This window comes from Ylistrum balloti, unplaced genomic scaffold (assembly GCF_031769215.1).
Source record: "Ylistrum balloti isolate Yb309-2 unplaced genomic scaffold, AGI_CSIRO_Ybal_v1 Utg370388, whole genome shotgun sequence".
Lineage (NCBI taxonomy): Eukaryota > Metazoa > Mollusca > Bivalvia > Pectinida > Pectinidae > Ylistrum > Ylistrum balloti.
The window spans coordinates 966446-1105226 of NW_026782269.1; the positions used below are offsets into that span (position 1 = coordinate 966446).

At 35.5% G+C, this 138781-nt stretch overlaps 6 protein-coding genes across 6 annotated transcripts; 3 read left to right on the forward strand and 3 right to left on the reverse strand.

Moving 5' to 3' along the window:
* Positions 1 to 6342: 6342 nt before the first annotated feature.
* Positions 6343 to 15920, reverse strand: LOC132554248 (ribosome quality control complex subunit TCF25-like). The gene is made up of 16 exons (XM_060218555.1): positions 15747 to 15920; positions 14341 to 14484; positions 13711 to 13838; positions 13541 to 13606; positions 12906 to 12997; positions 12528 to 12658; positions 12115 to 12214; positions 11451 to 11544; positions 11215 to 11307; positions 10947 to 11052; positions 10274 to 10381; positions 9746 to 10023; positions 9165 to 9255; positions 8295 to 8374; positions 7982 to 8054; positions 6343 to 7300 (listed from the first exon to the last, which is right to left on the reverse strand). Exons 1-16 carry the CDS (start codon positions 15918 to 15920, stop codon positions 7115 to 7117), a joined length of 1944 nt encoding a protein of 647 aa, XP_060074538.1. The 3' UTR covers positions 6343 to 7114.
* Positions 15921 to 16214: 294 nt separating this feature from the next.
* Positions 16215 to 23117, forward strand: LOC132554256 (uncharacterized). Its single transcript, XM_060218563.1, has 5 exons — positions 16215 to 16392; positions 19316 to 19343; positions 19758 to 19919; positions 21301 to 21410; positions 22425 to 23117. The coding sequence occupies exons 1-5, from the start codon at positions 16256 to 16258 to the stop codon at positions 23059 to 23061; spliced, it is 1074 nt and encodes a 357-aa protein (XP_060074546.1). The 5' UTR covers positions 16215 to 16255; the 3' UTR covers positions 23062 to 23117.
* A 1103-nt stretch (positions 23118 to 24220) lies between these two features.
* LOC132554259 (centromere protein T-like) lies at positions 24221 to 33703 on the reverse strand. The gene is made up of 11 exons (XM_060218567.1): positions 33512 to 33703; positions 32945 to 33095; positions 32556 to 32664; positions 32085 to 32170; positions 30538 to 30643; positions 30043 to 30197; positions 28202 to 28932; positions 27111 to 27292; positions 25769 to 25906; positions 24736 to 24840; positions 24221 to 24341 (listed from the first exon to the last, which is right to left on the reverse strand). The coding sequence occupies exons 1-11, from the start codon at positions 33701 to 33703 to the stop codon at positions 24221 to 24223; spliced, it is 2076 nt and encodes a 691-aa protein (XP_060074550.1).
* A 2716-nt stretch (positions 33704 to 36419) lies between these two features.
* On the forward strand, positions 36420 to 47583 carry LOC132554250 (uncharacterized). The gene is made up of 5 exons (XM_060218557.1): positions 36420 to 36504; positions 42241 to 42414; positions 43468 to 43596; positions 44351 to 44472; positions 45729 to 47583. Exons 2-5 carry the CDS (start codon positions 42255 to 42257, stop codon positions 45996 to 45998), a joined length of 681 nt encoding a protein of 226 aa, XP_060074540.1. The 5' UTR covers positions 36420 to 36504; positions 42241 to 42254; the 3' UTR covers positions 45999 to 47583.
* A 7107-nt stretch (positions 47584 to 54690) lies between these two features.
* Positions 54691 to 68192, reverse strand: LOC132554237 (suppressor of tumorigenicity 14 protein homolog). The gene is made up of 5 exons (XM_060218543.1): positions 68102 to 68192; positions 66016 to 66184; positions 60573 to 60817; positions 55322 to 55438; positions 54691 to 55193 (listed from the first exon to the last, which is right to left on the reverse strand). Exons 1-5 carry the CDS (start codon positions 68190 to 68192, stop codon positions 54691 to 54693), a joined length of 1125 nt encoding a protein of 374 aa, XP_060074526.1.
* A 43027-nt stretch (positions 68193 to 111219) lies between these two features.
* On the forward strand, positions 111220 to 112368 carry LOC132554279 (probable G-protein coupled receptor B0563.6). The gene has a single exon (XM_060218585.1). The coding sequence runs from the start codon at positions 111220 to 111222 to the stop codon at positions 112366 to 112368; it is 1149 nt and encodes a 382-aa protein (XP_060074568.1).
* The last annotated feature ends 26413 nt before the right edge of the window (positions 112369 to 138781 follow it).

Consider the following 138781-nt stretch of genomic DNA (forward strand, 5'->3'; position numbering starts at 1 on the left):
CTGATTGTGTATAGCATTTACTGATATCAGACTATTGAAAAGTATGATTGTCTTTACTATTAAATGATAACATACTGCTGTCAGGTCTTATTGTCTCTGCTATTAACTGATAACATACTGCTGTCAGGTCTGATTGTCTTTGCTATTCACTGATAACATACTGCTGTCAGGTCTGATTGTCTTTGCTATTCGCTGATAACATACTGATGATAGGTTTGAATGATTGGGAGCATATTAGGATATGAGGAATTTCAACTTGCAACAAGAACATTAAATTTTATTTAATGATTTACTGTAATAGTACATGATCGATGACCTGGCAGTGAGTTATTTATGTATTTTGGAGGACTTCATCAAGGTGTAGCTTACCTACATAAAGATCCTTGCCACTGCAAATATAACCATCATTCTGAAAAGGGAAAACTTGTGGAGAGTGTCGACACTTAGTTTCCTCAAACAATTTCTCTGAAAAAGAATTGAATCTTAAATTCAAAATTCAAAAAGTTCAAAGTTAATTATTTCATAAGATGTGGAAATAGGTTTGACACACTTGGCACAAAGACTGTTCTAGTTTTTCATTTTAATGATAATGTTTGAAGATACTCGATCAATAATGAGCAGATAATACAGTAAAAGTAATAATCCAATACTATAAAAATATCAAATTTATCTTTTTAACTATCATTTAAAATCATATACTGCTCATCACACAAAACACTGGTTCAGTATTATCATGACAAACCCAGGTATAACAATGAAGTATTTACCTTGTTTTCCTTACTTTCTATTTTATGGTAACTGCAATGTTATTTCAAAACAGCTAAAAGATTAAAAGAGATATTAACATCTGATACCCAATATCTTTCAAAATTTTCATGTCTGCTGTATCAGGAATTATGTGATTTTTTTCACATGCTATCTGCTCTTGTAATAAAGTATTACATACCTTCACCAAAATCCCTTTCTAGACGACGCTCATTGTTCTGAGATTTGGTGCTGTAGATTTCGGTATCTCCTGGATAAAGTAGTAAATCAAACTTTACTATCATTTCTTTTCAACGGGATCTTTTTGCCACAGGGCCTTGTTTTTCATATTTCTATCATAAATATCATGAAAATGCACAAAGTGTATTAAAATTTACCATACTAGATATGCAACAAGAACACTTGTCTCAGCTAATAAAAAGGCAGAATGTTAATGTTCATTATATAATTGGGAAAGAAATGTCTAATATAATATGATACCATGATCCATTAGCAGTGAAGACTGTGTTTTGGTGAGGGATGGCATAGGATATGGAGAGAGATTGCTTCTACCTCGCAGTTCTAAACCTTCAAACCTGCAAGTAAAACAAGCGAATGAAAACAAAAAGATGAAAACAAACCCGCCAAGAGACTTTGATCTGTACTGTATACACAAGAAGGAAGCCCTTACACGATTTGCTAATGTTACGTAGACTGTTTGATGTCTGTACATAATCCGGGGTTCAGTCAAATATGTAAACATGTTATCTTTTTTATCATTAATAGGCATACTGCCACTATAAGAATACACACAGCCTCCATTATGATATAAATACCTTATGACCAGATAGTACGAAAGACACCAGTGAATAGCACATTCTCATACAAATTTAGAGTTAGATACAGAAGAGTCAAACAATGAATTGAACTCCATCATACTGCTATTTCGTCCTTCTAGGTCTCGTCAGTGATAGTATGTCTGCCTCGTATGCAACGAATATCATGATCTGATATGACCTAACGATGCTTGATTCAAGCTGGCCATAACGATTCACAAACTCACAAATGAGGACTCTGAAACTGCCGCTCCATCATCACGCTTGTTTACCCTCTGTTCTGCTCTGTGTTTATAATATAAGAATAAATCAGCACTTCATGTCTTGGGGAACAAATCAACAACGATACGGAATGAGCGCCGACAACTTTTCTGTTTCCCGGAAGTGACTTGTAATTATGACGTCACATTGTTTGTATAAAGGGGCGCCACTGGGAGATATAAATGTAAAAGTTGTTTCCGTAGGTTCCTTTTTTAGGAAGAAAACAACCTTTACTGTACACTACAGTTAATAAAAATATTTTCGGGGTTTGATATCTTTGCAACAGCCAGACATACAATACACGCAACGTATTTGTCGATCGAGCTACATTGTTGTGTATGTGTGTACCATATATCATATTTACAAACGAAGTTGGGAACATATTATTATTGCCCCGTTTCTTCTTCTTTTTCTTATATTTCATGTGTTTTCTTCCGATACGTTTAAATTTAACGACTTTACCTTTAACGACGAGTTCTTCATAAGGCTGTCTGATCAACAAATCAGCTAGGTCACCATCGCGTGACCTTAATTGGCTGATTAGATCAGTCTATTCTTTTCTCTTATTTCTTTACACGAGTGGGAATCACTAATGCTTTCATATAGATCTATTTGTTTTGGACCAAATGTCAGAATTTGGTAAAATTATTAAAAAGCGGAAACCTTATTTATTTGAATAAGATCTTTGATATATTTCTATCAAATAGACTGCCAAATTAAAAAAAATGGCCACATGTTATTTATCTTAACCTAAAAATAAAAGAGAAAAATGATAATATGTACGTACAATAAAGTTTTAGAATATCTATGCATTGCATAATGAGAATTGTTATAATGATCTCTAAGTCATGCAATTCGGTATGAGCAGGTATGTCATTTCGTTTTACAAATCCTCCTTGTTTGGAAGTTCTTACTTTGACTAATTAAATTTTATATGGATACACTTATCCCGCTTATTTTGTCTAAATTCGGCGCTAACATTACTTTTTATATCGGTACTTTTACAAGCGAATTATATATCAGCGTTGATGTTGCAATTATGTCGCTCTTTTGTGTTTGACGACGATTGAACTGTATAAATGACGTCACGGTATTTTGGATTGTGACGTTTGCCTAGGATACATTAATTGCAGATTTTCCGGACGCTGTGGGTAAGTTGTCTGCCGTCCACTGCTGCTCTATGTGTTTTATTTTGTTGTTGAGAGGCTCACTATCAGATAAGTTCTATTCATATTCTGTCTACTATGGTTACACGCTGATTGCACTCTGTCAAGTTGTTGTTTGTGTGATATGTCTAGTATGACTATATATGTCTCATTCTTAATGAACGTTGTTTACTTGGTCATGGTCTGATTGTGAAAATATATATTTATTACTTCATTAGCTTCTGCAATATAGTTTCTATAACATCTGATAAATTTCGCATCTAACGTGTGTTCTTACGGGCTGTTCATTCTTACTTAATTGGTACCTGTCTGATTGTATATTGTTGGTTAGTTGGTACCTGTCTGATTGTATATTGTTGGTTAGTTGGTACCAGTCTGAGGGTATATTGTTGGTTAGTTGGTACCTGTCTGAGGGTATATTGTTGGTTAGTTGGTACCTGTCTGATTGTATATTGTTGGTTAGTTGGTACCTGTCTGAGGGTATATTGTTGGTTAGTTGGTACCTGTCTGAGGGTATATTGTTGGTTAGTTGGTACCTGTCTGATTGTATATTGTTGGTTAGTTGGTACCTGTCTGATTGTATATTGTTGGTTAGTTGGTACCTGTCTGAGGGTATATTGTTGGTTAGTTGGTACCTGTCTGATTGTATATTGTTGGTTAGTTGGTACCTGTCTGATTGTATATTGTTGGTTAGTTGGTACCTGTCTGATTGTATATTGTTGGTTAGTTGGTACCTGTCTGAGGGTATATTGTTGGTTAGTTGGTACCTGTCTGATTGTATATTGTTGGTTAGTTGGTACCTGTCTGAGGGTATATTGTTGGTTAGTTGGTACCTGTCTGATTGTATGTTGTTGTTTAGTTGGTACCTGTCTGATTGTATACTTTTGTTTTGTTGGTACCTGTCTGATTGTGTGTTGTTTAATTGGTACCTGTCTGATTGTGTACTGTAGTTTAGTTGACACCTGTCTGATTGTATACTGTTGTTTAGTTGGTTCCTGTCTGATTGTATACTGTTGTTTAGTTGGTACCTGTCTCATTGTGTGTTGTTGTTTAATTGGTATCTGTCTGATTGTGTACTGTTTAGTTGACACCTGTCTGACTGTATACTGTTGTTTAGTTGGTACCTGTCTGATTGTGTACTGTTGTTTAATTGGTACCTGTCTGATTGTGTACTGTTTAGTTGGTACCTGTCTGATTGTGTGTTGTTGTTTAATTGGTACCTGTCTGATTATGTACTGTTGTTTTGTTGGTACCTGTCTCATTGTGTACTGTTGTTCAGTTGGTACCTGTCTCATTGTGTACTGTTGTTCAGTTGGTACCTGTCTCATTGTGTACTGTTGTTTAGTTGACACCTGTCTGACTGTATACTGTTGTTTAGTTGACACCTGTCTGACTGTATACTGTTGTTTAGTTGGTACCTGTCTAAACAGTTGTCAGATTATCGAATCAGAGCTTCAATCATATCACAATCAATTAACCACTTTGTTGCTCTCATGTCCAGGGAATACCCTTGGTGAAAACAAACTGATCAATAAATCCTGGCATGACTGGAAATCACAGATGAGGGTGTATTTACATAGTTATGAAACTAATTACTAGATTCCTTCTTATCCAAGACAGGAATAAGAGCACAGTCTTTATAAACTGTGCATATCAGGAACCAATTTTTCTAGTTTTAATCAAGAATCACGAATGACCAGTTAATTTGACTGGGGAATCAATTATTACCATTTGGATGCCAAGACCGATTTGGTGAATGATTTAATAACTGAATTGACACATCAATTATCTTGGCTTCTGTACATATTTCAACACCTGTTTATAAATTGTCATTGTTATATGATGATGAAGACAAGATGAGATATAAGGATCATCTAAGCTTGACAGGATAGCTTTACTAATTTCACATTATGAACTGTGTAGTCTTTTTCTCATGGTGTATTGTGGGTATAATTGACACAGACTGTCTCCACCAGGTAATAAGTTATCTTGAAATTATATCACGTTCATGTTTTAGTTAAGGACTAACTAGTATGATGCTCTGATTTTAGATGAGGAGAACAGAACATGTTTTGGGTATGAACAAAACTGACAGTCTTCCAACTACCTATATACAGGTCCCAAAACAAGGGAATGATAAGCCATTCCAACTTCCAGACTCCATTCCAGACAGCCGGAGGATACTGTTTAAACGAACAGATTACCATGGGGGTGGAGCAAGGCCCAAGCCCCCAGTCAAAGCTGAAGTGAATGGGCAGATAGAAAGTACAGAAGGACGGTTTGATAGGCCTGATGTAGGACCTGTCCCATGCTCCAACATCTGGACTGGGAATAAGACTGACATGCATTCCAGCAAAGGAACAGATTCTGTAGATGCACAGTCGGATACATATACAAGTTCCCAGACAGGTACAGGAGTAGAAAACAGTCACAGAGGTCAAGATGACCATTGTCAGAGTTGTCGCAATTCAGAGTTCTTCCCCAGAAATCGTCCCAAATGTCAGACCATGACAGCTGAGAACGAGATGAAGGCTCAGTACATGTTGTTGAAGGAACAGTACAAGCGAATCTGTGAACAGGAGTCCCTCATCAGAAACCAAATGGCCTTACTCCATGCAGAGCTCATCTTGATGCAAACCAATGCCTACCACAAGAGTTCAGCTGAAGTGCGAAGGATTAACATTGAACCCATATCCATCAGGCGAGCAAGAAACAAGGCCAAGAAGATACCCTCTGTCACCACAATGCACAAACTGGCAGTTAAAGTTGACCCAATGGTGTCCACAGGGAGATATTTTACTGCAAAAGCCACCAAGGCTAACATGGATAGCAAAATACCAGATATTAAGGCTAACACAGAAAGAAAGATACCTGATACTAAGAAAATGGACAGTTCCACAGCAGAAAATAAAATCCACCAACAAAGTAAAACATCAGTACGGAATTCAAAAACCACCCTGGACTGTATGCAATATGAAACTGGGGATACACTAAACAGGTGTTTTTACTTTGATATTCCTCTAGCAGTGGTTAGACCACCCTACATATACATGGTCCCTGAGAAAGTCACCAAGCACAGACTGCCAAAACTTAAATTACCAAAAATCAATACAAAAGACACAAAGGGACCCACACAGCTGGTGGCACAAATACCACAGCATCAAGACAGTGATAAGTGATGGTGTTTTTGTGAGACGTTTCTTTGTCACACAATGCAACAGCAATCCATTAGGTCACATATCATTTCACAAAAATAATACTAAACATTTCAGATATTTTAAACATTTTTGTTTAAAACAACTTCATAAACAAACAAACAGACATGAAGACAATAGTATCTTTCTGTACAATTTTACTTGTTTAATCTTATCACAGTTATGAAGCTCCATTGTACATCAATTTCCAGTATGGTAACTTATAACAGTCTCTGTATAGTTCCTGTGATATGATTAAAAATGATCTATACAAGTTCATTTTGTTTCCACATTCCATATACCAATGATCATTGTGTGAAATTGTTATTCAACATTTTCAAGATAAATTTGATTTTTCATTGGAAACCAATGCTAATCTTTTACTTTTCTGTTCTGTCATACTATGTAGGTGTAATCTGGAGGCGGTCCCTCCTATCTAGCTTGTCTGTATGGTGTCAACACAATATATCAACATTCTAGTCTGGTGAGCATGGGAAAATCCAAATTCTATTCTTCTGGTGTTACATAGTCTAGCCCTGACAATAAGTGAACATGAATGAGTCTAGTCTCCTGGTGTCAGAAGAACATAACCTAGCCCTGTCAATGTGTGAACATGAATGACATAATCTAGCCCTGACAATGCTTTTGTAGAGGTAGATTCCTTAGTCAAGCTTACAATATCATAACTCCTTGGTGTGGAAACATTTTAAAAAATTACTTCAGATAAAAAATTTGGTCAATTCATGATTAGCAGAAGAAACAGATCTAAGAAATAATTTATCCTTTTAAAATACTTTGCAAATAGGGTACATATAATACACAGCCAATTTAGAAAGTGCCACACTTGGCCCCTATAATATCTTGCTGTTTCACTCCCCCACCAGCTTTCTATTTATAGAGGTACATGTTATGGTTAATCCCATTCTTCTGGTTCGAATTCTATATCTTCATTTTCTGGGTTTTCTCCTGGATTGTCCACTGGAACCTCCATGGGCCTGATGTTATTGAGGAGATCTCGCATGGCATCCATCAGTACTCCGATTCCCTGACGAAGTTCATTTCCATTCTGTCCTGTAGCACCTGCTGCTGCAGCAGGCTCCTGTAGTGGAAACACAACACTGAAACACTCATACTTAATTTAAAAGTTTTAACACCAAATGATTCACTTCTTACATCAATCACATCATTAACTGACTTATAAATCACATGTCATTACTCATCACTGACAGGTATAATCTGTCTCCTGATACAGTATCTTTAGAATTTTTATTTAGCTTAGATTTAATTGATAAATTGTTTTGATATGAAAATCCTCAAAAAGGTTGAATACATGATTTTTTCATCATCATTGCATATATAATAGTAAAACTTCAATAAATTTGGTGAACAATGGTAAAAGTACCATATAGCTGGTATTTTCTATTGGTCAAAATTTTCATGAATGAACTGTATTTCAACAAATTGAAATTTCATTATCTGAATGTAAAAGACTTCAAATGCTCAGTAGTCTCCCCATTTTCACAGATGAACTGTACCATGAAATAGTGAAAATATCATTCACACAAAAATAGCTTGCTATACAGTATAAATGGGCACAGAGGTTTTGCCTCTTTATCCATAATTCAATCCAAGATTGAATACAAGAGTGAAGTTAAGTCAATGTTAAGTTGTCAATGCCAGGATGGGGCTTGATAAAACAATTTGTACTACTACTGATAGTGGGATAAAATTCACAGATTCGTCATTTACCAGCTCATAATGACCGTCAGACAATACATACATCAATGTTAAAGTTTGGCAACAGAGATCGGAAAAATGTGGACAAGGCACCAGCATCTTCAACTGCCCGCCTCCTGTGAAACAGAAATGTGTAATGCTTAAGCATTAGTACAATATTCATGTATCTCTTTTGTCAGTGGTAAATATACCAAATGACTACAAACATGTCAACATGTAAATCTCAACAGCAAGAATGATCAAGATATAGTGTATTAGTATGATGTTCCAATTTGTTTGGTCTGGTCTTTGTCTGGATAATTAATATACATCAAGTACTGAACAGCAAAATGTTTGAAAATTTGATAAGATCTTACCGTACTGGCCTGTCGTAGCCACACACAGAATCCAATGGAGGTAAGGGGTCATAACTGAGGACTGTAGTGTTGGCAATGTCCTGCGTATATAAAAATACAACATATAATAGATACAAGAGGCCTTTTGGCATAAACAGCCACCAGACTTATCTCAACCAAATTTAAACTGCAAAGAGCCATACCTGTAAGTTACAACTGAGTTTAACTAAACATGTATTGTGTTCATCAGTTCCAATAGTAATTTATGTGCAAAGGGCAATAACACTGTATATTAAAACTAAATTGGTCCCTTTGTCCAATTCACCCATGGAGTTATTGATATAAGGCTGTATACCAAGTTCTATTAAAATCAGTCCATATGTACTCAAGTTATTGTGTTCACAGTGTTCAAGGTAATAAAACTTCAAAGGGCCATAACTGTGCAAATTATCATCAAATTAGTCCCATTGTCAAAGTCGTCAGAAATCTGATTTATATGAGGCTGCAGACCAAGTTTCACCATTTACTCAAGTTATCATTTAACAAGAAAAAGATTACACATGACGACAGATGAAGAATGATCGCAATGGTCAAGTGAACTTCAGATAAAACGGTACAACATATTGCTTGACTTCTCTAAAGGTAACATAAAAAAGAGGAAAAATTGCATTGATTAATCACTTATCGTTAGGTCCAATAAGAACATTTCAAAGCGAATTATTTATCTTATCTACAACATCAACCTTGATTATTATGTTATATATATGTTATGTTAGTAGTACATTTCCTTTGATCAGTACAACCCTTTATACAAATGTTAGATCAAATCTTGATCCTAAGCACCTGCATCACCAAGATGAACATTCAAACATTTACAAGACTTTAATTTACCGGAGGAAGGGCTGCTGTTGCATCTTGAATTTCCGATATAAGGATGTGTCTAAGGATGTTACGTGGTGTGCCTTGGTACCGTGACAGACGTCTGTCAAAAAAAAGTAAATATTGTCAAATAAAAGACAAACAGTGTGTGTCATATACCATTACCATGAGAATTACAAGATTTTTACACTCCATAATTCATGAAAATCTGAGGATATCTGAAAAGGGACACTAATAGATTTAATAATCATTGCCTGGCATTTCAGCTTATAAGAGTCAGGCAATTTCTACACTCAGGCAGTGTGTTGGATCAGGCAATTTAAAGAGCAGTGTGTAGTACTACAGTCTATAGAGTCAGGCGGTATGTTTAATTAAGCAATTTTTAGAGTCAGGCAGTGTGTAGAGTCAGGCAGTTACAGCTACTGGAAGAATACTAGATCAGGCATTTAATAGCGTCATACAGTTTGTGAGTTCATAAAATTTGTGGGGTCAGGTAATTTGTGGGGTCGGGTAGTTTGTGGAGTCATACAGTTTACATGGTTGTCTAGTTTCTGATATCATACAGTTTGCACGGTCATGGATTTTAGACTTACCTGACTCGAAACTCCTCCACCATTGGGTCTTTATTATCTACTCGCTGTAATACCACCTTTACATTTTTCTCTAACCACTCCAAAACTTCTGGCTGCTTCCAGCAGGAGTTACAGCGACCTATATACAGACCAATCAGCTGCTTCAGAGCAGGAGGCTGACTGTATTGTGAGTCTGGGCCAAAGAAAGCATGACTAGAGACCTGAGGGTCAGGGTTAACACTGCACTTATCAAGGAGGGGGTGAAGTAGTCCTGGGAACATCAGAAAGGATTCTTGTAGCTGTCAAACAGTAAACATTACAACAGCACTTCAGTTTAATATACTCCCAACATATATAAAATCCACAGATTATATAGTACAATTTGGTAACAGATGTATACTTTCTGAGTGTTTCTGATGAGATCAGTCTCTGCAGGAATATGAAGTACTTCAACTTTGTTAAAAGAATAAATGCATTGACAATAGTGACATTTGATATGAAGATTACAAAAGTAACAGGTATAAATATGATTCTCCCAAACAAACTCACCATAGTATCAGCTTTTTGGTGGTCCTCCTCTTGACTTGATGCCAGAAGAAACATGGCCAGGGGAACAGAAAATGCAAAGTTGGGAAGCTGAGTAAGGTTTCTGTGGGCCTGTGTGAAAGAAACATTTGTGTGATAACGGTAATCCTAATACAAATATATTATCTTATAGCAAGTCAACAAATCTTGTAAGGACTATGAATCTGACCTACTCTGAACACAAAGTGACTTAACATTACAGTACATTGTAAGTTTTCCTTGATGTCAAAAGTCTGATGAAATACCTCTCACTTTATTCCTGGTACAGACACTATGAAGCCCCTCCTGGTACACAAACTAGGAAGTAGTCCTATGTGATATGTAACACCTACCTGCCACTCCTGGTACAAACACTATGAAGTAGTCCTAAGTGAGACCTACCTGATACTCCTGGTACACACACTATGAAGCAGACCTTTGTGAGACCCAACTGCTACACCTGGTCCACACTCACTATGATGTAGACCTTTGTGAGACCTACCTGCTACTCCTGGTACACACTCACTATGATGTAGACCTTTGTGAGACTTACATGCCACTCCTGGTACACACACTATGCAGTAGTCATTAGTGAGACTTACCTGCCACTCAAGGTGTACACACTGATATAGAGTCCTAAGTGACCTGTGAGACTTACCTCCCATTCCTGAAACAGACGCACTAAAAAGGAATATTCTTGGGCCCGTAGGGCATAGAAGTCAATCATCAGAAGAACACACATGGGGTCCATCTCAGGCTCAAGGCTGTTGATAATACAGAAGCCATATAAGATAAATGGTAACATAAAATATCACAGGATTTGGAAAGATGCGGTATATTTATGACTTGAGGATAAATAAATCATGGTGTAACACAAGCAGTTCTCAAACAGCAAATTTTTGTGAATAAGTTCCTTCCTAGCTCACCTGAGAAGAAGTTTGCAGAATTCCAGAGCTGTCTTGTAACATCCTTTTTGACCTACTATGGCCAAGTGTTTGAACAAAGCAAGGAACAAAGGCCTGCAAAAAAGCAAGATAATTACAGCTTACAGTGTACAATCAAATAAAGATGTTCAGTAAAGATGTATCTGTTGATTTAAGTCTTAACATTAAACTTATCATTAAGTATAATAAAATCTCAGCTAGAAATTATTACAATATACCTGTTCTCGGATCGTTTGAAATCAAGACGAGACGTTCCAGTAGTGAGACTAAAAAGTGGATGGAAGGAGAGTTCACATGACAGCAAAGCCCGCTCTACACAGAAAAAAAAATAAAACTCAAACATACAAAAGTCTTTTATGCATTCAAATGAGCTTTCTTAAACAAGGAAGTTTCAACATAAATTTTTAACACAACTGAAATTAAAGAAAATGGAACCCCAGTTCTCATAGCTGGGCTGAACAGACGTTAGATACTAAACACTAATACACAACACAAATTTGTCTGTTTGAGAGGTCACAACTCACATTTGTCTGGTTGAGAGGTCACAACACACATTTATCTGGTTGAGAGGTCACAACTCACATTTATCAGGTTGAGAGGTTACAACACACATTTATCTGGTTGAGAGGTCACAACTCACATTTATCTGTTTGCAAGGTCACAACTCACATTTATCTGTATGAGATGACATGTTTCACATCTGTTTTACACCGTTATTATCATATTAGTACAATGTATGTCACATTAAAGTGTTATTATACTGATGATAGGATAAAGAATTGTGGTTATGACAATATAACAATGATAAGTGTTTGAACTCCTAGGAAACACAGGCCAGTGGTATGATGATATTCATTACCTACTCTCTCCAACAGTAATTACCTATGAGTTCTGCAGAGGCCTGGGCATCCTCTCCCATATGGAACACTTCACTGAGTTGTAGTAAGGCAGTCACATGGTAAGGGTGGAGCTGTATGATATTCTGTAACAGGAACAAACATGTACACACACAAACCCTTAGTTCCTAGAAGACAATGGAAATCATGTTTCTTCTTACAGCAAATTAACTAGGCTTTAAAAAACATGTTGCTGCAAACCCGACCGACCCTATATTTAAAACAACAAGATAAATCAGATAAATATCAAAGTACGTTGTACGTGGATTTAACCAAGTGATAATGCAGTAACATCATTTTGCCAGCCTCATGATGATGTCAGTATTATTTTGAATTGTTTTAGAGACATTTATGTGTTGAGAGGAAGCAGCTGATCTAATAAATATATAGTGTACTTACCGCTATGTTTTGGGGGTTCAGAGATTCCACAGCATCGTAAAATTTAAACTCCACATCTTGGTAATTTTGACTGTGTTCAAACGTAAAGTATTGACAGCCTCCTCTTGTCTCTAGTAGAGACATGGTCAATCCTACAATACAGTCAACAGAGATTGTTAAACAACGAATGGCCTTCAGTACTGGTGATGGAGGTACAGTCACATTGTCATAGTGATATGTTGTGTTATAAAACATTGAATATCCTATACAAAATTTCCAAACAATCATTTGTACATGACAAAATATCTTTCTCATTTTTGCAAACCCACCTGATCTTCCTCCTGTAGTATATATTAAACACTCACTAGACTTATCACAATTGTAGAATCAGATACTTACCAGTCTTGCCTATTGGTGGCCAGTTATCACGAGGAGTTGTCAGCCAAGACACTCGTTGTCGCGTCCTCCCTCTTTGCTGTCTCTGTCGGCGGCTGAAATCATTTATATGCACCTTTATGTAAGTGTGTCAACTCATGAAGCAATGATGGTGTCATGATAATAAATATAATAATTATGGCTTGAACAAGACAGTTATTCCATAAAGGATGTTACAACCATTCCTTAGTGTTTTTATTTTACACAAAATATCATTAAATATAATTTCATCAAGAGTATAGAGACCTTCCTAAGGTATCCATACTACTAATTAGTCCTTAATAGGCTTATCACATCCAATTGAATCAGACATTGTTGTAAAACTCACAATCAAATGCAGTTAGCTTAGTCAGAATCATAAGAAAGTCAAAACCAAACAAAAACAGCTAAGACTGGCAGGCTGGATTAATGACTGATTGGTGAATTACTTAAGTCTGATAAGAAGATTAATAAATTGTTTTTTTTTAATTACATGTGCACAAAAATATTACCTATCTGTTGAATTTGATAAATTCTCTACATATTTAATCCTCAAAAACTAAAAAATATCAAAACTTATCTCTTCAACAGTTAACACATACAAAAGTTCTGATGAGTACCTGTTTTCAGCCTGCACAACTCGTGATCCAAATATCCGTCTCATCTCATTGTCAGGATTCAGATTTCTACAACACAAAATAAAATGTTCAGGTGGAAAGGTAACAGTGACAGAATACAAGAAGTCCACAATCATTACAAAACTATCAAAATTACAAAATAAAGAACATACTTATGTTCCACAAAGAGAAGAGCCCTCATTTTTTGTGTAATGGGAGTTGAAGAGATGTCTCCATTGACCTCTGTTCTCTCTGGATCTGCTCCCTCTGCCTTCAAAATGGCCTCAAAGTCTTCTTCAACCTACAATATTCAGTACACACAATACTGTATATCTTCGCTCTGCAGCACTCATTTAGTATAATAAGTCAATCTTTCTACTTCTATAATTTTTAACATTGGTAGTTATGCATGTGATCTTCTGTATCTCAATGTTTGCGACCGACTTCTGAAATAAATTGTGTCAGGATTTTGTCTAATATACTTTGTAGTTTAGATGATATTGAAGGGTCAGTGCTTACCATTTTGTTTTCTGGTTTTACCTGATAATATGAAAAAACAAAATTTGCAAGAATTTTCTTTTTCTTTACTTGATGACTCGGAAAAATCGGCTTTCCTGTGAAGCATGAAACAGAGAGTCTTAAAACCTGCTATGTATGCATGCTAAAAAGTTAGCTCTATTCCTCCAATTAAGGTTTAGATCAGACAGGAGTATTAAAAAGAAAATTAAATATTCAATGACTATCAAACATTACTGATGTCACATGGAAACATGTTTCTGTTCAGTAAAACCAACTTGACTTACATTTACATCTTTGTTTTGTTTTTCTTTTTGTTTTTTCTTCTTTTTCTTTTTCTTCTTCTTAGTACCCGCTTGATTTTCTGGTTGTTCTGTAGGTAGAGATACTTCTTCATTCACTTCTTCATTGTCATCATCCTCATCTTCCAGCTATGTAATACAAGACATAGAGGATAATAGAGGATAATAGGATGTTTAAATGTCTCTTACTTCTGATATGATTTTTGCACTTTTAAGTATAATTTGTGCTTATGAACAATTGAGAATATTGTATTTCATCTGTAAATAATATAAAGTCTGTGTCTGTTACTAAGCCTCCTAAAGCCTATTGCTATTGATTACGATTACCATACTCATAAATGCCATATATGGAATGGTACTAAATTTGTAATAGGAAGAAATAATGAAAATAATATTGCCACTACCAGGATTCAGACTAGCAACACTCTGGGTTCTAGCCAAACAATCTACTACTTGACTAAAGGGAAATTCCTACCACTGTTATAGCGACCTTTATTCTCAACATCTACACTACTTCCTCCTTTACAAGTCTTCAACCCTGAAGATAACAATGACCCAGGTTCAATATCCCCATGGAACTATAGCTTCTACCCTTGGAGTGGTCTCGAGTAATGAAAAACACCCTTCTGCCATTAGAGTTCAAACTAGCCACCCTTTGGTCTCTTACTATATACTCTACAGCTTGACTAATGGGAAATTTCCTATAGATAAGGCTAGTACAATTTCTAATTCAACATATATGCTGGAAGGGATATTTTATAGATCATGGTTAATTTTTTTACTGCCTGATAGGTTTCAAGTTCATGGCCCATTCTGTGAAGAAATTCTAGCGAGCCAACTATCCAAAGCTGATAACACAACATCATGTTAGTTTTTATTGGGTTTTTATCTTTTACCAATTTCAACATCCACATACAATACCATGAAGCAGTTTGCTATAAACTATCACAAACAGTATTGGTAGACAAATGCAGAGCAATCAAAAACACACTGAATATCCACCCAGTCCTGCTACACAGCTCAATCCATCTTTCCTTCAGTTTTGCCTATACTGAAGGCGACATTTCTTTGGTTTTGCTCGATCAGTAGAGTGTTTGGCTTCGTAGCCACAGGTGAGTATCCATGGTGTCCCTGTGTAATTTGATGATCCTTATCTAAGTGTTATTCAGTAAGCTGAGAGCTGTACCGTTCTGTGATGTAATGGTTATCTTTAAGAAGACATCTTATCCCAACTGATGCTGAAATGCAACGGATGTTGCACAGTGAGGTTGTCATTAGATCATTTTTTCTCAAATTTCAGCTGGCCGTTGGTGGTGCACTACAAATTCGACACACAGACAAACATTTAACATGATTATGTGTGTACTAACAGCTGTGATTCATTAACTTACTAATTCAAAAGGATTTAAAGGTGCAGTTTTCGTCGGTTTCTTTTTCTTCGATTTTTTGTTTGAGTTTTCGGTATTCTCAGTGGTATCACTGTCTGATTCCTCGCCCACAATAGTAAGCGGGTCTATTTCCTGGTGCGTCTTCCCTTGAAGTTTTCTCAGTGCTCGACTCGACATATTGGCTGAAACGAAAGTTGACAACTCAAGCACTTGCACAACCTTGTATGCAACACACATGTGAATCGTGGTCAGCAAGATGCTTCCTTATATATATTTTTTTCTCCGATAAATACCCTACGTTAGTTTGGCTTCACATTATGAAAGCAATTTAGTGTCATTAACAGATACTCACAACAGAATGATAATAAATATTTTTTTGATATAATAAATGAATAAAAACCTCTCTTCTCTCTCATTCGCTGCAGAGCTACAATATGGATGCGCCCATCAGGCGCGTAATATAATTCTCCAGTTTACCAACAATTTACTGGGGAAATTATCACAACTAAACGATGTTGAAATTGCGTATACTAAGTAAATTAAGCCATACGGTGGGTGGCAGTGGCACGCGATCAAAAACTGTGCCTGCTATTTCCAGAGTAGCCAGATTGGATAAGATGATGCAAAAGATGGCGAAAAAAGATGACAGGTAGGCCAAATTGACAGGTATTGGGTAGAGGTTGTCCGTTCGTCTGCCTCTTCTTAAGTCGAAAACAAACACAACTTAAAGTAATAGGTGCAGTTGTTGCCGTATTTGAAATTTGTTCTGAGTTGAGGTGACAGCATTATTTTGTTATGAGATTCACAAGTGCTTATACTACGGTAAGTTCGTGTCGGAATGTCTGGTTATTTTAAAATGGTTTATTCTCCGTTTATCAACAGCAAGATTAAAAAGAAAGTATAATTCATGTTCAAGTGCACCTGTGATGATTATCAATAACACGGCAAATCTTCAAACTATATAATACATAGGTAATGTCGAAGTTGTGAATATAGGGCGCCTAAATTACCAGCCTAAGCGAGTGGGAATTTTCATTTAGTCGAGCGGTATAGTGTGTCGGGCTAGAGACTGAAGAGTCGTTTGTTCAAACCCCAGCGGGTGAAGGATGTTCTCCTTCTCCTTCCAATTACAATAAAATAAGCTGCATTTTGTTGACACCAGAGTAGTAATTTGAATGGATTATAAGAATGATTGTGTTGGTTTGGGTTGTTTTCGGACAGTTGGTTTAAATTTGGTTAATATTGGGTTAGTGTTTTGTAGTCCTGGGTTAGTATTTGGTAGTATTGTGGTATGATTGAGTTGATATTGGGTTAATATTAGGTTGGTTTAGGGTGATATGGGATTAGTACTGGGTCACTGTTGGTAGTATTGAGTTAGTATTGGGTTAATATTTGGTTGGTATAGGGTGATATGGGGTTAGCACTGGGTCGGTATTGGGTAGTATTGATTTAGTATTGGGTTAATATTTGGTTGGTATGGGGTGATATGGGGTTAGCATTGGGTCAGTATCAAGAAGTATTGAGTAAGTATTGGGTTGGTATCGGGTTAGTGTTGATAGTATTTGGTACTATATTGGGTTAAGTTTCAGATATTATAGGTTAGAAATGGAATAATTTTGGATAGTATTTAGTGATATTAGGTTGTATTGGGTTGGTGGTAAGTAGTTTGTGTTAGTATGTTGGTTGATATTCAGCTGATGTTAGGTAATATAGGACAGGACTGCGTTCATAAATAATAGTATTGGGTTTGTGTTTAGGTAGTATTCAGTTGTATTCTATAGTATATGGTAGTAATTGGTTGGTATTTGGTAGGTGTTTGGTAGGATTTGGTTGTTGTTGGGCAGTATGTGGTTGGTGTTGAGAAGTATTGGGTCAGTGTTGGGTAGTATTGTGTAGTACAAATGTATTTGGTTATGTTAGATAGTATTTGGTTGGTGTTTGGAAGTATTTAGATGTGTTACATGAGGTTTGTAGCTTCAAAGAGAAAAACAGAATGAATGTTGCAATTGGTTAAATAAAAGAGTTTAAATCATACAACTGAGCTAAGTCAGCTAGAATGGAATTCGGAGTACTGATGATCCAAGATAAAAATACAATATTTACACTGATTAGTAAGTTTGATCATATGATAGAGTTTATGAGCCCCCTTGTTTTCCTGTCTCTTCATGCTAGGTAATCTGATGGAACTATGGCTATATATCTGTTAATAATTTCAAAGATCATAGTGAGTCTGGCCTTATAGCCATTCATTATTGCTCAGGGGCTAGTGACAGAATCATAGGTGATACACAGTAAGACTCTCTGGACCCATCGTTGTGAAAAACATATCAAGCAGTTTAACATTGGACTGACTCCAGCAGCAGGTAAACATTGGCAGTTGTGTATGTTTATAGAAAAAAGTGGGATGAAAACCTGTTTTTTATAACATACCAAATTCGTGACACAGTCTAAGAGCTGAAATAAATCACCCATGATGGTACTGATTGAAGCACCTGAGGAGTAATTCTTATTGTGGGAAAATTCCAGAGTATCCAAGGAAAACTTGCGTGGTTGACAGGCGATGCCTAAATGAAAGGCGAGTCACTTGACTACCCATGTTATGTTGTTAAATGAAATGCTCCCAAAATGTATAAATAGCTGCTTTTGAAAATACATGTATATAGATCAGGATTTTAATTTTGCAGGGAAAGTTACTATAAATGAAGATTTTTCCTTATTAATGAAGAATGAAGGAAGAAATGAATGATGAATATTCCATCAAGTCTTTCTTTATCTTTAGTTTAGAATGTCTATTCAATTTTATAGTTTGACTGTTTTGAGGTGTTTTTTCATCATATGAATAATTATAGAGGGTAAAAGATTTGGTTTTTCTTCTTTCAAATTTGTGGTATGACAAGATTTATTTCAATAGATAATAAGTCTTTTTTAAATTATTCCATGAAGGGCTATAATTTCTGCACAATTGTGAAAACTTTATTTTCATATTCACAAAGATACTGTACCTGAAGACAATTAAGCTCCATGCTTAGACTTTTTGACTTTCAAAGCAGCCACTGTTCAAATGACAGATACCAGCCTCCTTTATCAATAAACCTATAAAGTAAAACAAGGCATCACAAACAATATAAACCCCTTTAGCTTGCAATTCAACCTTGACTGGATTTTCTAAAAACAGTAATGGTGACTTTGGCATCAGTTGTCCCTCCAACCTTGACACTCAAACTCGTCCAAGATATTATGTGGTCCTTCGTACGTGTTAGTGTAATTTTGATCAAGTCTCAGACCATGGTGTGTTGATAGGTTGGTTTAAATGAATATCAGATTTTAACCATTGATAAACGATAGGTTTCCATGCAAAACTATTCAGGTCAGCATTCACGTTGCATGTACATAATTCCATTGCTAAACAGATGTTATATCAGATATTTCAATCTTGAAAGTTTTTCAGCAATAGTACAATAATAACTGCTGAGCAAAACAGAAAATAGACAGCTTGCTCTAGTTCAGAGTGGCTTTAGATGTATCAGTGCCTTGAACTGCAGCTAGTTTCAAAATCTTCTTTTCTCTTTCAGGAAAAACAAATGGTTTCTGGTTCCATTAGTAAGTATTTTGTAAACTAGTGTAATTTGTTGTAACAAGTTGCCTCTAAAAAACAGAATTACAAACTAAAAATGAATCATATATATCTAGTTTAGATGATGCATGTTGCATTTTATATGATTAGTCTTGGTACTTAAAAAAGAGACAATTTTCCTAGCCCTTGGCGCAAATGCCACAAGGTCATCGCTAGATTATTTTTCATAAAGTTAAAAAAAAATGAGACTACTCTTCTGTCTGAGAATATTTCAAAGTTCTAAACACAGTTCAAGTATCATGTGATCCAAATCAAAATTAAAGAAAAAATTTGTGGTTCTGCAAATGCAACTGATGTTTCTGCTACCTGCTCTTCACTTGTACATCTATCACTAATGAAAAAATATCTACTTTTAAACTTTTCTTTGTTGTTCAAATCAGAGCTCACAGAAAGTTACCAAACATCATTCTGGTAAGGCCAGGTACAGCACTCCCGGAACCAAGAGGAAAGCTGAATACATCAGTGATCTGCTATTTGGTCCTATCAGTGAGATTATGTGTAGAGGACTGCTTGATGCAAGGATAAAAGTGGAATTATCACAGGTAAGTTGAGTTTTAAGGCAGAATTACCAGGTATTCTTTTAAAAAAAAAACAAAAAAAAACGGTAAAGGTTTCATTATAAAACTTCATCAATTAAACAACAGAGATGCATTTGGTATTTTCATCTTTCGGATTTCTCACTCTTAATTACTCTAACATGTGTTTCCAAGGAGAATCCAATAAAAGGTCACTGCTCCTGGGCCAAAGATCACTGTCCTAGTATCTAAAATGATTCAATTAAACTCTGTATCATTATTGTTATGGTTCAAGATATATAACATTCTTCTAGTAATATCAATCACAGGCCATACAAATGTATATTGGTGTGACAGAAAAAGAGAGTTTCTACCGCTATACGTAGTGTTATTCCTCTCTCAGAATATTGTGTAACATACTGATAGTTGGATAAAAATATGATGTAAACCACTTGTGGTATATTACCTTCCAGACATTTGATTGAGAAGTTGAACTTTGACCAAAAGGTCACTTCACACTTGTAGAAATAGAAACATGCTTTAAGTAAATTATGATTGTTAGCCCACATCATCAAATCGCCTTATGTCTATGGTCCATCTATAAACAATTCTTGTTATCACTATTTCTTGAGAGGTACTTCAAGTACTGAATGGATCTTTCTCAGATTTCGTATTTATTCTCCCCTTGATAGCTAGTTGTGACCATTTTATTTTGGGACTAAGCAGTGTAACAAAATGTCTAATAGGAGGCCATTTTGGATTTTGGCATTGAAGGTTTGTTCTAGCAATTTCTTGAGAAATATTGAATGGATCTTTCTAAAATGACGTAGGTTACCCATGCCTGTTTTATTTCGGGACTGATAAGAAAAAACAAAAGGCAGACAGGCAGCCATCTTGGATTTTGACAATGAAAGTTGTTATTGTAGTTCCTTCAGAAATACTGGTTCTTTCTCCAATTTCATTTGTATGTCCCCTTTCATCTCTAGTTGTGCAATTTAGATTTTAGAACTGGCCAGAAAAACAAAATGGCAGATAGGCAGTAAACATGGGTTTGGTTGCGTATGATTATAACTATTTTTCTAAATTTTAAAATTTCATACAAGTTGGAGTGAATACAGAGGAAAGAAGAGAAAAGAAAGGAAAAGATCCAACTTTTGGAAAACAAATAAACATCAAATGATGGTGGGCAAGAGGTTCTTTCTGGGATTGCTTTAGTAGAAACAGGTCACACAAAGATGGTAGTTGTATATGGTGTTTTATAACTTTGGTAACATTTGAAAAATACATGAAGAGAGTGAAAGAAATACTATCTACTATGACTGTGTTTGTGTCACCTCTATATCTTCTTTTTCATTTTACTTACATTCTATGCTGTTGTACTGATAATGTATAGATGTTCTATACACAGGTCAGTCTGCTAGCAGATTTCAGCCTTCTCAGAATTCACTGGTTAGCCTCGGATGGAGATGATCACATACTTATCGAGGACATTCTCCAGAATAAAAGTGTGGCTATGCAGTAAGTAAAATAACAACCCACCTACGTGTGTGAATAGGGTCTCCATTGAAATTTAGTCTTCTGTTGTTATATTCTATATGTTATATTCAGTAGCTTATGTCAGAAGAAATGAAGTCTCATTATATAGTCTTTGTAGAATCAATTACCATTGCGACTTGAGGGATTGTGAGATGTAGGAATACAGAAGCCGAGTATATTCATCTGTATAGACTAGGAATTAGAATAAAAGCTTTCCTACACAACTAGTAGATGATTTGAGAATGACATTTTGATGACTACACAGTCATCTTCTTCAGACAAATAACCAGTGTGGAGCAAACTAGGTCTGACATACTGTGCGAGATGGTATGGAAAAGTAAAACTTTTTCCACTGTAGTATAATTGTTTTGTTTATATGCTGAATTTTGCTAGATATGTTGATGAGTTTGCATGCACCTATAAGTATATACATTTAGTTGGTTAATGTATTCAAACTGTTAAAGGAGCAGGTCAGTGTGACTTTTGCAAAGTGTTGAATATGGTCTCTCTCTCAGCTGAAGGAGTAATGCTCCTTTGGCTCAGTTGGTTGAGCTGTGGATTATCACACTGGAGGCTTGGTAAAATTCTCATCAGGGGCTATGGGCAGGAATATGGTTTTTCCTGATCATTCACGAAACAGACGAACTTGATAGACTTTGAAAGTTGTAGAATGTAGAATTACTATACATTGAAAACTTCTTTAATTTATATGAAGTTGAACATTATAAGTACATGTACTCTGCAGTTTTATGAGGCACATGACAAAATCTATAAAATGTAACCTTTGTTAACTTTCAAGGTGAGGGAGTTCATATATGCTAATGTTAAAAAATTAACAGGGGTTTCTTGGCAGATAGTAAACATTCCCCCCGTTTCACCCCATCTCTGTTTTTTTCATTTTACAATTGCCACTTACAAATATCTAGGTTACAGTCATGATTGATGTGCTTGTCATGCATTAGATAAAAACTGATGAATGTTTTTTTCCCCCCTCAGAGATCTGGTGAAAGAACTTCAAATCTTCTCCAATGTGCCCCCGGTCAAGTTTGTGAAGGATATGTCAGTAGCAAGGGTCCAGGAGGTAGAGCGACTTTTACGACACGCTGACCTTGGTCAGTACGAGGCCACAGATAGCAGCGCTGAAGAGAACACAGTAACAATGATGGAAATACCTACAGACAAATCTGTATCTGTCTCGCTTAAAGATATCTCAAAAAGATTCAGGTTAGACGATGATGCCAATAACCAATTAAACGAGGGACTTGAAAATCTTAACACAAGCTCTGATCATACAGAAGAGTTTACAGACCTTACAAAAAGATTCAGACAAGATTTATATGGAATAAATCATGGAAGTATGATGCAAAAGCTTAGGATGTTAAAGTCAGGTGTACGGAAAAAGACAATGTCTGAGATTTACCCTTCACCACCTGACAATTTTCAAACAAATGATGATAGAAAGCAGGCAAGAGAACAGTACACAAAGATGTTAAAGATCAGGAAAAATCAGAGGCAGGATCTAAGGAAACACAGAGAGAAACAACACGTTTTATTGGATGACCGAGATAGAAGTGATGATGCAGAAGATTTTCTTTTAGGCAGCATTTCAGATGATGAAGTGATGGATGATTAATGACATGTAATATATTATGTTTGCATAATCAACAAATTAAATTGACTTTAACAATACAGTTTTGTATATTGTCATATAGTCATTGTAAATCCTTGTACTAGCTAGATTCTTGTTCCATTAGACAAGTCCTATTTCTTTGGAAGTAAGAACTGGTCAGTGTGAACCATAAATTTGCTAAAGCCTACACTGGTAAATTAATAGAACCTTTGACCCCATTGGTTGTGAGATAGGTGGATCACATCCCAAAGGGACAGATGATTGAGTTAGTAAACAGAAGGCTTGCCGAGTGTTTGCAACTTAAATCCTTTTTTCCCTAGGGTTGAGGTCACCCTATCTCACCAAAAAGGGGATGTGTGATTATTTTTCTCTTACCCTGCTGGCTTAATTAGGTACTTGTGTGTATTTTTATCATCCCAATGCTTCACATCATTAATATGATTAATTGTTGACATAACTTTATTGAATTGTTACAGTGATATCACGTCATTGTCTTGACAGAGGAATCTTCCCCATCTCAATTCTGGGGTGAGACAAGGAAATCTCAAACAGATCAAAAACGTGTATTTTACCTGTCCAGGGCAAGAGAAAATCAAATATAAAACCACGAAATAAGAAATTAATTTGTACACTAAGCAGGATCAAATGTCACAATTAGAAGTAATCTAACTGCATATTCTGCCTCTCAGATAACGATGTCAACTCTAGGACAAGTTATTATACTGAAGGTTAAAAATTATTCTGTGTTCAGTATACTGAACAAATACATTACTAGTATTCAACTTGATTTAAGAAGCTGAAGTATGAATATATGTATTCTAATCACCATTATTGCCAGATTTAAGATTGGGAAATAACTGACTTTACCTCGTCCAACCTGTAATAGCTTAAAAATCTTTAGCGTACTCTGTGGAGATTTGAGGTTCTGGAAGAACTTTACTTTAATATTACTTACTTGCTTGGACAGTTTGATGGTTACAAATATCTAATATCTATATCAATAAAAACATACAAGACAATTAATAAGAAGATTTATTGCGCTGAAGAAGTTATCCTCCTTTATACATGTATAACAGTGTCAACTATTAGAAAATACATTGAAGATGAAATATCAGATCCAAAAACAGGAATTAACATCCAATAGCCTACTGTTGTAAGTGGACTATTTAGGGTAGACGATGTTGCCGGACCTGGCTATGGGAATTAATTGCAGTCTGTATTCCAATGGCAGATTTTCTTCAATCAACACATTCAATGAATTGTTGTCCTTGATCAGGCGCTGTCTGAAATAAGAGAGACATACATTGTAATAAGTTCAAATTATGATCGATGAATGCCTGTCTACCACACTCATAACTTCTAGATAAAGAGGATATCACATGAGTTTCTGTTCCTTTAAAATAGATGAATCAGGTATTACAAGATTTAATTTTATTGAGTCTATGGCAAAGTGAAATAGAAAATTTGTGTCAAATTTTGTGAATATGAAATCTAAAAAGGTTACATTCTCACTCTATTTCATTCTTTGGTAATGTCGCTTACAATACAAATGATGTTATAAAGTTTTGATGATACAGAGAAAACAATGGGAACCTTCAGGAAATCACATCACCACTGTTCTCACACTAACTGATAAGTTGACAACAGGGTAGTAATGTGTTCAAACTATGTTCTAACCTTTTCATAAGGAGTTCCACATCAGAGTCATTAATCGTCTTTCTACCAGCATGATGACAAAAAGCTTCAAGATCAGCTGGTACTTGTTTGAAGAACTTTTCTGTCCTGAAACATCAATCAATAAGCGTGATTTTAGATCATTGTTACAATCCTCATCACTGTCAACTTTCGGTTTTTCTTAATTGGAAAAAAAATCTGTTGCTTCATAATCAACAAATGAAATTATTTGACAGGTCCATCTGATCCAATCAGAATGACTGTTCTATAACTGGCTAGACAAGCCTGGTGGTATCTGGTGTATGAAAAATGTTTAAGCCATCCTTACAGAATGTTTCTGAGATTGATCGATTTCCTTTTTGACAAAACAACATGCTGACAATCTACTGAGTCTTATTTCAATGAAAAACTTTTATCAAATTGATGTTTGCTCTCTCTCTATATAGGCAACAGGTTAAAATGTAGACCAGTAAATTGAAGTGACTTTAATTTACAGATTTGCAACAAAAGTAAATGTGGAAATTTGTCGTCCATTGATGAAGTTTGAACTGTACCATGTAAAAAGAACATCAGGTTTACATTGTTTCCGAGACTAGATCAAACAAATAGCAGAGAACTTCTTCAATAAGATTCTCTATAATATAGCTCTTAGTAAATTCACTCAATCACTTAATTGTGCCTGATACATATTGGAATTTTCTGGGTTGTGAACTAGTCTCTCCTGTTAGGGGTGAAATAAAGCCAGGGACAAGGACCTGTTAGGGGTGAAAGGACATGTTAGGGGTGAAATAAAGCTTCGGACAAGGATTTTGTTCTTACATTTCAATATTGTACTGTTTCCCAATAAAAGCATCAAGCTTGAACAACTCTTTCATGTTGTTATCCACGAGTGGCAATGCATACATATAGTAGAGGCAAAAACATCACCCATGTAACTATGAAATAGAACTCTAACTTAACTACCATTACATGAAAGATGTGTAGAGAAGACATTGCTATAAATAGGGTCTTTTAAAGTAAATTAGGTGAAGCTTACACATTGATGAGTTCTGGAAGGATGTCAGATGACACTTTCATCTTGCAGTAATGGCTGAAGACTTTTTTAATGACGGACACTGGTAAAGGTGCAGTTAGTTTAGCTTTTGCTCTTGGTTTCCTTTGTGTTGTCTTCACAAGTGTCTCCTTTGACTTTCCCCTGCAATGGAAAAAAATCTTAGATAATTTTGCCATGTAAGAGGTTATGTTATTGATCTGACAGTACACCTAGGACTACAATGCTGTGTGTAAAACTTTGTCTTAATGATCTGCCAGTACGCTTAGGACTACCATGTCACAACTAAAGGTTTATGTTACTGATCTGACAGTACACCTAGGACTACAATGCTGTGTGTAAGATTTACCTTATTGATCTGACCATATGCCTTTGACTACCATGTCAGGGGTGAAGGTTTATGTTATTTATCTGGCCATAGCCCTAGGACTACCATGCCATGTGTAAAGATTTTTTCCCTAGGATGACTACAATTCTCAGTCAATTTCTGTTACAGAAAATACAACATTTGTTCTGAATAACCACACAATAAAATTGCTTACATTGCTGTTTCATATAGTAGGTTTTAATCATACTGACTAAAAATCAGAGGGTGGACTTATAGCACAGCAAAGAAAGAGTTGATATTGCTGTACAAATATAGAAGGTTTTAGCCCCTTGGATTTATTGCAGAACGTAGACAAACAAATGCTTTGTATTGTTACTGTACAAAGATCTGGGTTACACCTATGCATGGATGTAATACAAATTTTACCCTCTGAACTTGTTTGAATTGAACTTGAAGTTATAACTTTTTTTATGAACTGTTTATGTAATAAGAAAGTGACATTTAAAAAGAGTTTGTGTAAGACAAAACTCAATTTCAAATGCAATTTTCACTACTTAGTTTATTTTAAGTGTAAAAGAATACATGGGATATGGATTATTAGGATAGCATACTTTTTCTACTTGTTCTTCATAAAACAATAGGCATCCAGGAAATTTTAATATATAGTTAGTCATACAAAGTCAGTATCAAACTTTACATGTCCCCTTTAAGAAGTGGTGGAAGTAGCTCCATTGCTACTAATTACACATAATGTAACTATGTATATCTCAATGTATGTTCAAGATATATTGAAGTTCTGGATTCAAAAGTGGTATCAGAGTACATGACACTGACCAAAACATTGAATAATGAACAGAGGTATTTATCAGATAATCTTCTTTAGAAGACAGATTATCACATTTACTGAACCCATAAATCATGCTGAACCTTCTGACAGTTGTTGTCTGGGCGTTAACTTCAATTAAAGAGAAAGTTCATTTACACTCTTTTTACAAGACTTACGGTGTTGTGTGGCTTCCACCATCCCTGAGCACATCGTTAACTGACCGAAGAGGAACGGCAGAGTTTCTATTTTTCAGAATGTCTGTCAGTGGCTGGATGGTTGGACGTTGACCATCTTGAGGTGTGGACAGGTGAGGGGTCTTTGCTAGTCTGTAGTTTTCAGTCACGTCCTCTGTTATCTGTTACACACAATTACAGGCAAAAGCATCAACACTACATGTAGGGTAAGTTACTTGCGGTCTGTATTATAAAAAACCAATCATCTGGATAGCTAGATGATGGCTCAGTTTGACCGTTAGCCAATACAATGTCAAAGTTATCGTAACTGGATTTGATTTAAACTATACATTTGCTCAATAATATGTAGAATCTTCCTAACACCTAATGAATGTCATTTGACAAATTCATTTTTATTTCATGATGGTGGAACAGTTAATGACATCTTAATTCAGTGGTACCTAACCTCAGACAATAGATTCAACAATATCAATGGGACCTTATCTCAAACAATATATCTTATCTTTAAGGTACCTCCTCTCAGACAATAAATTCAACAATGTCTCAACTGCATGGTACCTCCTCTCAGACAATAAATTACCAATATATCTTGGACTATATGGTGCCTCCTCTCAGACAATAAATCAACACTATATCTTGACTTTAAGGTGCCTCCTCTTGGACAATAAATTACCAATATATCTTAACTTTAAGGTGCCTCCTCTCAGACAATAAATTAACACTACATCTTGGCTTTATGGTGTCACTCTCAGACAAATTAATTATATATCTGAATTGTATGCTGCCTCCTCTCAGATAATAAATTTGACAAACTTAAAACAATACAATAAAAAATTCAAATAACTATATATGATCAATGTAAAGTCTTATATGTCTATTCTATTTGATCAACATCAGGGCTCTCACACCCCATTTTGGGACTGGGGCCCGGGGCCCTTAGAATTGAGAAAAATAATGGTGTTTTCCTTAGAATTGGGAAAACTTCGAGTCAAAAATTCAGAAAAAAAGATACTATTTTGCATCTGCCCCAAATCTGGCAGATCGAGAGCCCTGAACATAGGTAAACATACCTCCTCTGCTTCCTCCTCAGACTCAGTGTCAACATCAACATCTTTATCAACAGACTCATCCTCCTCAACATGTGGACTTTCTTCATCTAACACAAAATCTGCCCCAGTATCTACCTGGTCTATGACTTCCTCTACTTCCTCCACATGGTGGACACCAACTTCCTCTTCCCCATCCTGCCCATCCTCCCCAGTCTTATTTTCACCAGTCATTTGTGTGTTTCCTTTGGTGTTTGTAACATCCTGATCATCTACGCCTACTAAGCTGGTGGACTTGTCAAATATAGAATTGCCATTCTCGTGTACATTGCTATCATTTGGTTTTACAGACATTATCATCTCTGGTGTGGATGGTTTGGCCTGATTACGATCAGATCCAGCAATCTCTACTGCATTCCCAGTGATGTTTGTGGTGTGATTTCTCTCCTCTTCATTGCTCTTGTCGTCACTTTCCGTCTTGTCCTCCCTCTCGTCATCAGCATCAACTCCATCCTCTGAATGAGAGGAGAGCAGGGGTTCCAATGGCGAGTTCACTGGCATGATTCTTCCCTCTTCCAAGTTGTCGTCATGGGTTTCAAATATATCCATGGAAGAATCATGACTTCTGTTACCTGTTGCTGTTTTAATGGGAGAGTCTTCCACCTCCTGACTTTCTGATATTCTCTCAGGTGATGAATTTGTTGATAATTTTTCTAGTGATGAGGGTGCAAGAACTTCTTCACTTAGGTTACCACCTGAAACAATATGCAAACTAAAATCTGGTCTTCTGCACAACATTGATGTTTGTTATGATATTCCTTGAGATTAATGTATGTAGTGTTTGTGTAGTAACTATAGTGTGGGTTAGTGTTTGTAATTGCTCTTCCTGATCCGTCAGCATTATTTATCATAGAATCAATAATTATTTACCAGTCATCATACAATGAAAGAAAAAGTCCTTTTACATAGTAGGTAAAATATTATAAATATTTCTTTTAAATCTCAAAGTAAGTCAAGAAATATTGTTTCAATGCAGTTTATGATTTATTTGTTTAATGCTTGATTAAAGTACTTTTCTGTAGCTATCAGTAACGCCTGCAAGTTTTCCTGTTATAACCAAACCATGATCATTCATAGAAAATCATGAAAGATTTTAACAGCAATAACCATAAATCAAATAGGTGATATAATCAAAATACCATCAGGTTGTATAAAACGACTGATGTTTGGTATTAATCTGAAGTCTATAGAGTAATTAATGTTTACAACATGAAATATCACACCTGATTTGCCACATCTGTGTTTACAAACTCATAACAAAGGGTTTCAAAAGATGCAGGTTGCTGAAAATTATGGGAAAGTTTTAGTTATCATAGTGATGTCATTGAGAAATATTTCATTTTTTTGTGCGGTGTGAGGCTGGACGTGTTTGGGACTTGACAAGTTTGCCTGTTGGTTCCTTTGTTGTATTGTTGATGAAGCAGAAGACGCTTACTCTTCTGGAATACCTGGTCTTATTGTCTTTGTACTTTTTCAAGAGTCTTTGTGTAAATCTTTCTTTTGATAATATTTTGCTCCAGTTTTCATTAATTTGTGTTTGGATTGTGATTGTATTGACATATTGGTATTTATTTTTTTGCTATACCTCTACATATCACACCTGTGTTTAATAAACCTTTGTTTGTCATGCATGAGTTCATCACATCTGTGCTTACCACTCATTTGTCTGCCACATGTTTTTGTAACACCTGTGCTTGTCAAATCTGTTTTTTATACCTGTATTTGCCAATCTGTGTTTTCCACACCTGTGTTTGTCATACATGTGTTTACAACACCTGTGTTTGTCATACTTGTGTTTACCACACCTGTGTCAGTGTTATATGGTTCCTCTTCTGTCTTTTTATAAGCTGATAAAGCCTCCTTGAAGCCAAATGTTTTGGATTCAGAGGGAAGTTTTGATCGCTGACTTTTTCTTATAGGTGACCTCCTGTCATCATTCCCTGAAGCTTCATCACCAGAACTGAAATCATGAGTCATCTTATAGAACTCTATATATAGTATTTTGACCAATTCATATCGTGACCTGTGCATGTATGTTGTAGATATTTTGACTTAACTTTGTGAGAGGGAAAACTCATTATCTATCAGTACAATTATTTATAAAGATCATAAAACAGTCAAGTAGGACAAGGGAGAGAAGAAGAGGTAAAAGGAACAGAAAAGCTTTACCTCATAACTATGCATATGTTTTAATAACTAGTTACCCTTTTTATTTCTCCAATAATTCAGTTAGATAGACCAGTGTGTTATACAGAAAGCAGGTATATTGTACCACATGAACTACAGAATTTCTCACTGACCTCAGGTCAGGCAGCAGATGTATAGAATCACTGATGTCCTTCAAAACTGGGTCAGCCAAAGATCTTGTAGCAGATCTCCGCTTCAATTTCTTCCTGGCACTTTCAGCTTAACAGATAATAATTTTTAATGTTATGCATGTACTGGCATTTACAAAACATTAAACTACTCTAGTAAGAAAACAGGAGATCCCAGAGGGATCTTGGCACTCACCATTGTTTGATATTTATATCCTCTTTGAAAGTTGGATCATTTCCCTTCTTTTCTCTTCTCTTCTTTGTTTTTGCTCTTAATGGTAAGACATTTGAACATTCCTTTGCAGAAATAGTTATGATGATATAGAGTAGTCCTCAAGAAATAGTGATAACAAACTTACAAAATCAAAATCCAAGATAGCCGCTCGTGGGCCATTTTTTATTTTCTTATCAGTACAGGCACAACTAGGGATCAAGGAAAGCATAGAATTGAGAAAGATCTATGCCGTAGTTCTCAAGAAATAGTGTTATAGCATTAACAAACTTGCAAAGTTGAGAATGACCCATCCAGTACTTCTTAAGAAATAGCAGTAACAATCTTTCACAGTAAAAATATAAGATGGCCATCTGTCAGCCATTTTTTTTATCAGACCCAAAATCAAATGAGCACAACTAGGGACTAAGGGGGAACTTACATATGAAATGTAATTCATAAGAAATATGAAATCTAAGAAAGATCCATCCTGTACTTCTTATGAAATAGCTATAACAAACTTTCATAGTCAAAATCCAAGATGGCTGCCTTTCGGCCATTTTGTTTTTTGATGAGTCCAAAAATTACATGGGAGAGATCCATCCCTTACTTTTGAAAAAATAGTGATACCAATCTTATTTGAAAAAGTCCAAGAAAAGCTGCATGTTGGCCATTTTGGTTTTTTTTATTGGTCTCAAAATCAAACGGGCACAACTAGGGACCAAGGGAACCTACATATGCAATTTGAGAAAAGATCCATCCAGTTCTTCTCAAGAAATAGCGCTAACAAAAATTGTTTACGGACAGATAGACAACAGATGGATGACACACCACAGACGCAGGGCGATTTTTATAGCCCACCATCTGATGATGGTAGGCTAATATATCTCGTAAATAATCACAGCGCTATACAATTAACTCCAGCACTATCCAATATATCATTTTCAACATAATATAAAGCATTGCTTCCAACACTATCCACTGAATCAATGCCAACACTATACAATGTACATGTATCAATTCCAACACTATACAAAGTATCTATTCCATTTTTAAATTGTCACCAGTATTCATACCTTGAATTTTGTCCGATTATAATTCTGTAGTATCTGTTTCTGAATTGGAAATAAATGAAATCACGGAAATGGATGACCGCAATGAATAAAGGTTAAGTGAATGGTAAACAAGATAAAGGCTGGATAATAGCCTGTATTGTAAGTTTGTATTGAACCAGTATAAGTGTGTCATGAACAACTGACTATCTGTAATGTTAGCTTGTATTGAACCAGTGTAAGTGTGTTGTGAACAAATGAATAATTACCTGTAGTGTTAGTTTGTACTGAACCAGTATTAGAGTGTCGTGAACGGCGACGAGTTGAATTCATCCCACTGTCTTTTTCATCCATGCTGAAAATTAAATACATCTTTGATTAGATGATACAATGTACCCAATGTACTGTAGTGATTTACTTGTACTGTCAGGACATTAAAAGTCTACAAACAAAGAACAATTAGATCAATAGCAATTACCACAAGCACTAGATTGTAGCAGATTTAGCAAAATTTCTAGCCAATGGCTATGAAAATAAATGTAGCCACTTGGAATACATTAATATAGAGGTCAATGCAGAAAATGCTTGCATCACTCTCCGTGATTTAACCAGCCTAAATATTACAGCATTACTTACTAGGTCAGGCAATTCTGAGAAGGTCTTGTATTAACCCATTTATTTTATGTTTTCACAGTTTAATATGTATAGTGCAGCCAATGGTAAGAGAAGTTACAACAAACCTAGGAGACATAGGAAGGAGCTTGATAGAGTCATTGTCTGGAAGGGCGGGTAATGATCTTCGACTGGATCGACGGGTTCGTGGACGTACATAAGGTGTCTCCTCCTCACCTGTAACATATTCACCTTTCATTTATTATGAATAAGTTCAATGGAAATGCATTTTTTGGCTTTTTTTGTTTTGCTGCCTCAGAAACATAATATTTAATGTTCATAAAGGAGGTTCCCGCAACTCCAAGTGTCCTTGTCACTGTTAGCCGATTGCTTACCTCAGATGACCAGTTTATTTCATTATCATTCATCTCAGTTGGTCATTTAGGTGAGTTTTACTGGATCTTTTTTGTTTCTACCATATTTTCTGTAAATTGAGACTGAATAAAGTCACTAGTACCTTGTTCTACAAGCATGGCAATATTGGTTCTAGGTGTGAAGTTTTCAGCTGTTTCATTGACTGGGACTGAAGGCACAGATCGCCGGCGCCTCGTCCTTGCCCTCCTAGTTGACAAAAGCTCAGTGTTTGCATTTGTCACATATGTTTCAATCTGAAAAAATTACAGACAAACAAACATAATATTGCAACAAGTGAGTACTTAGCTAACTGATGTCACTTCTGGACAGATATTTATAAAGCAAGATGTTATTGAAATAAATGTATATTATCAAATAATGAGAAGTAACACTTTTAACAAATAATATTTCAAATGTTTACTCTTACAGGTAATTAAGTTAGGAAAACAGAACAAACATTAAAGCACAAAAAGATAATTCTTTCTGGTTGATTCCAGTATACCGATGTTGAAATTGGATGATTTTCTATTAATTTTGTTCAAAATTTAACTTCTTTAACCCTTCTACATAAATTAATTCTACAACATTTTGTTTGTACAAGGCACTATGGAAACTTAGGTGAGTGTCAGTTGTAGACAGCTACACTTCAAGAGTCTGCATCAATATATACCATAGAGCGAGGTGTTTTGTCTGGCAGATCTAAGCGCTTCCGCTTTGTAGCAGACCGAGTGTCAACACCGGGAGATAGCAACTTCTCTGGTGTACGAGTGAGAACATGCTTCCTTCTTATTGGGGCTTCAGTGTGATGGGTTTGAGCTGTCTGAATGAAACCTTCAATCAGTGATTTAGGAGTTTCCTCCATCTTTTCTTATTCTTTGGTAATATGTCTGTAAAAATATGATTAAATTATGTAAGAAAATATCACCAAGATCAAGTTACATAAAACAAATAATTGATATCCATTTAAACAGTTTAACTGTTTTTCTTCTTCAAAGTTTTCAGTTTTAATCGCTTCTGATATTGCTGCAGGGACAAAACATAAAAAACATCTGCCATGAAAATCTGTAAAATACAAAAGTTGCATTATAATGGCATTTGATAATAACCAAGCATTGGGTAAAAAATCAAAGATGATGTTGTAACAGAGGTAATTTTTATTTCAATGGCTCTGCTAGTATTCAAACCCAGGACTTCTGGCTTTCTAGTCTGATGCTCTACCAATCAAGCTAAAGAGAAGTTCTTTTTTAGTCAAGCAGTATATTGCAGCTAATATTTACCAGGGTTAATATATTTTGATATATCAATAAGGTTGGAAATTTCCTTGGATTTGAGAGAATACATCAAACCTGCAACGTCAACACTTCCTATTATTTCAGACTCTCAAGAGATGAAATTCCACTAAACACACACCACACATTGGTATTTAGGTAGGTAAGAAAGTTATAGTGATTATGAAAAACATTCTACCCCATGTACACAAAATGGTATAATTAAATTCTCATTCATCTCAATATGATATATACATGTATCATAAACTACCTTTGGGATGAAAAAAATTAATAAATCAGGTTGGGCACTTTCATGTCTTCTATGATCCTGCATTTGAGTGACAATTACTGCTTTAAACATTTGCAACAAAATAGGGCATCGTCTTTTTAACATGGCCCAATAGCCAATAGTCTTTGTATAAGATCCATTAATTTCTGTTATCTAACTATTCGCTAAAGTGATAATTCATATCACTGGCTTAATGCTCAGTTGCTTTTATAGCCATTTGGGGTATTTAGTGAAAATATCATACAGATGAACATGAATTTAACAGTTTTAGCCATACTGTAAACATTAGAGGTGTTACAGTTCGTGACATTTACCAAAAATAATAACATAAATAAACTATTCACTTTTTCTGTAAAAATGTACAGTGATATAATGGTCTATTGCAAGTTATCCCTCATTTCAGTAACAAAATTAATACTCATTGGAATATCATCGACACTGCAATCCGTCCTGTCATTAGAGGATGAAGTGTCAGAGGATTTTTATCCAGCGATGGGTGTGTTGTGAACTGTAATCAGTAGTGATATACTTTCTGTAGATGTTGGATCTATTTACCTTTTCTCATAAATGAATATGGTTATCTATGGCTGAAAAATCGACAAATTTAGACAATTTATAATGTAAACTTCATATATGTCATTCTAATAAGCCGCCAAAATATTTACTTCCGGTTGTCTAGGATATTGTAGTTTTCAGACCTGTAGAGGTACTGTATATCCGAAGTTTTGGATATTAAGTTCGATGTATATTAGTTAGATTTATATTTGATTTTAACGTTGCATGTTTTTTTTTTTTATTTTTGGACTCTGCATAGCTATTGTACCGGAGTATGTAGCTTAAAAATTGAATAAGTGTACATAAAATGAAATATTTTTTACTTTCAATTTCAGACACAATCAGATTGATAATGTCAACTAGAATCAAAATTTAAGATTTTTTGATACTGTGTAATTCAAATTTTGAACTTGACCATATTTGATAAGTTAAACTATTTAACATAAAAATGGACTTAACCGAAAGCTTTGAATTCCATGATAGTTAAACTTCATACTGGACTTGACATGTCTGTATATACTTAATCTACATTTTCCCGATCCTTTTCGTTACATACTGGTGATGTCTTATACAATTTACACAGAGACGTATATATGTGATATATACGTTTCTGATTTACATAAAGCCATATGCAAATAAACAGTGCAAGCAGGAATCGATATCTTTATTTCTAACCCTTGCTAGTTTATATGTACTAGTTATAGTAAATAAAGCATACACTCAGGCTAAAGATGTTACGGTTAGTTTATTTTAGACAGCGTTTATGATTTTTCGTAAATGCCGTTCAAATAAGGACTATAATGGATTGAGTTGATGTTAGTCTTTGAAGTAATTGGCCTCACCGTTTTAACTGTCATGTGGTTGAAGTTGTAGTTAATGCGCTGTGATCATGTCATTCTGGAACATCAATAACTCATTCGGAATGACATAAATTAATCAAATACACCTTGTGACTGATATTATTAATTCAAATTAGTGATATCAATAATCCATAAGTATTGACAGCAATTATTTGTATAAATAAATGTATAATCATATCAAATTATTGCTGTCATTAAATAAATTTAAATAAGTGTTATCACTATGAATAATCGATATCACTTTGATTCAAATCACTGTTACCATTATTGTCGATTTATTGGCATCAATATTTTCAGGAATAAGTGGTATCAATAATTCAATAAATAAAATTTGAATTAATGCGGATATCACATTTTGTTGTTGAAAATCTAAAATGGCTCCCAATTCCCAAGACCTAACTATAAACTTAATCAGATTGATTCAGATATATATTACATGGCTGTATAAAATATGTTCATATTGTGACTAAAATTTGTTTTTAATATTCCGGATATATTTATTAACGATTTTCTATAGTAGTGTTAACGCGTGACAAGCGTTCAAGTGAGAAGAGTTAACATTTTAACGTACAATTGACCCAGTTTTTAAGAATGAGCATTTGAGTGGAAAACATGTTTCGCATAGTATAAATATATCCATGTGGACTTTTGTAGCAGACTAATTACACGCTGATCGTGTAAGCGTGTGTCTGTAAGTATTTCGAGTGAGGTATGAAACTAATATTGATAGTTTTACTGCATCAGATTACTTCGTACCACTGTTGACGTGAGCGGCACTTCCTGACACTTCATTTTCACAGTACACTCATTTGACAAGTTATAAAATTGTCGACTTCATGTCATGTAAAATATGGTCGGTCTGTACTTTAGTTTGGAATGGGACTAGAGTGAGTATTCATATGTTTCTGAATACACAATAATAGCTTGCAATGCTCGTTACATGCGACGAGAAATCAAAGTTCAATAAGTACAGAAAGTTATTTGTTTACATGTTTACGTACAATGTACTTATGTGGGAAGATAAATTTCACTATTAAAACCAAGCCCATTTGTATACTTTCGTGTGATCTGTTTTTGCCAACAAAAGTCATCATACTGAATCCATTATGATTTACTTACTTTAGATTTTAAATCAACAGTTATAGAATCCTGTAAAATCTTTATATTCAATTTAAGTAAAAGGAAAACCATTTGTACTGTACAGTGTAGTATATCAAAGTTCCAGTTTTGTGTTAACATGGTGAAAATTTCCAACTTTTTCAAAATATGTTCAAAGACTCAGAGGAGTATGTTTAAACCCATTCCTTTTACAAATAAGATGTCTAAAAACTGCTTATATCAGAACAATCTGTGTGACATTCGGCAGTAAGACAATACCTGTACATGGTAGGAGTCACAGAGTTGGAAGCCTGTCATTGAATCAATCAACAATCTGATAGGTGTCTAAAATCTGAGCCAAAAGTTGTGAGTCTTGAGTCCTAAATAGGGAAAGTTGGCAAATTAGATGTGGTCAAACATATCAGAATGAAAAAAAATAACAAAAAAAAACATATGTTTATTAAGTTGTAATACATACATATTTGTTTGATCATTTGAAAACAGTTTAAGCATACACAGTTGTATCATGAAATAGCTGTTGAACAGTTTCTGATTTGTTTCCCATTAAATGAATTGCATATCACTTTACTGTAACTTTGATACATTATGATATAGAGACTAATCAGATGTCTTTGATTCATTATTTTCATCTTTCACCTGCATGGCTGAATAAAAGAAAAATCCTTAATAGTTAAAACAAAAAACAACCCACTGGATTACATGTATGTCAGATACAAAGTCTATAGCTGTTATGTTATGATAAACTTCAAATCAGTTATTTATGTTACAACATTTTCTGATGTATTATTTTTGGAATCAGCTAATCTTACCAATATGCTCTAAATAGATATGACTTTTTTCCAGATTTAATTTTAACTCCATATTATTTTTTGATATTCAATAATTTAACCCCTTGCGATAGATATTGTTAGAGAGGGGATGTAGGAATGTTCTTGTGCATATGCTATGTATGTAACACTTATCATTGTAGGCACACTAGCAGCTTAATTTTGTGATCGTCAAAGTCACCATTATTACTTTCAAATTTATTTTTAGCACTGTAGCAATTTCATTTCTTGAGGCTTCACACATTTCTAAAGAACACCAATGTCATAAACAAATTGAATTTCAGGGTTGAAGAGTCAAGGCCACTTTTACTGTTTTTCGGAAAATACATTCAGTATGTCAGCAGCTTCATTTCTTGCGGGTTTTTGAGCAAACTTAACATTTATACAAAGGACCATTGATACCAAAGACAAATTTGAGTTTCTTGTTGGTAAGGTAAAGTGCGCCATTAATATTACTATGTTTAGAAAATCTTTCTCAGCACTCAAGTGGCTTCATTAAGGAAGGAGTTTTATCAGTTTCATGCACAATCAGATATAGGAGCATAATAATATCATAGACGAGTTCAAATTTCAGGGTGCTAGCTAGGGTCAAGATCAAGTTACAATGTAGGTCCCCATTTATTTTTTTAGAAAATTCTTATCAGCTCTCCTGTGACTTCATTCCTTTTGTGATCAGATCAATCTTTACACACTTAATCTTCATCAATATTGTTCAGAAGTCAAGGTGAACTGACAAGGGTATTTGTATCTTTTGCGATACTTCATTTACAATATTGCTTTTGCTACTGTCTACCGCTGAGGAGTTACTAAGTAAACTCCCCTCCCCAATCTAAACTAGTTGCAAAAATATATAACAAGAAGTTTAAAAAATAGGAAGGAGCTCCAGCAGATATCTCTGTCTTTTCTGAAGAGATAAAGATTATGTAATGCAGCATTTAAAATGAATCATGTATCATATTACTGCTAGTGTTAGTCATTATCAGTTTGTAAATAATGAAATGCCAACCTGTTGTTTTCATGCTTCAGTGAATGCATTAAAGAGTTCTAACGTGCATATGCACTCTTAGCTTTAGAGACTCAGTCAGATTGACTTTGAAAATCATTGAAACTGGTTACAAAAGAAAAATATACAGTATTTGTATACAGTATAATGGGTGTTGTTTAGGTATAAATGTTTATATTACTGGTGAGGTGGTAATGAAGAGGAGTGTTGTGTAAGTGTAAGTTACTGGTGATATGGTAATGAGGAGGGGTGTTGTTTAGGAACTGATGTTTATGATAATGATGATGTGGTTATGAGGAGGGTTGGTGATTAGGTACAAACATTTGTATTACTGGTGAGGCAGTAATGTGGTGGGGTGTTGTTTAAGTATGAGTTACTTGTGAAGTGGTAATAAGGAGGGGAGTTGTTTAGGTGTAAGTGGTGGTATAATTGGTGAGGCAGTAATGTGGTGGGGTGTTGTTTAGGTACAAGAGTTTGAAGTACTAGTGAGGCAGTAATAAGGACAGATGTTGTTTAGGTACTTGTGTTTGAACTACAGGTGATGTGTTAATGAGGAGGGGTGTTGTTTATGTATTGGTGTTTGTGTTACTGGTGAGGTGGTGATGAGGAGGGTTGGTGTTTAGGACTTATGTTTGTATTTCTGGTGAGGTGGTAATGAGGAAGGGTGTTGTTTAGGTATAAGTTACTAGTGCAGTGGTAATGAGGAGGGGTGTTTAGGTACAAGTGTTGGTATTACTGGTGAGGTGGTAATGAGGAGGGGTGTTGTTTAGGTACATGTGTTGGTATTACTGGTGCAGTGGTAATTAGGAAGGGTGTTGGTATTACTGGTGAGGTGGTAATGAGGGGTGTTGTTTAGGTATAAGTGTTGGTATTACTGGTGAGGTGGTAATGAGGAGGGGTGTTGTTTACATATAAGTGTTGGTATTACTGGTGAGGTGGTAATGAGGAGGTGTGTTGCTTAGGTACATGTGTTGGTATTACTGGTGAGGTGGTAATGGGGAGGGGTGTTGTTTAGGTACAAATGTTGGTATTACTAGTGCAGTGGTAATGAGGAGGGGTGTTGTTTAGGTACAAGTGTTGGTATTACTGGTGAGGTGGTAATGAGGAGGGGTGTTGTTTAGGTACAAGTGTTGGTATTACTGGTGAGGTGGTAATGAGGAGAAATGTTCTTTAGGTACAACTGTTCGTATACTGGTCTCTTGAGATGGGCATAAGTAAAGATTCTGATAAGGATGGGTATTACATTAAATTAGAGATAAGAATGGCACTTATAAAATAGGTATATGATTTAGGGGATAAGGACCATGTATCCAGAAAGTACAAAAAGTGTTTTGAAGGGGGTACACACATACATGTAGGAAATTAAATGAAAGTATCTCTAGGCGATGTTTACAGTACAACGTGAAAGATGTAATACCTCATTTCTAAATTTTGAATTTGTTTTTGTTTGTATAATTCTAGATTTGATTTATGTTGAACTAACTTTGTGAAGTAGACAGACCATGTTAAAAACATATCAGTATCTTATTCCAAATTATTGATTAAAGAAATGTTCTGGAATTGAAGTTAAAAGAAAAAGTTACACCAGGAAGACGTCATGTGCAGTGTATAATATATCAATCTATATTTGAAATCCAACCATCTGTCCATGGAAGTGTAAGGATACAAGGCAGACATTTAATAGTAACCATAGACATTCTCACAGGAAATGAAAAAAACCCATTAAAAATGAGATTTCAGATTGATAGAGTATTGTAAGCCTGTACCCAATCGATTGTGGTATTCCCTGCATTTGCTTCGGAAAGTAACTGACAATGATTATCATGGTTTATTACTGGCAGTGACCAATATGTTTCACACTGCTAACACTGGGGTTTGTATCACTAGGGATTGCAGAACATACAGGGTATATTGTTGTCAGACATCTGATCTCAAATTACACAACTGTGGCAATGATTAAGTCTGCACCTAGGTTCAGTCTAAAAGATTTGTCCGCTTGTGTGCACTTTATTTTATGTAAACCTGATAACAGTGTTTAGGGTGTTAGTCTGTAAACCTCTGTTTTATGTATACCTGGTAACAGTGTTTAGGGTGTTAGTCTGTAGACCTCTGTTTTGTAGTGTGTTAGTCTGTAGACCTGGTTTACTGGTAACAGTGTTTGTGTTAGTCTGTAGACCTCTGTTTTATTTTAGTGTCTGTAGACCTCTGTTTTATGTATACTGGTAACAGTGTTTAGTGTGTTAGTCTGTTTTAGACCTCTGTTTTATGTACTGGTAACACCTCTGTTTTATGTATACTGGGTAGACCTCTGTTTTATGTATACTGGTAACAGTGTTTAGGGTGTTAGTCTGTAGACCTCTGTTTTATGTATACTGGTAACAGTGTTTAGGGTGTTAGTCTGTAGACCTCTGTTTTATGTATACTGGTAACAGTGTTTAGGGTGTTAGTCTGTAGACCTCTGTTTTATGTATACTGGTAACAGTGTTTAGAGTGTTAGTCTGTAGACCTCTGTTTTATGTATACTGGTAACAGTGTTTAGGGTGTTAGTCTGTAGACCTCTGTTTTATGTATACCTGGTAACAGTGTTTAGTGTGTTAGTCTGTAGACCTCTGTTTTATGTATACTGGTAACAGTGTTTAGGGTGTTAGTCTGTAGACCTCTGTTTTATGTATACTGGTAACAGTGTTTAGTGTGTTAGTCTGTAGACCTCTGTTTTATGTATACTGGTAACAGTGTTTAGTGTGTTAGTCTGTAGACCTCTGTTTTATGTATACTGGTAACAGTGTTTAGAGTGTTAGTCTGTAGACCTCTGTTTTATGTATACTGGTAACAGTGTTTAGGGTGTTAGTCTGTAGACCTCTGTTTTATGTATACAGGTAACAGTGTTTAGTGTGTTAGTCTGTAGACCTCTGTTTTATGTATACCTGGTAACAGTGTTTAGGGTGTTAGTCTGTAGACCTCTATTTTATGTTTACAAACTTCATTTGATCTTCTGCTCTCTCTTTTCTTTGTGTTTGATTGATACCCAATGGAATTTGTGAGACCTGACCAAATTTTTGAAGAATAATTTTAAACTTTGCTATGACATGATACAGGTTTCCAGGTGGTTTTTGCCTTTCCTGGACACAGCATGCAGGTAGCACTGATATGTATCATATCCCATAGGTGTGTCAGCAGATTTATGCTTCAGTACTGCCTGATTGTGAAATGTTTTACTGGTATTTGTTGGTTGATTGAGTGAACCACTTTATGATGATTTAAGATAAAAAGATAAATACATATGATTATCAGCTATGTGATATCTTGGTGAGGAGTGAACAGACAGAACATTGTAATCCTGTAGAGAATATCTGTCATTATTTCATTTTTTTGAAATTGTATTTATACATGCAATATATAATATATGGGGTTTTCCTTTTGATTATCTTTCAAGAGGCTTAAGAATGATATATATATTTTTATTTGTTTTGTATACAAGGTGTTTTTGAAGAGATGATGAATATCTCAACAAAAGTAAAAATTATGCAGAAGATCAGGCCAACCTTGACATCTGTGATCCCAAGGCTGGAGAACCCCAGTAATCCACCCTGCAGCTTCAATGGGGAGCGTCAGTGTGAGGATGGGTCCTGTATACAGGCTGTCGACCTCTGTCGTATGTATATGTGCTGTCGGTATTAATATTTTTAAAACCACCAATGGATATGTATCACAGGTTGTACAGATTTAATGGGGAGTAACTTAAATGGAGCTGCGCTTCTCGCTATCATGTGTCAATTGTAAATGGAAATTATTTATTTTCTCAATTTTTAAAACAGTGTTTACACCAAGGAAAGAAATCAGACTGCAGTTTAATTGTACAACAATCTTCAATTTAGAAGATTTACGTTTAAGGGAAATACTGCATGATAATTGAAAATTCCTTTGTAATTGAGCAACAGGAACAGCTTAAATTGTGACAAAGCTCAGTTAGAATTGGTTACCTGACTTCATTTGTGTGACCTGTTCTAAACCTGCTTTTTCCATCTTCATTTGTAACTTATTTCAAATTCTTTGAAATGGCTGAACTGATTGCCACCCACCAATTTTGGTAGAAATTATCCATACCAGTACAGAGCCAGAATTATCTCTACATATATTATACAAGTGACTGACAATCATTGAGAACTGGAGGGCTGGGCCCAAAGGGGGTTAAGTTTCATTCAACTTCTTTTGTTTTTGTCTACAATTGGATTGTTACCTGATATGACTGAAATGATCCATAAAAGGTGAGGATAAGAATTTTTACTGGAAAAGTTTCTGACTTCTCTGGGAATGGAGGATGGGGTTCCACTGGGGTAACAGAGTACAAAGCTTCAATCAACATCTTTTCTGATGGTTGCCATTGGATTTGATGTTCAAACATGACTGAAATGATCCTTATAAGGTGGAAGTCAGAATTCAAATTCAACAAGTTACCTACTTGGGGTCTCTAATCTAAAAGGAATTTTCTTCTTCGTGATTTGAATTAATTGGATTGAAATGAAGTAAAAAAATCTGCTTACATTCAGAAAATCTTTAATGTAGCAATTCTCAGATTCAATCAAATGACTGTCTTGCAAATGGGCCTCTTATTATGTTCTCAGCACTCAGGTTTGAGATACATCTACAGACTTATGTAAATTGTGAGAGACAGAGTATGAAATAAAGTTTCTGATGTTTGTTGTAGCGGAGGAACAGCTGATGAACCAGAACACCATCCTCATCATGATTGTTGTTGGACTGGCAGTTGTCATATTCCTCATTGTATTATACTGCTTCCAGCAGCGTCAAAGGGAAGGAAACAGACGTCCTGGTTGTAGGTATCATTGGTCTCATCGTAGAAAGGATAGGGTAGCAAATGTCTTGGCTTAATGTTCCACACAGTCTTAAGCTGTGATCAGGGAGCAACATATGTCATGGCCTAATGTATCATATGATCCCAACATGTGATTAGAGGACAAGATTTGTTTGAATTTACTGTATGATCCCACATGTGATTAGGTGGCACCAAATGTTTACTGTATCATACAGTCCAAACATGTGATTAGGTGGCACCAAGGGCTAATGTATCATACAGTCCAAACATGTGATTAGGTGGCACCAAGGGCTAATGTATCATACAGTCCCAACATGTGATTAGGCTGCACCAATTGGTCAATGTATCATACAGTCCCAACATGTGATAAGGTGGCACCAAATGGTTAATGTATCATACAGTCCCGACATGTGATAAGGTGGCACCAAATGGTTAATGTATCATACAGTCCCGACATGTGATAAGGTGGCACAAAATGGCTGATGTATCATACAGTCTCAACATGTGATTAGGGGAAATCCCTTAATGTGCTTTTAATTACCATTGAATTGAAGATGAATGAATAATGATGAAATATACAGCTACAAATAATTGTTATTTCTATATGGTTTTATCAGATCACTTTTGATAGTTATTAGAGTGAATGTCGTATTTGGGATAATTTATATCTCTTTCAATTACTTTTGGTGAATATGATAAATTAATTTGTGTAATTGATGATATATTTTATAATGTTTCATTTAACCTTTTAAAGCTCTTTCGGAGGCAAACCATGATGATGATGACCATGCCTCACTTTATATGCCACCACCAACCTATGAGGAGGTGGTCACTACTGACCTGTATCCCCCCACACCACAGATGAGGCTTGCGAGGGTAAGTCATATGTCTACAACACACCACAGATGAGGCTTTAAAGGGTAAGTCATATATCTACAACACACCACAGATGAGACTTTAAAGGGTAAGTCATATTTCTATGCCAAACACCACAGGTGAGGCTCACAAGGGAAAGTCATATTTCACCAACTTTCAGAGGGAACTCACAAGGGAAAGTCCTATATCTACTCAATACACTTTAACTGAGGCTCCGTTCGCAAGGGTAGGTTCTATGACTTCACCACACATCACAGATGAGGCTCGCAAGGGTAAGCTTAATATCTACATCACACACCACAGATGAGGCTCATAATGGTAAGTCATTTATCTACACCACATACCAAATATGAGAGGTCAAGAGTTACACAAGGAGATGTTTATACAGTTTGTGAGAAGAGAGTTAAAATCTCTGGAACCTCAGAAGTCATACAAAATCTTGTGTCAACAGACACTATAACTGCCATGTGTCTTTATATCACCATGACTCTATTGCCCATTTTTTCATCTCGGATCCAACTTTATTGTTCATGAAGAACAAAGTATATATTTGAGAAAGTATAAACATGGTGTCTATCATTTAAGCTGAGCTATATATACCTGTAATTCTTTTTGTAAGAGTTGTTCCCCTTAATGCAGTTTTCTGTATCATTAGACATGTCTGAGATACTTCGTTCAAAGTATTAAAAAAAAAATCAACCATCAACAAATACATACATTATATAACATTAGTTTTGTTTTAATTCTTATTTTAAAAGTTCTAGTCCTTTACATCATAATTTTATATATAATTAGCTCACCTGACCCAAATGGCCAGCAATTCTTTATGCAGTTCAAGTTTGTTTAAGTGCTGAATCCAAGTTCATGGGCTCTTAAATTGTATCGATTAATATTTTCTTCAATAGTTTTTTACTTACAGCGTAAGCATGCTAGTTTCAAAGTTTGTATACAATGGTTTAATTTAAATCCACTTTGACTGTTAATGATATACGATGTTAATGTGTTTGCGAGAGACAAGTCAACCAGGTGAGTGATGCAGGCTCATTGGGCCTCTTGTTAAACATTCTAGCTCCAATCATTAATGTGATAACACAAAGTTATACTTTGTTACTCATGTGTGTATAGCTTCTAAAGCAGTCAAGTGATATCCTGGTCTACATATGTGTAGTTTTAGTCTCATAGGATTGGGACAGTGGTGTGTAAATGTGCATAGTGATACCATTATTATCCTGGTACATATGACACTGTATTTACAGGGCAGGATCACATCCAATGAGGAACCGCCTATGACGCCTCCCCCCAACTATGATGCAGCTTTGTCCATCCTTGCCAGAAGCCATGAGTCAGTGTTTGGAAAGATTCCTTTCATCAGACGTAAATCATCATGTGTTTCACGTCGTAGTTTCTCTGTAGACAATGTTAACAATTTGGAGTTAGCCCCTCCTCCTGCCACTGTGACTACAATTACAGAACACGACAATAACAGCTGTGACAAAACTACCATAGAGGTCATCTCGGACCGGTGACCTCAGCATCTGCCACGGTTGATTCTCAGAAACCAGTGGCCACTCAGCAGGTGTTGTTGAATGATTGGATCCATTACCCGTGAAACCAGATTTGAAAAGAAAACAATGTTTATAGTATTCAAAACCTTAATAACTAAATTCCTCATGTGGACTATTTAATTTATCTTTTATTTGTTCATACAAAGATTGAATAACTCTTTTTAAGGTTCTTTTACAAGTATACTGATTTTTACTGAATCAGCTGGCATTTCTTCCATGTCAGAAGATTTTGCAGTGTAGATGATGACGATTTGGGAATAGAGACATTAACAATATAAATTGGTAAGATAAATATGGCTCCAAGTGATCTAGTTATCCCACAGCAGAATTAGTAGACTAATAGTGAAAAAGGAAAATTGCTGGGACGAGGACAACCTTACTGCTTATTTGAGTATTAAGACTGCAATACAGATTGACAAATGACAATACAGTTGTGTAGGTTTGTATTGTTTGGTCAAGCTGGCTTTTTCATAATTTATTTTCACAAGAGGTTACCAATATCTATTATAAAGTTGTACACACCTATTACACATTATGTATAGAGTAACCATGCCAGACTTGCTGAGAGTGCAATATATTTAATACAAATTTGAACATTGTTTTGTAATATAAAGATCTGCTTTATATATATATATGATTGAGATGATTTGTGGTCAAGGTGTCATGTCATGTGGTGTATAGTTGAGAAGTGGATACTTGTTGTGGTTTGTATCTAAGAGTTATGTCCCTTGATATGTGTGCTGTACTGTGTGTACATATATTGTGGTGTATGATGAAGATTTGTCTCTTGTAATGTGTGTACAAGTATTGTGGTGTATGATGAAGATGTATCTGCTGTACTGTGTGTACATATATTGAGGTGTATGAGGAAGATATGTCTAGTGTACTGTGTGTACATGTATTGTGGTGTGATGAAGATATGTCTAGTGTTCTGTGTGTACATGAATTGTGGTGTATGATGAAGATATGTCTAGTGTACTGTGTGTACATGTATTGTGCTGTGTGATGAAGATATGTCTAGTGTTCTGTGTGTACATGTATTGTGGTGTATGATGAAGATATGTCTGCTGTACTATGTGTACATGTATTGTGGTGTATGATGAAGATATGTCTGCTGTACTATGTGTACATGTATTGTGGTGTATGATGAAGAGGAGTTATGTCCCCTGATTTATCTGGCGTCCATTGTGTATATATATATTCAGGTATGTCACCCTGAGTATGTTATGACCACATTTATTCCAGACCTATTTATTGCTAGTGTATACATTTATTATTGATAATTTACAATTTTAATGATAAAAGATTTATTGTTATATAATGTTTGTAATTAAATGCAATATGGAAGATTTCATGTTTCTTGTGAAATATGGTTAGATGCTTTATCCTCAAAATGTTAATCCTCACAAAACTTGAAATGTTGTGCACTTTTCCAGATGATGATTAAGTATTAAGATAATGATTTGGTGCTAAACTTTAACAGTCATTAATACAGAGAGTCAAAACTTTGTATGTACTTTATATAACATTAACTGCAAAAAAAAAAAAAAAAAAACGGAAATAGGTAAATAGTGAACTCTATCTCCTCTCCTTACAAGATTATTTTCATGTAACTGATGTAATCATTGATTTCACTGCCTCAGCTAGACTTGAACCCAGGACCTCTGGCTTACCAGACTCCAACCAATTTAGCTCAAGAGATGTTCATTCTTGCCGATAACATATTGTGGCCAGTATTTACTAGGATCGTAGTGCTTAAAGTTGTTAAAAGTGATTTTGAGTGATGTCCAGGCATTTTATCATGAGGCAAAGAATGACACCTTATTCATGGTTTATTGGGCTATGATGAATCAAATAAAATAACGTCACCTTGGTCAAATACAGAAAAACTGAAATTTTTAAGTTTTAGCTGACCCAGAATCATGATAATTCGACCAAACAGTAACTTCATGAAGGACTCAAGACTGTCAGTGTAACAGAAATGTTAAAATCTCACCTAAAAAGTCTTCTCAGACTCATAAATTCAAAATGATAGTTCCATACCAAAGTGGCCATGGCTGTTTATTTAGTGACCATTGTCAGAGACCCAGTTACATTTGTCCACTAGAGTGAGTGCATGAGCAGTATCAGTCTACTTTTGGTAAGTAATACCAAATCACTGCTCTGATCCTACTTGTTGTGACACAGATGTTAATATTATATGAGATAGGTGTATCAGATGTGAGTGTAACAGCATTTGTCATAGTGGTATAAGTGATAAAATACTGATGTTAAGTTTTATTCATTTGTTTACCTGAATTTGTGTAACAAAATACAATGTCACTCTTAAGTTCATTTTGTAGCAGAGATGAAGTTTATTTCTGGACTGGTTTTATTATTACTCAGTCATCCACAGTCCAGGTGTAGGTCTCGAGGCTTGCTCTTATAGGAATGTCTCTATCTTTCCCTCTGTCTTTAGAGATTGTCTCTATCTCTCCCTCAGTCTTTAGAAATTGTTTCTATCTCTCCCTTTGCTTAAGATATTGTCACTATCTCTCTCTGTCTTTAGGGATTGTCTCTATCTCTCCCTCTCTCTTTACGGATTGTATCTATCTCTCACTCCCTTTTATGGATTGTCTCTATCTCTCCCTCTCTCTTTATGGATTGTCTCTATCTCTTATTCCCTTTTATTGATTGTCTCTATCTCTCCCTCCCTCTTTACAGATTGTCTCTATCTCTCCCTCTCTCTTTACGGATTGTATCTATCTCTCACTCCCTTTTATGGATTGTCTCTATCTCTCACTCCCTTTTATAGATTGTCTCTATCTCTCACTCCCTTTTACGGATTGTCTCTATCTCTCATTCCCTTTTATTGATTGTTTCTATCTCTCAGTCCCTTTTATGGATTGTCTCTATTTCTCCATCTCTCTTTAGGGATTGTCTCTACCTCCCCTTCTCTCTCCCAATCTGATGTTAACCTGCCTATATTTATAACAGTCCTGTTAAGTGTCTCTCCATGTGTTGGTTGCCCTTAAATACTTGTGCCTTCACAGAAGTAGACCATTTAGCATGAGATATGGCTTTTAATATCTTCAATATAGATACATTGTTGAATGTTACTGGTGTCAGTTGACGTCCTAGATACCCAGGTTATTGAATGTGTTTCTCGTTAGTTTGAACTCTGTCCTGGTATCTTGACTGATAAACATAACTTCAGATAATGGCTCCAACCTTTTGTTATGCAACTCTTTATAATCGATGTTATTCACAATATTGAATATATTTTTTAATACAGTTGTGGTAACATGCAATGCACCAAAGACTTGGTGATATTACCCAGTTTTTCTATCATGCACACATCATGTGTACAACATGCAGACATTGTGCAGATAATGTGCACACATCACATTATGTAACATGTGATCCCACAATTGTAAATAAATGTTGGAATTGAAATATTGAAATGATAATGACAATCAGAGTAAAATAGATTAGAATTTAGGATGTCACAGACTTTGTGAATTCAATTGTTTCACATTTATTTCCATACCAAAGAAAGGAGAGATGAGGTGAAATATCATATGTATCATTGTAATATTTGTATGTAATGTAGAACACCTTCTTGATAAGGAAGAATTGCCTGTTATATTGACTGAAAAATTGTACAAAAGGTATGCAACTGAATAGCACCTTTCAATATGTCGTAATTCATATGGGGAAATGCACTGAACTGCGCCACTATTTGATTCAATTAAAATGTGGCATGCATGTTATAGCAAACCTTAGAGACTTCAAGTCCACAAGCAATGTCTACTACTTCCAATCTCTAAGATTGTAGCATAGGTTCTTGCAATGGCAGAAATTCATTCACCTGTGATGGCACTGTAATGCTTTTTTATTTCAGTCACACTGTTTGTATGCAATTCTATATATCTTAGCATAATGTATTTGTACATAATACAGTGATTGTTTGAAGAAGTGGGAAGGTATCAGCAAATATATAGTCATTTGAGAATTTTGTTCTGCAAGAGCTACTGTGTGAAGTATGGTTTTGTGAAAAGGATGATCATGTGAATGATGTTTGAACAATATGTTTATGAGAAGTAGATTTGTGAGTGAAAAAAATATATAGTCAAGAAGAGTGACTGTGGTTGGGAAATGTTGTTATGTAAGTGGATAGTGAATGGGATAATGTAGACAGGAAGTGTGATTATGTTGATAGGAAGTGTGATTATGTTGATAGGAAGTGTGGTTATGTGGACAGAAAGTGTGATTATGTGGATAAGAAGTGTGATTATGTTGATAGGAAGTGTGGTTATGAGGATAGGAAGTGTGATTATGTTGATAGGAAGTGTGATTTTGTGGACAGGAAGTGTGATTATGAGGACAGGAAGTGTGATTATGAGGACAGGAAGTGTGATTATGTGGATAAGAAGTGTGATTATGAGGACAGAAAGTGTGGTTATGTGAATAGGAAGTGTGATTATGTTGATAGGAAGTGTGGTTATGAGGACAGGAAGTGTGATTATGTTGATAAGAAGTGTGATTTTGTGGACAGGAAGTGTGATTATGAGGACAGAAAGTGTGATTATGTGGATAAGAAGTGTGATTATGAGGACAGAAAGTGTGGTTATGTGAATAGGAAGTGTGATTTTGTTGATAGGAAGTGTGATTATGTGGATAAGAAGTGTGATTATGAGGACAGAAAGTGTGGTTATGAGGACAGGAAGTGTGATTATGTTGATAGGAAGTGTGGTTATGAGGACAGGAAGTGTGATTATGTTGATAGGAAGTGTGATTTTGTGGACAGAAAGTGTGGTTATGTGAATAGGAAGTGTGATTATGAGGACAGAAAGTGTGATTATGAGGACAGGAAGTGTGATTATGGGGACAGAAAGTGTGATTATGTGGATAAGAAGTGTGATTATGAGGACAGAAAGTGTGGTTATGTGAATAGGAAGTGTGATTATGTTGATAGGAAGTGTGGTTATGAGGACAGGAAGTGTGATTATGTTGATAGGAAGTGTGATTTTGTGGACAGAAAGTGTGGTTATGTGAATAGGAAGTGTGATTGTGAGGACAGGAAGTGTGATTATGATGACAGGAAGTGTGATTATGAGGACAGAAAGTGTGGTTACGTGAATAGGAAGTGTGATTATGAGGACAGGAAGTGTGATTATGTTGATAGGAAGTGTGATTTTTGTGGACAGAAAGTGTGGTTATGTGAATAGGAAGTGTGATTATGAGGACAGGAAGTGTGATTATGAGGACAGGAAGTGTGGTTATGTGGACAGAAAGTGTGGTTACGTGAATAGGAAGTGTGATTATGAAGATATGAAATATAATCAAGTAGGATGAAAGTGTGATTAATTGGGTTTGAAGTGCGTGGACAGAAAGTATCACTTTGTGGATGACAAGTGGGTTACTGAATGAAATATAGTTGTGTTGGTTGGGAGTGTGATTATGTGAGTAGAAAATTCGATTATAGGGTAAGGAAGTACCATGGTGTAGTGAGATGGTTAGTGTTTTTAAAAGGAACTGACGGTTTTGGTACAGTTTGTTTTGGGCATGCAATTAAACTATTTGGTCAGTAATACATTCAATTGCAAATTTAGTATTTTCCCCTAATGGTTTTGTGTATACTGTTTTAATATGTAAAATTTGAGATGCTTTTGTTTATTTGTTAGAATGTGTAAGTTATTTGCATATTGTATAAAGATTTTTTGTTAATATTTGAAACTGTAAGTTATTTGAAAAGGTGAGGATTCAGATTATCCCTGTTGTGTATCGGAATAATCAGATAATCCTAATGTTTCTCAATACTTTTGTCACAATGTATGCAACCAGTGCCATCTACAGTTATAGAGTCTCAAAGAATTCTTATATTACAGAAATAAACAATTTTGTTGTACATGAAGTTACTGGATTTGTGTTTTTGATGCTTAGAATGATCAAGGTAAAGACTGTGTTTGACCTTAACTGTTTATTGGATGTAATGGGTGACATTGTTCCTGGAGTCAATGCTGATGAACAAAATAACAACAGGGGCGGTGCTGATGTAGGTAATACCGTCAGAGACAGAGGTGATGTAGGAAATACCGTCAGAGACAGAGGTGATGTAGGTAATACCGTCAGAGACAGAGGTGATGTAGGAAATACCGTCAGAGACAGTGGTGATGTAGGAAATACCGTCAGAGACAGTGGTGATGTAGGTAATACCGTCAGAGACAGTGGTGATGTGGGTAATACCGTCAGAGACAGTGGTGATGCAGGTAATACCGTCAGAGACAGTGGTGATGTAGGAAATACCGTCAGAGACAGTGGTGATGTGGGTAATACCGTCAGAGACAGTGGTGATGTGGGTAATACCGTCAGAGACAGTGGTGATGTAGGAAATACCGTCAGAGACAGTGGTGATGTGGGTAATACCGTCAGAGACAGTGGTGATGTAGGTAATACCGTCAGGAAGTGGTGATGTAGGAAATACCGTCAGAGACATTGGTGATGTAGGAAATACTCAGTATAGCCTCGGGTTAGACAACCAAGAATATCAGCCCTCGGGTTGGAGATTTCTCTGTTACACCCTCAAGGTACAGGAAGATTCTATTAAACACCACCAGGGATAGTGGTGATGTAAGTAACACAACCAGGGATAGTGGTGATGTAAGTAACACAACAAGGGATAGTGGTGATGTAAGTAACACAACAAGGGATAGTGGTGATTTAGGTAACACCACCAGGGATAGTGGATATGTAGGTAACACCACCAAGGATAGTGGTAATGTAGGTAACACCACCAGGGATAGTGATGATGTAAGTAATACCATCAGGGATAGTGGTGATGTATGTAACACCACCAGGGATAGTGGTGATGTAAGTAACACAACCAGGGATAGTGGTGATGTAAGTAACACAACAAGGGATAGTGGTGATTTAGGTAACACCACCAGGGATAGTGGAGATGTAGGTAACACCACCAAGGATAGTGGTAATGTAGGTAACACAACCAGGGATAGTGGTGATGTAGGTAACACCTCCAGGGATAGTGGTGATGTATGTAACAGCACCAGGGAAAGTGGTGATTTAAGTAACACCTCCGGGAATAATGGTGATTTAAGTAACATAACCAGGGATAATGGTGATGTAAGTAACACCACCAGGACACCACCAGGGATAGTGGTGATGTAAGTAACAGCACCAGGGATAGTGGTGATTTAAGTAACACCGCCGAGAATAATGGTGATTTAAGTAACATAACCAGGGATAATGGTGATGAAAGTAACACCACCAGGGATAGTGGTGATGTAAGTAACACAACAAGGGATAGTGGTGCTGTATGTAACACCACAGGGGATAGTGGTGATGTAGGTAGCACCACCAGGGATAGTGGTGATGTAAGTAACACTACCAGGGATAGTGGTGATACAACGTAGAAAATATTACTGGGGATTTTGTTGATGTAGGAAATACCGATGGAGACAGTGGTGATATAGGAACTATAACTTGGACATAGTTCAACTGATCCTGATAAATATTTGTAGCACATTAGACTGGTGCCTTATATACGTCGTTTGCTATCGACAAGAATTCTTTTTACTGTTATTTTTGTGATTTCGTCTGTTATCATGGAAGCAAAGTCAAAATAAAATGTACACGGTAGACAACCTTTTCTGGGCTGCACTTGAAAATCTGTTTGACTCATCTCTATTAATCTATATAGTAAAATGATACTAAAAATTTACTAGAAGAATGCAATAGTTAAGCTTTTACTATTCATAAGATTTCAGTTTTGCTTACATGGTTCAATGGATGAGAATGCTCTATGAGCCTCTTGTTGGTATTCGCTGTTACCATGGAAACAATTTGCCAGAAATAGAAAATTGACTTTCTTCAAGCTTTCTAAGGCATCGCCTCGAAAACTGTTCAATTCTTCTTTACACACGTTAAACAATGAAAGAACCCGTCTCGGAATCTAATCAAAGTATTAACTTACTTTGAGGGAGGTATAATCTCGACTAGGAAAGTATATCAGTCGTTCGAACCAGATCAAAAGTCGTTCAAAAGAGATCAGTCCTGAGATGGAGAAGAATAGTCGAACGAATGAAATGAAATACCGAACGAATGAGGTTAAAAAAAGTCGTTCAAATGAGATTAAAAAAAGTGTAGGGACAACTTTTTTTAGATCGTACGAATGATTGAAACAGTCCAAGCAACGATGGTAATTAACTTCCGAGATTGAATGCACTTTATTAGCCTGTATGGAGAGTGTGAAGTAGTTGGGTTTGTGTAGTGTATGCCGGTAATGTATACGGATAACACTGAAAACGATAGACAGGATTCACTGATACTTTATATACTTAATCTGGTACACAAAGACATTTCATAGACAATTTATGTGTATTCAACAATAGTTTTAAAATTCAATAATAGAAAAAGAGAAGAACGTTTTCAGAAAATCTTGTCGGGTTTGCGTAGACGTAAAGTTAAAAGTGCCAACAATATCTAGTACAATCACAGAATTACTGAAGATCACACATTTTCTAACATCGTCTGCCGTCGATTTTGTATGAAATATTTATTTGTGACAGCCTATGCTGTATTTGACCTATGATAGACCTCCCATTTACCAAGCAATGCTTTACGCATACACCAAAGGTAACATCACTGAATCGACCTATACGACTTCAGTAAGACCTCCTTCCTTTGTGTTGCCCACTTTAGACATGGATGTATGCCTCCCACTGTCTATGACAACATCATTGTCATCCTTTGTCTCCGTAGTGTTTTCGTTGGCCTCCTCTCCAACAGTAACTTCGTTGGCCTCTTCTCCGGTGTTGACATTTATGTCCGCCTCAGGCTCCGTGCCGAAGTTGCCTCCCTCCTCGTCCACTATGGCTATGTCGTCCTCCACAGCTGGTTTCTTGATGTCATCGCCCCAATCATCGCCTTCCTCCTGTGGTCCAACTTTGGAGTTTGCAGGGGGATTACCACATCGACCTTTACAGCACGGCCACCAACAGCAGCACTTGAAGCAACATGTCTTACAACATTTCTTACAACAGGTAAACGCTCCTACCACCACCCATATTGCTACACACCCGCCGATGATGCCGATTCCGACTCCAACAAGCCCACCCATTCCGAGGGCGATGAACGTGCCGATGAATTTTTCCATGGCTGTTAAAAAGAAAATTGATAAAGGTTACTGATAACGTATTTTAATAATGATTTAGGACTATAATGTATGAAACTATATACTTAATTCATAGCATGGAAGAAATATGCTGTTTCGTTTTATTCCTTACTTGTACAGTCGTTCTCGTCCGTAAGATCAGCACACTGGTAGGTTCCATCACACTTAAGTCGGCCGTCTATGCATATGTTCTCACTGGTACACAGAAATTCGTCATCCTGGCAAGGAGCTGCATGGTAAAAAAGAGGCCAAACTTCAAGATGGTACATTACCAAGAGAGTGTAAGTTAATTATACGTTATAGATCGAAATGGTAACCATTCTCCAAAGTTGCTTTTGTGATATTCAACACAAAATATGTGGCGGCCCTGTCACAATACTGTTTCCTGTCAACACTGCTACTTGTCACAGTCCGATGATATCATTAAGAAGACTAATTGACCCCTTTATCTTTGAATTGGTTCTACAAGACACTATCGCCATTCCCATAGGGACAACGACTACTCCGCTTTTGGCTGTTTTTGTTTTTGTTGATGCGGGGGAGCAAACATCCTTTTAAGACCGTTAAATTCGCTTTTCAGTGTTGTATTTGTTTAATCGATTTTTAGATTAGACTGCAAGATTGTTATCTTGTCGGTACGTCCTTATTATTGTTCTACTGTAGACATTTTATTGATTAAAGTAAGGAAAATATCAGAACCCGAGCTCCATGATATTGTGATTCTACATAAAACAATGACGCGTGAAGCGCCGTTTTACATCTTCCTGCAGGATCATTTGGAATTGTTTAAGATTCTTTTGCGTCATGTGACTTGTTAACAGGTTAGTCTAGAAAACAAGATTTGAATAGGAAATGAAGCTTTTCTTAATCACACGGAAAAGACCCACGGTCGTTATCCTTAAGGCTTTGGCGTTCAGTATTTCAACTAACTCGCAGTCACACCGATCATTTATTTACCATATACCATGTTTTGTTTGTCCTAGTACGACCTGCATTGATTCCCATCATACGCTGATTTCTTTCCTACTTTTACGGAACCGGAAATCATCGCGCTCATCATACAGCTTGGTGGAAAGCTGTCCCTGTTCGGATCATGGTAGGAAAAGATCACAGGAGCAGCTAAACGTTGTAGACTATCTCAATATTAGGTTATGGTTTCGTTTATTGATATTACCATCATAATTGGTGGTATAAATACGTTATCGTTGTAATTCTTCTACTTGACCTATTGACCTACTGTCCTAAGCACTTTGATGTTCGTGCGGTTATGAGTTCACTATAAGGCTGTTTTGAAATGAAATCTTGTTAGTCTAGTAAATCCTTTCCTGTCTTTGAACCGAACAAGAATTATAAATGTATTGTTCAGTGTGACCTAATTACTGAAACAGAATTAGAACATATTGTAATGAGTATGGATAATCCTCGGTCGATTTAGGGCTGGTGGCGGCTGTTCAGGGTCAATATCAAAGGCTATGTAAATATAATATAATATAATATAATATAATATAATATAATATAAGATAATGTAATGTAATGTAATGTAATATAATGTAATGTAATGTAATATAATGTAATATAATATAATTGTATAATGACTAAACTTACATTGTTTAAACCTGATGTTATGATATTATAAATGTATGACAATATCAATGACTTGGAAACTTGTACAATATAGATAAGTATATACAGGACATGTACTTTGCTTTGTTGATTACTTCTTCGTGATGAATATCACAAGTGATACCTATTCATAAATAACTACAAACAAAGTAATGAACTTAAATGTACTGTTCTTACAGCAGTATGTGGATAAGTATCCGGTCCAATTTCGTTCTAGATACAATGTTTCTGATCTCGAGGGATGTTGTTCCGCCCACCATGTACAAGGTGTAAAAATTTCGGTACACATCTTGGTAGGCATCCGCTGAGAGGAAGGTCTAGCAGATATTTTAAAATCAATCTTGCTTATAAATTCTGTTGTTGATTTGAGTAGGAACTTTACTTATCTAATCCTAGTTAATTATTAACCGCAATATAACGAGAACGTTTCTATTGCTCAGTCGGTTGAGTATTACACTAGCAAACCAGAGGTTCCGGGTTCGAACCCTAATGGAGGCGTTGAAATAATGAGTAATTTTAGATAAAGTAAAGTAATTAAATAAGGATTTGATTTATTGGAAAAACAACAAGGTACAGCACGCTTAGTAAATCTCTATTTCAGTGGTGGAAATGATTCAAGTTCTGAGGCTGTTTAATTTCCTCTTACGACTGGGATGTAACATGGATACAATGACTATCCCTCATATCTATTCTAAGTAATGAGCACTTGTTATACACGAGACAGACAGTACACAAAGTTCAAGTAGCTGTTTTTCTTAAGAATACATCATAAGACAATGTCGGTTAATGACATAAAAAACAAAACAAAAAACAAAAACAAACAAACAAACAAAAAAACAAAAAAACCAAAAAAAACCAAAAAAACAAAAAATAAAATGCAAGTGCACAGTAAAAGAGCATTGTCTTCGAAATAATTGATTACAAATCTTATATGATGAGGTTTCATTTGGTGTCATTACTGACGTTACTATGGAAAATATAACGGAAAATCCATTAATCTATCATTATCAAAGGATTCAAAGTAGATGCTATAAACTTGGTTTTTTAAGTGATTTAACGTAGAATGTAGGTGGACACTTTCAGCATAATAATATAAGAAATTATCGACAGCTACACAGAAAGTAGAAAACAACCACAGAATAAAAACATTACAACATGGAAGATCAACAACATGTAAACATAATTTATCATCCCAGGCAACAGGGGCAACGAAGAACATGACAACAGCAAACAACCATCCATGTTAATAAGTAACAAATGAGACAAAAGTATGCAACAACGGAACCAACAGGGAAACTAACAAGCACAAAACACGTCCAGCTTCGTGGCACATAAGGAAATCGAATATTTCTCAATGAAATCATTATGACGACCGTAATTTTTTCCCATGATTTGAAACCTGTGTTACGAGTTTGTTCATCAGTTGACAACTTCTTACATGAAAATCGTGATAATGGGAAAATACCCTTGAATATCGAATCAACTGGGACATGTCAATACCATAGGTTGAAGATGCAGGGATGTTGCTACCCAGGATGGAAAATCTCAAATAGTGACGTTGAAATCATCACGCTTATCATAAAGCTTGGTGGAAAGCTGTCCATATTGGCGTCGTTGTAGGAAAAGATTATAGACTGATGTAGAAGAGTTTGCAGTGTCTTGATTTCCAAATTTAATGGGTAGACGATGGACGTGGTCAATAAATACCTGGTTATTTAAAAACAAGACATTATCGGAAAGTGAAATTTTACCACTTTGCCAAGACTATGTGACCAGCTCCTAGATGAATGCAGTCTACATGTAATGTTGTCAGCCAGAAATTCTATCATTTTTATGATTTCGTCCTGTGTGTATTTCTTCTTTGAATTGGGTGTACTCTTCACGAAATACGTTTCAGTATAGTTCACAACCACATATTTACATTGCCGTTCATCTTTCTTGGAAAAAAAAGCTTTCATAACAAGTGAACGAAGGCGTTCTGTGTACCGAGTGAAAAAATAAAATGTTCTTATAGTAAAAATGTATTTAAGAAGAGGAGTTGAAGATTGGTCAAAAGATCCAAAGAGGTTTTAAAATTCAGTAATATAGCAACAAAAGGTTACAATGAGAAGAAAGCTCCTCCATTCATAATGAGAGGACAGCGTCTCAAGTCACAAGAAATTGACTCCTCAAGTCACAATGAGAGGACGGCGTCTCAAGTCACTAGAAATTGACTCCTCAAGTCACAATGAGAGGACAGCGTCTCAAGTCACAAGAAATCGACTCATCAAGAAGTCACAATGAAAGGACAGCGTCTCAAGTCACAGGATATCGACTCTTAAAGTCACAATGAAAGGATAGCGTCTAAAGTCACAAGAAATCGACTCCTCAAGTCACAATGAAAGGACAGAGTCTCAAGTCACAGGATATCGAGTCTTAAAGTCACAACGAGAGGACAGCGTCTCGAGTCACAGGAAATCGACTCTTCAAGTCACAACGAGAGGACAGCGTCTCAAGTCACTAGAAATTGACTCTTCAAGTCACAATAATTATAGGACAGCGTCTCAAATCACAGGAAATCGGCTCTTCAAGTCGCAATGAGAGGACAGCGTCTTAAGTCACAAAAAATCGACTCATTAAGTCACAGCAGGAAGCCATAAGAGGCGGAGAGAGGACAGCTACACCAATGTTAGTGAATTTCTGTCTCAGAAAGGTGCTTCATAACTTTCCACCATTGTACTGTTAGGGTAGTGTGTGAGTGTTATCTTTACCGAAGTGGTACATAATTAAACATTCTAGGTCAAATTTGTCAATCATGTGCTCGGGGATTGTATTTTGAGAATATCATGAAACGAGGTCAGCAATGGAACCCAGTTTACAATCGTAGGGGAGGTAAGATACATAGAGTCTGGTTATACACCAGGAAATGAATATTTCACAACATTTGTCTGAATTCTAGCATCTGTCCCAAGCCATCGATCGCCGAACATAGCGGTGAATTTATTGACGAGTATCTCAGCAGAATCGATTGTAAACAAGACGACAGAAGCCTTACACATGTAATGAAGAACTAGAATCAATCAGGGACATTCCGCAATGGTGTGTTTTTTCTTCCTATAATACAATGACTTAGCACTGTTAGACATCTGACTGATGACTTAGGCCGTGTACCAATACATAATGACAGAAACGCAATATGCGATTTATCTGCGTGTCACAATATGAATACAATTATGAAAAATTCAAATATTTGCATATTGAAAGGAAGGTTTCTTTTTATTGATCCGGTAGTGGTAACCAACAACAAAACAATTATGGTGTATGGACACTTTGGGTATGAGCACTAGAAGGTCAGCACGTGACAGGTATATTCCTACGAGATTAATGTTATGACAGAATATATGGGATTCCGTATATATCAACAAGCAAAATCTGAGAATTACAGCGTGATTCTTTGATATGTGAAAAACTAACACATTGTTGAAGGAATGCGATATTATTATTATTATTATTGCATTCTTAACGGCCCGTCAACTCACAAAACGTCATTAGGGTCATCAAACGGTAAAACACACAACGATCCAAAAGGAAATAACATTAAACAAACCAAAAGGTAAAAGACAAATGCTAAAAAAAACTTAAATGGGTATATTTACACAAAATATTAAAACGGTATAAACATAACAGTTACAGAATAACATAATACACCTCCACAACGATGTGACCAGCAATCTGGGTGTGATATAGCAAAAGGTGCTTACGTGACTCATAACGTGTAGCTCGGAGTCGCCAGCCAATGTCGTTACCCGATCCGTCGGTGTGGAACTGCAGGGTGAGGTAGCGTTGGGTGGGATATCCTGTGATATCAACCACACCCCCACAGAACTTGCCGATCAGGGTAGACGCATTGCTGATGTCGTTCATGTCCGCATCATAAAGAGACAGGTAGTCTGCCGTGCACGACGTGGTCGGCTGGACATTGAAGTGGTGCCATTCTACCTTAAATCTAAAACGATGACAAGTTGAAAATAAAATATATACAAATAATACAAAAATGTGTAGCATTTGATAATGTAAACTTGTCACTTTGATTTTGCCAGTGTTTGTAGGTCTTGTTGATTACTTATCAATGTAATATACCTGGTCTTATTCTCCTTTTTAAAATTTTTTTGCCGTAAATTGATCAAATTTGTGTTTGAATTAAAACTTTTGTAACATGTCGTTACTTCCGTTGTTGTTTCTGGATTACAAAGAAACTATATGAAAATATACGAACAAGCATTCTAGATTCATTGTAACGGCAAAAATAGACTTGAATAATTTGTGACTAGAGGAACGGGTAACATTGACCTCTATTACAAAAGTGAAAAACACATCCTTGCCTTCTGTGCTTGTAACATGCACTAACAGTTTCAAAAATCAAGTTTTAAGCGCATTTCAAATAATGGCACGGATATTTGTATTATTTCCTCAAAAGACACAAATTTAGGCATCCTTTTAAGTGCACAGAAGTAATCATACTCAAAAAACTTCTAAGATTCGGATTAAGACATGTTGACAATTTTAACGAACAAAACTACGCGTACTTTATGCTAAGGGTCCTTGTGTTGTTATTTAACATCTTAGAGCGCGTTTTCAAGTACAAAAGAATGGGGTGACAGTAAAAGTATTCGGTTCTCAGGAACAAGTATGTTTGCTGTAGTAACATAACGTAGCGTTGGAGAAAGTAGTCTAAGTTCTAGATTGGTGCTCATCTATTACACAAACACACTTTAATTGTAGTGACATAAACTAACAAGATAAACAAACAAAAGCAAAAATCAAATAAATAAAAACTACACAAGCAGATTTCAAATTGTGGATTAAGTCAATTTAGGAATTTAAGTGTATAAGCCTCCATCATTGAGATTAGTATTATACATATGTATATTGTTGTCGTTTTCCTGTTTGTCAGTAAATCAGCATTAGCATTTCAACTACTGTAGCTATCTGATGGGTTAAACGGGAGGCATACTACTGTGTGAAGCGCAAATAGACAAGCTTTTCGAATTAAAACATCAGTCTTATAAGGAAAATGGTATCAACAATCATAATATCAAAGGATTATAACATTAACACTGTAGGTACTGGTATTTGTAGGTGGCGCTCTACTGGGACGACCTAAGTCAGTATCAGATCATACATGGATCATGCCTGTTCTATAGGTTTTTCTTTTCAGATGATTTTATTGTAGAAATCTAATATACCAGAAAAAACTGGGCGATGGCCACAGTCTATAAAGGCCTTGTAGTACTACACATCATGCACTCTGGCCGAATTCGTCCTGTTGAAAGGAGTCACAAACGAAATGTTAAACGGAGTAGTTGATCATGACATGTATTGTTTTGCTATTTATGCCTCATTAATCATCGTCTTTTCTCAGTAACAGAAAAAAAGTCGCTATTTCGCTACCCGAAGGGACTGTTCTGCTGTTTATTTTGTCCTACGGTATGAGACAACGTTAGCTATTTCATTCTGTCGTCCTACTAGGTTTATTTAGGGTTTGTTTTTGATGTAGCAGTGCTTTCACTCGCACCCTCCCACATACACATGCACCCAACACATGAAACTCACTTCGCCTACACCGGAAGATTATCCTCAAATGACAATATGTGTTGATAAATATATAAACTTTATTTATTTTACAACAATTGCGAAACAAGTTATGTCAACTTATACTGATAACTCTTATTGTGGGAGGAAATCGGAGTACCCGGGGAAAACCCACGTGGTCAGGCAGGTGACCCCTTACCTTTTCACGTCCGTTCCGGTCGGCAAGGTGAAAGGCGAGTACGTTCACACTGCGCCACCCGACCACCCTAATATGTGTTGATAAGACGCTTAGCAACATAAAACCAAAACTAACTTAACACTATCTGAATTACGATGTATTCACTAGTTTAGTCAAAGAAGAATAAATAGGTATTTACGTAAATTTAACATTCAGTTCTTACCGGAATAGTTGATATATATAAGATATTTGAAGGGAAGAAGAATTTTCATTATACACCATTGTAATATGTGACATTTCTAAAACTAGGGAAGGATAATTTTTAGACCACACAAATCTATTTCCCGATATTCCTAACATCATACGGCATGCATTGTAACACCTTGAGAGCGTAGTTTTTGGTGTTCCATTTGTTTGTTTAGGGTTTTACATCTTCGCAGCAGCCAAGGTGATATAAAGGCAATGTCGACACCACCTCCTGATGTCATAAGTTTCATAACCATGCTGCCGACGGGCTTACCATTCAATGCTGAGTCACTGACTTTAGGATATAATTAAGTCTTTCTCATTTGTGAGGACCCAAAGGCCAAACGACGCCTCTTATGATCGTGTAATGGTGAAGTTAGAAGGTGGGGGAATTGCTAACCACCACCCATCCCTCCCAGCTGCTATGAGTGGAACAAAGAGCTAAAAGTAAGAGTAATGTCAGTAGCTGATTGGATTGGAACAAACCACCATCCATAAGAGAGTAATAGCTGATTGGATTGGAACTAACCACCATCCTTACGAGAGTAATATCTAATTGGATTGGAACTAACCACCATCCTTACGAGAGTAATAGCTGATTGGACTGGAACTAACCACCATCCTTACGAGAGTAATAGCTGATTGGATTGGAACTAACCACCATCCTTACGAGAGTAATAGCTGATGTGTGGTTATGATAATACAACACAGTGTAAAGAAATTGTTTGAATCCCCCATAGTGTTGAATCAACGTTACTTAGGTCTTCAGATTTCATTATATATCAGACAGAACACCATAGCGACTGTTCGTCGAGTTGAAGGATTCCTCAGGGTCGTAGCCTGCGGATATTTGCGGATCTGAGCGCTCTAGACATGAATGGTTAAAGTTCCACTCCAAGGTTGCTCGGATCGTTTTCCCGTATATGTACGAGTTGGTATGTGGAACTTGCATCCATTCGCGTTAAGAATTTAAGTATGCAATAAATATGATGAATGCAGCGATGGTCACCACTGTGTGTGTGAATGTCATAACTGTTTAAGTGATACAAGTATACGTTGGTTTGCCCGAACTGTTTAACTTATTGTAACACATTTAGTGCCTTTTTCGAGGAAGGCAAACTATGTTGCATTTGGCAGGCACATTGTACAAGGAGAAAAAGACTAGACGTTCAGGAAGTGTAAGCGCCTTCTGCTTTGTCGATGTCCGTTGCCATGTACAGCTTAGTAACTCCAAGTAAGTAATGTCACGTTCCCAAATGCGAACAAGGTAAACAACACTTGAACCACCAGACATCCTAACAAACATCAAACACATCTAGCATCATATCGCACAGTGAATGGAATAATTCCCAATAATGATCGTAAACGTTCCCTATCGATACATCCCTCAAAACACTGTCTGTTGTCGGCATCTTACGTTAAATAATGATTTTGGAACGAAAGCTGTCCCTGTCGATTTGGTTCCAGATTCAGGTAAGCTGATGTACATTATAGAAGATATATAACAATGTGCAGTAGTGGTATAGCCCACACGTAAACCGAAGTGGGCAACTTACTTTTGGCTGTTTGCATTACTGATATGACATGTACCAAACAAAGCCGAATCTATTGGAACTTGTTTACCTTTTGAGATCAATTGTTTTGCAAGTTCATGTGATAAAGCGTGTGACAAGTGCTTTAAATCAGAGTAAGACAATGCATTATCGTTTGTTGTACGGTAAGAGTAGCGTTAGTAACGTCATCGATGTTTTCGATATTCATTAATTCCAACAAAGATCCAAAATAAGATTTGCTGTCATTAAAATCTTGGGTATAAGATTTCTTCTAATTTTAATTTCAACACTTTGTAGTACTGATAATGTGAACAGATTTGTTATGTTTTGTTTTCAATTTCATCAGAATTTAGAAGAATTTATATTCTTTAAGATGTGAAAATGAAGGGTAGGAATAATTATTATCAGCATTACAAGTCGTACGCCAAAACAATTAATTTCTAATTTCGTAATTTTATATAAAACAATATTGATGTCACTCTATATTTTCAGATAAAGATGAACGACAAAAAAGACCTTCTAGTCCTTACACCGTAAGGTGGCAATCACATCAGTAGTGTTATGCAACTTTGCTTAAGCCAGCAGTTTTCTGTTTACCGAATACGATCTGGCAATCAAAGGGTTATCAAACTTGTACATCTTTTTATATATTGTCATAATAAATCTGTGTTTCTTAGCAAGCCAGTATCTGACACCAAAACCCGGAGAAGATGTGCGTGTAATTAGTTCTCTTCTCTTAGCCGTTAAAATACGAGACATTACTCTAATTATTTCTCGTCTTTTCGTTTTTCCCCGAAGAGACGAGAATTAATGTTTGATCAAGAAATTGTACTTAATTATCGTGATTTCTCGGCAAAAAGTCTAAATAACAAAAACTATACAATGTATGAATAATGATATAGTCAATTATTTCCAATAAACAAGCGATGTAAAATGAACAACACAGAAAATGAAAATGAAACAAAACGACATCAAATTGAAGTAGGATGTATATAAAACAGCAGCCAGCACATTTGGATTTATAGCAGACTCAAAAACGAATCCTTATCAGCTTTCGATTAGCCTAGGAGTTTTAGATTAATGGAAAATAAATCCGAAGGAAATTTATCTTGTGTGGATTGAAGTCAACACTCTCAAATAAATAGTGTTACCGTAATTGTCTAGTGCCATGTTATGCATGGATGGAGGTTCTCATGCTTCAGTAAATACATACTGTTGAGAGAAAGTGAAACATCAGCCTTTCTTTGTAACATGACACGTTCACTAATTTAAGATTTGACACCGTAGTTCTAGGACGTCTATTATATTCGCTGAATTGGTATTACATTCATAAAACTTACTTAAAAACCTTACTCCAGGTCTTCTCTAATCTGCATTTCTATGTCATGGTGGAAAGACGGACACAGATAATCCGTTGCCTGCTATAACAATACATTTCCCATGCCTTCCGAGAGGTTAAGGTCAGGAAACGATATGCCCTTTTCTGGCCTTTAATTCGGTCGTAACAAGTGACTGATTTGCCTTTTCATTTCCTGGTCTCCAGGAACCAGGCATAATATGATACAAAAACTGAGAGGTTTGCTCTCTAACTATGCTATGATTGGACAAGTTGCGATATTAGATAAAATTGCATACTTAGCTGTTGCCATGCTCCCCGCGTCCAGTGTCATCACGCAGTCAACATTGTCATCATAGTCCCACATATATAGGGGATTTATGTGACTGTTCACGTACGCACATGCGTCTTCAACACGTTTGTTGCAGATTCCACCAAATGCATTGCTCACACCCGGGTCCATATAATCTGAAACATTGTAGGTAAAGTGAGAATCTGTTCCTCATGTTCCTTACCTGAATGAGTAATGGAACTTGTGGATTTGACAGTTTTACACAATATATTCGACACGAGTTTTGTAAGACGACAGTAGGATTTTATTATAACACATAAAATTAATGGTTATTATCACTTTCTTTTATTGTGATACAAAGACCCAATCTTTCTACTATGTGACGTCAGTACATAGGTTTTACAAAGTTATTAATGAATGACAGGCATTTGCGGTTTTTTCCAACGGTGTTGTTTGCTTTTCTTGTCACGAAAAAAGCCCTAATATTCTGATGAATATAGTCTTGACACTTAACACACTTGTATTCACATGTTATCGATATTGTTAAGTTCTATGCGCTAATTCTATTCTTTTACAAAGACTTTAAGAAATGCTTGTAGAAAAGTATATCATGCAGTGGAAATTCATTGTAGAACAAAATAGGTTATGATAGAAAAGCAAATATTATCAAAGACAAAACAATTCAACTGTTAAACTCACATTATGGGTTTATATTTTTGGTGTTCCAATAATTGAAAAATTACCGAATTTAACACATGCACGCATTTTCAAAAAAAAAATTGTTTCAAGAATATGCTTCTTTGTTTCAAGAATATGCTCGCTGAAATGATGAAAACCCATATTATACAGGCAATTTAAATATAAAAACCTAAAAAGCAACGGAATATAATTCCTGAAATGTTGACATCTCTATAAGTAATCCTCATTTTTATTATCGGTGCCCATTTGTCTAAAACTGAGATATGACCGGGAAGTAACTGTATTCAGTATCATGTTTTATGTGTTTTTGTAAGATAAAAAATAACACACGCGCGTTAATGTCATCTAGTTTCGTTCAGCATGGAGTTTTTGATATGAAGTATCACAGAGAGAGCATGAAGTATCACAGAGAGACATCCGATCTATCATCGACAAAAGTGTCGCGTAAAAACTGTACAAATAATCACTCAAAATATATTACAAAGAAGACGTCCTTCTGAGATATGAAATAATGTATAATACAGCGTATGCGAATGGTCGCTAGATGTGGTGACAAAACAGGCACAGGGGCAATATTTGTAGCCTGCTGGGTTTGTTTCCTTCGCCAACCTCTCACGATTTTCTCATTTCCAGCTTCAGTATATCCACAACTTATCGATTTATACTTCTTAAACGTTTATTAAATGAAGTGATATGGTTAACATTGGCGTTTGAAATACTCCTTTTCCATTTTCATCTTACTATTTAATGTGTCATTTCTTTTCTCTAAAACTATACCGGAAAGAAAAAATCGCATGAAGCTAATAGGACTTCGGATTTTGCTGTTACTCTCGTGTTACAACTAAAGTATCGTCACGGCCCTATCAATACGGAACCTAATATCTACATAGGCTCCGGTCAGTTATTCCAGTTATATGTTTCCGTGGCCAATAACACAGTGAAGGATTTCATAATTCGAAGATGTATGATTTTGTTTCTTGCATTTATATGAAAATTTCCTCGATGTCTATGACTGTTCCTTGACAGCTTTATATCCGATATGAATGTGTCTGTATTTCGGTATCGATTAAGTTCCTTGTTCCTACTCTTGCGTTGTTTTATAAAACATTTTGTGCACAAAGAATCTAATTTATATATTACACAATACAACAAAATAGACGACTCATTCGTAAATTAATCGGAAGATACAAGTTTTAGAAATAAGGAACTAATCAATTACTTTTCAGCAGCTGTAGTGATATATGTCATGCTAATATTAATTAACTGTAGAATTTAGGAGTGAAAGGAACCAAAGGTCCTAAATAGTATTGAAGATGTGTGATGAGAGACACTTTAAAAATACCAAATATCGTAGTGTGATTGTAAACATGATAAATCAGCGTCTTCATACTCACAATCTGCTATGAGGTAGAATGCCAGAGTGGTTCCAATTGAAAAAGCGAGAACCCAGAACTGCAGGCATCGTACCTCTGTCTTGTACTCCATTCTCTTGGCAGTAACTTAGAAGTAAAGGAATTCGGATGAATTACAACTTCCAGAGGTAGAATTACAAGACCCAGTAATTTTCGTGACAGCCCTACCTCGTAACTACCAGTTTCATCTTTGGCTACCACGCACGGTATACTGACCGGAATTATGACTATTATGGGGCACCTGGATGGATATAAAACTTAAAATACCATCTCAATGCTTAACAAAACTTTGTCTACATAGTGCCTTTGTTTAACTCCGTCCCTTATTCATTATGTATTCGTCCAATAACATTCTGTAACAATAATGGTTTAGAAATTAAAGAATTATAATGTGATTAATACATGGAATCCGATTACGTTAAAGAAGCATGCTAAGTGGCCTAAATACCTGTAACACGTTCTATAGTTTGTGTAACAAACTACTTACTACTCACCTTTAATAAACAACACAAAACTGTAACAGTGATCAAGACTTTCAGCCATAATGTTGATTGTTAGGCTTATTGCTACAGTTTCGAATAAACAAATGAATATAACTTTTCAAATATTTAGATTGATAAGGCATTTTTTTTAAACATCTCCGATTGTTTAAATATCATGAAAGTGACAATCGTTGAAGGGTTAACTTTCTGGCCTTAACTAGACATTTCCTGTATTTGTATCTAAAACCGTATTCAATTCAAAAGTAATATACATTTGTGTTTTTGGAATGAAGGTTTCTAATCATTGACGTTTTCTATAGTGTTTAATGTGGTATATCGTAGTTTTATTTGATATATACACTTTCATAATGGTTTCTCTTTCGGCACGTTCTGACAGGCTAATATAACGTGTTACAATCTCTGAAACTAGAAGTTAGATAATTGGTTTCATTTCATTCCCTTACATCATCTATGTTTACATTGTTAGTGACTCATTTTTGTATCACACCAGTTGCAAAGCCAATGAGCTAAGAACCAATTTGATAGTTTTGTTGTACGTTAAAAAGTATCTCAAGATATGTACAGACTGTGCTGGCTTGTAAGACAATCTATGAGTGAATTCGTTTGCAAGGATTTTATCTTATTTATTATTTTATTTTGGAAAGAACAAATCATAACGTTGAACACTGCTTTATAAAGTAGTTAACTGGTTTTTATATGGATGTATACAACATTTAATCCATCTGTGTATTTACAACAGTCACTATACTAAAGCTAGCTGTCAATACCTCTGAATGTATTTTTTTCTGTTTATTGGATTCTTGGAAACAACACTTACGGAACAATCGATTGTCTTATATGATTAACTCGTGTTGACCCGGAAGGCTGAGAAGGATTTACCTGGTCGGGCAGGTCATCCCGGCCCTTTTCATGTCCTATAAGGGACTGAAACCTAGTTTGCCTCAGTGAGAGTGCGCTACCAATGCACAAATTGAGTGCTGGATATTTACATTGTGACAGGAAAATCACTCTTGAAATCAAGTTATCAAACTGTAGTTCAGCTATCAACGAATCGAGGAAATAAGCAACATGACATTAAACAACAGCTAAAATGGAAGTCTGTTTCCTGTGTTCAATTATACAGCGAATAGGAAATTAACAATTAGACTTACCAAAATGTTTGATAAAATATATTACTTTAAGAATTAATTCTGACTATGGCTTAAACATATCAAATTGTCGATATTGACTTTTTCATGGATAATCTCACTATTTGTTTACATTTTACTTTGAAAATGTTGATTTATTAAATTTTCATACACGACCAATGCTTTAAAGGAGACCAATCTGCAAATTTAGCCAATTATTCATCTATAAAGTAATATCAAAATTGTACAAAAGACACACAAAGGAACAGCACCTTTTCGATAATTTGGTGTTTGATATGGTAGAACCAAACAACGAATTAAACTGCGTCATACCACTGTTTCATCCTGCTAAGACTCTTCAGTTGTGTTATGGACCTTACCTTTGAAGCCTAAGAGGAAACTGAGGACAATTAAAGTGATTGAAGAGAAACAGACAATTTAGACGGAGAGATGCAGCAGCTCTATAATCAAATAAATGTTCAGATATATTATAGTTATGGAACAGCGTCAGGTACATGTGTTTATTCTTAACTGTGTCCCTATTCGAGTAAATTAAAATTAAAGCTTGTCAAGCAAGTTACGACAAACCTCGGGGACTTAAAGTCCACCAACGGTGTATACCACCCGCTATATCAAAGAATAAAGTGACTACCAACTTTTAATGATTTAGCGGATGGTGTCATGTAAATTTTATATACACTACACAAAAGATATGAAAAGTGAGTTTATAAAGGCGGTTAGGTGTATAAATAAAACATCGTAACATTTCTACCTATATGTGCATTTTTTCATCGAATGTGATATTCATTTTTGTTTTGTATATACGTTATGAAATGTTCGTGCCTTGTTTTGTATGGCAGCTTCCGAGTGTTATGTTTTCTATATTCTTGTTTTCATTTCATATGATCATATATAATGTTTTCACACGATATGATATCTATATATATGTGTGTTGATTTGTGAGGTATTTTACGCATATGCTTAAACGGAATAGATATGAAATACGTCCTCTAGCACTTGCATATCTTTATAAACTCTTAATATCGTATATGGTACGTAGTATGAAAAGACACATTTTGTCTTACTATCTTGATTTGAATATAGAAAAGCAATATTCCAAACACGAGTGATGTATATTTATTTGTATTAGTTCACATTTTTATTCCAATATTAATATGATCAATCTTTTTTAATTCTCGCCTACACAGATTTTGAATACATGACATTAATAAATACCCATTTCGTTTGCATATGAAAATGACCAGATTAGCGGTGTCTGCGACTGTGAAGTTGCGATTTATGATGTGACATGTAATCAGCTTACATTTTGTATATTCATTGTGTATCAATCAAATTGCATTTTTTCTACTATGGCTATGAATTTCGCTGTCCTATTCGTCATGTGACCCATTTATTCCCAGTAGGCTTGCCAACACTAATCCGGTCAGTGCAATGACCAAGGATTGTCGGGTTAAGTTTGGAGTGGAATTAAGGTCACGGCTTAGTATTGTTGACTCGAGGACTTTCAGACGGTAATAAAATTCGTCGTGTTATACCATACAGGTCTTCATTTATAAGGATATTCGAATTTTCAGTACATCACCTTAACTATCTGTACAACGGCCTAATAGAAGAACGCTATCGAAAATAATTAATACAGGATTTTACTCATGCAATTTCTAGTTTTGTGTAAAAGTTAATAACATCATCAAAACATAACGAATTATTTTTTCTCGTACATGTAAAGGATCTCAGGATATCGAATACGGGAAATCAACCAGTAGATCATTATGCGGAATAAATTATACACAAAAAATGTTTAATTTATTTAAAACTATTTTGGTGGTTCTTGTTGTAACACTATAATTCATTAAGTCACATTTGGAAAAAAAGGCATTGGGTTTACAATTCAGTTATAGCTGTGTATCTGAAAGTGCCAACCGTGATATTTTAACCAAACTAAGGTGGTTGATGTGATCATCTATACCAATTACAATGTGAAATTGAGAAAGTCTTCGCGAGTAATAAACAAAGCGTGAATTGGTAGTGATGATCATGTGAATTTTGCCAAGCGTTTCCCGTTTAACGAAGACAAGCACAACATTTATCGGAGATTATTTGGTTCAGTGTGTGGCAAAAGTTCATCGACAACAATATACCATGCGAGAGCTTGTCAGAGGAGCTACAATAGCTGTGCACTTATTTGGATAACGAGTATGGACGCATTTTCGCGCCAGATATCGGAAAATCCTTTCTACATGTTTACCTCAATAATGAGTTTTCTTATAAAGCTTACGAGAGATTGATGGACAGCTTTTCTTGATTAGTGAACCTGTGACGTAGTTCGGTAATTTAGGATTTTCCATGTGAAAAAAGACAATGTACATGGGCAATAGGGCTATTGATTAGCGTCTTTATGGTATTCCTTTACCTGAAGGTCACATTATACTGACATCGGGCAAACCTATCCTTGTGCTTACAATACAGAATTACACATAGGGGCACGAAATATCATTTTGATGACTTTTGTATGTAAGGCTCAACTAAAAGGCTAAAAGCCCTCTTTGGAATAATTGCTGGGAGCCAGGTGATTTGAATTTCATTTAAGAACTTAACCGGTCATTCTAGAAAATGAATTACACAAAAATATATTGACATTTTTCTTAAATCGTAACGTAATGTGAATTGCGGATTTATACAATTTATATCTCACATAATCCGATTAAGAAATAAATAAGAGCGCCCTTAATAAAACACCAATCAATGTCAAAACTGAAGGGAAAACTACATTAAAACATATATCGATCAATAAAAATAGAACATTTAAGCAAATAATGTACACTCTTGCTAAACACAAATTATGCATTAAGCTCAAAAAACAAAAGTTAATTCAAGCTTGGCATATCTTGAAAATGCAAATGCATTCTCAATTAAGACATTCGCGAAAGAATAAACTTTTCCTTGGACTTTTCCCCCCAATTTCATTGCTACGAGCGACAGTATCGAAATGGTTAAACATTTTAATAACTCCATTCCGTTTTCTGCTTATTTCCATGTATTTTTGGTAATAGTAGATGAAAAAATATGGTAACGGGTAATTATATTTTCACTGATCAAAGCGGTTTTGAGTTTGTGCACTTTTATCAAAAACATGATTATAATGACACGACAAAATACACATCACATACGATCATATTTCACATTAATATAACCCGAAGTTAGTGTCATCTTCCTATGTGAAAGTTTCTTAAAAATCATCCATATCATGATATGATTATGTTCTGCATTTCCTCGATGTTCTTTCATTTCCGCATATTGAACCTTGACCACGTGAATATGATTTCTAAACGAACCGACCTTTTTCGTAAATGCCACGAATTCATCCCTGGAGTACCAATTTAACTTATTTTATACTAAATTTTCCATTTTAAGAGCCCCCTTTTCCATTAAGCAAAGCTACACTTTCGGTATCACAAGATCACTGCGTTGTGTTCGTGGCAGGAACACAGACACGTATTTCTGTTACAAATATTTTCAAGTGAAATATGTTTCGGCCTCATTTTAGAGAATTGAGTTCTTGATATTTGACCCATGGATTTTCCTATTGAAATTTTGTGTGAAGGTTATGAAGGCAGTCGTTTGGTACCTGTTTTTGTCCTTTCTCCTAGACAACTCTATATTTTTACACAACCTTTGCCATTGACAGCACTTCAGTTATCACCAAGGGCCAAGCTCATGGCTTTTACACATCTGTACGTTTTACAATTTCTTGGAAACAGCGATTTTTTCTTTCCATATTAGTTTCATTTCGGTAATGTTCAAGTACATTGGCGAAGGAAAATCTCTTTCGGATATTTTTCGTATTTCTCTGCACGATAAGTCCCATGCTTTTCAGTTGATTTTTCGTTCGAGACTTGGGATTAAAACGTTCGGTAAATGTATCGCTTTCATGAACACCGCTCAGGAATATTAAAATGCACATTTCAATTTTCTTAATTCACTTTTAAACATCTATTGACATTCTTACGACGTTTCTTCATCTCGGACAAATATAAATCTGTTAGGGGTATATACATAGCGTGTTATTGTTCTTTCTTTATCAAGTATATGACATTCTTTTTCTTTTCTCTATTTCTTCATTGGATATCTGCCCGTGACTATGTCATCTGGAAGAATAAGATATATCATCGTTGATTTTTTTATGGAAATGTTCAGAGGCAAGGCGTTTTAAAGCATAGAAACGTGAAGGTATAACAACATTTATTTATATGTGAAAGTAGGTGTCTCGTAAAATTTATACACTAAATTAGGTTAACCAGTACTACTCAATCAGATTTTAAATTCAATAACTATTATCAACCAGCAGCGGTTTAATTATTCTCGATCAACTTCAGGGTTAGAGGCATAGATAATGAAATTAATTAAACATTGAATTTTGCTTCGCCGTTAATTACATTTGTCTCAAGAGCAACTCAATTCATCACCTAATTAAATCAACAAAAGAAAGATTCAATGCTAATTTTTCAGACTAGGTGTTTCGGAAGGGTAAGCGTCTATGCTTCATCGACAATACTCTCTATATACATTTGGTCAAACTAGGTAAGTAATGTTACGTTCCCAAATATTAACGTGGTTAACAATAACGGTACATTGGCCATACTGACAAGCACCAGATCACGTCCAATTTATTAAGTAGACCATTTTAATGACCCTTCAACTGATCTCGTTAGCTAAAAGACAAAGCAAAGTAAGACAATCATATTTGAGTTATCAAAGCAAACGCTCGGTGAGTAGTTTGGCTTCAAAAGCTAACGTCCGAATAACACATTATACGCCAATATATTTGCTGTGGCACTGTTATCGATACTTTGTAAAACAGAATCAGTGGAACCTTGTTAAAGGTCTGGTTGTGAGATGTATATATAAATCTGTATTGATTGCGATTTATTTAACGACAAATAGCACTTTATGCGTGTATCATTTTTCCCTTTTAATTCTTAAGATTTTTATTTCATACGTAATCCCGCTCACTGTTCTTTTTGGTTGCTTTGCTTGCTTTGCTTTATTGATCTTGGCTCATTTGCTGTTAATAACTTTGGATGCTCAGAAGTGCTAACGGATCTAAAAAGTCAGTGTGTCTGACGCACAGCTGTTCACTCGTGCCCTGAAAAATTACCATTATGGAGGGCGATCATGAATAAGGTGACATTGGTTTGACAATGAGATAAGATTTGTATATAGGATCAGGATATAACTTAATTTACGGAACAGTGTTGATTATGAGTGACATGTGAAATAATAAAAAAAACATAGCCAAATTGACTAAAATACAGACCTTGCATGTTGATAAGCCAATCAAATTATCTCTTTCCTATTCTAGAAAGTGAACGAAGATGGGCGAAATAGCTTGCAATAATCCTAAATGTTTATAACATATATTAATTGAAGATTTTCTAAGAAGTATGTAGTTAAGTTACATCAAAAGTAAAAATATTAGTGTCCACCTATAGGTTCGCGCTATCATATTATTGCTGCAAAGTTAAACAGATAAGAGAACACTTCATATAGCTCAACTTAAGTGAAACGACAAGATAAGAAAACAGGAAGGAAAAACAAAGAAACCGCCACGTGACAAAGACGGCGGAATTTTATTCCATTATCAGATAGTAAGTTAACTAAATTAAGTGAAAGTAGAAGTATGTCCAACTTCCAATAAAACAGCATCTACCATGTAAAATTAGCACCTTCGTGATATTTATGAGATCGTTATTTAAAAAAAAGCATGGCCTAGACTGTCCCTATTAGTTAAAAGATGATTGTATATTATAGAAAAGAAAAGATGTACGTATAACATGAACAGTTGTACGCGAAGATAGGAAAGATTTTCAATACCAAAAAGAAACAGGGTGAAGGTAATGATATTTTGCATGGATCTTTTACACTGTGTAACAAACATGCGCCAAATGGAAGGAGTTATTTCCTATAATCATGTTAAGGATTGCGGGACTGGGTCAATATCAATCTATTTTTAATTCTGGTTTCTTTTTTTACTCCTATGCGGTGAGTAAGGAAGCGAGAATTAGTATCTGAATTGTAGTCAGAGGAATACGTTAATTGGACCTTCACCTTGTTTGAAGAACAGAAGGTACAGAGGTTACCAAAACATGATCCGCTATGGGAATTGTCACATTCTTTGTGGAAAATAACAGAGCGAAAATCAGGATCTGCTTTTTAATTAGATTTTTGTGAGAATTGCATTTGATGTGCTGAATTCTCGCTGAGAAGCAGACTTTACCAAAATTGACCAAAATTATCCATACTGCGGCTGTCGTCGATTAAGCAGTAGACGCTTATCCTCAGAAACAACTGAACATATTGATGGATTTTTCGATTGTCGACCTGTAAATATGTCTTTTCGTCATGTACTTCTCAAGTTCCATCAAATTTTAAGATATCAATATTTTCTTGTTATTCTTTTTTATTATTATTACATTCTTAACGACACGTCAACACATAAAAGGTGATTAGGGCCATTAAACAGCGACCCAAAAGGAAATAACATTAAACAAACAAAAAGAATGGATATGTTAACACAAAAGATTAAAATGGTACGTCATAGCCTATTATATAGACCAACATCTTTCAGGTAACGTAGAATTTTGCAAATCTCAACAGTTTTAAAAAGGGATTTTAGACATGTAATATAACGATAATAGACATAATAGACAAAAGTTCAGTGCACCCCAATAAAAAATGTTTAACGGTGAATGGCTCATCACATCCTACGCACCGAGGATTATCTTCGCCTTTCAACATATATGAATGTGTAAGGTATGTATGACGCTATCCAAAGACGGGCAAGGACAACTTCGTCTCGGTGGTTGTCTATATCCTAGATACCATTCACCGATAACAGGTTTAACGGAATGCAATTTGTTGTTGGTATATATATTCTATTTCCTCCTGCCACTGAGTTTTTAAAAATGTGTTTAATAAATGGGTTAAAATCGGCAAAATAAAGTTTAAAAACAACAGGTGGTAGCGATAAAGCTTCCTTTGCGACACGATCTGCTTTTTCATTGCCTGGTATTCCCATGTATTTTCTTGTGGTGATAGCTTTCGTGAAATCTTTTACATAGCAACAACCAGTGACGATTGAGATTGGATAGTGACATAATACTTTGTTCACAAAAGGAAAAGGTATCCAGATGAATACACGACTAACCCCTGCGAGATTCCAACAATGTACTTCATTGTAAACATTAAATGGTTTCAGTATAAACCCCCACGTTGATATTTATTGGGATTTCCTTATTGCTCATAAGCTAGCAATGCAACAAATCAATGCATCAAACATCACATTCAGAGTATATCGCTTTTCACTTATTTTTCAAATTCATATATGATGTTCAAATACAAAAGCCTTATTTGTATATTAGTTTGCCTGCTGGTTTCGTTGTTGCATACCTTGTTATATGAAAACATGACTTTGCTTACATAATTGCACCAAGATTTACATGGCGGGTGTCGTCGATTAAGTAGAAAATGCTTACTCTTCTAAAACATCTGGTTTTATACTCCTCGTACTTTCTCTGGAGTTTTCGTGTAAACATTTCTGTACCTAGTTCTATTACCTCGACATGGTGGTATTCTCTTGTTGTTTTTATACATCTACAGATCTAACATTACCTGTAATACACTCCAACATGATTGCTATAACTATATTATATTCACGTATCATAATTGCAATACTATAGTAAATCGCTTGAAAACGGAGAGATTTCAGGAACGGATTAACATTGTAAAAACAACAACGGACAATATTTCTTCAAAATGTAACCAAATCAATTTGCCACCAAACTTCTTGGCATGGTGATTAAACCTACCAAACTTGAAAGAAATCGATTAAAATCTGATTTGAATCCTTTAAAAAATTAAATTTCTTTAACAATAATCCTTCCCTATTTATGTTCAATAACTTTTCTTTTCCCAACTTTTTTTCCAGGGTAGCCTGTACCAATTTCTAAGAGAAATTATGTTCTTGATTCAGTAGCTTCCTTACCCGGGTTATTTTTGGCGTTTGACAATAAGCTTGACATTTATCCATGCCACTGGAAATTTAAAGGCAACAAAGAGCAGATTTTTCTTCCTTTAAGATTCAATGAATACTTTCTTAGCTTTGAGAAATTAATATCTGTCCCTTTCTAAGTGAGCCTCATTAAATGAACAAATAAGAGTTTGATGAAGATATTTAAACGATTAGTAAACTCGAACGTGTATCTTTCTAGGGAAGAAGATTTAGAATGCTTCATATTTCAGTGACGTGTACATATTTAGACATTGTAATCAGGTAAATATACCCTCGATTCTTTCAACTTTTAAATGCCTTTGTTCTTAATGTATGACTGTTCGTATTATCCAAATTTCAAAATGTACTCGAGTGTCTCTTATTCCAATATCTGTTCTAAGTAATATACATATTCTTTCATACTTTCATCCAATCTTAAAATGCCTTGATTTCTTCGGTGATTAGTTTAGGAATATGTCCTTGTAAAGTACCTATTTTCTAGGTTACAAAAGTATCTAGCACTTTTCTACCCCTTCTTCCAATCTTGTGTTAGTCCTTATAACCATGTCTTAAATGTTCTTTTTCGTATGAATAAAGATCTTTTAGTTTGAATTTTAATTCTTGTTCCCTGTTTTCATGTCGCTTGTTTTGCATGTGAACAGTATCTTAAGTTAATCTCCATTTCATTAATTTGACTTTAAAATGAACTGCAAGTTTGAATTTAGTTTGTATCATCAATCTCCCTATGTTAGTTTAGTTTGGCAGTGGTGCATTTTTTAACCTTAATAAATACACCTTGTCCTATTGCAATAAGTACTTGATCTCTTTGTCCTACTGACCCGTTTTTTTTATTATTTTATTCTAGATTACAACACGGGTTAAGTTTTATATTGTCTGGCGTTCTATCAAAGTGCTAAGAGCGGCCTCCTAATACATACGTATTAAGTTTTTCACGAATGCGTATGTTTCTGGAGGCTGCAATATGTTCACATAAACCTCCTTGTTAAAGTGCACAACTGAAACCGACATTGTATTGCCATCACACTGAAGAGTATTGCCGCAGAGACTTACAAGAACAAATTGCAGTCTGCCAAAAACTACGCACTCAAAAAAAATTCACCATTGTAATAATTTTCATTACTTACTGTTGTCTCTCTGGGAGATATACTCATCACTGTTTATTTGAGCGCCATATCTATATACAGAAAACGGTATGTTTCTTGCAATGTAATCTAACTAACGAAACGGTGCTGGACCCCACGTGTCGTATAGCGATTTATGATTACAATTGACTGTGATCTTCCTTGATGGAAATTTAAGATTAAGAATGTGTACCTCTGAGAAAAGAAAAAGAATTACCGATAAATTACTAAACGCAAGAGGGTATTTACCTTCTACTGCTGTATACTATTACCAATGGTGCTCTTAAATGACTTTTTTCCTAGACGTTTGTTTATTTTTTAGATGGAGACAATAATGCTTGTTTTGTAACAGTATTGATTCTTCGTGTAAGTAAACTAATTGAAGGATTATAAAGAGATGCTTGATATCTCCCCAGTACTTTGCTAATGCCAAACGAGCCATTAAGCCGTTAGACATTCCCTTCGCCGTTGGTGAATGCATAAATGTGAAGAAAACAAGAAACTTAAGTATCAGCTGGTTGAGGTTATGTTCCAGGAAAATCGTGCAAATGTGTCTACAGACAATATTAAACTAGAAACTTTTTAGAAAGTATACACCAGACATACTTTAATCATCATTTTAACGACTCAATTTGACGCAGTTGTTTACACAAGTTTGCACTTTTAATTTCTGCATTGGTACCAGGCCTTAGCTTACTGACAAGCTCTAGAGGTATGATCTGCTTTTGACTTAATTTACTTTATGCAGTTAAGTTACTTATTATCTTCTATTGTATCTGTACTCTAATTTTTTCGCAGTTGATTCGATGTTTTCGTGCAAGATTTCCGCGACTGACAAACTTACAACACAAGGTTTCGAGAGTTGCAGGTTAGTGAAAAATGACAGGGATGTTGTTCGGTTGTCATAACGATCTCATTGTTAAGTATTCTATTTCCCCATGAAATGAGAAGCTGGGCGTGTTTGATTCTTATTATCATACTGTTGGTTCCGTTGTTGTTAACCGTGGTCACATTTGGGAAAGTAACTTATTATGAATGACCAAAATTTACATGACCGGTGTTGTTAATGAAGCAGAAGACGCTTTCCCTTCTTGAATACCTTAAATTATTCTGGCATGGTTTCGGAGTTTTCATGTAAATCTTTTTTTCTTCATATTATGCCCAAGCTTTCTTAAATTTGACTTTCTTTGTTGTTTTTATATCGTATTGAGATATTCACTGGTAAGGTTTTTGTTTCTTTTTTTACAATTTCCGAGATTGCAGTTGGACACCACTTGGGGACTTTTAGTCAATCAAACATCTAAATCCGTTGTGATGGTATAACTGAAACCAAACACAAATTTGAAGATATGAGAGAAGTGCTTGTCGGCGTAGAGACGACATAATGACCTGTCTAACAAAACACACCAAGTCAAAATAATTCTTTCAGGTGTCTGGGACTGTCTCGTATAGATTTTGCTGTCCTTAGAGTAATTACATAGGATATTCCAGCCATGCTTGAAACAATTATACTCCCAATGAAGTAATCCTAAAGCTGCATTTTTCCCCTCAACTCTATTAGTGTTTTTCTTCACTAATTTCGCCTAAGATTTCAACCAGAAATTTTAAGTTGTTCTTTATTCACTAAATACTGAAAATAGTCCACATCTTCCAGGAACTTGTAAGAATGGATCTATTTTGGTATTCACTTGTTTTTCTTTTGTAGTATAATTCGTCGAAAACTATCACTACATTAGCGTAGTATACATCATCTGCTGTCACTAAATGTAGAACTAGAACTATCTTTTCATCACGTCACTACTAACACCGGAATTCTGATGTGTGCATGGGATACATACCGATATTTCTCATCTTACAGTCTTTTGCAGGTCTTGTTCTAGATGTACAGTAATCAGGTAAGGCGAATGTCTCGGGATAACGCTATAACTGTTGCTTGTCTTAATCCTCATTAATCGGCCTATATGTCTCTACACAACACAGCTGCTTTTAAAATTATGTTTTATTTCACAACAACTACGATAAAAGTTTTCTTACTTATGATAATCTCTCTTGTAGGAGCGGATGGAGGTATTTTTATCTGGGAACCACGGAGTACCCGTGGAACACCCCGTAACATTCCATGTCCGTTCTGGGAATATCAAACCCAGGACGACTAAGTGAATGAGAAGTACCAAACTCATTTTAATCAATAGAGAGCTGATATCAATAATCTATATTCTACGATGAAAGGTGTTTTTTCTAATTGTCTCGGCGAAGTATTCATAGCTCATTGATGCATTAACTCCCTTTGGTCTTTCGCCCTTGAAAAAACACTAATCGATATAAAGCCTAAAAGTTAAATCTTTAAAACTTTAGTGTCGCCAATAGCCTGGTGATGACTTAATTTTTGGTGGCCTATTTATGACATTTCATGTTTTCGCTTTGTTACCCGCAAAAATACGCCAGGCGTTGTTGGTGTTACCAGTAAATGTAAATCCATTAATTTATTTTTGTCTTTTTTCTCTCTTTAAAAAGCTTATGCATTACATGATTGCCTTCATATTATTATTGTTTCTTAAAATAAATTTTGAATAAGAAACTATTGATCATTTGATCCTTTCAAGTCACGTGCATTCCACATGTTGATCTTTTTATTTGTATATAACAGGTCAAAAAACACTTGTAAAGTCGTTTGATTTCATTTTAATATATATAGGAGACGTCTTTTCTTTAAATAACATGAAATTTATTGACCACGTACATCATATATTCTATCCAGAATTGAAATTCTTCTACATCAGCCGCTTATCTCGATCTTTTCCTTTAACGAAACCAACATGGACAGATTTCCACCTTATAAGATACCTGCCATGTAAACCTTTGTCAATCCGAGTAAGTGACGTCACGGTCTCCAATAAAAATAGTGTAGACAACAACGGAATCAACAGGCAAACTAACGAGCAACAAACATGTCCAGTCCCATATCGCACAAAGATCTCTCAATGAGATCACTATGACGACCGTAAAACATAACTTTTATCAACCTGAATCTTTCGAAACCCAAGGTTATGAGTTCGTCCGTCATTTGACGACTTCTTGCACAGACCCTAGAATATCGAATCAACTGCGACATGTTAACACCATCCAGAAATGGATTATTCACAAAAGGGGATTAAAATAATCATTAAACAGCTTAGTGGAAATTGATCAGGCTAATTTCATTGTAGGAAAAGATCGAGTCTATCGTGTCATTGCTTTCTAATTCTGGTTGGTATTTACTATGTAAGTGATCTGAAAGTGGTGGGACTTTACAAGGTCGTTGTAACATTTTTATGAGACTTTTGATAAATTCAGCCTTGTGTGAGTATGAAAAAAAGTCAACGGGGATAGGGACAGGGTTAGTTTGCCCATACGTATACCAATCGTCTTATGCAAGAGTATCAAACTAACGAATATGTTGTCGACCATATTTTTATTTCTATGATTTCGTTCTCCGTTGTGTATTTTCAATAAGTCAGTACCCTTTTTCGTCCTACAACTGTTTTAGGGAAATAAATCTTGTTCGATAGTGAATAGTGCCTTTCTTCTGAAAATATGTATTGTCTGTATACAGTTTACATCATTTTCAATTGAGAATGTTCGGATAATTCTAATTGAATGTAATTTCCAGAAGAAGAAGGAAATTTATTACTGATAAAAATGTAACAGGCAAGTAAATTGCTCGTTGATTGAATTACTGGTAGAAATTTCGTTTTAAACATTTTAATTGCAGTTGCTCATGATCATGTCATTGCCCTATTGATATTTAGAAGAGTTTGTGTTGCTTCTGTTTCCTTATGAAGACATATCTCACTGACATGGTTGGTTTCTTTTGTGCAATGTTCCTTCCAACCTTTGTAATATAGAAGCTGACTATGATGAGAAATCGTTAAGTGTAGAATCTTTTGCAACTTCAGCATACAAGTCACACATTTTACTGGCACAGCTGACGCATTAAGGTAAGAGAGAAATTATTGCGGCATGAATTCCTAATAAAAGACGGCAATGGTTTATTTTGACATAATTGATGTTCTTGAGCCGAGATATCTGATCAGAATTTGATTTGCGTCACTCGTCACAAAGAGACAGATTCCATAATTCAATCTCGATAATCAAGTGATGTAACATAATTACATATACACAATGTCAAACATCTAAGATCCAGTGACTGAGTTCCGTCATTTATTTTGTCTGATGATGAGTGAAATATTCCAATACTTTTTTTGTATGCAAAGGAAAATTCCAATAGTGATGCAGCATCAAGCCACATCAAATCTGAATATATTTCGCTAATAAGCGACAAATCAGGGATCTTCCAAGACAGGACTTGGTAGGAGAAGGGTCATTTTGGCACTACCTCATGTTTATAAAAGCTGTAAATCTTATATATGAACTATTAGTACTAACAAATCGAATACGCCATGTCACGTAGAGTTTCGTACATTTGTGAGTTTCCTAACATCTCAACCAGACATTTTTCCTGGAAGCTTAGTCAATATGACAATTCATATACATGCATGTATTGGTAATAATTAATTTGAACTACAGCTGAACAGACTTAACATTCAGGGGAAGCACAACGTACGAACCATTTTGTCAGACTGATTTTTTGATAATCGGCCGAGTTTTGACGATTTCAACTCTGTGATCGCCGGCGATTGTGTTAAACAGTAAAATGAAATCGTTTCTGATTGTAAAATTCTATTTCACGACATGCTTAATAATGTCATAAACACCAGAGATTGTATTGTTTGAATATTTTGATACAACAACGTGCGAATTTTCAATTTGAAATATGACAAAATCGCCACTCCATACAGAATAAAATATACTTGTGGGTTGCAATCACAGCTGATTCCGTCAGCAAATTTCCATTTCCTACAGGCATTATAATCTACGAAGAAGTGACTTTTTACCTAAAATTTATCTCTACACGCAGTGCACATGGGTTGTTTTAATGAACGGAAATTCGATGAACTTTTTAAGATTTTGGTTTCCTATTCGTTGCAAACCCCAAATCGATTACTCGATTGCATCTCACAAGACTATCTTTCTATTATCTAAGATAGCCTTAGAACTTAGCAGCTTGAAATGCGAGGGAGTTCTGACGATTTTTATTGTTACATGCATCTCACAAAATGTTTGATAAACACATGCGCAGTGACATGGGAGAATGTAATGGTTTACTTGGCATTATAAAGATAACGTTTTGTACAAAATTATAGTTTATGATAAACTTTATTTATTTTACAACAATTGCGAAGCAAGTTTTTTCAATTTAAATAAATCACTCTTGTTGGCTCGGATTGAAGCTCGCGACGGGTCTTAGTGTGGGAGGAAACGGAGTACCCAGGGAAAATCCAAGTGGTCGGGCAGGTGACCATATACCTTTTCACATCCGGGAATCGAACCCCGGACGGCTAGGTGAAAGGCGAGTGCGTTTAAAATATCGAATGCGGGTAGTATACCGGTAATTTACATACGACATGAGACTAAGGGTACCGACAACAGTGACCACGTGTGAACTTTACATGCCAAAACCCTTTTTTCATCTTTATTGAGGATATGAACGTTTGAATTTTCACTTAAGCATTTGAACATGGCCGCTTTGTAAAACATTCCGAAGATGGCGGCAATCGAGGGAAAATGCACAGTTCAGTCTAACTACATTAGTTGTTTATATTTTGTTTTCATTGATAAGAAAAATGCCACGAGATAGGACATCATGGTAAGAAATACGACAAAGAAAACACATATACAAGGACTTTGTCAAACATATGGTTTGTATGTGGAAAGTTACGCCCCTGTTTCCATATTTAAAATCAAAGTGAGGAAAAAAGGCCTGTTACAATTTGTACCTCAAAATAAGCATTAATAGATTTACATAAAATCCCGATTTCTTTAAACAGAGCAGTTTGTTTGCATGTAATGACATTAAGACAAACATAAATGAAAAAGGTAGTGTTAAAGATTTTCGAACCAGAAATTCTGACTAGCGGTGATGATTCGAAACAAGTATTTCTGTATCATTTTATTTTATCTATTTCCATTTCAAGAATAGAATATGTTCAGTAATTAATCATAATGATTAAAATAATTTCAATTTTGGGAAGTCAACTTTAACTTTCGGTGTATACTTACGTAGTGGCTTGCGTATTAACATTTCGCAATTCATAAAGACCTGTTCAATACTCACAACTGGTTACGGGAGTAAGAAAAATACTGAACACAAATGTATGTCAAATTAAGTAATTAAAAGTTAATTAATGAACTGCGGACAATCTGTGATAGTAAACATGTACACGTCAATGGTCGTTTAAATAGCAGCTAATGTGAAAAAAAAGTAGATTAGTAACACCAAAAAGAAATACTTAGTACCGTAGAGGCCTACTCACGTAGGCAGGTCACATATATCTTTTGCAAATCTCTGTAATTACCAATCCAATAGTTTTTTTTCATTCACCAAGCCGCCCCTTACTCCACCTCCTTTATCTTAAGCATGAAAGCTTCTTGTATCGATAGATATACTGTATCCTGCGACTGAGTGTTCTTTCTACATGTACAATTGACAATATCAGCTATAGAATCGTATTTGGTCCAAAGTGAACACAGATGGAAATATTATAGGTGTATGTGAGTGCTGTTCAGACAGTGAAATCAGGCAAGATATGTAGGCTAAACATGTAGTCTAAAATAAATAAAAGGAAGAAGAAATTACGTTGAATCCATGTGTGAATTTAATTTTTATTTTCAGGGCAGTGATACTGTGGATAAGGGAAGTCTTGTTTTACATGTGGTGTAAATACCAGAATTTAAATCATTGTTTGATCCGTCGTTGAAGATTGTCAATATATACTCAACAAAAAAAGAAATGTTTCCTTGGCGAATACCTGTAAATGAGTGAAAACAAAATGACGTTTGTGCAATATTAGAAAATGGTAATGTTTTACATTACAAAATCCAAAGGGGTTACCAAAATCATTCAAGCGTGAAAGTCTGTATTAGCGAAAGAGCTGCACGAGGTTTTCTGCGACTAACTTGTATCTTCGCTTGAATTTCATAAACATTCAAACCGACAACTGCTCCTTGGATCCATAGGACTTAGAAATCACCGAATCTTGCTATCTATCAACTTTATCATTATGCCCCGGCTGTCACAAGTACAAAGAGAAAGGGCTGTAGGCATGATCCAGGCTGAGGAGTCTCGCCGTCGAGTTGCACGGCATTTTGGTTGCAGTGTTAAGACAATTTGCCAGTTGGTAAGTCGTTTAAACCAAACTGGGTCAACATCCGATCGTCCCCGAAGCGGCCGACCCCGTAAAACGACCGCCAGGGATGACCGTCGTATACGATTGATACACTTGCGCAATCGATTCGTAACCGCAGTAGAGACTACAAGGACATTGTTTGGGCGTCATGTGTCTCCCCAAACAGTCCGCAACAGGTCGAGGGCCTACCAATTGAAAGCGCGGCGTCCCTACACTGGACCCAATTTGTAGCGACGTCACCGTAATAATCGGCGTAACTGGACCCGTGTTCACCGTCGTTGGGCCTTGCGACAATGGAACAATGTTCTGTTTTCAGATGAGTCCGGGTTTTGTATGCAACACGGTGACGGAAGGCGCAGAGTGTGGAGGCGATGAGGGGAGCGTTTTGCGAACTGCTGCGTCGCAGAACGGGACCGCTTTGGCGGCGGAAGTGTAATGGTTTGGGGTGGTATTTGTGGGGGACTCGTACCAGGCTTGTTGTGTTAAATGGCAATTTCACCGGCATTCGATATTGGGACGAAATTTTAAGACCAGTGGTTCTGCCATTCTTAAGACGCCATGGAGTTGGCGCCATTTTTCAACAGGATAACGCACCAGCGCACACCAGTCGCGTCAGCAGAACTTTCTTGCAGCAGAATAACGTACAGGTGTTAGATTGGCAATCTAAATCACCTGATGTGTCACCGATTGAGCATGTCTGGGACGTTCTTGGGCGACGCGTGAGAGAACGTCAAAATCAGACGTCAAACTTGCAGGAGCTGGCCCAAGCCTTGATCGCTGAATGGAACATCTCTCCTCGAATTATCCGCCGGTTTACGAGTTCCATGCGACGACGCTGCAATGCTGTTTACTTCGCAAACGGTGGCCATACCCGTTACTAATGGTGTTACTTTTGAAATTGACTCCAACGTCCTTTACAGTCGAATGAAATCAACTGAACGCAAAGTTTTATAATGAACCATGACTGCAGTTTTATTAGAATTGATCAATTACTTTATTCGTACATGATTGGTAAGGATAATGAAGGGGTTAATTAATTAATCACAGCATAAAGTAGTGTTAACTTTCTTTTTTTGTCTAGTATATGTTGTGGACTTTGCTATTTTTTCATGCTACACGTGGAATCGGAATAAGCATGACCCTAACCTAATCGTCCTAATATATAGATGCTGAACAAGAAATACAAAAAAATATTACCAAAAAGATACATGTCTTGATATTATTTCTTTTCGTTTTATTTTCTTACCCTTTGTACAATGTCGATATTAAGGATGCCAGATGCTCTCCAACAACAGTCAACCTATTCATGACACGCATGTTACTTTTAACTTTTCAGTAATCTGTTGTATCTTTGTTATTATCTTTATTAACGTTTTATTGACAAAGAACAAGAAAATACTGACATGCCATTAAAATCCAAACTAAAACACAAGAAAATACCAATCAACATAATAATAATCTGAAGCAAAATGTGAAAATAAATGATTTTTATTGAATTTATGCCAGTGAAACATCTCTTTGGTGAAAATGTGAAAAGTGGAAAATAACACCTTTGCAGACTTACGTCAATGAAAAGAGAGAACACAAATCCTTTTATAAAATTGACAGAAAATAAGACCCAGTAAAAACAAAAATCTATAAAAACTGGAAACCTGAAGGGGTTGTTTACTAGCAAAACGACTTTCAATTTCATGTCAACCTGTCATTTCCATGAAAGTGAGCAAACAATGCAACGCAAATAACCTGATCAAAGTTCAAATCCAGTCCACTTAACCCCACGTTTACAATATGGAGCTTACATTTCAAGAGGATTCATGTCATCAACAGTGACAGCTGTAGGTTGACGCCATTTTTAGCTGCGTATTTATTTGTCGCAGGTTAAACTATTTCTGAACTTTTTTACACCAAATTGTGTCTGTTGGTGACATGAATGAGGATCATTTCTATGTAACTGTTAAAGTATATATATATTAAATCTTATTTTAAACCAATTCTTAATTAATTTTCATAAAACAGACTATATTTGGTCGCATACTGCCTAATCAGTTTCCTCATTTTTTATCTGCTCTAAATATAAATAAGTTGACTATTGTTCCCGTGAAAATGCAATAAATAGAATATCAAATAAGTGTCTTCAGTAATAACAAATATATTTCACTCGAGTGCCTAGTATTTTTTTGTGTTTTTCACTCCTGCTGCGCTCTCGTGAAAGATACTGAAATATTAGTCATACTTGTGGAATATATTTGTTATTACTGAAGACACTATTAAATTTTCTCTGTATAGGAAGAATACTGGAAAAATACAAGGAGAATAAGAAGAAATAGTAAGCGCCCTCTGCTTCCTTTATCGACGGTACCTGCCATGTAAACATTGATCAATCCAAGTAAGTAATATCACGTTCTCAAGAGTCAGAACAAGGTATACAACAACTGACCAACTAACGAGCGTCAAACACGTCCAGCTTCATTTCACACAAACAAATATGATATTTTCAACAGATATCACTATGACGAACGTAAAAGTAATTTTCATTAACCTGCACCTTTTGAAACCATATGTTACTAGTTTGGCCGTCAGGATACAGGCTTGTTGCCATTCAGAAAAGGAACATTCACAGTATGGATACTACGGCAACATATGAACAAAAAAAAAAAACAAAAAAAAAAAAGAATAAGACAAGAAGCAAAGACATATAATATGGACCTTTTAAAAGACGTGCTCGCAAAGGAAGGCTCTCATTCAATACAAGTCATCCGCATTCACTAAATGAATCATATATATACTACAAATAAATCTGGCATTTCCCAAGCATTGTATTGATATAGACACGATCCACACATACTCTTCTCATATTGTACTTCTTTTTTGAAGGATACATAAAAAAACTACAAAAACAACGTTAGCAATATGATGTTAATGGAGTTCTACGAAATGATATTAAAAATTCCTTTTGTGATGCTAAGAGCATTCCTCAAGGTAACAAGATACCTTCTAAAGGAAAGAGAGCTTCTCATACGTGGACTCGGCCATGCTAGTGTCTGTAATGTGTCAGGAACGCCGTGTCAGATAAAGCGATTCGTGATATTAATAACGTCTTCGTAATGGCCCAGCTGTACCTAAAACGAAATTTGAAAAAATGAATGTTGAATACTTTTACAAGTAGAACAGCATTGATTAAGGTAGATTTATGAGCATAAAAACAGCATTGGAGGGAGAACTATGTGTTTGTAGCCTTGTGTTTCCGTTCATAGTTGACAGTTTGTCTGGGATGGAGATATCGATCCCATAAATGAGATTTTTGACAGGAAAAAAAAAAAAAAAAAAAACCGATGCTGTGTATGTCAGGTCTGTAATTCTGAAACAAAAATAAGATTTAAAGTTGAGCGAACTTTGTTTAATATCAAGCGTTAAGTTTTAAAAAAAATATCAAAGATGTGAATAAATGGAGTTTTACATAAGCTTTCACATTTTGGTAAAGTACTAAAATGAATAAATAACCTTTTCATGAAGAATTTGGGATCATCTTCCTTTCCTTTTTATTTCTTCATATTTAATGTTATGACTTTGATTTTGATAATGACATTTAACCCGGAAACCATAAGGAACCAGTCCGTAAACAACCATAGATGTTAATTGTCCATGAACAAATATGACATTAAACCTAATTATCTCATCATTCCAAGACGCATTCTTATATGAAATTTTTAAAAACAATTTCCCCACTACCAGGCAAACTGGAAGTAAACCTTCTGGTTTATATCAGCACCACACCCATTTCCACTGATACTGTGAAAGTACTGAATAGTATATCAGATTTAGTTTTGGCATTGTCGATGTGCTTCTGAAATCAACGAAATACATCCTCCAAAATATCCCTGGTGACTCTCAGTAAACTTGACACTATGCACATGAGGCCGGGTGTCAAGATGACATCAATATTCCAAAATAAAACACCCGTATAAGCAAAGGAAAGGACGGGAGATGTTACATTAGATGCAGGATGCAGTAGATATATATACCAAGCCATAAGCTAGGGATCATCAACTTCAGGATGAAAAAGTAATCTAAACTGATTTCCCTTTTGAAAAATAAACTTTGTACTTCTTTCAGAGTCTCTTTTTGTGTTTTGGTGCCGTATCACAACAAGCGATACACCAAACTTAACGCTGAAATGAATTAAACTGGTTTACCTTGTACTCAAACAGAACAAAATTTCTTTGACATCAGCAGCGTTTGCACGTGTATTACTGGTAAATCATATAAGTGTTCACACTAAACATGGCACACTGAACATTGACAACTGCTGAAAAAAGATGGCATGCTTCTGGAACAGTTCAAGATGGTATGTTATACAGGCAGGCTATTGTATGTTTTAATGCCAACCATTCTGTTATTTCTCGTTTTTGCTTAGTCCAACAGACAGCAAGGTCGTGTTTGAAGACATAAGCCATATCATCAGAATCGTATTCTGGGAAATACAGTATTTGGTGGCGGCGGTCATTGGAAAATCGACCCCCGGCTTGCGCAAGAATATCTTCAACAAGAAATGATAGAGATGATCCAATAGCCTTCAATGTCACCAGACATTAACACAATACAGGATAAGTGGGACTATCTCGGACACGCAGGGGATTCAAAATACCAAATAATTGAAGAATTACGTGCTGCATTGATTCTGAAATGACAGAAAATTCCTCAAAACAAGCATCTGTATTTGGTCACTGGTTAGAGAAATTTTCATTCACATTTCCATACCCAGGAGAACTTGTTGGTTAGTTAATATTCTCGATAAAGTAACATATTTCGGTGATTTGAAAACGTATTTGTTAATAAGAGAAAGTTAAATTCATTTTTAAGACCCTGGTAATGCCTTTTAGCACAACTGTTTTAAACGATACAGCACCTCCGGTACTATGAATTTATTTTCCTATGAAATGTGTATAGCTTTGTGAGATGTCAATACATTATTTCCTTAAATACATCGAATAACATTAAGCCCAATCATAAACATAGGTTGTTTCTAATTTATAGCCATTTGTATATCATGGCAAACTTGATATTTCCTAAACAGAGACACTGAAGAAATGACCTCCGACCAGCAAGAAAATCCCCAAAAGTAACTCTAAATGCAGTGGAATACAGCAGGCATATTCTATCTCCGATGCTGTACGGGATGCCCCTCTAAGTGTGTGTACCCTTTAAATATGAGGTGAATGCATTTGACGTGTCGAATGCGTGTGTTACAGGAAGCTAAGACTTCTGTCATGAAAGGAAAAGAAAACACATGGTATAGCAGACAGGAATACTGAAATGGGTCTCGAGGGACATCTAAAGATGACGCCGACGAAGCACACTTTACAGTAGCAATAACAACACGGACTAATCTGCATAATCCCTACTACTGTATGTGCAGTATAGATCTTATCATAGAAATGCCGAACCTCATCATCTATGCGAAAGGTAGGGACGTAATAGTTGATGTTTATCGTAAATAAGATTTAGAAGCGGGTACTTCTACCCAGTGGGTTTATGAATAATGGATATGCGATAAACTTGTCGTTGATACTTCGGAAAATAATCCGACATGTTTGGGAACAAATTTACGTAACGCTAATTGTAATCGCCAGTCGAATTCGAATTACGGTTCCGGAAATAAAAGACGCGTACTCTTTCGGAACACTTGGTCTTGTTATCTTTGTACTTCTTTCATTGTCTCTGTTTACATCTTTCTTTTGTTCGTACTTTGGAATTCGAGTATGGATTATGGTTATTTGGCATACAATGAGTGTAGTCATGCAAGTTGTGTTCACTTGTGGAACTCCTGTCAGGGCTAACAGTATTTCCATATTATCAGTAGAATGCTTCATATATGGGCGTATTGAGAAAACGATATATATTCAGGCTTTAATTTACAGTACATCATGACTTTTATACAGTAAATGTCTAGCATCAGCATATTTAACTATTCATTTGATTCTAAGAGTAAAATAGTTCTAGACGACAAAAAAAAAGTCTGATTTGTCAGGAAAATACATTTAGCATCTAAATAGTGTCTTAACATACGTAAGAGTTATTGCGTATTTCTGAATAAAACATCAATATTGATACCAAGCAGACACACAATGAATCGTTTGCGATACTGGACTTCAATGAATAACATAAACTTAAACTTTAATTCAATTTGAATTTTAACTCATATACAATTGTTTATGAAAATGAAGCATTATACAATGAAAGACATGTGTATGTGATTGTTAATATTCAGTGTCTAAATCTGCAATGAAGTCCATAAAACGTACAATACAGTTAGGTTTTGTATCCTACCAAGCACTGCGAGTTTTAATTCAAAGCTATTAAAAAGTAACACCCTCATCCCTATTGTAGTATTTCTATACCAGGAAAAAATTTCCTAATTTTATTTTATTTTTTTTTGTTATGTTGAAAATACACTCGACTTCACATCGTGTATACATCGTCTGATGATTTTTGAAATACAACTAGACCCTGTGCTAATTAGTTTCTCTGTTGTATATACAGTGTAGTTACACACATCAGAGAACAGTGTCCTAGGCAACAAAAATACATTCCTACGTGTATATGCGTGACAGAACCTTACCCGCTAGGTCTCTGGGTGTAACAACCACAACAATTAGATTTTACACGAGCATGTACTTTTTTCTTTACGAAATGATGGAAAAGTGAGATTAGTGCAGAAGGAATGTAAATGATATTTCTTTTTGAAGGTATGAGGTTTCAGACGATTCTCATTGCTGACACAAACAGAGATGTTTGTTTAAGATTTACATTATGTTTATAATGGATGTCTTTACACTAAGTCTGGTCGTCTTGTTTTTAATTTCGAGGATATATGTATATTTATTCCGTACCTAATAGATCAGCATTGAATTATATGGCTTATCTGGAATATATACTCAATTGTGCTCTTTAATATAATAAAAATAACCCACTTATTCATGAGTAATTTCTAAATCTATATGAACCACAATCGAATCACACATCTGTGCGATAGAACCTATCGCCGCGCGCACAGATGTGCGATAGCAAATTTATTCCAGTAATCCTATTGTACAGATGTCTTGTATAATTCGCACGTACTCCGCACGTCATGTAACGTGCGATTCCACAACTGTAGAAATATCGGGCGACTTATCTTACTCATTCTTAGTATTTTTGGAAGATTTTAGTTGGAAAATGTAATGTTGTGAAAAAAAAAAAATTATGATATATCTATTATCAACTTTCATACAACGCCTATATCTTTAATATCTTGCTTCTTGGAGTACGTAAACCTCTAAAATGTACTTTACATACCGTCTCCTTCTAGGTACCACAATTCAGCCCGTATCATCACTGACAAGTCTTGGAAAGACAAAATAACCGTATGATGCAGCGTGGTTCTTTATTCGGCTCCACAGTATCTAATTATGAATTTGAAAGGGTCTTTTCTGCAATCCTACATACACAAAAACATGTTGACTGAAAAACATCACAGTATATGACATTTGATATAACAACTGGACGCAAATTCAAAGTCATCATATCACTGCAATTCTGGAAATTTAAGTATACATAGAAAAAGCATCATTCATAGTTTAGACAGAAATACCACTAGAATAAAACCATCTTATATTTACATATTTGTAGCTCGATTATTCCTTTAGCAAACTGATAGTGTAGAGATACCTATAGATGCACCTCTTTATACTGTTGCAATAAGACGGAAAGCATAGAAAAGCGATGTGCTTAATACTTTACCTCGTTAGTTGCTTGATCAGTTTGAGCATCAAGGAAGAACTTTCAATTACTCGAAGTTGTACCTGGATGAAAATCTTTCTCCTCTCCATTAAAAGTTTTATTAAATTACAGATAGATTCAGCAACAATTACATTCACAACTGATTTCATGTCCCAAGGAATGGCTTTGGAAATTAGTTTGAAAGTCGTTAAGCGCTCTTTAGCTCGTATACAGTACATATCCTTATATGGTCTTTTTACTTATTTCCCCAACTTAATTTATTGCTCAATGGTAGATATGGATAGAATATCTGAGATCCTATAGTCTGCCCTAACCTCATCGACGAGCAGCAGGAGATGAAAAAAGGTGTTTTTATATTAAAACATCTGCTTGATTGGATCCCTCCTCAAATGCATTTATTAAATGTGGATGAATAGAGCGATACTTGTAGCTGTTGTGAGATTTGTTTGGGTTTTCACAAGGATGACATGATTACTGTGAGGAAATCTGGCAAGTGTCAGCTATTTTGTATTTCGAACTCATACAATTTTGCAATATAAATGGTTGATCACATGCAAGGTTAATTTTCCTTTTGCCAAAGTAAAGCATGCTTTCTTTAAAAGTGGGCGTTGTTTGACATGTCTGTAGGTAGCTGAGAAAAGACAACATCCTAAAGGAAATTTCGTCTGAAGAAATATCGATAACAACCGCTTCGCCTGCAGTTGAATGTAGATGAGACCCTAGTTCATTAGAGAATAGAGTACATGTAAACTGATAGAGCACTAAGGTTTACATATTTATGTTGAAAAAACCCATAATATCTAATGGGTACAGCCGATTTCCTCCTGGTCCCGTTGTTCAAAGACTGGTTAGAGATATCTAGTGCTTAGCGAAAATGTTCAAATATGTATAAAGCAAAAAAACAAAACAAAAAAAAAATGATTTTCACGGTTACAAATTTGTTAAGGCAGAACAAATTGATATGTTTAAGCGTCAAGTTCGGTTTTTTTTATTGGCAACAATTTGAATTTTCCATTAATCACAGGTTAACACAAACTAACCATGAGTAACCGGGGCTAAGTGTAGCAATCCATGGCTACATGCGATTTTACCTGTACAGCTATAGAGATACCTTATATGTCACAACTACGTACTTTGTGCTAAATATATTGAATAAATAGAAATTCATATCTTAAATAGCAGCTGATAACGGTGAAAAGATACCTTTACACGGATTAATGGCTAATTACCCTCTGTACCTACCCGAATATACCCTTTAAGTTTAAATATAGCCATTATGATAACAACATAATGAAATTCAAAATTTGAAATCGCTTGCCATCAAATACCATGGATGTATATGACATAGATATAGCAAATTTGCTATCTTATAAACGCAAATATGAAGGCTGACCTCCATAAACATTTTAACAAATATGATAGCAGAGACCTAGATAATTGTCAATCAGGTTACTGACGATAGCGTTAATGTATATATATATATATATATATATATATATATCCCTCAGTGACTGAAAGTTATATTTTATCTGGTTTATACATCATTATCATGTTTATTAGGAAATTCTTCTCGGGCTTCATGTACAATTGATCTGAAAATATTTTTTGTTTTTTTTCGCTTTTTTGCTTATTTATCTTTATTTATTTTGTGAATTAAAAAGTAAGTTTACCTTAAGATAGATTGTTGTTGTTGCTTCATGTTGATGAAATTAAATCCGATACATTATAGCGACACTACATATCAAATCTATTGGTGAACTAGGTCTGTTAACGTATTTGGTCCTACATTAGTACCGGTAAAATGATATAAACACAGTCTTGATATATCGAAATGATAAAGCACATAATCGACATTTGGTACTAATTCAGAGTACAACAACTACATATAAAGCAATATCCTAACAATGATATATACTTTGAAAGATTCCATTCATTGTTTCATTTATCTTTTAATTGAAGTCTTTAACTTCTTTTCATTAATGTTCCAGAAGTTATTTTGTCATATGTATTTTCCTATACTGTCGAAAAGAAATGGAAACACGTAGAAATATATCTATTAGAACTTGACAAAAAAGTTAATAGCCAGACAAATCTAAGTAGGAGGAAATATGGTAGTTAAAACATAGAAAACATATATGATTTCTGAGTTTATGAAATAGAAATAAACAACAGTAATCTTAGAAAAACTATTTATTTATAGCCAAAGCATTCAATGTAAGTATACATGGAATGTACAAGGATATGTGGGATTGGTACTTTGTGCAGTATAAGATAGACGAAGTTAATGCTCGTTAGTTTGCTCATTAGTTTGCCTTTCGATGAAAAACCCGGTCTTATTTTATCGTGTTTTTGTCAGCAGTCTCTGTAAATTCGCTTTGTTAACATTTTCGCCAGTTGTTTTTTAATTAACCTTTGGGTTAAGATTCTGTTCACATATTAGCATTTTTCTTGTTGTTTTTTATATAAAAAAGGATTGTGTTACAGAGAAAAGACATTTGATATAAGTAGAAAACCATACATCACTGGTAGGGAAATTATTACTGAAGGTCAGTCTGGATCAATCCAATTTCCTTAGCACCAATTGAACTTAGAAACCATTTCTACAGACTACAGTTGCTGTCCAAAATGAAGAAAAACGATCGAAGGAATGTTTTCCTTATCTCCTTAAGGCATGAACTGTGCTATAATGCTGTAACAAACCCGAAAACACATGACACATGTCGTGTAATCCGGTCACACCATGCTGAGGTGGGAATACATGGTTACTACTAACTCCGAAATACCAAATAACACAGTAAATTATTGTAACGGGTTTTTTTAAAAAAAAAAAAAGTAAACAGGTAAGTTCAGTAGATAGAAAACAAGAGACCAATGTTGCGCAAAATACCATGTCACGTCAGTCTAGATCACCAATCAGGAAAGATAAATGCCCCAGTTTCCACTACAGCTGATGAGAGACTAATAAACCTGTGTACATCTAGAACTGTGGACATTTAATTTCCCTTGGCATGTCACGTGCATATCACACTGAAATGTCACAACACTCAATAAGTTCACATTATATTTTCTAATAAGTCCTTTTGAATTCCATGCAGTGCTTAACGACAGTCACGAAGGGGCTTCGGAGTACACTCTATTTGGGCAGAGGCTCAATGTGGGAAATTGTGGAGATATTAGAATGAAAGAAATGTTTTTGAAAAGCACGAACGCAACGAGGGGACGGATGTATTTTAACGCCGTTCATGTATTTGCATATTAGTGCTATATGAAACACAAATGAGAAGAATTTCAAATGTGACGTTACTTACTCGTATTGACCAGTACAGCCGGATGTTATCGATGCAGTATAAGACGCGTATCCTTATGGAGCATCCGATTCTTTTCTCCTAGTGTGTTTTAAAGGGATTACATGTAATAGCAAATTACGCTAATATTAACCTTAGATTTTATTGATTTGAGTATGCCGATAACGTTATTTATTGAAATCTATGTTTAATAGAGAGCAGTTTCTACCATTAATCACATAATCAAACAAAATAACATCAAATGAGGCTCAGAATTGCAGCGACAACTTTGAGCGAGAATTCTGAACGGTCTGACAAATGAATTACTTAAATGAACTTTGATGGAAATGACTGTAGTGTACTAGATAACAAACCCACCCTTCCCAGGGATGATATCGACAATTTACTCTCCACAAGCCAATAAATGTTTGGTAAACTTTATTAAGGGAATCCACACATACACACAATTCACTCGAAATATGACAATAAATAGCTGGTAAATTTTATCAAGGGAGTCCACACTTACAATTCACTCGCCACAAGTCAATGAATGGAAAATTTTCTCAAGGAAATTCACACTTACATACAATCCACTCGACACGATTCAGCAGACAGCGGTAAATTTCATTAAGACAGGGGATGGAATCGTACAAAATCAATACTTCAGCTCTGATAGGAGCTAATTCGTTGTTTGCAAGCAAACGTATTGCTAATTGCAGTGACAAGTGATATTGGTACCGATATCATTAATTTGATAAAATCGTCAACTGCATCCAAGAAGTCCAGCTTTGTTGTCGTCCCTATAAATAACAAAAATCGCACGAATTTGCTATTGTTTTGAGAACATGGGTGTGACTCGTTTTCATCCAGGTTACACAAACATGTCGCCACATAAATCATGGTACAAAATCCAGGTAAAATTCAAGTTTTACTAAGACCTCTGTGTGACGGTCTTTCTATATTACCGCTGTATTTAAAGTCTTACAATCAAGCCATGGAGAAAACCGTTCACCATTTTCTCGGTACTTATATTAATCCGCGGCTTAAGAAGGGAAACGACATGGAAAAGATGGTATTTCTATTTAGATGTCATATTAATGTATTTACAAAACATGTTTTCCAAGCCGGCGTAATGAAGGTAGTAATTTTTGTGATACAAACGCAAAATCTAAAATCTTCTCGACAACAAATGCGGTATCACACTTTTCAACCTAATAACTTCATAAATAGAAACGGACGTGGAGGGTTGTCTACCATCGCTCTTGTGCTGTTGACCCGTGTCATTAAGTGCGGCCAGTCTCCTCAAAACGTAATTACCAAACACTTATCCTCAGACGACAGCTGTCCAGAACGCTATCAAAGGGGTGGCAGCAAAATCATTCTTCAATGCAACTTCGTGAACCCATACTAATAGGTTTCAACTGTCCTTTTGACCAGGCTTGACTTTAGTTAAGACAGCAGTCCAACAGTTGACATGTTTACATGAATTTCGGTCCAATGTATCACATTACAGAAATATATGGTATTCTTTTTTCCCCCGAGATCGTTTCTTGGATTCTCAGGCAGCATCTATTGACAACATTTGATGAATCCCGGGATGCAGGAATAGTAAAATACCCCGACTGCATTGTGTCTAATTGCTGTCTACCAAATGATCAGTTAACATTATGTGCAAAAGCCCAAACTCTACTACACATCTACTAGAATGCAATCCAGTTCATCATCTCCCTTCTACCTCAACCGTTTTTCTCGATCTTTTCCTTCAATAACATAAACAAGGGAAGCTTTCCACCAAGCTGTATGATGACGTTATGAGTTCACTTTCCCTATTGTAAATTTTCCATTTCTGATTAGCAACAATCCTGCATTCCCAACCTATGGTGTTCACATGTCGCAGTTGGTTCGATATTCATTGCCTTGTTTCCATTATAAGATATGCACGATCCAGGTATCAGAGGTTATCTACCTATTTTTATTTCAAATTTTCTATCAGTTAAGAGTATTTCAAGTTTGGAATGGAAGGACCCTTTCTGATGTTCCTCAACAAGAAATGGGTGTACTACAAGGCAATATTCTCTCTGTAACAAGTTTATGGACATAAAATTAACAGTATTGTCAAATATTTGTTCTCTTCAGTGGGTAGTGCTCCTTATGTCCTTATAAGTATCATTGAAAGACAACTACAATATCATTTAAATAGACTTTAATTTTGGGCTAATGAAAATGGATTCAAATTTTTGACGGTCAAAATGAATAAATTTTTGCCAAATGCAGAGACAACACGACTTTCCAAATCTCTCTGTGTTGTACCCATTCCAGTTGGTGAGCAAAGCGAATTCCAAGGTATAATATTTGATGGGAAATTAGCGTTCCTTCCGTATATGAAATATCTTAAAGCAAATGCTTTTAAACACTGAATATCCTAAAGGTGGTGTCCCACACTAGTTCGGGAGCTGATAGAAAAGGCTCTCGTAGACCTTCATATCTCAAATTATTAGACACTGTTCATCACCAGGGTCTGAGGATCGCTCTCGAAGTTTTTAAGACCACACTTACAGCAAGGCTCTATGTAGTAGCTAACTAACAATCATTATAAAGCCGTCGAAATAAATTTGCAATACACCATTCAGCTAAACTCAAATCTTTCAAAGACTGCTTTTTCACTTGTATTTGATTCAAAAGATAAACTTGTGTTTTAAAACAAACCAAAAACATTCCGCAATTCGGTATTCGGATTTCCGATCTTTTACAAAACACAAATATGTAAACCATTATACATTTATATACTGATGGTTCAATAGATATTTATAAGGTTGCCTCGGCCATGGTTACAAAAGATGAATCCTATGATTGCCGGCTACCGAACAATATTCTTGGCGGAAGCACGAGCTACCTACCTCACCCTTGAACATATTCAAACAAAATAATAAGAGCTGTTATCTATTAAGACTCTCTTTCTGTATTACAAAGTCTCAGAAATAGAAATATCGAAAATATTATCATTTGTAATACATTTATATTATATCATGAACTTGCCTTTAACTTTCGTATTGTTTTTTGCTGGGTTTCTGGGCACATGGAAATACCAGGCAATGAAAAAGCAGATCGTGCCACAAAGGAACCTTTATCTCTACCAAATATTGTTTTAAAATTCATTTGACTGATTTTATACAATTTATGAAACAATTTTTAACAGCTCAATCGCAGGAGGAATGGAATCAATATGCCGATGATAAAATGCATCCCGTAAAACTTATCTCAGTGAATGGTCTCCATGATATAATGACAACAATCGAGCCAAAATTGTCCTCGGATGGGCCATACTTAAATTGCACATTTATAAATGAAGATAATCCGCGGTGCATAGGATGTGATGAGCCATTCAGCGTTTAACATTTGTATTGGACTGCATTGACCTTCTGTCTACTCGAGAAGTTTTTTATCGTAACGTTACAAGTATAAACTGTTCAGAGTAATACAATTCTAAGTTATTTGAAAGATGTTGGTCTATATTTTAGAATATGACTTACCATTTTAATCTTTTGTGATGATATAACCATTTAAGTCATCGACATATCGTTTCTACAGACCAGGCGTGCACTCTATTGGGACCGTAGCTATTGCCTTCTTCTTCAAGTGTTGTGCCCATGGCTGAGCCAAACTGTTGCTGAGAGATGGCATTTTAGAAATCTAAGAATATTTTTACTATTATGGTGTTGTTCGGCATGACCGGTCGTGATCTAGGCAACTACGAATGATACCAAGTGTTTTGTCAGTGGATGTGTTGGTGTGAAATTAAATCCTGATCGTCTCATGGACATACTTAATGCAAGGTCTTTCGAGTTTTTGTCTTGACGTTCTGATTTCCCCACCAGGGGTGCTAAAATCTTTCAGTGACCTGGAAACATGATAACCAATGAAACAAGTATAGTCCACGGTGGACCGTAATGGGTTCCCTTTTATGTAGATATTAGATGTTGAGTGCATGCTGTGCAGTGTAAGAAGTACAATATGGATATTTCATGCTAGTAAAACCCTTGTGATCAGGAACGTTTTTCTTTTGTTGTCTCGGAGAAAATGGATGGAGCTATCAATCAAACTCGTTTGTGAATGGGTAAGAGCATAAATTCTATAGAGTACAAGGTCACTTGCATGAACATTTCGTGCTGCATTGGATTAATGATCACATACACTAAATTAAATACAAAAATTGACTGATGAGATCGACACGGAAAATGTATATAGAGTATACATGTGGACGTGGAATCCCTATCTGTTATAAATGAAATCTGATAATATCCCTTTGCATTAAATATGACATCTAAAAGTTATGTAGCAGTAACTGTAAATGTATTTTGATTGGTTAATGAGGAAATACAACTAAATATAAAGGCATATTGTGCCACGAAAGCTGCTCTATTACTATGACTTGTTATTGCAGATTATATTGTTACTGTTGATAGTAATCAATATAACCCTAGACCTAAAATGATGATTTTTGTGTCAAAGTGGCAGGTTTGGTAACATATGGGGCCATTAAGAACGTGTATGCATGATTGGTTCATGCATGTTCAGGAGGCTGTGATATTTCATTTAAACAGGAAATGAAACCAACGACTTATAGTGCTTTAACACTAAAGGCTCCCAGCAGGACAACCAATTTACTCGATCACATGCTGACAGCGAATAAATAAATCGTTACATAACTTCAAAACAACATGAAGGAAATACCAACATGGCAACATCATATCATAATTCAAAATCAAATTCCATCAAACTAAACAAACAAAATATGAACAAAAGAAACATTTAGACGGCGACCTCTGAAAAAGTGCAAGGAGAATAAGACCTGCTGTTCCGGAAGAGTAAGCGTCATCTCTTTCATTGATGACACCCGCCATATAACCTTCGTCAATCCAAGTAAGTATACTTATTATTATTACAATCTTAAAGGTCCGTCATCACATAAAAGGTCATTAGGGCGATTACTGGTGAAACACAACGATCCAAACAGAAATAACATCAAAGAAACTAAAAGGTAAAAGACGAATGCTAAAAATTTTGAGTGGTTATATTATCACAAAAGATTAAGATGGTAAGTCATATTCTATATCACAGACCAACATCTATCAGAAGGCCAATACAGTCCAATAAAAATGTTGGACGGTGAATGGCTCATCACATCCCATGCACCGAGGGTTACCTTCGCTTTTCAACATAAATGTTGTGTTCGGAATGTATGGCCCATCTGAAGACGGGCAAGAACAACTTCGTCACGGTTGTTTTCTCTATAGCATGGAGACCATTCACCGATGATAGGTTTTACAAAGTGCAATTTATTATATTGATTCCATTCCTCCAGACACTGAACTGTTAAAAATGGTTTCATAAATAATTTGAATAAATGAATTTTAAAAACGACAGGTGCTAGCGATAAAGCTTCCTTTGCGAACACGATATGCTTTTTCCTTGCCTGGTATTCCCATGTGCCCAGGAACCCAGCATAAAGCAATACGAAAGTTAAAGGCAAGTACATGATATAGTATTAATGCATTATGAATGCAAATATTTTCGATATTTCTATTGCTAAGACTTTGTAGTACAGAAAGAGAGTCTGAATGGATAATAGCTCTCATTACTTTGTTTGAATATATTCAAGGGCGAGTTAGATAGCTCACGCTTCCGCCAAGAACATTCAGGTGTTGTTCGGTAGTCGGCATCCATAGGCTTCATTTTGTGAAACCATGGCCGCGGCAACCTTATCATTATCGTTTGAACCATCAGTATATGAATGTAGAAATGTTTTATATTCTAACTGCAATTTCGAGAAGGATGAACGAAAGGTGCAACTGTCAGTGTCTGATTTAACCATTTTAAGTCAACTTCAGGTGAATTCATGTGCCAGAGTGGAATTTCTATCGATCCAAATGGCTGAATTTGGTCAATATCAATATTTGTGCTTTGTAAAAGAGCGGAAATTCGAATACCGAATAATAGAATGGTTTTTGGTTTGTTTTGAAACACGGTTTTTCTATTTTGGATCAAATACAAGGGAAAAAGCAGTATTTGATGGATTTGACTTTAGCTGAATGGCGTCTTGCATAGCCATTTTTTTTCGACGACTATATAGTGATGGTTCGTTACCCTCTACATAGAGTCTTGCTGTAGGTGTGGTCTAAAACATTTCGTGAGCGAGCGTCAGATCCTGGTGAGGAACAGTGTCTAATAATTTGAGATATGAAGGTCTAGCAGATCCATACACTATGGAACCGTAGTCTAATTTTGATCTAATAAGAGCCCTAGAAAGTTTTTCTATCAGCTCCCAAACCAGTGCAGAACACCACCATTTAGAATATTCGGTGCCTAAAGGGCTTTAAGTTATTTAATACGTGGAAGGAACGACCATTTCTTGTCGAATATTACACCTTAGAATTTTATTTGCTCAATAACCGGAGTGGGTACACAAGAAAGAGATAAATTTGGATCGTCGTGTTGTTTCCATATTTGACAAAAATACATACAAACTGTTTTTGATTGTGAAAATTTAAATCTGCCCAAGCATATAGTCGATTCTAACAATGTTGTAGTTGTCTTTGGGTGGTATCATATAGCATATAATAAAGTCATCGATATAAAGAACGCCCTCAATTGAAGGGGATAATGTTTTGACAATACTGTTAATGTTTAGTCAAAAAAGTGTAACCGAGAGATTGCTGCCTTGTGGTACACCGATTTCCTGCTGGTGAAGATCTTTCATTATGTCATTTAACTTGTGTCGCAAGCCTTTTTCCAAATCGACGAAGACAGCAACTAAGTGTTCCTTCTTTTGAAAAGGTTCACGCACCATGGTTTTAAGTCTAACCAAATGATCGTTGGTACCTCGCTTAGATCTAAAACGCTTTGTAGGGGCGGTGTCATGTGATTGGATTCCAGATACCAAATTAATCTTGAATTTATCTTTCGCTCTAGAGTTTTTCAAATGCAACTCCTGAGTGACATCGGGCGGCAACTGAAGGGATCTTTCGTTGAATTCCATACACGGAATTTTTTAATACATAATCGACTCATGTTTTTATAAACTAGTTATCGCCTGGTGCGGGTAGTACGAACTCAATTATCATATTTACTTCAGTAACATCTGCCTCAGTTATATACTTGAATAAGCAGGCACTTTTTCTACGCATTTGTTAAAAATGATTCTTTAGTATTTCCCTCAAGACATCGATACACTTTTAGCCTTTAGTTCAGCGTTCGTCAGTGTCCAAAAGACATAGGATTCGGTCTCCTAAGAGGGCAGTATCATTGTCTATTTAAATAATAATTACTACCCCTATTTAACGCTTAACTTTACGGTAATATAACGAATGGCTTTTAACGTTGTCAATATGTATAATGAGACCATGCGGGATGTCCTCCTGGGTGCCTTAGGTAGTGGTAGCACTGTAAACACGGCATCTGCTCTGTAAAATCATAAGAATTAAGAAAGGAACATATCACAGCAGCCTTAAACAATCGCAGGTGTTCATACAGTTTTCATATCGTGTACATAAACTGTATTAGACTGTCTATAAATGACTATATATTGTTAATTGGACATTTATCAATATGAAACTAAGAATTATTACACATATAATTGCAATGTTATGTACCCAATTTTAATACGATATACATGGCAAAATTACGCTAGACGACAAATACCAACTACCATGGAAGGCACTCGCTGATTTCACCGCTATCAAACATACTGGTGTGCGAGTTTTCTCCCTTCATACTTCAACAATATTTCAATATTTGGAAGTTAATTGTTTAAACTATGTATAAGGCTTGTCTAAATGAAGATAATTCGTCTTTTTTAAGAAGAGACTGATAAACTTACACATCAAAAGTATACCATTTTAGATTATACAAAGTATCCTTTAAATGTTTATATGACAAATGTTTTAAACAGACAATCTACATATTGGAAATGAAATGACCACTAATAAAATTGTTCGCTACTTCTATGTTTAGAATGATTCATTTTCTGTTGCAATCTTTGACAATTAACATGCCCACAAATTTTACACACGTCTGTTAGTGTCGATATAGTAAATTTCAGTCCACAGAAATATACGAATACAAGTATGCAATGGCTTTCAAGATTTAAACAATTACTTGGCAGTTGTTTGTCCGATAACATAAAACATATTATATTGATCAATGGTCGTAAATATATACTGTATTTACTGTTGAGGTAAAACTGTATTTTGTAAATTGTGTAGGCAACCGTTTATAATTTATATCACTCGCATATTTTGGTATCACTCATTTCTGTTTCAACGCATGTGCAACAAAAAATAACGATTGACGGGAAAAAAGGAAGTTGATAAAACAAAAAGTATTGATCAGGTGTTACAAAATAAAGGACTTGATATAGTTGTTCTATTGAAGGACAATTACATTCTAAATCTCACCATTATAAAGGAAATGTGTTATTGAATAAGATTGAAAAAAGTAGGAGTAGGTACTTTAATAGCTAAATATATTACAATAATCACAGACACATTTACTTGTATACCTTGTTTTTATTGAGAATGTGACATTCTTTACTTGAATGAACAGGATTTACAAAGTTGGTTTTATTTATGAAACAGAAGACACAACAAATGATCTTGGTACTTTTTCGTTGGCCTTTCTTTTGTTCATATTTTGGCCGAGGTTTATTTCATCTGAGATATTATTTTTATATCTATTCTATCTATACATTGGAATTATCCTATAGCGACATGTTATTTGTGTCAGAAATCAATCTTTCTTTTAACAAATCAGATGTGGAAATAATTTTAACATCACATTTTGTCATTTGGAACGATAGAAATTCCACCCTGGCTCTTGAATTCACCTGAAGTTGACTTTTCACTTCTTGAAATGGTTAAATCAGACAGATAGTTGCGCCTTTCATTCATCGTTCTCGAAATTACACTTACAATGTAAAACATTTCTACATTTATATATTGTTGGTTCAAAATATAATGATAAGGTTTCCGCGGCCATGGTTTCACAAGATGAAGCCTATGGATGCCGGCTACCGAACAACGCCTCAATATTGTCGACGGAAGCACGAACTTTCTTCCTCGTTCCTAAACATAATCATACAAACAAAGTAATGAGATCTATAATCTATTCAGACACTCTTTTGGTACTTCAAAGTCTTAGAAATATCTTCATTCGTAACACATCAATACTATAGCATAAACTTGCCTTTCACTTTCGTATTGCGTTTTCCTAGACGCATGGGAATACGAAGCAATGAAGAAGCATTTCGTGCCACAAAGGAAGCTTTATTGCTACCACCTGTTGGTTTTAAAATGCAATATTTTAAACAATTTATGAAAGAATTTTTAACAGATCAGTGACAGTAGGAATGGAATCAATATAATGAATTGCACTCCGTAAAACCTATCATCGGTGATGGTCTCAATGCTACAGAGACAAGAAGTTGTCCTTGCCCGTCTTTGGAAGGGCCATATATAGCTTTAACTTCATTTATGTTGAAAGGCTGCGATGACCCTCGGTGCATAGGATGTGATGAGCCATTCGCCGTTAAACACTTTTTATTGAACTACATTGACCTTCTGTCTACTCGATAAGTTTTTATCGTAACATTACAAAAGTCTAAAGACCCCTTTGAAACTGTTCAGATTTGTAAAAATCTAGAGATGTGTGTTACATACCTCCTGAGTGTGTTGAAGAGATGTTTGCGTTGTATACCTCCTGAGAGTGTTGTAGAGATGTGTGTTACATACCTCCTGAGAGTGTTGTAGAGGTGTTTGTAACATACCTCCTGAGAGTGTTGTAGAGATGTGTGTTACATACCTTCTGAGAGTGTTGTAGAGGTGTTTGTAACATACCTCCTGAGAGTGTTGTAGAGATGTGTGTTACATACCTCCTGAGAATGTTATAGAGTTGTGTGTAACATACCTCCCGAGAGTGTTGTAGAGTTGTGTGTAACATACCTCCTGAGAGTGTTGTATAGGTGTTTGTGTTACATACCTCCTGCGAGTGTTGTAGAAATGATTGTGTTACATACCTCCTGCGAGTGTTGTAGAAATGATTGTGTTACATACCTCCTGAGAGTGTTTCAAAAATTTTTGTGTTACATACCTCCTGAGAGTGTTATAGAGATGTGTGTTACATACCTCCTGAGAGTGTTGTAAAGATGTGATACATACCCCCTGGAAAGATGTGAAAGATGTTGGTCTATATTTAAACTCTGACTTCCCATTTTAATCTTTTGTGATGATATAATATTGCATTTGTCTTTTACCTTTTAGTTAATTGATGTGTTTCCTTTTTGATGACCTTTTATGTGTTGACGGGCCGTAATTATAACATTCTAAACATTTTCATAGAAGTGACAGTAGGACAAGTCTTGGGGAGATGTCATTATTTATTTAAAAAATCTAACTCACAGAAACCCTTAGTTGTTCTCTAAAATACATACTTATGCTGAAATGATTTTCATAAATTGCTACTTGGTTGTTTATAAAAGTCAAAATTAAGGTAAAAATCAAATGTTGCATACTTGACTTAATTAGATGCTATGATATTACTTAATGATAATTTTAAAAAAAGTAATAAAAAGCAAATACCGACTATCAACATAATCAAAATTCAAATTCAAGAAAACTAGGGGAAAATATGTACAAAAGCAAAACTTACATGGAGACTTCTACGAGAAGAATAAGACCAGGTGTTCCGGAAGAGCAAGCTTCTTTTACTGACGACAACGCCATGTAAATCTTGGTCAGTCCAAGTTCTCAAGTTAGAACAAGGTATACAAAACTGGAAAGAACAAGCAAACTGACGTGCATCAAACATGTCTAGCTTCCTATCATACAAAGATAAATAGCATTTCTCAATGAGATCACTATGACTTTTGAAATATTGTGATACGAGCTTGTCCGTCAGTAAACGACTTCTAGCACGAAAATGGTTTGGTTGCACAGGTAGCTGCGCCAGTAATAAAACATTGTTAATATGAATTCTTGTGAAGTTTAGGAATCTAATATGAACAGCGGAGGTCCTTGTCTTATCATTAATAGCCAGTCTAAATGATTGCAATACCGAAGTATGATAAGGCAGTATTTTCCCTTTGAAAAGATTTGTTTAATGTTGGGTTTTCCTTCGCTCTTTAGCAGGTTCAGTATTTCAGTATTTTGTATAACGAAAATGTGATAATATATGCAGGCATGATAATATACATGTCATGTAAATCTTGAAGTGTGATTTTAAAATCAGGATTAAGGAACGCTGACCTGTTTTGTTTTGATTTGAGATTTCTAGCTGCTAGGTCTTGAAAGATTGACAAACCGAATGAATATAACCCCCTCAGAAAATGAATCTAACGCAGCATGTACTCACTCATCCTATTGAATAGTTTTTAATGGAATCCTTAATCATCTAGAAATTCATATTCCAATCAATGGACGGAATCTAATGTTGTTTAGGACTCTTCATATAATGATCTCATAGCTTAATATTTTGGTAGAGCAAATGTATCTCACGATTAGAAAACAAAGGGTACTGATTGAAAGATTTACCTCAAATTTTAAATCTCTATAGGCTTGAGTCCCCAGGTCTCGGTTCTAGGTCTATTTCTATTCTATATAAATTATATAACTAACTGCTTTCACGGATGATTACACTGTTTGCAGACGATGCATCTCCATTTAATGTTGTTGATGATATTCCATTGAAGTTAATGATACCTTTAGCCATGATCTATGTAATACAAAAAATGTGATAAACAATGTTATATACACTTTAATCTATCCAAAGCAGAGTCAGTTATAAACAAAATTGATAGGCATTTCTAAATTCCTCAATATATTTCTTATTTAATGTCATATATGTTAATGTTGTTTGAGATTATTGTCCAGTTTATGGTTTTAGAATATAAATCTTGAAGAAGCAAGGATGATAACTGGGTTTGCATAACGTACTCCACACTAAAACCGTTATTCTGAGCTAAAATATGTTCCCTTAGAAGGCAGAAAAATACAAATGATGATACAAGGTATAAAATGTTTACAAGGAATCATCTGACTATCTATTTTTGATACTATTCAACCATTTCGAAAAAGCCAAGAAAATATCAGCTCAGAAACAATATAATCTTGAATTAATTCATTGTAGAATTATAAGCGATAGTGCTAGTATTTTTTTCAAATACTATATTAGTATAGTATACTAGTATAGTAATTTTACAAATTAAAAGAAAAGTGAAACATATTTCTTTGTCAACTAAGAAACATATCTAGCTCTTTAAATTATGACCTACATCAAAATTATCTCTGTGAAAACACTTTATGTACATGTGGATCACCATTTGAAACTGTTCATCGTTTTTGCTTTGATTGTAAAAGGTATATAAATTCCAGACTCGATCTCTCTTGCAGTCAACTGGTCACACCCATCATGATCTTTTTCATGGCTGTACGGTTTTAACATTTAATTTGTGATGAAGTAGCTCAGTATATTAATGATACCAAAAGGTCATATAGTTCAGTTTTATTCGTTACTGATATTAAGTATGTATAAACTTAATCGAATAATTCAATTATTACTGGAAAATTCTATTGATTTGCGTGATTTAGTGATTGATTTCACAACCATGTGGCGACGTTGAGTGCTAGCAAAGGGTTATTGATGACGATTTCTTCTAATTTGGAAACAACACCATACTTTTAACTTGAATGTCCTCTAAGCTAAGATCTGACAATCCTTAATTTTATTTAGTAAATGCCAATGTGCGTCGACTTGCGCTTTCATTGTACTGGGAGAGGCTAACTTAATTACTATGGGCATTCATGACCAAACCCCTTTGTACATGAAGAAGTAATTATATCTAATGACCATTAAAACTTTACTAGAATTAAATACTGATGGATTATTTTACGTATTGGCAATCTTAAACGTTCTTTATTGCGATAAAATTTTAAGTAGAGTTGTCTCCCCTATACCAAATTTGCCCATCATAAAATTGCTTATTATATGTACATTACTTGATTGTGTGAATGTCCTTTTACGTATATACGGGCATGTTTTACATCTCATTCAATTGTCAGATAAGACTTATATAGGTTTTCCTCATATTGTCTCATTACTTTGATATTTATGCCGATACACTAAATTGTTCAGAATAAAAAAAAACAAAATGTATATAATTGCTTCGTAAAGTCATACCCAATCGCATAAACGAACAATGGTTAGATGAGGGTTCCAATGAGTTCGCACGTTGTATCTGTGAATCAGTATTTAATGTGTCAAATGAACTTTGACATTAAAACATTAAAGCATCGAGTTAAAACGTCTTTGACCATACACCAAGTTTGACCTGCACAGAAGTGTTTCATATTCATGTGAATCGTTGACTATTGGTGCGAAACGCTGAGGTGAAAGCAACTGTACTGTTTGTTTATCACCACAGATATCTCTGTACTTGTCAATCTGATGTGCGTAATGGAAATTCTTGATATAAATAACGGTGTTCGACGCTAGCCAATAGAATGCATCTTCACATATTGATTTGAATGTCTCCTGCCTGCTTACTTGTACAAAGCCAGTCTCTACATTGCAAGCCTGTATAGCCCATCCCAGATACAACCCATTCCCAATCAACATCTCTGACAGTCTCCACTCCGTGTCATCACTTCCGCATCAAGGAGCATGCACCGTCGTGGCTAGAAGTGCGTTAAAGGTTCTCGGCAAAATGTATAAAAACGATCAAAGTGTGCAACCACTCTCTGGAAAAGTGTCGCTGATTTCCTGTAATAATCGAATTACAAGACAGTTAGAGTTGTTCAAACATTGTGACTGAATTGATTCCGAGAGTGTCTCTAACCAATGTACGAATTAGTGAGCATACGCATGTCAAACAAAAGCATGTTCGTTCATACTTATGAAGTGCCCTTAATGGATTACCATGCTTACAGGGTGAACAAATCCTTACTCCTCTATGCACCACCGATACTCCTCTTAATAGGTACTGTGGGCAACCTGTTTTCTTTCTTTGTTCTCCGACAGTCTATGACTAGGGTGTCCACATATTTCTACCTAGCCGTGTTGGCCCTTACGGACCTCTTGGTACTGTACATAGGACTATTGAGGCGTTGGACAGGCGAGTTGACTGGGGTGGACATCAAGGACCATGCGGCGTGGTTATGTAAACTGACAGTAACCGTAAGTTATCTGTTTAGTGACTTTTCGGTGTGGTTAATTGTGGCCGTTACAGTGGAACGTTACATTGCCGTATGTCATCCCCTTCAGGCCACTGTCTTATGTAGCGTCCAAAAGGCTCGGACAGTCAGCGTTATAATGTTTCTCACCATCGTCGCCATAAATGTTCACTTTATGTGGACCGTAGACCTGTCAATTACAAAAACCAACGGCTCGGACATTGCCACGTGCGAGGCGAGCGAATGGTATACGTACGCACTGACAGAGGTCTGGCCCTGGGTAGATGCCGCCATCTACTCGTTTGTTCCATGTTTTATACTTACTATCCTCAACTTCCTCATCATCAGGCAAGTACTTCTTGCACGAAGATTTCGATGTCAATTACAAAATTGTAAATCTGGAAGGAATAACCAATTGCAGAAAAAGTTACCGACAGAGGGAAGTATAAAACTCACGCTCATGCTTCTTGCTGTATCATTCACATTCATGATAACAACCTTACCAAACAATGTATCACTCATAGTGACCGTTCTAATGGATAGTCAGTTAAACACACTACAACAGATAGCCAGATTCGCTCTTGCTAAAACAATCACAGAACTGCTAATGTATACAAACCATTCAATCAACTTCTTCCTTTATTGCGCTACGGGGAAGAAATTCCGAAGAAACATCGAAAAACTTATATGTAAAGTGAAAGAATACCGCCGGTCATTCGACCATAACAGTAGCCCGAATAGCATGTTACTATCTCGGGTGAGTTTCAGTGGTAACCCACGAATGAACCTACTAAACTCTAATTCACATGTGGTGGGTAGCCGTAAGGCCACGGAATTGTGATTCACGTACATTATATATATATTGTAACTTTCGTATCGTGTTCTTATTATTAAAAACATTAACTTACTATTGCTTTTTATTTTCCATTTAATTCAAGAATTTAAGTCAACATCATTATACGGTCTTGGAGTTATATTAATGTTAATTTCGTTAAACAAATTGATCAACAGCTAATTTCCTTAATCAAATAATAATGTTGGTATCCATTTGATCGACTGGTTTCGTGAAATATTAAATGGAGAACATGGATGTAATAGCCATCTGTTGGATATCTCTAAGGTAAGTGAGTATATATAGGGTACATTAATAGATGACTGACCAGGCTTTACAGAAATAACGTTTTCACCTGCTGTGTCGTACGTCTTATTACAAATTTGTTGGCCATTCTTGAGAGTAACAGCTGAAAATCTTTTGACCCTTAACATCAAAACTGGGTGTACACAAATCTAATTTTACAAACATATTATTGTAACTTTCGTATCAAAAGTATTGAATAATGTGAGAATTTTAAACATTATTTTGACGAGGTTTATATGAAGGATTTATAGCAATTGTCTACGAGAAAATACTAACATGTTAACATAATCCTCATCTCAACTCAAATTCAATTAAACTAGGGCAAAACTTTAACAAAGAAAGATTTATTTGGCGATTCATGAAAAGTACAAGGAGAATAAGACCGTATGTTATGACAGAGTAGGCAAATGCGTTTTAAAGGTTTTTGTTGAATTCAGTTTCATCCTAAACCAAATAGCATTACCATCGACAGGGCGTCGCTCATATATGCTCCGATACCTATTTTTAGGCAGTGGAAAGTATTCGTTACACTTAATAACATTTACTACAGGTCACAAGGTACATGTTACGTAAAAGTGTTACGTCACAAATCGTGTCTTATATGTAAATAGTCGTGTAAAAATCAGACACATCACATATGTTACCTTTCTTCACAATACCCTTGTTTGACTGAATTGTTCTATGTTAACTAAACCTATATAACACTCTATACAAACACGAGCAAATAAAGCGACATTAGTGGAAAATCGAAATGGAAGGATCGTTAGTGGTGTGCTCGCGTGTTAGAACAGCTGTTACTATTATAAGATTTTGATGTAATTGCATTTAATTATAGAGGTATTATGATATAGATATTCTAGAAATTCAGCTCGTCAGTTTCGGAAGTATACATTCTTTTGTAAGTACAAGCGATGACACGTATACTCCAAAATATATGTACTGTGTCAGCAATCTTAATGTGAACAAGAGAATTATACCGATGTCAATGACAGCTTGATGAATAAGGATAATCCCAGTGACTAAGAAAACATAAACTAAATGATTTGAAGGATTTCTCTATGTATTTTATCATCATCAAATGGTAGACTAATAAGATCGCCCTACGTCCGTGGTCTGTGGTCCGTCCGTCCATAAACAGTTTTTGTTATCGTTATTTCATGAGATCTTTCTCAAATTTCCTATGTAGGTTACCGTTACTTCATAAGAAGTGAATCAAACCCTAAATTTTGGGCATGACTTACTTTTGGTTACCTTCTGACCTATACATCCCTGAAATCTGATTGGATGAAATTTTTATTATATATCATTGAACAACTGACACCCAGACCAAAATAATGAGGGGTAGTTTGTAGCCCTGGGATCTATGGTCTCTAAGATAGAAGCCCAGACGTTTCCCCTACCCCCAATTTTTGGCGTCCGGTCGGCACCTGACCAAATGCAAAAATTCTCTCAGTAGGGTCAGTGAGAATGAGTTGTTTTGGTGTTAACATCAGTTTTATGAAATCTTAGGCCCAGGGATATAACAACATACCAAAGAAGTCAAGCTGTGGGGGTGGTGCACTGTGACGACCGCCAGCCCATCGCCTACTAGTTTTTACCTGTCGAATTTTAGGAGAGTAGGTGTCGCTATATATAAATTTTAAACGTTTTAAATGATTATATGCGCGATTTGTGTAGGTTTGTTTTATTAGGTAAACAGAATCTCGCCAACGCCAAACTTTGGCGTCACGGATCTCGTCACTTCATTCCGCATCAAAATATTCAATATTAAAAAAATGTGTAATATCTTTCACTTCTGTGTTGCTATAGACTTGTTATCCAGATTTGCACTTATAAGCTGAAAAACGGAGCTGTATGTGACATCTTGATCTAAGTTCGCCCATGAACTGCATTTTTGATGCCGTAGTCGACGGCTTGATTCGGTAATAGTATCAACAATTTCAACGTTTTCTCGTTATGGTTTCTCCTCCTGGGTATATTATAATTATTGTGACATTCATAACAGACCGTCAACAAGAGCCATTAACCGGTAAATCACACAGCGATCCAAAAAGAAATAACATTAAACAAACCAAAAGGTTCGACAAATGCTAAAAATCTTTAATGGGATAGACCAACATCTTTCAGATAATGTAGAATTTTACAGATCTCAACAGTTTCTAAAAGGGATTTTAGATATGTAATGTTACGATAAAAACAGGTGACAGAAGAACAATGCAGTTCAATAAAAATATATAACGGTGAATGGTTCATCACATCCTATGCACCGAGGATATTACGTTGGAATTCATTTATGTTGAATGACATCGTATTTTCAATTAAACATCAGAAAGTACATCCTTAGAGACGCCATCACACAATACAGTCGTACTAAGGACACGGCAGAACGATATCACATTAGTCACTCATGAGTGCAACAAACGAACGAGTCCTTACTACTCACGGAATGTCAAACGACATTCGGAGAGCAGGAAAGTTAAAATGCTCCCATTTGTCTTGATGAAACATCATACATGGACATCTTGAAATTACGTTATTGCGAATACATAAAAACAAGAAAATAAAAAGATTATGGAAGGGAAAACAGTATTGTTTCCGAAGATTGATGAAGATATGTTGGTTCAGGTGTAGGTATGAAAGCCCATAACCAGCGTTGCAGTAGTCCTTATGGCGTTACTGTCTTAATATGCAAAGAATATGTGAAGAACTGATTGATAATATTTTCAAATGTCCTCAATAATAGTAAGTTCATGTTAAACAGTAAAATTTAAAAGTGTGGTAACAATAATGTATATAATAATCATCCAAATAGCGCGAGGTCGCTCGATTTTGTGGTCTGATGTTTTCGTTTGAATGAACGGAATTCTTATCACGAAAGACATACAATCAGTTTTAATTAACTGGCTATACAGTGTTTTGTGAAATATATCGTTGGTCTCAAATCAATAGATATATGCGTTAATACATATACATATGTGGAAACAACACGATGTTCGAAATCTATCTCTTTGTGGTGTACCCAATCCGGTTGTTGAGCAAACCAAATTCTTAGGTGTAATATTTTGCAAGAAATTGTCGTTCCTTCCACATATAAGATGCTAACGCCTTAAGGCACAGAATATTCTAATGATGTTGTCCAACACTGGTTTGGCAGCTGATAAAATATTTGCTAAGACTTTATAGAGCTCTTATTAGATCAAAATTTGTTGGACCTTCATATCTCAAATGATCATCACCAGGGTGTGAGGCTCTCGGAGCTTTTAAGCCCCCGCTTACAGGAAGCATCTATGCAGAGGCGAACGAACTATCACTGTATATCCGTCGAAAGAAATTGGCTTTGCAATACATCATTCAGCTAAAGTCAAATCCTTCAAATCCTGCTTTTCACTGGCATTTGAACTAAAACATAAAACCTTGTTTCAAAACAAACCAAAGACCATTCCATCATTTGGTATTCGGATTTCCACTCTTTTACAAAACACAAGTCTTGATATTGACCAAATTCAGTCATTTGCATCGATAGAAATTCCAACCTGGCTCTTGAATGCACCTGAAGTTGACTTTTCAATTCATGAAATGGTTAAATCAGACACTGACAGTTGCACTTTTCGTTCATCCTTCTCGAAATTGCAGTTAGAATATAAAACATTTCTACATTTATATACTGATGGTTCAAAAGACAATGATAAGGTTGCCGCCGCGGCCATGGTTTCACAAGACCAACGCTTCAATAATTTCGGTGGAAGTACGATCTATCTACCTCACAAACAAAGTAATGAGAGCTGTTATCTATTCAGACTCTTTCTGAACTACAAATCCTCAGCAATAGAAATATCGAAACTATTTCCATTCATAACATATTAATACTATATCATGAACTTTATTTTACAGCTCTGTGACAGGAGGAACGGAATCAATATATCAATAATAAAATGCACTCAGTGAAACATATCATCGGTGAATGGTGTCCATGTTATAGAAACAACCAACAAGTTTTCCTTGCCCGTCTTCGGATGGGCCATACATACCTTACACTTTTATATGTGCTAAAAGGCGCAGATAATCCGCGGTGCATGAGATGTGATAAGCCATTCACCATTCAACATTTTTGTCGGACTGCAGTGACCTTCTGTCTACTCGAAATTTTTTTATCGTATCGTTACAAGTTTAAAGACTCTTTTTTGTAACTGTTGAAATTAATAAAATTCTAGGTTATCGGAAAGATATTGCCCTATATCATAGAATTTGACTTACCATTTTAATCTTTTGTGATAATATAACCAAGAAAGAATTTAGTATTGGCCTTTAACCTTTTAGTTCGTTTGATGCTATTTCCTTTTGGATCGCTGTGTGTTTCACCGGTTGATGGCCCTTATGACCTTTTATGTGTTGAAGGGCCGTTGAAATTGAAATAATAATAATGATAATTGTCAAAAGCTACAATATAACGCATCCATATATAATTTTGAACTGTTGCCTCCCTTGTCAAGAGCGTTCTTGAAGTCAGTGCGACGCTTGATCGGCAGTGTTACGGGATTTTGTAAACATAATTATTTATCGCAAATGTGTCTATCAAGACTTGACTGGAAAAACGTCATCCTCGATATTCATGGGGTTACGTTCATTTTCGCTCTTTGTACCTCTGGAACATCTCAGTCCAAACTTGAAGGCACAAGCTAAGTAATTGGCTTGGTTCCAGGAGAAAAAAATGACCAATCACTGACTTTGGATGACAAGGGAGCGACACCCAATTTCAAAGCCATAAAAATACAGCGTTATGCGACCTCGACATTCGTTTTATGTACAACAAAGGATAAAAAAGTCTTCGTGTCGTCCACAAGGTGTCGCACATGGAACCTTCTATTGTGACATATATTCCATCATCCTGTAACCCTGGAGTATTGAGAATGTTGTATGCACGTCAAAATGTCCTAAAAACCCGACGGAATGAGAAAATTCCAACAGTATGCCAATAAATGGACGATTATTCAAAAAGTTTAATGAGAGTTTGAAAAAACGATAAAACAAACATAAATGTTGTTAACAACATAATGAGGCAAATGCAAGAACCACACGACATGGTGACAGAATGCACAGTAGCGTTCCGGACGTCATATCATACATTTAAAGTATGCTGACAATTACTTACTAACAGTGCCTAGTCAATATTTTGTATTATACAGTGACTACTTCTAGGTAGGGAAGTGATGGAGCTACATGTTCTTGGCTATTTTCCAAGTATGAAAAGAGGCAAATGTTACTTGTCATTTCACAATCAAAAAAGTTTCCAATCTATCATTTAAATGTGAACTATAATTTAAAAGAAAATAGATGAATGAAATAAGGATACGATTTTGAGAGGAACAATTTGCAATGATCAGAAAAAAATCGGTTTTGTAATCTAAATTTCATTAAATACAAACCACCATATATTATTTACATAAATTATCAATTAAGTTAAGAAGAGACAAAAATCATTACGAACACAGGTATGGGAAATTGTTTTGCAAGTGTTCATTTGTATGAAAATGTACCATGAGGAATACATGTCGTTGTTTATCTGAAATATGATTTGTACAGTCAGAAGTAAATAGGTTGTTTTCTTCTTTTATTGTTTGATGACTCTTTGCGTTGTAATGTTTATATTAACAGATTGTGCGTGGTTGTGTCCTGAATTACATTTGAGAAGTCTTTCCGTGTTGTTCAGCTACTCGAAGGAGATCCTGGCAAGTGTCAAAAACCGTCTGGATAATGACATCATATGCAGATCGAATTATTGACACTAATGCGCAACATGAATAGAATTATTGAAAATAGGAGAAAATCCTTCGATTTCTGACAATGGGTCAGAAAAAACTTAAACAAAAGGATTTTACCACATCAAACAGAATGTTATTTGGAGCTCTGACTATATTTGTCTTAGACCTTGTGGAGCCGAAAATATAATGTCGGGTCTTTCTCACTTTAATAACTAACTAACCTTTTATGGTCTTCTGATCGCTTGATGCTCTATCGAAATCTAGTCTTTTTTCAGAAATTCGGGATGATACGATATATTTGTTCTTATGATTACGCGGAACTAAAACGACTTAAAAGTCCCATTATACAAAAGTACACTGTTCTCAGTAGGAAACAACATGCGATCACATACAGACAATGGGCAAACCAATCGATATGATGGAACAATACTGGACGATATGCAGGAAGTTGTATTTATAAATTTTTAAATTATTCGATATGTCTCTACCAGGAAACGAAATAAAGTACAGGTGGACTCTCATAGCCTAGTTTTGTTCGTTAATTTGCTTAGGGTTTACGCACTCGATTGTTTGAAAAAGTAAAGACATTTCAAATCCTGGAATGGAAATTGTCGATCTGTTACCTTTGCTGAACTATATGCGAGTGCTTTGACATTTGTCTATCACATTTTTCACTCGTTTGATGTCGTTTACTTTTGAAGACTTTGTTTAACTATTTCTTGGCTTTTTACGACCTATGCGTTAATCCGCCGTTAACAAAATGCCGTTTGATTTTCGTCTTTCACCTCTAGAGTTTCAACAACGCAGGATCACTGGCGAGTCGTAGGAAAACGACAACTGTATTATGCAGTAGAATGGAGTTTATTTTGACAAAGCTATCACAGATTCTAAATTTGTATCAACTGTTGCTATTTATTGGGTAGCTTTTATACATTCGTAAAGTACATTGAAACTGGAAAATCCTTACAACAAGAATGCCATGGCTCTTAACGGACATCTGACAATCGATGAATATATGGACAAACCACAGAATATGCAGATAGTGGTCTGAAAAATCTGATGAATTCCCTCGATGATTTTTCAGACCAAATTTGGTGTAATTTCATTCAAACATTAAAGAAGAGTAACGTTTTGAAGCAAACTCGTTGACTTGCTCTCCCATTTGGGACCACGTCCCAGGTTCCTAGGGGTTGAATCAACTTTCTGAATTTCAGAAATTATACTCCATCTGCAATAACGGTTCCGATCAAATTTAGTCGAAATCTACCCAGGCATTAAGAAGAAACAATTTTTTGAAGTAAAATATTGTCTTAACTCATTATGGCCCCATTCCCAGGTCTCAAGAGGTCGGATCAACTTTCTGATATTTAGAAATAATTTCTAACCCCAACTGATGTGTTAGACCAAATTTAGTTGCAATTCACACAGGCGTTACGCAAAGTAGCGTTTAAAAGGAAAAGTTTACGGACTGCAGACAGCGCACGACGGCGAACAATGTATTACCTTAAAGCATGTACGAGCTGGGGCTATAATTTTCAGGACTTGTAACATGATATGTAAATGGATGAGAAACTGAAAAAAAACATAACTTGCATATCGAATCGTGACATCTCCCCTGGTCGCATCGGCAACGCCCGTCACGCAGGTAGGGCGTACTTGTTGCCCTCATTGAATGATCGTAAAAGGCGACTGAACTTGGAATCTTCACATTTTTTAAATTCCTTTCTCTTCTTCCTAATGTCTCATTTGATACTGCCTCACTTTTAGACTTAAATGGAAGAGTTCAGGTTGTTCCCTGGCGAGACATAATAGAGTCGTATGAGTGGTAGTTTGTACTAACTGCTTAACGTCCAGCAATGGAAATAGTATAACGACTGGTTAGACTGTTGTCAGTATAAAACAAAATATTATAATCCAAACTCGTATTCAATAAAGCTTACTTCCCCACTGTTAACAGAAAGCTTACACAACGTATTGTAGTCTTCCAAAAACACACCAACACATGCACTCACCTCGCTTGAATTTGGAGGCCGTTCTTAAATGACCCTAGCGGTTGGTAGGATGTTAAGTTATATAAAACATGCCAATGTGCAACGCATCAAAAACTGCGAAGGAAATATATACATATAAACATCATTTCTAGGAAACTTAATTCATATATGAGCAATTTAAAGATAAACATGGAGGCTCCTATAAAACCAAGGTGCTTTACCTTCGACACTATCCATATAAATTTTTGTGAATCCAAGTAAATAGTGTCGCGTTCCAAAATAAGAACAAAATGAACAGCAACGGAACCATCAAGTATACTACAGAAATATAATGCTTTCATGACGAGCCAATCTCATTGAAATACAGATCCTGTTTCTAGATCCGGTATCCTCCCCATATATAGCGGATTAGGAATAAGGATCTGCATGTTAATAAGATCAATGACTAGGGACTATCGAATCAACCGTGACCGTAGGTTTGGGATGCAGACATGTCTTTATTCAGAAATGTAAATTTCAATTCAGGCAAATTGAAATCACGTGGGCAGCTTGGTAGAGAGATGAGCGTCTGATGTTAAAGACTGTGTCCTAGATTTCAAATTCTGGTGGGTATATACGACGATGGGCGAGGTCAATAGATATCTTGTTAAAGACAGGATGTCATATATAGATCTGAAAGTAAAAATCAACTACATCGTGGCTTGTTTTGACAAGCTCTTCAGCCTCTTATGAAAACAAAAACAAGTTGACCAATAGAGGGATCCAGTTAGTTGTCAATAGTCTGTTGGAAGATTTTACCAACAAACTCGACGAAAATGTTGTCAACCAGAAACACGATCATTTTTATGATTTCGTATACCATATATTCTTCCTAGATGTGGACGTCATTTTCACAAAATACGCTTCGGTACAGCTTTCAACCGTATATCTATATCGCCGTTCACCTTTCCTGGAAAAGAAAGCTCTCATAACAGAACTAAGGCGTTGTTTCTGTTTAAAATAGGTATGGTGGTGTACAGAGGTCGAAAGAAGAATTCAAGATATAGATAGGTCGGTGCACTAGCCGTTCGTAATTTTTATATATCTGATGATGTTTAAGCAACACAAAGGAAATGTGTATATTCTGCACCATGCCATGGCTATATACCGGCGTCTATAAAGTAGTATATAACTTTTCGCCTCCATCTTAAATTCGAATTCGAATATTTTCCGCTTTACAGAATTAGGATGAATTAAAGATATGGCATGCGGATTAGACTAACCCAAAGATTATGTTGAAAACTACTGATTTGTTAAACCGTGGTCGGTTAAAGTTTAAAGTAAGTTATGTCACGTTCTCAAATGAGGACAGGGTATACAACAACGGAACCAATAGGCAAATTAATGAGCATCAAACACGTTAAGCTTAATATCGCACAAAGAAATGGAATATCTCTCAATGAGATCACTGACGACCAAGTAAGGACAGCCATGTAGAAAGGTTCTTACTGTAACTATGCATCACGAAGAGCAGAAAAGGAATTGAGGAAAAGTTGTCCTGTATTAGTGAGATCCATGAATTAAAGGCGTTTGTTTTCACCATTGGAATATCAACGAAAAGCGAAAACAACATGAATGAAAATTCCGTAAAGTAAAATGGTTTCAATCGCATTTAACAATGTTCTCAAATCAACCTGTTTAAGATTTTCTGCTTGAATGAATTTTTGTCCGAGTGTAGTTTTGCAGTGGTTGTTCAGCACGTATACAACTGTACCTACGATATTTATGGGTAATATTTTACCGTTCTCGTATGTCACTGATTACAGAATGTATGTTTAGTTCACTATGTGGAAGTCACACTTGCATATTTGTAGAAATGCTGTTATGTGCATGCGTCGTATTAACACCTTAGATTTCTACAACTAATGCAATTTTGTCTTTCGTTATTTTAGTTGCTGAAATTTCTCGAACACGCAGTAACTTCCTGTTTCTATATGATGCGATCAGTGGTGTTATTGTATTATCAGAATCCTTTCTTATGTTTAGCAGCACAGAAGCACGCTGTAATCTATGATGCCTGTGATAGCCTTGAATTTGTAGTGCCTTTTATTAACTTAAGGTCGATAATAGCTGGTATACGGTGATATTAGTGGTGTTGTTATGATAATTTATTATCTTCTAAACGATGAATTTGTAATGTTTTACAAATTGGATATCAACATAAAGTTAGGGTTTTATATTGATTCACGTCATATAATTTTACAAGCATTTAAGGATAACATGCATGCAAAGTTAGTACATACTGATGGTTTATACTGTTTTACATTCTATCAACAGCAAGGGCAAGGTAGGCAAGGTTAGTGCCTGTGTTACGGGCGTGTTTTTGGAGGCTGTGGTATGTTCTTGTATCTTTGATAGTGTGGATCTGAATCCGAACTTATAGTGCTACCACACTGAATTATACTATCGAAGGCCTCACGCAGGACGCCAAACCCGGTCAATATATATCACTGACGACGGAGAAAACCGTTCTTGAAACTAACACAATACGGACCGTTAAGCAGGAAGTAGTGACTATCATTTTTAAAGGAAACAGAATCCTTAGAGTGGATATAAAGTACCATCTCAGGAAATAACGATATTGAACCCGAGACATACTTTTAAAAAATGTTTGTTACATTTGTCTTCTATTAGTTCTTCCCGATTATGTTGCCCGTATGTCAAAACATAATATATACCTTGGAAATGATATCAATTCGTATAGCATGGCAATATTCCAATACACATAAACTATCTGAATAAGGAACGTTATTGGTTTTTCACTAGTAAAAAATAAACTTGCTGATATTTTCACCTGTTAGAAAGAAAAGAGAACACGGATCATCTGACAGAACTGACAAATCATAAAGCCCGGTACAAAAAAAGAAACGTTAAGGGGTTCATTTCATTGATCAAACACAACAGAACATCTTGAAAGTACAGCTCGGCATTTCAAGAGAATTCGTTTTATCAACAGCGACAGCTAGGTTGTCGCCATACTTTCAGCCGTGAAGAATGTTGTCACAGGTTACACTCTCTCCGAACGTTTTACAGCAAATTTTGTTTGTTAGTCACATCATTAAGACATATTTGCTACGTTAATATAGAGATAAATTGACATTGAAATTTGTTTTTGTGTTTTTATATTTGTAATATTTAAAAAAAGCGCTGTATTTTGCGAAAAGTATAGTCAACGTCGTCTTTTTATATCTGTCGCAAATATGCCAGTAATTGGGCTATTTTGCTTTGGAAATATAAAACAATATTTGATATATTTCAATAGTAAGTATTAGATACACTTGTAAAATTTCATTATTATCACTGAAGACTATTAAATATCCTATGTCTATTCACATCCAATCATAGATATTAGGAAAAAACAGCTTGTATACATTTTTGTCAGAAATTGTCAAAACACGACGACTCAAATCTCTCTCTTTGTGATGTACCCATTCCAAATGTTGAGCAAACCAAATTCCTAGGTGAAATATTCGAGAGGAAGTTGTCGTTTCTTCCACATGTAAAATATTTTATAACCAAATACCTAAAGATACTTAATATTCTAAAAGTAGTGTCCCACACTGGTTGGGGAGCTGATAGAAAAGTTTTGCTTAGACTTTTTTGAGGTCTTATTATATCAAAATTAGATCATTGTGCATGGATCTTCTAGATTTTTCATTTCTCAAATTATTAGACACTGTTCATCATCAAGACGCGAGGCTCGTTCTCGGAGCTTTTAAGGCCACACCTACTGCGAAAATCTATGTAGACTAACAAACAAAAAAATTGACTTTGCGGTACACAATTCACTTAAAATCATATCCTTCAACTGATGCTTTTTAACTTGTGCTTGATCCAAAATATAAAACCTTGTTTCAAAACAAACCAAAGACCATTCCACTATTCGGTATTCGGATTTCTGCTCTTTTACAAAACACGAATGTTGATATCGATTAAGTTCAGTCATTTGGAATGATCGAAATTTCATCCTGGCTCTTGAATTTACATGAAGTTGACTTTTCACTTCATGAAATGGTAAAAATCAGACACTGACAGATGCACCTTTCGTTCGTCCTTCTCGAAATTGCAGCCGAAATATAAAACATTTTAATACTTTTGGTTCAAAAGATAATGATAAGGTTGCTGTGGCCATGGTTTTACAAGATGAAGCCTATGGATGCCGGCTACCGAACAACGTCTCAATATTCTCGGCAGAAGCGCGAGTTATCTACTTGGCCCTTCAACATATTCAAACAACGTAATGAGAGCTGTTATCTATTCCGACTCTCTTTCGCTGCCACCTATTGTTTTTTAACTTCATTTTACTGATTTTAAACCATTAATCATGCAATGTTTTAACAGCTCAGTGGCATTATGAATATAATCAATATACCAATAATAAATTGCATTCCGTAAAGCTATCATCTGTGAATGGTCTACATGCTGTAGAGACAACAACTGTGACGAAGTTGTCCTTGCTTGTCTTCGAATGAGCCATTCAACGTTAGTTAAACATTTTCATTTATTGGACTGCACTGACCTACTGTCTACTCGACAATTTTTTATTGTAACGTTACAAGCCTGAAGACCCTTTTTGAAAGTGTCGAGGTTGATAAAATTCTAGTTTATCTGAAGGATATTATAGACTATGACTTACCTTTTTAATCTTTTGTGATCATATAAACATTTAAGTATTTCAGCATTTGTCTTTGTCGTGTTTTAACCGGTTGATAAGCCTAAAGGCTTTTATGTGTTGACGAGTCGTTTAGATTGTAGTAATAATAATAGGACACTTGTAGGTTGTTAAAAAATCCCAGCATGCCAAAATAATTGAAACTCAAATTCGATATCAATTTACGGCAAAATACGAAAACGAATTGAGATCTACACAAAAATTGCAGAGAAAGGTGATATTTCAACCAATCAGAGGCCGCCATCTTGTACAGTCAGCAAAAGAATGTTACCATTGTGGTAATGACTAAACCACAACTGATCTAAATACAGCGGGGCTAAATTAGATAAGTTGATCACACGAGGACATTGTGCAATATTTACTTGCCGAACTATGCGTTATTCAATGGCCAATTTTCGAGTGTTGGCTGGTCTTCTGCTGCTTTATTAGTTCGATCGTCTTTTTAACGTTTAATGTTTGAAAAAGTCAGGATTGCAAAGCTTCTAAACGATCACTTTCAAAAGATACACTATCTAATATGTCTATTGTTTATTACTCTTATTTTGCTTCAATAAAAAGAAGATAATAATATATAAAAAGACAATATATGGAAAATACCGTTTTAGTCACGAAATTACGTTCAACAGTCACCTGTTTCCTGGCTCGGTGTATTAAGATGGCGGTGTCGAAACGCCCGCGTCGATGAAGAATAGTGAATCCACGACAAATGGTTGTTGATCTGATGTATTTTCAGTTCATAGAACTAAAACAAAATGTTATATAACCCATGCGAATGCAAATGACTACGTTAATTAATCATAAACTGACCGGTTACAACTCAATTCGATGAACAGTTTGGTTATTTCATATACATACATATTATACATATGTATACATATTATTTTTTCGCTCTCTTAATATTTGTCGTTTAAAAATGACGAATAAATAAAAGATGTATCAAAAATTAATTTCTTAGCACAGTTTTACATGATCCTTTTGATAAACGATTCAACCGACCGCTGTATCATGCGTTACAGGACCCGAATAATATACAGTTATATACAAATCCTGATTACATGTGTACTTGTAATATTTTAATAATAATAAGAAACAAAGTAAAAACAATATCCCAACTCCCCACCCACTTAATGATCATCATATACGTGTAAAGTCATATCGCACATGGAAAGGACTTCGTAATGACATCCTTATAAAGACTGCAGTTTTCCTGTAGCTTTCATCAGCCAGCATCTCTCAAACCTCTGTGTTGACAGTGTGCCTATCAGAGAAGGGCCTTAAATATCGAATAAGAAATGGAACATTCACAATAGGGATATTGAAACCATCTTGCTTATACAGTTTGGTAGAAAGCTATCCAACTTGAATTTGTTGTAGAAAATAGGTAAAAGTAGGTGGCTGATGCAGAAGAGTGGCGTGCCCTTGAATTACATTTCTGTTGGGTATACACGATGAATATGGTCAATACATTTCTGATTTTTAAAGATTAAACATCGCCAGTATATCTGAAAGTGAAATTGAAGGATTTCGCAAGGTTACTCAGGCCTGTTTTATTCAGATATTAAATAAAGTTTGGTCTCTTATGAAAACATCCTGAGAGTGAGAGTTTGTTATTCTTTGATGAGTGCATTACACACGAAAGACGGTTCATTATTGTTCACAATCATCAACAAGTGTTCTTAAAGTATAGTGTTCTAAAAGCAGGTGTTCAAGATTGGTAAGAAACACTCTGAGTTCTTCAAATCCACATCATCATTAATTACAATTGAGCAAATAAATTCACAATAAGACTTGAAGTTGAACTGGAAGTATTGAGACTAGTAATAGAAAGCTTTGATAAAGGTTTGGTTCCAAAACAGACCAACCCGCAACAAAATGCAGTTTAAATGGATTCTTGTGAGGTCTCGTCATCCAATATAAATGAAGGAGGTTCGTATCCTTATCACTAATTAATGAATGATTGTGACGATGAAGTGTGATTATCCAGTATTTGTTTTTGGAATTAAAAATTAATGTGTATCGTGAGTTGCCTTCGTTATTGAGCGATCGTAGTTTTTTGTATGCAAACATGTATGTAATGATGTCTGCAGACAACCAAGATGCTATCTGCAAGCAATTTTTATCATTTTTAAAGACGCTACAATAGATCGTCAGGAAGAAAACAGGTGTCTTCGTACATTTTAGATTCTAATATTTCAAATCAAGCAGACTGGCGTCAGAATAAAGTCTACTTAGTTGACTAAAATCAATAATATCCGTGCACAAGGAATAGATGTTGTCTCATTGAAGTGCGTTGTTTAAATCATTAAATACTCCAGACACCATGATAGGACATAATGCAGACAAATTGGCAAATATATCATACGTCAGTGCCATTTTCGACAGGGCATACTCGGGAACACAGTGGATTTTGATTACTAAGATTTAAGTCATCACTATCATGACATACAGATGATTTCCTTAATGAACGTAAGATGCGTCAGATTTTATCAACAAGACAAGCTCAAGCTCAAGAATTATATGATAAATACTCGGAATCAGTAAATAGATCATGCATCAGAGCCAATATCGACAAGGTATTCGACATAAAGTTGACGTTTTTGGTGTTTGATATCTGGTGCTTCCTAATGTGACATCAACATAAAACTACTGGATAGTTAGTATTGCAAATAATTAAATAATGAAATATAAAAAGAACAATACTCAAGCAGGGGTCGAAATAACCGTAAGACCGTCTGCCCGGGGCCATCTATTGTAATGAAGGACCAACAGGTTATGCAAAGCGCCGGTCCGTCAGGCTTGTGATACTTTTTGAAGCTCAAAATTTGTCCTCTATTCTGCTTGTAATACCAAAATGAGTCAAATCGATAAATCTGAACGACACCGACGTCGTGTTCGGTGAAGGCATATTGCCGACTCTCGTTTCTAACGACATTTTTCATCGGCTTAAGTGGTACCGACAGTCTTAATCACTGCTACGTTTTGTTCCGTGTATAGAGTATGTCAGAACTTACAAGCGCTTTAAAGACATGGAGCGCAACAATGGCGATCTACTGATAGCATGATGGAACGTTTCCTCAGTGCCTAAAATCTCAGAGGAAAATCTATCTATCTATGTAAGCATATAAAATTTCCTCAATTTTTTTCTAAAAAATAAATATATATATACATCAAAATTATCAATTTCAAAAGCCTGTTTTTCAAGCTGAAAATTGTCTAGAATGCACCAGAGAGCTTCTAGGTTTCAAGCCCCGGACCCCCTATTTCGCAGAAAACCCAGGGCCACTGCTATGACAGAAGGGCCAGTAAATCTTCTGAAGAGGTGGCCCGATGGGCCACCTATAGTAATTTTCTTATTTCTACCCCAGCTAAAGATAAGGAAACGTGCAAGAATCTGACGAAAGATAAAAGTCATTCTTACATGTGGTTTCGTCCTTCTAAGACTCGTCAGTGATGTCATAAACATTAAAACCTATATGCGAGTGAGTGAAAATCCAAAGCGATAGGTAAGAAATAAAAATCTATATGGGGGAGATGAATATTTCTTATTTCAATAAATTTAGTAATTTTCAGGTACATCACCAACAGACATTCTAAACTGAAAGGAAGTCTTCGGTCTCTTGATACGAGAGCTTTTTTTACAAGAATGGTGACCGACGGTACAAATATATGGTTGTTAACTATGCTGAAGCGTTTTTTTGTGAAAAGTACGTCCAAATCAGAGAAATATATAGAGGACGAAAAAATAAAAATGATCGTGTTTCTGGTTGACAACCATTTCGTCGAGTTTTGTGAATAAGGGCATACGTAGGTGAACTAACCACGAATTGACACAAAATATACAGGCAGATGTCTTCGAATAACTGAAAACGCTTACTTAGTCTTATTGTCATTGTTCTTTTTATGAGTCTCCATGCAAATCCTTTTGTTTATATTTTACAATAGTTTTATTGAATTTGAATTATGGTTGACAAATTGATATTTTCTTGTTTTGATAATTTCAAAACAGCAAATACATGTGTTTATCCTGAACCTTTCCACTATTTGAACGAATGCATACGTGGGATAAAAGTACGGCAAACCTCGAGGATAAAAACAATCCACTGACGGTGTATACCACTAGCAATATCGAAGAATGTACAGAAGACGCTAGTAAATTGGATTCAGTTGACTTGAAGGCTGCCAGAGATCATTTATGTAAAGACTTAGACCTTCCCTTTGAAACGGTAAACAAATATAAGACCACCTGGAAGTTTTCTGTGTACTTAACAGATATCTGACTTTCAAACAATTTGCTTAGGTGTTGACGAAGGTCGTTTCAATATTTCGTTTTTTATGTTTTAATTTGTCCATCTTTGTCAACCATTTCGCTGCCATAATTACGTTTCCTGTGTATGTAAGAATAAAATAAAACATTTTCACCACAGTTGCTCAAATAGGTATTATTATTGCAATAAAAACCGTTCTATAAGATTATTGCAATCTTTAAAAACCGCATTTGAAATCATCTAGTTGTAGTAATCAGGCTGATTTTCAGACGGATTTGCCTTCAGTTTCATGCTATTTCATGAGTCCAGCAGTAACAATAGATCATCGAACGGGGCCCAAAGACATTGTTGGTCATTTGATTATGATAGACATAAATGATGTAATGGTATCGGTAGAATGAATAATGGTTAAATGATAAATCAATGCTGAATTTGAGCAGTACAGCTGACAAAAATACAGATCCTTTAGTTCGACATTTCGCATATTTTCAGCCCCATGAAACCCTGGTGGTGCACTGATCTAATTAAAAGATGGTGGTCATATTGTAATTTGAAAGAAATGGAAATTTAGAATTTTTTATTACGCATTTTCAGAGAAACTATGATTACGCAATCTTGTTACAAAATGTGTTTGGTTTTCAAGATGGCTTCCATATTGAATTCTGTACCGACCTAAAACCAATGATACAATTATGTTACAAAATTGCCGCCGAAAAAACCTTGTCAAAATTTAGACGAGGCAGAGAAACATAATTGTTTGCAGTCATGGTGGTGATAGTGATAACAATTTATAAATCCCTGTTGTTAAACTCCAGTGCCCAAGGAAAGTCCAGCTGATCGGGTCTGTAAACACAAACCTTTTCATACTCAGGTAATCGAACCCATGTCAGTAGGTTGAAAGGAGAATAAACTACCGCTTTGCCTATGGCCGTCCTTTCACACACTGTGGTCTTCCTTTCCCGAACATGGTCACCCAATTCCAGCGCCATGGCAAGAATTTAACAAACACACACAAAAAGTAAGTTTTAAAATGGCCACCGTGCTGACCACTTTCAATTTCGCATTGACTAACAAATAGAACCGCATAGTTAGAACCACCTCAGGAAAGTTAAGGTAAAGTTTAAAATGTGAAAAGTTTACGCACGGCGAACGGCTTCGTATAACCGACGAAACCAGATGACAATAAGGCAAATTGAGATACACTGTCTAGATTTCTGTTTCTGAGGATATATAGTACAGGTAAGGATGCTGAATGTCTATTATTGCCATCAAAACACTATTTCGTTTAGAGTGATACAGATAGCAAGGCTTAGTATTATCGACGCATCATTTGATACGGCATATTACAGTTTCAGCTGTGAGTGTTCTAGAAAGCCCCGGTGCTGCCAACAGTAATCAGATAAGAACCTAACTGAATGCAAACACATTACAGTGGCTGTTATGAAAGCAGAGATCATTATATTTATTACAGATTTTGTAGTAAGGAATGGTTCTTTTATTACCATATTTATATGCTTTTGAATTTGTTCTGTAACACGTTGTCAATTTGTGGAGCACATATCAGTACATTTATCATGACAGTCAGTACAGTGATGTTGAAGGACGGTCTTGTCATTAAATGCCACACAGATGGAATATTGGCGAAAGGACTTTTTAAGTTGACAGTTTTAAACAAAATACATGTATATGGTATTGCTAGAAGTAAAAGCAAAATTAACGGGTAATTTCGTTCTTGTTTTTAAGCGATCTAATAGTATTACTAAAAATGACAGAAGTGAATGAAACAAATTGTAAGGAACACCATTCCAGTCCATTCATTTCAATTTATTCTATTTGATTAAGCTTCATTCATACTGGAAGATTTGAATACGCGTTTGCGTTCTTGTAATTAGTGTGTTGCGTTACTTTAGTGTATACCTTAACAATGATAAGCTTTTGACGGCCTTACCATAACATTTAAATTGATGCAGTTGAATGAACGAGATTTCATGCAAAAATGCAATAATCAATATCTGCTAAAACATGAGACATCAAATCATTCAAAGGAGAAAACATGTTTTCAAATGAAATAACATTAATCTTTTTCATTCCTTTATGAAAATTTACTGAAAGTAAACCGCTATACGAGTGAAACTATGGAGGGCCCCGCGTCGCAGATGCGGGTGCCCTATAGTAATAATATGTCCGTCTGTCTTTCTTCAATGGTCCCCAATTTATCTCTATTTTGTTAGTTATAATGTATGCAATAATCCAGTGGAATTGTAGATATAACAATTTAAGAAATTATTCATTGATAAATTGCTTCGGTCTTAGCAACAAAGCAACCATCTTTCTCCCTCCAAACTCTTAGTTCACGAGCAACCAACTAGACGAACTCCTATCACAACTGCCGCCTTCTCGTTTCATACTTTTGGTCATAACAACCTTTGGGGTTCACCCGACACTAATGATAGAGGAACAAAAAAAAAAATATATATATATATATATTGGAAAATAAATTTTGTCTTTACAATAATAATTTTTCAACTTATTGGCATACCTCTTCCGGAACATTCTCGCACCTTGATATAACTTTATGCCACCCATCTTTGTTACTCGATTTCGAATGGACGTGGCATGACGATCTCTGTGGCAGCGACAACTTTCCAATATTTCTAAGGAACTGTGGATCCACAGAGAGCGATCATTCACCCAATTGGAAATTATATAAAGCAAAGTAAATTTGATTTGAAAATCTCTGTACCAAAATTCTCAACACCATTAATTTCAGAATTCAGAAGACCCGATAGAATCCTTTACTACCGAACTTCTTGAGATAGCCGAAGAATGTATACCAAAATCCAAAGAAAACGCAACAAAAACCTTGGATTAATGAAATTTGTTAAAAAGCTATTCGAAATAGGAAACCGTTTTGAGGCAATTCAAAAACAACCCCACAAGCGATAGCTTAAACAACTACAAAATAATTCGGGCGAAAGCCCGTCGTTCTTTACGCTTACATAAAAAAATTGTCTTGGAAATCTTTAGTGTCCAAATTAAATTCCGATACATCCATCAAAATGGTATGGGATATGATTAAACGAATCAGTGGTAAAGCATCATTCAAAACAACGGGACATATGAAAACTAATGGTAAATTAGCAACATCGAAATTTGATGTTGCAAATGCTTTAGAATCTGCTTTTTCCAAAGATTCGTCTTCAAATAATCATTCTAAAAAAAATCAAAAATTTTAGACCACGTGTGAAAAAAAAACTAAATTGAAATTCTCTTCCGAAAACAATGAAACTTACACACAATGTTTCCCAATGTTAGAACTTCGAGAATCGTTGAAAAAATCACATGACTCTGTAACAGGACCTGAAAATATTCACTATTAGTTCCTAAAACATCTACCAGAGTCATCATTAGAAAAAAATCTTGACATTTTTAACTACATTTTGAGATCGGGAAATGTTCCAAAGTCATGGTAAATGGCAACTGTGATTCCTATCCTCAAACAGGGTAAAGATACAACAGATCCCTCCAGTTACCGCCCAATATCACACACGAGTTGCGTTTTTAAAACTCTAGAGCGGATGATAAATTCAAGATTAATTTGGTATCTGGAATCCAATCGCATAGTATCACCCCAACAAAGCAGTATTAGTTCTAAGCGAGGTACCAACGATTATTTGGTTTAACTTGAAACCTTTATGCGTTAGGCTTTTCTAAAGAAGGGGCACTTGGTTGCTGTTTTCTTCGATTTGGAAAAGGCTTACGACACAACGTGGAAATACTGCATAATGAAAGATCTGCACGATAAAGGTATTAAAGGTAATCTACCAATATTTATTTCAAATTTTCTATCAGAGTATTTCAAGTCCGAAATGGAACGACCCTTTCCGATGTTCATCAACAGGAAATGGGTGTACCACAAGGCAGCATGCTTTTGGTTACACTTTTTGGACTTAAAATTAACAGTATTGTCAAAACATTATCCCCTTCAATGGAGGACGCTCTTTATGTCGATGACTATCGATATAAGCATATGAATACCATCGAAAAACAACTTCAATAATGTTTGAATATATTACAAATTCGGACAGATGAAAATGATTTTAAATTTTCACAATCAAAAACAGTTTGTATTTTTGTCGAATTTTGGAACAACACGACGATCCAAATCTGTCTCTCTGTGGTGTACCCATTCCGGTTGTTGAGCAAACCAAATTCTTAGGTGTAACATTCGACAGGCAATTGTCGTTCCTTTCACATATAAAATACCTTAAAGCCAAATGCCTTAAGGCACTGAATATTTTAAAGGTTGAGTCCCACACTGATTGGTAACTGATAGAAAAGTTTTGTTAAGACTCTATAGAGTCCTTATTAGATCAAAACTAGACTACGGTTCCATCGTGTATAGATCTGCTAGACCTTCATATCTAAAATTATTAGACACTGTTCATCACCAATGTCTCAGGCTCAATCCCGGAGTTTTTAAGACCACACCTACACCAAGCCTCTATATAGAGGCTAACCAACCATCACTATATAGCCGTCGAAATAAACTGGCTTTGCAATACACCATTCAAATCCTGCCTTTTCCTTTGTATTTGATGCAAAATACAAAACCATGTTTCAAAACAAACCGAAAACTATTCCATCATTCGGTATTCGAATTTCCGCTCTTTTACAAAACACAAATATTGAAATTCCACCCTGGCTCATGAATTCACCTGTAATTGACTTTTCACTTCATGAAATGGTTAAATCAGACACTGACAGTTACACCTTTCGTTCATCCTTCTCGAAATTGCAGTTAAAATATGAAACATTTCTACATTGATATGATGATGGTTAAAACGATAATGATAAAGTTGCCGCGGCCATGGTTACACTAGATGAAACCTATGGATGCCGGCTACCGAACAACGCCTCAATATTCTTGGCGAAAGCGCGGGCTATCTACCTCGCACTTGAATATATTCAAAGAAACAAAGCAATGAGAGCTGTTATCGATTCAGACTATCTTTCTGTTCTACAAAGTCTTAGCAATAGAAATATCGAAAATATTTTCATTCGTACTACATCATGGTAATATATCAGGAATTTGCCTTTAACATTCGTATTGCTTTTTGCTGGGTTCCTGGGCACATGTGAATTCCAGGCAATGAAAAAGCAGTTGGTGTCGTAAAGGAAGCTTTATCGCTACCACATGTTTTTTTAAACTTCATGTTACTGAATGTAAACAATTTATTAAACAAATTTTAAAAACTCAATGGCAGGAGGAATGGAATACATGTATCAATAACAAATTGCACTCCGTTAAACCTGTTATGGTTTCCAGGCTACAGAGGCAACCATCGAGACGATGTTGTCCTTGCCAGTCTTCGGATAGGTCATACATACCTTACACATTCATATATGTTGAAAGGCGAAGATAATTCTTGGCGTATAGGATGTAATGAGCCATTCACAGTTAAACATTTTTTATTGGACTGCATTGACCTTCTGTCTACTCGATAATGTTTTATCGTAACATTACATGTCTAAAATCCCTTTTTGAAACTGTTGAGTTTTGTGAAATTCTACATTACCTGAAAGATGTTGGTCTATATGATAGACGATGACATATAATTTTAATCTTTTTTGTTAACATACCCATTTAAGATTTTTAACATTTGTCCTTTACCTTTTGGTTTGTTTAATGTTATTTCCTTTTGGATCGCTGTGTGTTTTACCGTTTGATGGCCCTAATGACATTTTATGTGTTGACGGGCCATTAAGAATGTAATAATAATAATCAAGAAGGGGCTTTTTCGCTCCTTGCGAACCCCGTGTCACGGTTTCGTCACCTCTGGCGCATTTATGAAATAATTAAGTATTAACATTAACATGGGGCGAGAGGAGCTGGGCCAAATACGGGAAATACTGGTGTTGCTTTAAAAACCTAAAAGATTGCATTTATTCTAAAAATCACTTTGAAGAGGAAATGAAGTTGTTGTAACGACCGGAGTCAAACATGGGAATATGAGTCAAGATTTTCTGCTTTAAATATTATCTAGCTGAATTATTTTTGTTTTGGTATATAGATAATTATAAGATATGTGATCTCCTGTAACCAGAGTGACAGAAGTGTTTTAACGGTCCCTATCATAATTACGTAGGTATTACAGATCTAGAAAATATATAATGTCTCAATAAGTATTGAGGCAATTTACTTTGAATCTCTGCTTAATTAGTTGCTACCCGATACATGCCCATCATGCTATGACTACTGATCAACTATTGATCACAGCTGGCGTCTTGAAAAACAAACTTTCTGTAGGAATATGTATGCAAATGTCAACACAAGTCTTTGTAGACAAATGACCTAATAGAATCCCGCGTATCTCATTAACAGCTGGAATGGGTAGATAATGACAAGCTTTGAGTCTATTTAGTAATCATTACAAGTAATGTTCTGGGAAAAGTACGGTGCATATATCTTCGAACACAACTGGCTAATCGATAATGGTAGTAAACTTCTGCATCTAGAATAAAAATACTCATTTCCTTTCCTGTGTTTTAACGGTCCCAAATATAGTAACGTAGGTATTGGAGACCTAGAAAATGCAAGATATATCAATAATTAATTACGGGAGATATTTATAATGGGTATTGATTATGATACGAGGAATTAGGTATATAATTGTTTAGTATAGATATGGATATGTTTTTTAATGTAGTTGATTGTGTATGTAGATGTTACATATTAGTCATATTGTGATATAGGTTTATATTTATGTAAGTACAGTGTAGTAAGACTATATAAGTACATTTTAGTGAGATCACAGCCTCAATGTCAAAATGTTAGTTAACAACTTAGTACTAATGGCATAAAACAGGTACAGTAAATTGTTTATTAACCAAAGCAGATTGTGCTGATACATGCTTCTGTGTTTTATTTACATGGATAACCCGAACCAAGACATCAGTCATCATATTTAGCCAAATCGAAGGCTTTGTATTTTTAATAAACCCTATTGGATCTTGAATGTTTGGAATTAAATTCAAATTTGGAAATAATTTGACAGCTTTGGTCAATTTGGGTTATACATGGCTTTATCAGTCACAAAGGCCTTAAGGATGGATAGAGGCCAGTGAAACCGCATTTCGCTTTGTCGCTTTAGCGTCGGTCAACGATTGTTGTTGTACATGTGTCTTTCGACAGGCAAGTATTGAAAGATTTCTTTCTTTCCCCACACTACACAGCAACTTGAGGCTCTGAATAGGGTTACAGGTGTCCCTTGTGAAACTTACCCTCATATGGACTAGGTTGTTACAACGATGTTAATTTCCTTAGGTGTCCTGCTTGGGACCTTTGACAGCAAACGTCCGTGTGGAAGCACCAAGAAATCAGGGTCAATTCTGACTTGTCACAGAAAGTCTTTCATGGGAGCGTCCTTAAATGACAATAGATGTTGACAGAATAAAAAGATATCAAACAAAACCTCCGTTTGTCTAAATCGTTGTTGTCGATATGAAGCTTGATGCTTTATTCTCGTTAGCTTGCCTGTTGGTTCCATGTCTTATTCTCATTTGAGAATGTGACGAGACATTTTTGGATTGACAAAGTCTCCTCTGGAACACCGGGTCAAGTGTCTCCGTGTAAATCTTTCTATTGTTTATATTTTGACCTAGTTTTATTGAATTTGCAAATATCCTTTGCCATCGTCACTCTACGTCCGATTCTGTTTTTGGTATGAAAGAACACTTCACTATTTCATCAGGCGAGGAAAGTAATTGAAGGTCAGACGTATCCTTACTTTATTTTATTGGCATTAGTCTAGAGACCCGTTAACAGTTAGTGTCTATGTTTGGTGGCTGTATAATCAGTTACATGTAGAAATAACGCTACACTGCTTAACTTCATTATCATTTACGTTTTGAGTGACACCAGTGAATGGTGTCCAAGTGACTGCCTAACGTGAAATCATTGCAAAAGTAATGAGAGCCTTACAATGAATATTATGAACAATGGAAACAATTTACACTACGAATGAAAATATTCATTATCAATTTACTACAGACCATCAATGGATACTGCTGTCACTCCTTCGACATCTGCTGCCAGTGTATGAAAGGACGTATCTCACACAAAATCTGTATAATTGCAGATATTCGTACATTCAATCATTGGTACCGTTGAGTTGAAAACATGACCATAAATCTGTAATGTATTTCTGGAGTATCCTTCGTTCAGAAAATGCGCCGGCGCATCCTCTTACCGCGTATATATAACTAAATTCGACACATAATGGAAACTGCACGCACAACGACAAGCATTGACGTATGGAATCAGTTTTCAAATTTCCGGCTATACTACAAAGATATGATTATTCGGTAGGTAATGTGTTCTTACCGGAAATCAATGTTTGAATTTCTGATAATAGTGCGAGTTGGTTATGGTTTCTCGGATGTTTTTCTATTTCAGAGACATCGGACATCCTTTGAATAAGGTACCATTGCGTGATCGGAGGAGGCGACTAAAGTTGGTCCACTGCGGAATTAGGAATGGTTTCTCTACAGAATAGATTGCTGTCCCCATTGCAACACATGGATTCTTGATATGTCCTTTTCATTACTGTCTTCTATTTTTTTTTGTTTTATTTACAAATCTATGTGTCCCTCTTGACAATCGTCTTTAAATAACATGGCTGTTAAAGTGGAACAATAACTCATCTACAGACGTTATGTAAGGGACGACATATCTGACATTGCCTCCGCTGAAAAAAAAACAAGAATTACATATCACTTAATTGACGACACAACCAATAAAGCCTGTTGTAAAAATAAGGACAGGAAACTCGATATAGTTAACTGACGACATATCGGCCATATTTTGAGGTGAAAATAATGTCTCTATTGTATTTAATCATGACTTTGTATCGAAAGGTGTTATTAACGTTTTTATGTGTCATCTAATCAATGCATGTTACATGGAGTTTTAATTTTCCGTGTTTGCAGAAATTGTCTTTATGAATCAAGCAATGTTTTCTATGTAAGCTGTATTGTATTTGAACAATGTTATTTATTTTAGGCCAATTTGACCTCTTTGATATATGTCTTTATAGTCAGATGATCCTTAATACCCGTCAGCCTCTTGTTACATTTGAAGGTGCTTGTTCAACTAATGGACAGAAAGAAACTGAATATTTTCACATTTCCTTAAATCATGACTAATCAATAAATTAAATTTATCACGAAAGATGATTATTTTAGCTCACCTGGCCCGAAGGAAGACAGTACATGAGACCAAGGAGACAAAGAAGTGAAATAGAATTAGAGTGAATTAGAGACGGAATAGTCCAATAATGAATTAAACGGTTCCATACAAGTGTTTCATCCTTCTAGGAATCGTTAATG

Bases quoted from the DNA above. Each gene is read 5' to 3' on its own strand.
- LOC132554259 (XM_060218567.1), bottom strand. From the start codon at position 33,703: ATGGAGGAAACTCCTAAATCACTGATTGAAGGTTTCATTCAGACAGCT. The intron at 33,096-33,511 runs GTATATATTGAT...TAATTTTTTCAG, and splicing joins ACAAAACACCTCGCTCTATG to ATTGAAACATATGTGACAAA. The intron at 27,293-28,201 runs GTATGTTTACCT...TGTGTGTAACAG, and splicing joins CTGAGGAGGAAGCAGAGGAG to ATAACAGAGGACGTGACTGA.
- LOC132554256 (XM_060218563.1), top strand. From the start codon at position 16,256: ATGTTGAAATTGCGTATACTAAGTAAATTAAGCCATACGGTGGGTGGC. The intron at 16,393-19,315 runs GTAGGCCAAATT...TTTCTCTTTCAG, and splicing joins ATGGCGAAAAAAGATGACAG to GAAAAACAAATGGTTTCTGG. The intron at 21,411-22,424 runs GTAAGTAAAATA...TTCCCCCCTCAG, and splicing joins AATAAAAGTGTGGCTATGCA to AGATCTGGTGAAAGAACTTC.
- LOC132554248 (XM_060218555.1), bottom strand. From the start codon at position 15,920: ATGTCGAGTCGAGCACTGAGAAAACTTCAAGGGAAGACGCACCAGGAA. The intron at 13,839-14,340 runs GTAAGTCAAGTT...TGAATATTGTAG, and splicing joins AACAAAACAAAGATGTAAAT to GTTGAAGAAGACTTTGAGGC. The intron at 10,024-10,273 runs GTGAGTTTGTTT...ACTGTTTGACAG, and splicing joins ACCAAAAAGCTGATACTATG to CTACAAGAATCCTTTCTGAT.
- LOC132554250 (XM_060218557.1), top strand. From the start codon at position 42,255: ATGATGAATATCTCAACAAAAGTAAAAATTATGCAGAAGATCAGGCCA. The intron at 42,415-43,467 runs GTATGTATATGT...TGTTTGTTGTAG, and splicing joins ACAGGCTGTCGACCTCTGTC to CGGAGGAACAGCTGATGAAC. The intron at 44,473-45,728 runs GTAAGTCATATG...CTGTATTTACAG, and splicing joins CACAGATGAGGCTTGCGAGG to GGCAGGATCACATCCAATGA.
- LOC132554237 (XM_060218543.1), bottom strand. From the start codon at position 68,192: ATGGAGTACAAGACAGAGGTACGATGCCTGCAGTTCTGGGTTCTCGCT. The intron at 55,439-60,572 runs GTAAGCACCTTT...TTTACCATGCAG, and splicing joins AGCTACACGTTATGAGTCAC to CTCCTTGCCAGGATGACGAA. The intron at 55,194-55,321 runs GTAAGGAATAAA...TCTTTTTAACAG, and splicing joins GGACGAGAACGACTGTACAA to CCATGGAAAAATTCATCGGC.
- LOC132554279 (XM_060218585.1), top strand. From the start codon at position 111,220: ATGTCAAACAAAAGCATGTTCGTTCATACTTATGAAGTGCCCTTAATG.